This window comes from Bombina bombina, chromosome 5 (assembly GCF_027579735.1).
Source record: "Bombina bombina isolate aBomBom1 chromosome 5, aBomBom1.pri, whole genome shotgun sequence".
NCBI classification, from domain to species: Eukaryota; Metazoa; Chordata; class Amphibia; order Anura; family Bombinatoridae; genus Bombina; species Bombina bombina.
Window position 1 is genome coordinate 1,084,158,967 of NC_069503.1, and position 144,179 is coordinate 1,084,303,145.

General features: G+C 37.4%; 1 protein-coding gene across 1 annotated transcript; it reads right to left on the minus strand.

The window, feature by feature from the left end:
* Positions 1-19,897: 19,897 nt before the first annotated feature.
* On the minus strand, positions 19,898-95,096 carry TMEM71 (transmembrane protein 71). The gene is made up of 11 exons (XM_053715367.1): positions 94,823-95,096; positions 86,862-86,922; positions 58,361-58,427; positions 56,713-56,928; positions 55,236-55,372; positions 54,328-54,459; positions 48,004-48,165; positions 32,521-32,593; positions 31,557-31,618; positions 27,063-27,103; positions 19,898-19,981 (listed from the first exon to the last, which is right to left on the minus strand). Exons 2-11 carry the CDS (start codon positions 86,905-86,907, stop codon positions 19,973-19,975), a joined length of 945 nt encoding a protein of 314 aa, XP_053571342.1. The 5' UTR covers positions 86,908-86,922; positions 94,823-95,096; the 3' UTR covers positions 19,898-19,972.
* Positions 95,097-144,179: the final 49,083 nt, after the last annotated feature.

Below are 144,179 nucleotides of genomic sequence, written 5' to 3' on the forward strand. Positions count from 1 at the left end.
CGGATTCCCTGCTCATCTCGACTTACCCCTGAAGTTTGGACGCTTTGGGAGTGACACAGCTAGGAGGAGCGACCGCGTGAACAAATACAGGTAGAATATGTGATATGCATCTGTGCACTTAGTATTACCTTCTGAAGAAAAAAAAGTGCCTGTGAATAAAGACGCGTGTTTTCCCAGCTCCTCCTATGCTATGCCCTAACGCAATTATTTCACTCAGTGATACTTGGGGTTAAAGTCTGAAGTGACTGGTCTCACTACACCGGGGACTGTATAACTGCATTAACTTTGCATTAACGTTGCACCTGTTGGATTACAAATATCGGCAATTTTTAAAATGGACTGAATACCGTTTATTTTCCCTGGTGCGCCAGATAATTTTGGCCAGTACTCCATACTATCTTTTAGTGCGGGATCCCCTGTATGAATGTGATTGTGTGTTTTGTGCATGTATTTAATTAATAAATATTTATATCGTTTTGACATATAGGCTTTTGCGCATTTATTCAATTTTACAGTTGTGCTGGATTTACCTAGACTTTTGGGAATTTCTTATTGTGGAGTTCCCACTTCCTTTTCTCTGTTGTTACAAGTATACTGTAAATTGTTATTCCCTTATATGGATAGTAAAGTCCAAATTAAACTTTCATGATTCAGATAGGGCATGTCATTTTAAACAATTTTCTAATTTACTTTTATCATCAAATTTGTTCTCTTGTTATTCTTAGTTGAAAGCTAAACCTAGGTAGGCTCGTATGCTAATTTCTAAGCCATTGAAGGCCACCTCTCATCTGAATGCATTTGACAGTTTTTTCACAGCTAGATGGCGTTAGTTCATGTGTTTCATATAGATAACAGTGTGCTTACATCCGTGAAGTTATTTAAGAGTCAGCACTAATTGCCTGAAATGCAAGTCTGTCAAAAGATCTGAGAAAAGGAGGCAGTCAGCAGAAGCTTAGATACAAGGTAATTACAGAGGTTAAAAGTATATTTCGATAACTGTGTTGGTTATGCAAAACTGGGGAATGGTAAATAAAGGGATTATCTATCTTTTTAAACAACAACATTTATGGTGTTTACTATCCCTTTTAATGTATTTCCAATGACTTGTAATACAAGCTGCAGAGTATAGAATGTATGAGAAATTGCATTTCCAAGTTTATTTATCTTTATGAAATAGCTGGTTTTGTGCTTTGAAACCACAGCCTATTAGAATGGGTTGGGCTTGCAGGCAAAATTATATTTTATTATATTATCACTTTGTGTACACACACATATATGCTTCCTTATGTTATATCTGTTTGTAAACTAAAGCCTAATACTTAGAGAGAACAATGGGAAATTATCATTTTATTAGTTATCCAGGAGTGTAATCTCTTCTACTGACTGTGTTTACATTTCCTGTCAATAGCCTGGACTTAAAGGGATAGGAAAGTCAAAATTAAACTTGCATGATTCAGATAGAGCAGGTAATTTTAAGATAATTTTAAATTCACTTCTTAATTCAAATGTGCTTCGTTCTCTTAGTATCCCTTGTTAAAAAATGAATATGCACATATCAGACACTAGTGGGAGCTGCTGCTGATTGGTGCCTACACACATTTGTCACTTGTGATTGGCTAGATAGATATTTTCAGCTTCCTGTCAGTAGTGCAATGCTGTCCCTTCAGCAATGGATAACAAGAGAATTAAGAAAATTTGATAATAGAATTAAATTGGAAAGTTGTTTAAAATTGTATGTTCTACAGTTTCTGGAGGAGGAGCTCAGGTGCATGGTCACGTGAAGCACCTGGTCTGATTACCGTCCCTACAAGCCTGTTGGTGAGAATTCTGCGCCTAAAAACCCTTCAGACCCCGGGCGGCTTGTAAACCAAATATCACCGTTACTGGAACCTAATTAGTGCCTCACCAATGCACTAAGCGGCATAGGTCAGCAGCCGCAAGGACTTATATCGTATTTAACTTATCTTGGTAAAGAGTAAAGAAATATACAAGCACAACTACAAACTGTGCTGTAAAGAGAGAGAAGCAGGAGGACGAACTTGGTCTAACAAAACACCTCCTCTGCACTAAACCTTCCCAACCACTGGTCCATTACAAGCAAGGGGGTTTCACCTGCCCCGGGTGCACCACCACATTAGCTACACAAATTTGAGACAAAGCCTAATCGATATCTGCAGTCCCTCCTCGGACGGAGGCCCGTGTGCTTTAACCCCTACCAATTCATTGGAAAAAAAGTTTACCTGGCTGAGCTTGGGGTGGACTGTGGCTTTGACTGCCTCTGTGGTTCTCTGGTCCGGGAGTGGGGGACGCTCATTCGCTGGGCCTCTGCGGTGATCCCTGCTGATTGTCTTGTCCCGCGGCTCATCGAGCCTCCAGCGGCAGGTGAGAGGAACAGAGCATCATCGGGGCTGCTGATCCCCATTGGTCCAGGGATCCCCTCCCACCGGTGCTGCGTGAGGGGCCTGGATCACTCCGCCTGTTCGGCTGCGCGCTGAGAGTGGACTGCTACTCCGTACACGCTGGGGCTCTGTGGTTGAAGTCACGGCACTCTGCTGGATTTGCTTGTTTGTCCGCCACCCCCCTCCCACCGGTGCTGCGCGAGGGGGCTAGGCGCTTCAGAAAGACCCCACTTCTCAACTAGACACCCGGACAGCAGGTGGTAAAGTATAATACATTTATATGCCACAGCTTGAGTATTAGGCATTAACTGGGCCCCCTGCAAGAAACGGCTTCATATCTTAATCAACTGATTATAGACATTTCCATCTGAACTGTACCGGCCCTTACTTTCCCTACTCCCTTACCAAAAATGTCATCCTTGTCTTAAAAGTATGATCTATCTTTTTGGGGTAGAGGCATTGGAAGAAAATCGAGGAGTACAGTGTTAAGGGGCCAATTGACTGACAAATATCAGACTCTTTCAATCCATTGAAAATTGCCTAGAATATTTGTAGCTGGACACAATACAACTCAGCCCCTTTCTAAATTAGCAGTGTAAAATCTTGGTTAAACTGTTATGTATAACAAAAGGTGCTAGATTATTTTTATTTTTTTTTACAGGATTTTGTTATCACTGAGATACTGCACATGTTCCTATACTGAAAATTCGTCTGTCCCTTTTTAAAGACTGCTTTAAATAGGCAGATAATAAGTTACTAAAATTATACAAAGCAAACATAACTGGGCAAAGCTACTGAGTTAAATTAAGAAGGCTGTGAAGGGGAAGAAAGGGTAAGGTGAAGAAATTATACGGGTTATGTGCTAATCTGCACAATCCTGGAAAGGTTATCAGATTTTTCTCTCCCCTTGGCAAAATATAGCTATTGCCCCTCTTCTCCATAACTTTCTCCCTGTTTACATGCAGACTCTGGCTTATTCAGGCTATCATTTATTAAGAAGGTGGTAGTGATCAAATTTTAGAGGGGGAAGAAAGGTGAGAGGAGACAAATAAAGAGGTAAAATAGGGGGTAATTATTTGAAATTCTCTTTATTAATAATTTTGCAAGTATCAAGTTACCTTGAAGTAATTTAAATTGCTTCCCTTCCCCTGGATATACACTTGATTACATTTTCCTACATAGACATTTAACCTGTATAAATCATAGGCTTAAGTTGGCATAGATAAGATGGATACCAGCTGCTGTTAACTCTGATAGAAAAATAAGGGTTACAAAATTGCTACTTTTATATGCCTTGCAAAAGTTTGAGTCATATTCTGTTTTGATGCTGCAACATACTGTTTTTGTTTTTGTTTTTTTGTTGTTTTTTTTGGCTGTTTTTTAACTATAAGCTGACATAAGTAATATCATTTGTTAAAATAGTCTGTTTTTAAGCTATAATAACAATTAATAAAATAACTAGTATACATCTCTGATAGGTGAGAAATCCCTTTACATTAAAGGGGAAGAAAGGGGAACAGAAGGGGGAAGAGAGAAGGAAATTCCCCCTCTCCCAATACAGTGTAGCTTCTGCACAAACTTATATCTCAGTGGTTGGATTAAAGTAATACTAGTGTTGGCAGGAAGAATCAAACCAAATAGTTACTACACTGCCTAATTAAATGACAATTAATTGACTAGACTAAACCTCCCATTCCACATATAGACTATCTCGTTCTTGACAAGTATAAATACAACTTAAATACCTGCACTGACAAAAAGAACCTTTGTAAACACGTATTTTAGTGTTTATTTAAATAGCAACTAATTGCTAAGATTAAAACTCTGATATTTTACATTTTTTCCATAGTGTAAATAAGGAGTAAGGGGCCCTCCCTTTTTTTTTTCTTAATGTTCTCTAAATCAATGTCTATTGTGCCCTAACACACATATAGCTAACTTTTTTTTCTTGTGTTTTTTGTTTTTCATCTCACTCTCCTCACAACACCTCACTCGCACTCACATTATCACATACACCCCCCCCCCCCCCCCCCGAGGCACTGGATTTATTTTTCTCTTTTCTCCCCTCTCTTTTCACCCTCACTTCCCTTATTAACTACCCCGTAGTAGGCTTTACCGGGGTGTAATTTACTCACTGATAATTTCATACTTTTTTGTATTAATACCACTTCCTTTACACTTCATTGTAAGCGTTGAAAAAAAGAAAAAAAAAAGGAAAATGCCTTCCCTCACTTTCATTCACAAGACACTGTGCACATGGACAAATTTCTTTCTAATTACTCTAAAACACCCTCTCCGAACATGGCCGCTAGACAAAGGGATAGAAAGCTTAAGAACCCTCCAGAACCCACTGTTGAAATATCATCTCCCATACCTCATAATTTAGTCCCACAAGACCTTACTAATATACAGAATTTGGTCACCTGTATTTCAGACGCCCTAGCACCCAAGTTTGACACGCTCAGGACAGAAATAAAACAAGATATCTCTCTATTAACCCAAGAGGTAAGGCAATTCTCTAATAGATTGCAAGAAGTTGAGCAGAGGGTCTCTGACTTAGAGGATTTTACATCAGCACATAATACTAAACTTGAGAAAGTAAGCAGTAATTTTCAGAAAATATATGATAGGCTGGAGGACCTGGAAAATCGCTCAAGAAGAAACAACATCCGAATAATAGGTCTCCCAGAAGAGAAGCAATTTGAAAACCTAGGCTCCTTCATATCAGATACACTCACTAAGGCTTTAAAAATCCCCCCAACCTACCATACGATTGTTGTGGAGAGAGCACATAGATTAGGTACCCCCCGCTCAGATAACAAGAACAATAAACATCCCAGGCCTATTATAGCCAGACTACTCAACTACCAGGATAAGAATATGTTATTACAACATTTTCGTAAAAATCAACCAATCCTTATAGGAAATTCTAGGATCTTGATTTTTCAAGATTTCTCGGCTGATACAGCCTCTAAGAGAAGAGAACTTGCACCAATATGCACTAAATTCATACAAAATGGCTATCGGGCCACCTTAATTTACCCTTCCAAACTCAGAGTTATAGCACAGGACACAATACATCTATTTGAAGATACTCAAATGGCTGAGACATTTTTCAACACATTAAACTCAGACTCTCATTAATAGATGGAGGCTTCTTGCTACTCTTCTCTCTCTACTCTATGGCTTTGCTTTTTTCTCTCTCTTCTCCATCATTAAAAAAGTAAGAAGAAGGGTCCTACAATTGGGTTATCCCCTTGGGAAGGGGACAATGTGTTCATTGTATGTAAAAAATTGTCTGGTTTTTTTTTTTTTTTTTTTTTTTTTTTTTATTATGTTTTGTATCTTTTTTCTCTATCCCCCCTCTCCTCCATCTCCTCTGCCCATCTCCCCCTTATATAAACAAGGCAAAAGATAGATAAATTAAAAATAATATCATGGAATGTGGGGGGGATATCAACGCCTATTAAACGAAAGGCGATTCTTAACCATTTGTGTAGAGTACAAACAGACATTGGCTTTTTGCAAGAAACACACCTAAACTTAGAAGAATCTCTTAAATTAAAGAAGACATGGGTTAAAGAAGTATTCGTTGCTCCAAGTGTTGGGAAAAAAAGGGGTGTAGCTATATTAATTGGGAAAAGACCACAAACAGAGATTCTGCACTCTGAGACCGACTCTGGGGGGAGATTTGTACTGGTCAAGCTAAAAGTAGCACAGGTGATCTACACACTCTGCAATGTATATGGACCAAATACTATTGATCCAGAATTCTGGAATCTTATTCAATCTAAACTCTTGTTACTCAGCGAAGGTCATTTGATTCTAGGAGGAGATTTCAACATGGCGCCACAATGCCCGTTAGATAGACTTAGAAGAAATGTTAAACAGTTAAAACAGAAAAAAGATAATCTTGACTCTAAATTGATCAGTAAAATTAAGCAAAATCTAGCTTTGCGTGACATTTGGAGAATACAGAACCCTAGCACCCAGGACTACACCTGCCTCTCTAAAGTCCATAAAACCCTTTCCAGGATCGATCTATTCTTAATTGATGAGCATATATCTACAACACGAATAAAAACTGGTATAATGCCGATCTTTTTATCTGATCACGGGCCTATTTTTCTTGAGCTTCATCTAGATCATTCAAAACCCAAATTGTCTTGATTTTTTTTTCCCTTATTATTTAACCACAGATTTAAAATTTAAAAATTGGCTCCGGAATAAGTTCCTTGAATATGCTAATTTCAATAGTGACTATATACAGCGTCCGAATATATTTTGGGAAACTGCAAAAGCGGTGCTCAGAGGTGAAATTATCTCTTATATAGCTACTTTAACTAAGAAAATAAGAACAAGAGAAAGAGAAATGATTAATGCATTGATTAACTCTTATAACCGCTTTTTATTTGAAAAATATCCCCTAAATTGGGCAAAATATATTCGCGCTAAAAGCGCCAGAGATACCTTTATAATGACTCAGGAAACTCATAAAGACCTTAAATTCCAGGCCAAACTATACAGATTTGGTAATAAATCTGGAAAAATGTTGGCAAAACTGGTCAAAAATGAAGGAAAAAAACCTTCTATTGAAAAACTCCAACATAAAGGGAAACAAATTCTGAAGCCCAAAGAAATCTCTAGTTTATTTTTTAATTATTTTCAAGATTTATACACATGTAAAGGATATGACATAGAGAAAGCCTCTGACTTTTGGAGCAAAATCATACACCCAATAGCCTCGGCTGAAGAAATTATCAGTCTCAATTCTCCTATCACAAAGGAAGAGACGGAAAGAGTAATTCTTAAACTTGCCGCTAATAAAGCAGCAGGTCCGGACGGACTACCAAACAAATTTTACAAGATTTTGTCAACAGATATAGTACTTTACTTATGTAATCTATACAACAAGATTTATATTGATAACGAATCAGTTTCACCTTCTTTTTCATCATCATATATTACTTTGATCTTAAAACCAGGGAAAGATCCAACGCAAAAAGAGTCATATAGACCAATTGCGTTATTAAATTCAGATTATAAAATTCTATCTTCCATCTTAGCAAATAGATTACAGACCATTTTAATAAAAATAATACACATGGACCAAGCAGGATTCTTAAACAAACGTAACTCTGCGGCAAAGATTCGAGAGCTTCTTGTCACTTTAGATTATATTCAGAATTCATCCTCTCCAGCGGCGGGGGGGAGAGAGGGCCTCCCGGACTTGGCTGTTCTATCAATCGATGCAGAAAAAGCATTTGATTTGATAACCTTTAGCCATATAACAACTTCTTTAACAAAATTCGGGATCATTGGCAATTTTCTTAAATTTATAGAAAACCTACATAATCATTCTTTTACAAGTCTAATAATAAACGATATTATTTCTCTCCCGATTTCTATAGACCGAGGCACGCGCCAGGGCTGCCCTCTCTCTCCGCTTCTTTTTGACATAGCTATCGAGCCATTAGCAATTATGATAAGGGAATCACTTAATGGCATAAAAATCCGAAAGTGTGAGATGAAAGTTGGACTGTATGCTGATGATCTCTTGATCTATTTATCCAATTCTAAGTTAAATTTTCCAAAACTTATTCAAATAATTGACCACTTTGGTTCCTTCTCAGGCTATAAGGTGAACAAATCAAAATCCGAAATACTCTGGCTCAGGAAAAATAGTACCTCTATTTTAGATGTTCCTTTTAAGGTAGTCACAGACTCCTTCAAATATCTAGGAATTCATATACCAAGCAATATAGGGGACCTTTATAAAATTAACATATCTCCTATACTAACTTATATTAAGGAGAAACTTAAGTTATGGCAGGATTTACCGATATCAATATCAGGTCGAGTAGAACTATTCAAAATGACCCTCCTTCCAAGACTTTTGTACATTCTCCAAAATGTACCAGTAATTCTATTAGAAAAAGATGTCCGATTACTCAACACGGCGATTAGACAGTTTATATGGCAAAGGAAAAGACCCAAGATATCTCTTGCGAAACTTGTCACACCAAAGGAATATGGAGGCTTAGCATTACCAAATATTCTACAACCTTAGTTTTTTAGCTCGTATAGTAGCTGAATGGATTTTTACGAAAAACTATATCTTAAATAATGAGCTTGAACTAAACATATGCAAGCCATATCTCCCTGCAGCTATGATACACTCCTCACCTAAGGATCTTCCATTAGAGATTAAAGGTCTCAAAACTATACTGAATCCGATAAAGGCTTGGTGGAAACTATCTAAACATCTTTCATTAACCACCACTGTATCAAATTAGCTCCCCTTGATAGGGAATCCGCGATTTCAAGCAGGTATAGACTCAGAAGTATTTAACAGATGGCATAATAGCGGTCTCAATAGAGTGCATTACTTAATAGAAAAAGACAGAAAATGTGTTAGGACGTTTGCGGAATTAAAAGTAAAATTTAACCTTCGTAATAAAGATTTTTTTGCATACTTGCAAATAAGACATTTCATTATAGAACTAACTGGAGAGGCAGGATGGTGCTGGGAGCTGGGCAAATTGGAAAACTGGTTAACTCAACAAAATTGGACGTATGTCCAGTGCCCCATGTTACCAAATACTTGGGGCCAGAAAAGGTGCCCCTATTTTGGATAACATGGCAAGAGCATAGAATATTTTAATCTCTCAGAATAATATTGAGTCAAAAACCCTTCAATTATCAATTAATAAAGTAGCAAGAACTACGTTATCAGCCACCTGAAGGGAGGCGCATCTAAAGCTTCTTCATAGAGCATATTTCACCCCAGAGAAAGGTCTTAGAGTCCACAATCAAGAATTTAACAAATGCCCTAAATGCTCTTATCCTGCGGCAAATTTGACACATATGTTTTGGCATTGCCCAAAAATAAGAGACTTCTGGAAAAAATTAGAATATTGGCTTAAAACTATACTAAAGGTAGAAACACTGACTTTGTCATTATACCAAATCATATTATGTCTATCGACAGAAGGTAACTTTCAGACTAATGAAAAAATAATAAATCTTTCCATCTTAGCCTCCAGATATTTGATTTGCAAAAAATGGAAAATTAGAGCTTTGCCGACGATTTCTGAAGTCAGAAATTACTTAAAAAAGCAATGTGTACTGGAACAAAAAAACACTAATATTGATAAGGAAATAGATATAAGGATTTTTTTCAATAAATGGGCAATTTTCATAAAGACACTTCAGGAGACAGAAATAGATTATTTGATTTTCCCCTTTAAAAACTCTGAGATTGTTCTTTTAGGAATTTGGTAGATGGGGAGAGGGGAGGAGATTAAATGGTCCTCTCTTTTTTTTGTTTTTTTTTGTTTTTGTTTTGTGTGTCTTGTTTATTTTGTTTTGTTATATGGGTTGATGAGTTATAATTTGATTGTTCTTAGTTTTGGTTGAGATGTCTAAGGGATAAAAATTCAAAAATCCCCGGCAATATATATGTTATTTCTGATGTAATGGCATAACCTTGTGAGATATTGATAATATTAATATTTTACTTTTTTTCTCTCAATATTATTTGGTTTATTGTATGCCATGTTACTTTGTAAACATCGGGCCCTGTGTGGCGCAAGATGTGGATTTAAATTTTTCTTGTATATACTGCTGGTTGTAAATAAAAGTTATAAAAAAAAAATTGTATGTTCTATCTGAATCATAAAAGAAAATTTTGGGGTTTACTATTCCTTTAAGACCAGAAACTTACAGTATAGGTGGGGATAACACAGGCTAAATCACCTATTTCAAATGCCAAAATAAGGGTAAAGGAGCTAATTGTAAACAATTTAATACACTCCAGCAGGTATAATAGATCTTTAGGAACAAATTAAAGGGGAGATTTGTTTTGGTTAAACTGTCTCTTTTAAGAGGAGGAAAGATTAGAAACACAGTGGTGAATTTCCTCTCCTCAAAGCCTATTGGGAACAACACAGTTGTGATTAGTGGCAGCTACCAAAAGGTTTCCACATTACAGTTTATGTTATGATTAATGTTTTGTTTTTTCAAATATACTTTATTTGACACAATTTGCAAACATATAAACATGAAAGGTGAAGCATTCAATTAACTCAGGAGTATACACAAAACACATTTAGATATTTCAGAATGGTGAGCCCATTGTATGATGAAAGCAGGACTGAAAAATCCACATTCATTGTCACAACAAGAAATCAAGTACTAGAGGGGGTTTAAATGGCATCAATATTATCTCAGTCTGCAATTGTATAACAGCAGTCCAATAATGTAATGCTTGTTTCCTATTAGTAGGAAAAACATCATATCTGTATCAGAAAGGGATATTAAACAGTGCTCCTTTGTTAAAAAAAACAAATATGTTAAATCAAAGTAAACATAAAAGAAACAGATTGTGTAAAAAATCAGCAAACAACTTATTTGTTTTCTTGCAAAATGAGCACTTAGAAATTCTCAGAGTAGTCCCATTGGCAACTTAGGTTACATTCTGACTGATCTGAGCATGGGCAAATCCGACTCCCTGTTTCTCTAGTCTATTCACTTTATAGTAAACCAGCTTATGTTACTCTAGAAGTTTTATGACATCAGGCTACATAAACCTTCATGCAGAGGCCACAGCCTCCTTGTAGGGCTTTTGCAGGAAGTAATAGACACTGCACAAATGTAGTTTAAAAAATAAATAAACGGTAACATTCATTTAAACAGATGTATACTACATATTGCAATGATTTCTATTAAGTTTATGCCACTGTTTAGAACTAGACATCCACAAGTGCAGATAATAATGTATGAGTTTATAAATAATGCCACGTTGCATGTTATAAAGAAATAACAGACATGGCACAATGATGAAAACTAGGTCTGCACAAAATCAGACCCAAAAGTAGAATTTTGTAATAACAATATAAAAGTAAAAATTAAAGGGCCACCTTCTAACATTTATGTTGTTTTGCTATAGAATAACATATCAACAAAGTCTAAATGTTTTAAAACAAATTAACACCTGCAATTTTTTTTTTTTTAAAACTAACACAACCCACCACTTGCCATTTTTGAGTCTGCAGCTGTCAAAAGCTAGCCATGGTCAAAATGTTATACAGTGCATTGCTTTGCAGTTGTTATTTGTAAATCCAATAAGTTATATGTATCAGGGTTAACCTTAGTATGTCTGTGAGCTAAATTTAATAAAAATGAAGCACTATAAATAATGGAAATATATTAAAAAGTTGTTTTACTAAGCAAAACTAAACATTTTATATAAAAATGTTGTGTTTAGTTTGCCTTTAAAGGTATATGAAACTAAATTTGTTTTTTTCATGATTCAGATAGAGCATGCCATTTTAACCAAATTTCCGATTTACTCCTATTATCAATTTTTCTTCGTTTTCTTGGTATCTTTGTTTGAAAAAGCAGGAATGTAAGCTTAGGAGCAGGCCGGTTTTTGGTTCAGGACCTTGGGTAGTACTTGCTGATTGGTGGCTACCCAGGTGAAAAACAAAAAATTGTCTGGCTCCTAAGCTTACATTCCTGCTTTTCAAATAAAGATACCAAGAGAATGAAGAAAAATTATAATAGGCGTAAATTAGAAAGTTGCTTAAAATTGCATGCTCTATCTGAATCCTGAAAGAAAAATAAATGGGTTTCATATCCCTTTAAGTTGGTCTGTTTTAACATATCGAAACAGTAAACAATAAAAAACAAATATAGGAAAGACCTTACATTGTGAACACGTCCAGAAAAGCTGCTAGAGTATAATTTGTGCCTATAATTGTATAACATTACAAGGGCCAAAAAAAAGGTGCCAACGTCATTTCCGATTTAATTTAAAGAATTTGAAACCAATTTTGCAGTGTTTAAAAGTATATTTATTTAAATTTACAATAACAAGCCTCAAAAAATCATAAATTGTAACAATAGTCATGTGCAATGTATATATATATATTATTATTCTATACAATGAAAATAAAATTAAACATCTCCTTTCAATAAAAAACACAATTAGAATTGCTATTGATAAGATAAATTAGATCAAAAGAGAAACATATAGTACCAAACAAAACACATTTGCATAAATGCCTCATTATATTGCACATCTAAAAATCAGACATTTAAAGTTCTTTCATATTTCAAACAGAACATGCAATAAGACAAAACTAAAATTTACTTTTATTATGGTGTTTACTTAATTCAATTGGTATCATTTGTTGAAGTGCAAACCTAGGTATGCTTAAACCCCTAAACACAATTTTTTTATTTCATGATTCAGATAGAGTATGCCATTTTAAGCAACTTTCTAATTTTCTCCTATTATCAATGTTTCTTTGTTCTCCTGGTATCTTTATTTGGAGAGTGCTACCAGGTTCTTAATCAAAATGGACTGGTCCTAAGCTTACATTCATACTTTTCAAATAAAGATACCAAGAGAACGAAGAAAATGTGATAATAGGAGTAAATTAGAAAGTTGCTTATAATTGTATGCTTTATCTGAATCATTAAAGAAAACAAAAATTGGGTTTCATATCAATTTAAGGACCAAAGATTTTCCCACTTTCAGTGCTTAAAAAACACAAGCAATTTTGGCATTTTTGCTCACCTTAACAAAGACTTGTCATTTTTGACATGTGATCACTGTGACTGGCTGTCACAGTGATCACACGACAAAGAGACACTTTTTTGTGCATCACTAGACTGCCTCACTCCTAAGGCATCCGGTAATTGGCCACTGAGTCTGGTACCAGCATGCATTGCAGCATGCCACTATCTAGGCTCCATTGTAAGTATACAATCAGTGTGACAGGCACATTGTATACACAGTAACTGTCATTTTTGACAGCTACTGTGCTGCTGCAGGCCTCACACGCAGGCTTCCAGCAGCAGCATGAGATACACGCTGATCCCACTGGCAGGCATGTGATCACAGGGACACCCTGTCCCTGCTAGTGCTAGGCTGTGATGTCCTCCATCATTCTATTTCTGCAGAAGCAGTGCAGTTGCACCGTAAGGGCTGAGACAGGGCGCGTCGCTGGTCCTTAATGGGACATGAAACACAAATTTTTTCTTTCATGGTTCAGATAGAGCATGCAATTTTAAACAGTTTTTCAATTTACTTCTATTGTCAATTGTGCTTCATTCTCTTGATATCCTTTGTTGAAAAGCATATCTAATTAGGCTCAGTAGCTGCTGATTATTGGCTGCACATAGATTCCTCGTGTGATTGGCTCACACATATGCATTGATATTTCTTCAATAAAGGATATCTAAATAATGGAGCAAATTAAATATTAGAAGTAATTTGGAATATTGTTTAAATTGTATGCTCTATCTGAATCCTGAAAGAAAAAAAAATGGGTTTCATATCCCTTTAAGTTGGTCTGTTTTAACATATCGAAACAGTAAACAATAAAAAACAAATATAGGAAAGACCTTACATTGTGAACACGTCCAGAAAAGCTGCTAGAGTATAATTTGTGCCTATAATTGTATAACAGATTACAAGGGACAAAAAAAAAAGGTGCCAACGTCATTTGCGATTAAATTTAAAGAATTTGAAACCAATTTTGCAGTGTTTAAAAGTATATTTATTTAAATTTACAATAACAAGCCTCAAAAAATCATAAATTGTAACAATAGTCATGTGCAATGTATATATATATATATAATTATTCTATACAATGAAAATAAAATTAAACATCTCCTTTCAATAAAAAACACAATTAGAATTGCTATTGATAAGATAAATTAGATCAAAAGAGAAACATATAGTACCAAACAAAACACATTTGCATAAATGCCTCATTATATTGCACATCTAAAAATCAGACATTTAAAGTTCTTTCATATTTCAAACAGAACATGCAATAAGACAAAACTAAAATTTACTTTTATTATGGTGTTTACTTAATTCAATTGGTATCATTTGTTGAAGTGCAAACCTAGGTATGCTTAAACCCCTAAACACAAATTTTTTATTTCATGATTCAGATAGAGTATGCCATTTTAAGCAACTTTCTAATTTTCTCCTATTATCAATGTTTCTTTGTTCTCCTGGTATCTTTATTTGGAGAGTGCTACCAGGTTCTTAATCAAAATGGACTGGTCCTAAGCTTACATTCATACTTTTCAAATAAAGATACCAAGAGAACGAAGAAAATGTGATAATAGGAGTAAATTAGAAAGTTGCTTATAATTGTATGCTTTATCTGAATCATTAAAGAAAACAAAAATTGGGTTTCATATCAATTTAAGGACCAAAGATTTTCCCACTTTCAGTGCTTAAAAAACACAAGCAATTTTGGCATTTTTGCTCACCTTAACAAAGACTTGTCATTTTTGACATGTGATCACTGTGACTGGCTGTCACAGTGATCACACGACAAAGAGACACTTTTTTGTGCATCACTAGACTGCCTCACTCCTAAGGCATCCGGTAATTGGCCACTGAGTCTGGTACCAGCATGCATTGCAGCATGCCACTATCTAGGCTCCATTGTAAGTATACAATCAGTGTGACAGGCACATTGTATACACAGTAACTGTCATTTTTGACAGCTACTGTGCTGCTGCAGGCCTCACACGCAGGCTTCCAGCAGCAGCATGAGATACACGCTGATCCCACTGGCAGGCATGTGATCACAGGGACACCCTGTCCCTGCTAGTGCTAGGCTGTGATGTCCTCCATCATTCTATTTCTGCAGAAGCAGTGCAGTTGCACCGTAAGGGCTGAGACAGGGCGCGTCGCTGGTCCTTAATGGGACATGAAACACAAATTTTTTCTTTCATGGTTCAGATAGAGCATGCAATTTTAAACAGTTTTTCAATTTACTTCTATTGTCAATTGTGCTTCATTCTCTTGATATCCTTTGTTGAAAAGCATATCTAATTAGGCTCAGTAGCTGCTGATTATTGGCTGCACATAGATTCCTCGTGTGATTGGCTCACACATATGCATTGATATTTCTTCAATAAAGGATATCTAAATAATGGAGCAAATTAAATATTAGAAGTAATTTGGAATATTGTTTAAATTGTATGCTCTATCTGAATCCTGAAAGAAAAAAAAATGGGTTTCATATCCCTTTAAGTTGGTCTGTTTTAACATATCGAAACAGTAAACAATAAAAAACAAATATAGGAAAGACCTTACATTGTGAACACGTCCAGAAAAGATGCTAGAGTATAATTTGTGCCTATAATTGTATAACAGATTACAAGGGACAAAAAAAAAGGTGCCAACGTCATTTGCGATTAAATTTAAAGAATTTGAAACCAATTTTGCAGTGTTTAAAAGTATATTTATTTAAATTTACAATAACAAGCCTCAAAAAATCATAAATTGTAACAATAGTCATGTGCAATGTATATATATATATATAATTATTCTATACAATGAAAATAAAATTAAACATCTCCTTTCAATAAAAAACACAATTAGAATTGCTATTGATAAGATAAATTAGATCAAAAGAGAAACATATAGTACCAAACAAAACACATTTGCATAAATGCCTCATTATATTGCACATCTAAAAATCAGACATTTAAAGTTCTTTCATATTTCAAACAGAACATGCAATAAGACAAAACTAAAATTTACTTTTATTATGGTGTTTACTTAATTCAATTGGTATCATTTGTTGAAGTGCAAACCTAGGTATGCTTAAACCCCTAAACACAAATTTTTTATTTCATGATTCAGATAGAGTATGCCATTTTAAGCAACTTTCTAATTTTCTCCTATTATCAATGTTTCTTTGTTCTCCTGGTATCTTTATTTGGAGAGTGCTACCAGGTTCTTAATCAAAATGGACTGGTCCTAAGCTTACATTCATACTTTTCAAATAAAGATACCAAGAGAACGAAGAAAATGTGATAATAGGAGTAAATTAGAAAGTTGCTTACAATTGTATGCTCTATCTGAATCATTAAAGAAAACAAAAATTGGGTTTCATATCAATTTAAGGACCAAAGATTTTCCCACTTTCAGTGTTTAAAAAACACAAGCAATTTTGGCATTTTTGCTCACCTTAACAAAGACTTGTCATTTTTGACATGTGATCACTGTGACTGGCTGTCACAGTGATCACACGACAGAGACACTTTTTTGTGCATCACTAGACTGCCTCACTCCTAAGGCATCCGGTAATTGGCCACTGAGTCTGGTACCAGCATACATTGCAGCATGCCACTATCTAGGCTCCATTGTAAGTATACAATCAGTGTGACAGGCACATTGTATACACAGTAACTGTCATTTTTGACAGCTACTGTGCTGCTGCTGGCCTCACACGCAGGCTTCCAGCAGCAGCATGAGATACACGCTGATCCCACTGGCAGGCATGTGATCACAGGGACACCCTGTCCCTGCTAGTGCTAGGCTGTGATGTCCTCCATCATTCTATTTCTGCAGAAGCAGTGCAGTTGCACCGTAAGGGCTGAGACAGGGCGCGTCGCTGGTCCTTAATGGGACATGAAACACAAATTTTTTCTTTCATGGTTCAGATAGAGCATGCAATTTTAAACAGTTTTTCAATTTACTTCTATTGTCAATTGTGCTTCATTCTCTTGATATCCTTTGTTGAAAAGCATATCTAATTAGGCTCAGTAGCTGCTGATTATTGGCTGCACATAGATTCCTCGTGTGATTGGCTCACACATATGCATTGATATTTCTTCAATAAAGGATATCTAAATAATGGAGCAAATTAAATATTAGAAGTAATTTGGAATATTGTTTAAATTGTATGCTCTGTCTGGATCATGAAAGAAAAATGTTGGGTTTTATGTCCCTTTAAGGGCTAAATGACCAGAACCATAAGGGGTTAAGACCTTGCATGTGTCTTTAGCACTTATAATGGCTGTAAAAATGTATATATGTATAATGTATACACAGAATGTTGCAAATTCTGCTGCCATATGGTGCTGAAGTCACGTACGCGCTTTTATGTCTACCTAAGTATGCTCTTCAACAAAGGATACCAAAATGACAAAGCATGTTTGATTTAAAAATGATTCTTTTTTAAGTTGCATACTCTGTCTGAAGCATTAAAGTTTTATTCTGACTTTTTTGCCCTTTCAATTTTTCTGCAGTTTGACAGTAAAGAGAAGTCTTGCTTCTGTCTACTGTATACCCTGTATCGCCTTGCGGAATTATCCAGTACATTACAAATAAAGATAATAGTAATTACTCTAAAGCACATTTCAGTAGAGAGAAGAAGCAGACTATATGAGTACCCATTTGGGTATTTGTCAATAAAATACTTTTCTATACATTGTTAGATCCACGATAGGTTAAATTTGTTTTGCTACATTATTATTTATTATTTTATACAAAATAAAATGTATTTAGAACGTATTTTTAGGTGACCCTGCACCATACAAATTGTTAGACAAAAGCTTAGCGAAAAAATACCTTTATTCAGCCCACACTCTGACACTGAAAGAGCCATTTTAGAAATAAGAAATGAAATTCTTAAATACATTACAATTATACAAACTACAGCTAAGGAATCTTATAATTCATTCAGCACTATCTATACTCTTTTTATTTCTGCTATTCACTCTGACATATAGGGACAGCCCATTAGTGTGCACACACAGCACTTAGAACACTCATTATCCCTTTAGGAACCTAACATATCTGATAGATCACTGATTGATTGAATTAAGGCTAGCGTCTCACTGATGATGATATCACTTGATGCTGATATAGGCCTAGATTACAAGTGGACTACAAACATATTAACACTGCTTGAATGCAATCTACAGTGCTTCTATTTTTATAACTTTATAGTTATTCTTTATCACTTGAGCAATAGTTAAAGGGATGGGAAAGTCAGATTTAAACTTGTATGACTCAGATAGAGCATGTCATTTTAAGAAACTTTTAAATTCACTTCTATTTCGAAATGTGCTTTGTTCTCTTGGTATCCACTGTTGAAAAATAATATGCACATATCCTACACTAGTGGGAGCTAGCTGCTGATTGGTGCCTGCACACATTTGTCTCATGTGATTGGCTGACTCGATGTGTTCAGCTAACTGCCAGTAGTGCATTACTGCCTCTTCGGCAAAAGATAACAAGAGAATGAAGCAAATTTGATAATAGAAGTAAATTGGAAAGTTGTTGGAAATTGTATGCTCTATCCAAACCATGAAAGAAAATATTGGGGTTTCCTGTCCCTTTAAGGGCACACTAACACCATGGGTTCTCTAAAAGCGTCACATAATAGACTTCTATAGGGGAGCACAGTAAAATTCATATAGTTTGAGCTATAATCTGAGGGTGTACTAAAGAGATGGTGCACAAGTAGTGGAGTTATTCATGTATTTATTTGCTATACTTTTGGTTAAAAAGGGTTAACTAAATTTAACAATGTTATTTGGACTGCGCTCAAGCACAACACTTAACTCACCCCTTGTAATATGAGCGTTCCCTGCACTATCCATTATAGGGACATTGAATATGAGACACATTTTATAAGCGTTGCTAGAGGTTATTCCCGCCTTCCTCTAGTCATAGGTGCCGCGATGTTGAAATCTAGTTTTCACTACATTCCAGTGCTGACCTGTTTGCACATGTGCAGTAACTCTCCTTCAGATACCTGCAGTATAACCTAGGTTTCAAAATGTCAGCAGCCATGATTAGACTGAGGTCCATGAAATGTATTTAGTGTGCAGTGTATAGAGCGCCTTAAAAAGTTTCTGCCACTTTAAGATGCTTTGGTTAAAATATTTAACCATTCGCTTGTAGTAACAAATTTACATTATTATGCACATAAGATGATGCAACCTGCGCTGTTTATTGTGCTTCACTTGTAATCTAGCCCATAATTAGGGATGGGCGAATGTTTCACATTCGAAAAACAGCACGAATTTTAACACATTCGTTCGTTCAAATCGAATTTCGAATGTATACATAACATTCTAACATTCGATTTTCGAGTTTCAAATTTTATGATTACATTTGAAAATATTCTTTTCGAAAAATTCGAATTTAGATTTGTAATAGTATTTCTAATGCTTTCTTTAAATGTAATATTCGAATTATGCAATATTCTATATAGAAACATTCGAAATTATATATTTGTATCTATTATGTATCAGTTTAGTAGATTCCCTTCCTACCACATGAACTATTGAACTTCTGAATAGTATTTGTTAAATAGAATGTTAAATTCGAAATTTCGAATGTGGACATTCAATATAATTATAAACATTCTAATTCGAAAGTGACATTCGAAAACTGTAAATAGCATTTGATTCGTTCTTATCAACATTCGGATTTATAATTCGAATTTCGGTAATAACATTCGTTCTAACATTCGAAATTCGAAAATTTACACATTCGCCCATGCCTACCCATAATGTATAACAAAACTATGATTTGCACATGATATCAAAATACTCATTTGTAATAATTTCATTAAAAAAATATCTTACATAAAAGTAGCGAAATACAGAATTCAGAATTTTAAAAATATAACAGAGTAATGCTAATTTGAAACATGTTTGATGTTTTAGTATTATTTATTGACTAGTAAGAAATCCCAGCAGGAAGGAAGTGGTTCCGAATCTTGTCGTTTTCAGCTAATCTAAATTTGTAAACAAACAGAAAAGTAGTTACACATATGATGAAATCAAATAACTTCATAACATCACATTGTAATCATCCAGTTATATAATAGAAATTCAGCAACTATAAGATATTGATACAAAAATAAACTCAGCTGCTCTGATGATAAGAACAAAGTCACTTTGTCCACTTAATAATAAATGTTTTTTTTAAATTCTATTTGAATTACTAAAATTCACACAGGCTGACAAGACTTATTAAAGAAAACGGCTACTTGTATAATACAGCCCTAGTTGCTTTAAATGCAGAGTTATAGGTATATGGTATGAGTATTACAAATGTGTGCTCTATATTAAAGGTACATTAAAGTGAAAGTCAATCCTAGCGTTTGTGAAATGCTAGGATTGACCATTGAAACAAATAAAGGGGACCTTCATTCATGAAGTATAAAATACTTCATGCTAAAAGCTTCTTTATTTGTTTTGAATTTCCTGCACGCTATTTGCTAAGAGGGGGAAACGTCACCTCTCAAGCAAACAGCGTTCTGCCGTGGGCTGCATGAGGCACTCAGCGCAGCAACGCTTGAAACAGATAAAGCAGCTTTCAGCATAAAGTATTTTACACTTCATGAATAAAAGTCCCATCAATCCTAGCGTTTCACAAACGCTAATATTGACTTTCACTTTAAACACCTCTTTTCACGTGTAAAAATTGTGTTTTGTTCCACACTCCCTAGAGGGACGGGAAAACAAAATCTGTAACCTAGGTTTTCAAAATGCTGCAAACTGCATTAGCTAGTTATGTTATTTGCAGCATTTGCAGGTTACAGAATCTGTTTTCTTTTACAAGATATGACAAGTCCACAGATTTCATCCTTACTTATGGGATTACGCCTCCTGGTCAGCAGGAGGAGGCAAAGAGCACCACAGCAGAGCTGTATATATAGCTCCTCCCTTCCCTCCCACCCCAGTCATTCTCTTTGCCTGTGTTAGTGATAGGAAGAGGTAAAGTGAGGTGTTAGTTTAGATTCTTCATTCAAGAGGTTTTTTATTTTAAAATTGTGCCAGTGAGTACTATTTTTCTCAGGGAGAAATCGTCAGTCAATAACTTCCCGTGAGGAATGTAGACATTTTATTTTCTGCCCTGATGTTCATGATCTTAGCAAACATTATCTAAGATACTGCTGGTTCCCACAGATCGGTTGAAGGTAGTGTAAAGAACATCTTCAGTGTGTGGAACTGTGTCATGCTGCGCTCAGCATTAAGGTATGTTCAGTCATTTGCTTCTGGGGAAACTAGATACATCAGAACAGGCTGACATTATTCCCTGTACTGGGGAGGGGTAATCAGTATGCACAGTGTAAAATGAAATGGCGTACCTGGAATCCCCTTTCTTTTTATTGCCTATCAACTGTGTTTTTTGTGCAGTTCACTTATACTGAGTATTCTGTGTGTGGGCTGACGCTGGGAGATGCGGATTGTTCCCCAAGGGCTATCATTATCTGTAGTAACTTATAACTGGTCAGGGGTATGTGTGTTTTGGAGGGGCACATTGGCGTTTCTATTTATTTGCTTATGGAAAAAAATGACATGTTTTTCTTCCCATGCAGTGTTTCTGTTAGACTCAAGTTACGCCCACAATGGGCGGGGCCTGGTTTCGCACACTCAGCCGCACAGTACTCATCCGGATCATCGTTTGGCAAGCAGTTTCAGTGTTTGTCTGGGGGCAGGTAGGCGCCGCAGCAGAGCTGTGGTGAGGTGCAAATGTCTAGAGTTTTATTAAGCTTTGTGAATAGCAAACTGGACAAACGGAGCAGTATTGCTAAGTCCTGTATGGTACACCTTATTGTTGCAAAAATATAATTGCTGCAAGCAGAAAAAATATTGCATTTTATTTTTTAAAGACACAGTAGGCTTCTTTTATTTTAAATATTTTACTATAAGATTTAACCTTCTAGGTTAATTATATCAAGTAAAAAACGACTAATATTGCTATTGCTAGTCTGTTTAACATGGCTGAACTTCAGGAAAGTACCTGTTCTATGTGTTTAGCTACCAATGTGGAACCCCTATTACTTTTTGTCCCTCATGTACTGAAAGGGCTTTACAATGTAAAGAAAAAAAATTTCTTTAATGCAAGTATGTCTAAGGATGCTTCTCAGACTGATGAGAATCAGGGTATGTCGCAACTTTCTCCCCAAGTGTCACAACCTTTAACGCCCACCCAAGCGACGCCGTGTTCCTCAACCGCGTCCACTTCATTTACTCTGCAGGATATGGCTGCAGTTATGTCATCCACCCTTACAGAAGTCTTATCCAAGTTGCCAGTTTTACAAGGCAAACGCAGCAGGACAGAAGCCACTTTGGTTCCTGCGACTTCTGTTGCTTTGATGGCTATTTCCGATGTACCCTCCCAGGGATCTGAATTGGGGGGTAAAGAGACAGACTCGGACGTCATGTCCTTCAGATTTAAGCTTGAACATCTCCGCCTGTTACTTCAGGAGGTTTTAACGACTCTTGATGACTGTGACTCTATTGTGGTACCACCAGAGAAATTGTGTAAGATGGACAAATACTTAGAGGTTCCTTCTTACTCTGATGTTTTTCCGGTTCCTAAGAGAATTTCAGAAATTATTATGCGGGAATGGGAAAGACCGGGTATTCCGTTCTCACCTTCTCCTAATTTTAAGAAAATATATCCTATAGCTGACACTGTTCGGGATTCTTGGCAAACAGTCCCTAAGGTGGAGGGAGCTATATCTACCCTGGCTAAGCGTACAACTATTCCTATTGAGGACAGTTGTGCTTTCAAAGATCCTATGGATAAAAAGTTGGAGGGTCTTCTTAAAAAAGTTATTTATTCATCAGGGTTTTCTCTTACAACTGACGGCTTGTATTGTACCAGTTACAACTGCGGATCCCTTTTGGTTTGACGCCTTAGAAGAGTCTCTTAAGACTGAGACTCCTTTAGAGGAAATCTTAGATAGAATTAAGGCCCTTAAGCTGGCTAATTATTTTATTACGGATGCCGCCTTTCAGATCGCCAAGCTGGCAGCTAAGAATGCAGGATTTGCCATTTTAGCGCGTAGAGCGTTATGGTTAAAATCTTGGTCTGCTGATGTGTCCTCTAAATCAAAGCTTTTGGCTATTCCTTTCAAAGGAAATACCCTATTCGGGCCTGACTTGAAAGAAATAATTTCTGACATTACAGGAGGTAAGGGTCATCTCCTACCTCAGGATAAAGCATCTAAACAAAAAGTTAAACAGAATAGTTTCAAGGGAGTCCCCTCTTCTTTTTCCACTAAGCAGGAAGGGAATTTTGAACAAGCCAAGTTCATCTGGAGACCCAACCAGGCTTGGAACAAGGGTAAACAACCCAAGAAGCCCGCCGCTGCTCCCAAAACAGCATGATGGGATGGCCCCCGATCCGGGACCAGATCTAGTAGGGGGCAGGCTTACTCTCTTTGTCCAGGCTTGGATAAGAGACGTTCAAGACCCCTGGACACTGGAAATCATGTCCCAAGGGTATCAACTGGAATTCAAAAATTCTCTCCCAAGGGGGAGGTTTCTTCTTTCACGATTGTCTGTAGACCAGATAAAAAGAGAGGCGTTCTTACGTTGTGTAAAAGACCTCTCTACTATGGGAGTAATTCGTCCCGTTCCAATACAGGAACAGGGGCAGGGGTTTTACTCAAATCTTTTCGTGGTTCCCAAAAAAGAGGGAACGTTCGGACCCATTTTAGATCTCAAGAGTCTAAACAAGTTTCTCAGAGTCCCATCCTTCAAGATGGAGACTATTCGGACAATTCTTCCATTGATCCAGGAGGGTCAATATATGACTACCGTGGACTTAAAGGATGCATATCTTCATATTCCTATCCACAAAGATCATCACCAGTTCCTAAGGTTTGCCTTCCTGGACAAACATTTTCAGTTTGTGGCTCTTCCCTTCGGGTTGGCCACAGCACCCAGGATCTTCACGAAGGTTCTAGGGTCTCTACTGGCGGTTCTCAGACCGCGGGGCATTGCAGTGGCGCCTTATCTGGACGATATTCTGATCCAGGCGTCTTCTTATCAACTGACAAAGTCTCATACCAACATGGTTCTGTCCTTTCTAAGGACTCACGGGTGGAAGGTGAATCTAGAAAAGAGTTCACTAATTCCACAGACAAGGGTTCCTTTCTTGGGAACTCTAATAGATTCTATATCTATGAAAATTTTCTTGACGGATGTCAGAAAGTTAAAGATTCTGAATACATGCCGAGCCCTTCAGTCCAATCCTCGGCCATCAGTGGCTCAGTGTATGGAGGTAATTGGATTGATGGTGGCGGCAATGGACATCATTCCGTTTGCTTGTTTTCATCTCAGACCGCTACAACTGAGCACGCTCAGGCAGTGGAATGGAGATTATGCAAATTTGTCTCCTCAGATAGATCTGGATCAGGAGACAAGAGACTCTCTTCTTTGGTGATTGTCGCCGGATCATCTGTCTCAAGGGACGTGCTTCCGCAGACCCTCATGGGTGATAGTGACAACGGATGCCAGTCTACTAGGCTGGGGTGCAATCTGGAATTCCCTGAAGGCTCACGGGGTGTGGACTCGGTCGGAGTCTCTACTTCCAATCAATATTCTGGAATTGAGAGCAATATTCAATGCGCTTCAGGCTTGGCCTCAGTTAGCTTCGGCCAAATTCATCCGTCATTTTCAGTCGGACAACATCACAACTGCGGCTTACATCAGTAGGAGTTCCTTAGCGATGACAGAAGTATCCAAGATAATTCGGTGGGCGGAGGCTCACTCTTGTTATCTGTCAGCAATCTACATCCCAGGAGTGGACAACTGGGAAGCGGATTTTTTGAGCAGACAGACGTTTCATCCGGGGGAATTGGAACTCCATCCGGAGGTCTTTGCCACTCTGATTCTCAGATGGGGCAGACCGGAGCTGGATCTTATGGCATCTCGTCAGAATGCCAAGCTCCCGAGATACGGATCCAGGTCCAGGGATCCTCAAGCCGAACTGATAGATGCCTTGGCAGTGCCTTGGTCGTTCAACCCAGTCTTATGTGTTTCCACCGTTTGCTCTCCTTCCCCGGGTGATTGCTAGGATCAAACAGGAGAGGGCTTCAGTGATTCTAATCGCTCCTGCGTGGCCTCGCAGGACTTGGTATGCTGATCTGGTGGACATGTCCTCTCTGCCACCGTGGAAGCTTCCGTTGAGGCAGGACCTTCTCATTCAGAGACCCTTCCATCATCCGAATCTGGTTTCTCTGCAGCTGACTGCTTGGAGATTAAACGCTTGATTTTATCTAAGCAAGGGTTCTCTGATTCCGTCATTGATACCTTGATTCAGGCACGTAAGCCTGTTACCAGAAAGATTTACCATAAGATATAATATCTTTATTGGTGTGAATACAAGGGCTACTCATGGAGTAGGGTTAGGATTCCCAAGATTTTATCTTTTCTCCAAGAAGGATTGGAGAAAAGGTTGTCAGCAAGTTCCTTAAAGGGACAGATTTCTGCTTTGTCGATTTTACTACACAAGCATCTGGCAGATGTTCCAGACGTTCAATCTTTTAGTCAGGCTCTGACTAGAATCAAGCCTGTGTTTAGACCAATTGCTCCTCCTTGGAGCTTGAATTTAGTTCTTAATGTTCTTCAAGGGGTTCCATTTGAACCCATGCATTCCATAGATATTAAGTTGTTATCTTGGAAAGTTTTATTTTTGGTTGCTATTTCTTCTGCTCGCAGAGTTTCTGAGCTTTCAGCTTTACAATGTGATTCTCCTTATCTTATTTTGCATTCTGATAAGATGGTTTTACGTACCAAATCTGGTTTCCTTCCTAAGGTTGTTTCTAATAAGAATATTAATCAGGAAATAGTTGTTCCTTCCTTGTGTCCTAATCCTTCTTCTAAGATGGAGCATCTATTGCATAACTTGGACGAGGTCCGTGCTCTGAAGTTTTACTTGCAGGCGACTAAAGAATTTCATCAATCATCTTCCTTATTTGTTGTTTTTTCTGGAAAACGTAGGGGCCAAAAAGTTACGGCTACCTCTCTTTCTTTTTGCCTGAAGTGTATCATCCGTTTTGCATATGAGACTGCTGGACAGCAGCCTCCTGAAAGAATTACGGCTCATTCTACTAGGGCTGTGGCTTCCTCATGGGCTTTTAAAAAGGATGCTTCTGTTGAACAGATTTGCAAGGCTGCAACTTGGTCGTCTCTTCACACTTTTTCCAAATTTTACAAATTTGATACTTTTGCCTCGTCCGAGGCTGTTTTTGGGAGAAAATTTCTTCAAGCAGTGGTGCCTTCCATTTAGGTTCCTGTCTTGTCCCTACCTTTCATCCGTGTCCTATAGCTTTGGTATTGTATCCCATAAGTAAGGATGAAATCCGTGGACTCATCATATCTTGTAAAAGAAAAGGAAATTTATGCTTACCTGATAAATTTATTTCTTTTACGATATGACACGGCCCACCCTGTCATTTCTAAGACAGGTATTTACTTATTTTTTGTTAAACTTCAGTCACCTCTGCACCTTTGGCTTTTCCTTTCTCTTCCTAACTTCGGTCGAATGACTGGAGTGGGAGGGAAGGGAGGAGCTATATATACAGCTCTGCTGTGGTGCTCTTTGCCTCCTCCTGCTGACCAGGAGGCGTAATCCCATAAATAAGGATGAGATCCGTGGACTCGTCATATCATAAAAGAAATACATTTATCAGGTAAGCATAAATTTCCTCCTAGGGAACATGGGAGAAGCAGACTTTTTGCATAAACACAAGAGGTTTATAAGTACATAAAGAATAAACATATTCTAATACATTCAAACATTTTCTTATTGCAATGCTGTTTGCCTGTACCTAAGTGTGTTTAACTCCCACAAAAGACATAAGAACAATAAAATACGCATCTATAATGCATTTTTGGTCAGGAAATAATCGTGGAGGCAGAGCCATGTTCAGCTCAGGGTCAGAATCATATTAGTGATTCAGAGCTGGCACTAGAGTGAATATTGCCGATTTGGCTACAAGTTCTCAAAAACGTTTCCCAGCTCTGCTCTGGGATCAGTACACCAATATTTCCTTTTTACATATTCTGTACCTTGTTTTTAAAGTTTCTTCTCTTAGGTTGCAATCTTAGACCTATAGAAATAAAACAAGAGAGTCTGTGTCAGGATAGAAGAAATATTTCAGAGAATAAAATGTTTGCTCCAGTGATTTAAATGTTTAAATTGATTTTTACCTTAAAGGGATGTAAAACTCAAAAATGTTCTTTTGCGATTCAGAAAGAACATAATTACTTCTATTTTCAAATTTGCTTTGTTCCCATGATATTATTTGTTGAAGAGATACATAGGTCTGGAGCACTGATAGTGCTGCCATCTAGTGTTCTTGCAAATGAATAACATTCTTGCAAAACTGCTGCCATATAGTGCTCCGGCCACTTGCATCCCTGCTTTTTAACAAAATATACGAAGAGAATAAAGCAAATTTGAAAATAGAAGTAAATTAGAAAGTTGTTTAAAACGGCATGCTCTGACACATGAAAGAACATTTTTGGGTTTCATTTCCCTTTAATGTCTGGCATTAAAGGAACAGTAAAGTTAAGATTAAACTTTCATGATTTACATAGCGTGTGTGATTCAAGAAAATAAAAAACTTTCCAATTTACTTTTATTTTCAAATTTGCTTTGTTCTTTTGGTATCTGTTGTAGAAGAGTAAACCAAAAGAGGTTCTTAGGAGCTCAGGAGCGTGCACGTGTCTTAAGCATACTATGACAGCAGTGTTTGCAACACCGTACACCATAGCTACAAACATTATTGCAGACAATGCTGCTAGAATGCTGAAGACATGTGCACGCTCCTGAGCTCCTGCAAGTCTACCCTGGTTTATTCTCCAACAACAGATACCAAGACAATGAAGAAAATGTGAAAATAAAAGTAATTTGGAAAGTTTTTCTCTTCTAATTATTAGACTGGCAAAGTATGAATCATGAAAGTTTAATTTAGACTCTACTGTCCCTTCCCTTTAAGACCAGATGTTATGAAACTGTGCTTAGTAAACTTGTTTCAGCTCTTATTGCTTAAAGGAAGGAAGTTAAAAGCATCTTTTATTTTACTACTGTAATATTATTATTATTATTATTATTTTATTATTTTTATTATTATTATTTTATTATTTTATTATTTTATTATTTTTATTATTATTATTTTATTATTTGTATTATTTTTATTATTATTTTGCTTTGAACAACTCTATAATACATACACTATTAATGTTATCACCACAAATGTTCTTTTTTTTAATGTAAAAATGTTAAATTTGATACCACAACATTAATATTTAAGCTGGTAACAATGACAATACAGGTAGAAAGCCCTTTATTCAAACTGCTTGGGACCGGAAAAGGTTTGGATTTTAGAATATTTGCCTGTAAAATGAGACAGTTTGGAGAGGGAATGGGACCAAGTGTAAACAAAAATATCTAATGTCATTTAAAGTGACACTGAACCTAAATTTTTTCTTTCATAATTCAGATAGAGCATGAAATTTTAAGCAACTTTCTAATTTACTCCTATTTTTAAATTGTCTTGGTATCTTTATTTGAAATGCAAGAAGGTAAGTTTAGCTGCCGGCCCATTTTTGGTGAACAACCTGGGTTGTCCTTGCTGATTGGTGGATAAATTTATCCACCAATAAAAATGTGCTGTCCAAGGTCTGAACCAAAAAAAAAAAGCTTAGATGCCTTCTTTTTCAAATAAAGATAGCAAGAGAACGAAGAAAAAATGATAATAGGAGTAAATTAGAAAGTTGCTTAAAATGGCATGCTCTATCTGAATCACAAAAGAAAAAATTTGGGTTCAATGTCCCTTTAACCCCTTAATGACAACTGACGTACCAGGTACGTCCTGCAAAAACTAGCAGTTAGTGGCAATGGACGTACCTGGTACGTCAGTTGTTTAAGAGAGTGCTGGAAGCGATCGCAATTGCTTCCAGCAGCTCTCAGGGTATTGCAGTGATGCCTCGATATGGAGGCATCCTGCAATACCTTTTAACAAGCCTCCGATGCAGAGAGAGCCACTCTGTGGCCCTCTCTGCACCGGTATCAATGGTGCAGTGTTCCGGGGGGAAGGGAAGCAAAGAGGCGGCAGCGTGCGGGCGTGCGCGTGCACGTGGGGGCGCGCGTGTGCACGTGGGGGGCGCGCGTGTGCACGTGGGGCGCGTGCGCATATTAGCCACTGACACCAATGAAAAAAAAAAAAGTTCAAAACATAAAAAAAAAAAAATATATATATATAAAAGGATCTGGGGGGGGGGGTTGGGGGTATTGAGGGGGGGGCTGCTACACTACAGAAAAGTTTATAAATATTTTTGGGGGCAAAATTTATAAATATTTTTGGGGGCAAATTGGGTACTGGCAGACAGCTGCCAGTACCCAAGATGGCGGCAATTAAGTAGCAGGGAGGGTTATAGAGCTGTTTGGTGGGAGATCAGGGAGGTTGGGGGCTAAGGCAGGGCTCCATTACAGCAGAATACATTTTTTTAAAAAATAAAATAAAAAAAACTCCTTTTATTTAGTACTGGCAGACTTTCTGCCAGTACTTAAGATGGCGGGGACAATTGTGGGGTGGGGGAGGGAAGAGAGCTGTTTGGGAGGGATCAGGGGGTGGGATGTGTCAGGTGGGAGGCTGATCTCTACACTAAAGCTAAAATTAACCCTGCCAGCGCCCTACAAGCTACCTAATTAACTCCTTCACTGCTGGGCATAATGCACGTGTTGTGCGCAGCAGCATTTAGCGGCCTTCTAATTAACAAAAAGCAAAGCCAAAGCCATATATGTCTGCTATTTCTGAACAAAGGGGATCCCAGAGAAGCTTTTACAACCATTTGTGCCATAATTGCACAAACTGTTTGTAAATAATTTCAGTGAGAAACCTAAAATTGTGAAAAATTTAAAGGTTTTTTTTATTTGCTCGCATTTGGCGGTGAAATGGTGGCATGAAATATACCAAAATTGGCCTAGATCAATACTTGGAGTTGTCTACTACACTAAACTAAAGCTAAAATTAACCCTACAAGCTCCCTACATGCTCCCTAATTAACCCCTTCACTGCTGGGCATAAAACACGTGTGGTGCGCAGCGGCATTTAGCGGCCTTCTAATTACCAAAAAGCAACCCCAAAGCCATATAAGTCTGCTATTTCTGAACAAAGGCGATCCCAGAGAAGCATTTACAACCATTTGTGCCATAATTGCAGAAGCTGTTTGTAAATAATTTCAGTTGGAAACCTAAAGTTTGTGACAAAATGTGTGAAAAAGTGAACATTTTTTTTAATTTGATCGCATTTGGCGGTGAAACGGTGGCATGAAATATACCAAAATGGGCCTAGATCAATACTTTGGGATGTCTTCTAAAAAAAAATATATACATGTCAATGGATATTCAGGTATTCCTTACAGATATCAGTGTTCCAATGTAACTAGCGCTAATTTTGAAAAAAAAGTGGTTTGTGCTACTTGTATTTATGGCCCTATAACTTACAAAAAAAGCAAAGAACATGTAAACATTGGGTATTTCTAAACTCAGGACAAAATTTAGAAACTATTTAGCATGGGTGTTTTTTGGTGATTGTAGATGTGTAACAGATTTTGGGGGTCAAAGTTAGAAAAAGTTTGTTTTTTCCATTTTTACCTCATATTTTATAAAAAAATTTATAGTAAATTATAAGATATAATGAAAATAATGGTATATTTAGAAAGTCCATTTAATGGCGAGAAAAACGGTATATAATATGTGTGGGTACAGTAAATGAGTAAGAGGAAAATTACAGCTGAACACAAACACCACAGAAATGTAAAAATAGCCATTGTCATTAAGGGTAAGAACATTGAAAAATGGTCTGGTCATTAAGGGGTTAAGCAATATTTACGTCGTAATACAGGTCATACATATCAGCTAAAGGTAGTTTTATATCATTTAAAATACTTTTGTATACATAGTACCCTCAGAAAGATAATACAGTACTGTAATCAGAAGGAGAATATTGGTTGTTAGAAATAAATAAAGACTATTATTTGCATTTTAGAACACAAAAATCAAACCAAAGGCACAGGCAGAAAAAATTGTAACTTACGGGCAGGATAAAAAGTAATTTTTGATAATTAAAAAAAAAAAAAAAAATGTTAAAGAGTTTGGATTTCAGAATAAGTTTGGATTTTGGGATTTGTGCCTATATAATACTGAAAGCACTCTCCATGCCCTTTTCCCCAAGCCTAAAGAGTCTAATGTTCACTGGCTGAAAGAGATCATTTCCACAGAAAGCTGGGTTAATCAGCACAGGAACATCCCTTTAAAAATATTACCAAAACAAATTGTAATGCATTTTGAAACATTATTTTCCTGATGGAATAGAGATTATTTCTTGCATTTATTAAACATGAATCTAGATATTGGATGCACCTATTGATAACGAAAATGCGATATTTTACTGAATAAATAACAAGTTTAAGTGCAAGGGGCAACTGGGTAGGAACAAACAAAATAATAATTTCTGGTGTTGTAGTAAGTTGATTAAAAAAAAAGTTATTACTTACACAGTAAGGTGATCAACAAAACGTAAGTCACAAGAGTGAAAATCAGCTCACCCAGCCATAAACTGCAAAACATAAAACCATCATTTATGTATTTTCTATCACAAATAAAAAGCTTTTCTCCAGTGGGTGTGGTCACAGGTCACCTGATTATTATACTGTAACTCTAGGGAGGGACTAGTTAACATTTATATTCAATTGGTTATGGGAGTATCAGTTCATATTATAACAACTTCTTGGTACTTTACATCAAGCCCTTTTTTTAAGTGCAAAATTATCTGATGGTAAAACTGTGAAAATAGTGCAAAAATATATTATTGCTATAACATTTATGTAAATTTATATACAGAACAAATGTAATAATTGCTTTAAAAAAAAAAGCAAACCCTAGAACTGGCACTTTAATCATATTTTTATTTAGTCAATATTCTATTCACTGAACTTCCAATAGGTTTGTACTACAAATTAATTAGGTTAATACAAGGACTAGTATAAATGGATTTATTAATATTTAATAGAGTGAAATAAAACACTCCATTTAGAACCAATCAGGATTGTTTCTTCCAGGCAAGTTAAGTGGGTTGGGAGGCAGTTTAGTCATTAAAAAATAACAATTAACAAGGTGCTAATGTATTCAGAATGTTTTCACTTTCATTTGGCATGTTAATTTAATGCAAACTATAAATTAAAAAAAAAGTACATTTTTTTCTGTGACTATACAAAGGCATGGGAATAAGGTTCTACAAAAAAAGTATATTTTACAAATTACTATTATAGTGCCAATAGGTTTATTGATTTCTTCATACTGACTATTTTGGTCCCTAATATATAATATAACAAATCATGAACACTAAAATTTTATATGAATTGATTATATATATATATTAACGTATTCAGTAACTTAAACAGGACAGTATAATTATACATGAGGATATAACAGTAATGTATTAGATTACTTTCCAAATACCTTGCTAGAATAACAATTAAGCCCAGGAAGAGCAAGGTCACATGATGAACTCCTTTTTTCCGTTCACAAAATTCTGAAATAAAAAACAAAACAAATGTAAAGTTATTTTTATATTGTTTTCTTTAGGTTTTCATCTTTTAATGGGATATTAAACAGTATGTACAGGGTCGGCTCTAGGGGGGGGGGCATTGGGGGGCAATGCCCCCCCAAATGAAATGCTGTGCCCCCCAGGGCAAAAGAAGTGATTTAAAAATGTATTTATTTTTTGCAGCCACTGGAGCCTGGAGATCCGCCACTGGAGGGCCCAGCTAATCTCTTTACTCTCCTCTATTTACAACCAAATAACAAATAAAGTTGCATTTCCCTGCTGGTGCTCTCACAGTTAACCTAGGGCTTGCAATGTCCCTCCTCCTGCTAGCCCACTTACTACAGAGCTGAAGTGAGATGATGACATCATCAGACCTCTGCAGGAAGTGCTGGGAGAAGCTAACAGTCAGTGAGAGGGATGGCAGAAGTAATTTTGTGAAAACACAGCCGTATAACCAATGTGTGTGTGTGAGAGTAGTATCCCTTCCCTATTGTGCTTTATATCCTGGCAGCCACAGATAAAGAAGCAAATTGGGAATTCCTTGGTTTCCCCACTGAAGGTCACACAAAACAAGTGTGCATTGTGCCGGCTTTATCTGCAGTGATCAGTGTAAAATGTGTGTAAGATTATAGGTGCTCAAATACACACACTACAAATGTAGCTGTGGGACAATGAGTGAAATAGCATTATGTTTATTATTTACATGTTTCAAAACATCTCCTATTTGTCCCTAAGGTTGTTTAATTATATATATATATATATATATACACACACACATACATACATACACACAATACACACACTGTGTGTATATACATATATACTGTGTGTGTGTGTGTGTGTGTGTGTGTGTATATATATATATATATATATATATATATATGTGTGTGTGTGTATATGTGTGTGTGTATATGTATATATATATATATATATAATTTGTGTGTATATACATACTGTATATACTGTGTGTGTGCTGGTAAATATCATTAATAATATCTGTACAAGTAATGTACTGCTTGGCATTCAAACGTATTGTCACGTAAAAGCTTATTTGATCATTAGTAGGGTCATTGGTAGAGCTACACATGCAAACAGTGTCCACTGGCTGTGTCATATGTGGGAGACATTCCTGAGATATGACAAATGTAACCCCTTCACTGCCATACATCTGGTAAATGTAACTGCTGCGGCACTGCCAGACATCTTATAAATGTAACCCCTATACTCCTCGAGATATGACACATGTAACCGCTGCACTTCCAGAAATATAAACAAATCTAACTCCTGCACAGCCAGAGATCTGATAAATGTAACCCCTGGACTGCCACAGTAGGTCTGCTCTTATTTTGACTCTCATAAATGCTTTTTAAATGCGTGCCCCCTCGTGAAAAAAAATGCCCCCCCATTTCATTCGTTCTGGAGCCGACACTGAGTATGTAGTTTAGTAATATAAACTGTTTTTCTCTCTCTCTCATTATTTACATACCACTTGTGTAGTAATCACACAAATTGTTGTAACATTTTCTATCCCCTTTGTTCATAAATAGCAGACATGCACGGCTTTGCCATTGCTTTTTGGTAATTAGAAGGCCGCTAATTGCAGCTGCGCAATGAAAGTCCAAGCAATAAAGGGGATAATTAGATAGCTTGTAAGAGCTACAGTATTATGATGTAGGTATTACCCTCCCACCTGACACCTCCCACCTCCATACCTGATCCCTCCCAAACAGCTCTCACCCCCCCCACCTATGCATACTCCTTATCACCACCTTGGGCACTGGCAGACAATCTGCCAGTATGAAGCTTTAGGGCTTTTGTTTAAAAAAAAAAATGAATTTTTATTTTCTGCAGTGTAGGATCCCCCATTACCCTACCACCTCCCTGATCCCTTCCAAAGAGCTCTCTAACCCTTTCCCCTCCTAATGGTCTCTGCCAGCACACAGTTTATACCACCAACAGCACCATCACAAGTCGACAGCACACAAAGCTTACAGCAGGGACCGCAGCATGAAGGAGAAGGTTGTACATAGGTGCAATGTAAACAGGGTACCTAAGTCCATTAGGCTTAAGGGGTTAAACAACTAATATAATTGTAAAAAAATGCATCTTCATATTATTCTCAGGATAATCTTGGCTTCAAATACATAATTATGTCTAGTATAAATCAATGTTTAATATCTCTCCAGTGGCTAAAACAAATTAACATTTTCTACTAATACAGGGTTCGGTCACATTTTGTTGTGATATCCACTCCTGATAACTAGTTCTCAGTTAAGGACAATATCCAGATCACTGCTGAACAATATGAATGCCATTTGTATATAGGCATGATGGGTAATTGGACATGTTTACTCAAGGATTTTCCCTATTTCAAATTATTGATTTAAAAAGCACAATTTTCTGGTTTGGCAAAAGATGTGAAATTTAAAAGAACACTGCAGATTTCTATTAGATGGAATCTCATCTTCTAAGATGGGATTTTAACAGTTCTAACACTGTAAACTGTGAAACCACTTCAACTATGCCTTTGTGACCAGGATTTCAAAGGGAACCATGGTTTCATAAACAGACTTTCAAAAGGAACCATGACTTCATGACAAGGCTTCCAAAAAGAACTGTGATTTCATGGCCAAGCTTCCAAAAGGAACTGTGACTTCATGACCAGGCTTCCAAAAGGAACAGTGACTTCATGCCCAGGCTTCCAAAAGGAACTGTGACTTCATGACCAGGCTTCCAAAAGGAACTGTGACTTCATGCCCAGGCTTCCTAAAGGAACTGTGTCTTCATGACCAGGCTTTTAAATGGGATTGTGTCCTAGTGATGGTGATTACAAATGGAACCGTGTCTTTGTGACCAAGTTTTCAAAAGGAACTGTAACTTTATGGCCTGGCGTTCAAATGGGATTGTGCCTTTGTGACCTGGAATTTAATAACATAGCTGGAAAAACAGGAAACCACACTATAGTGAACGTGTTTGACTTTGCGGTCATGAAGGCACAATCCCGTTTTAAAGCCCAGTCGTGAAAGTGAGGTTCCTTTTGAAATCATAGTTAGAATGGCACAACCCTGTTTGATGCCCAGTTGTGAAGACTCCAGTACTGAAAGTAATAATCGCATCAATGCGCTATTGAATTAGAAACAAACATTTACATATAAAGATTGCTACACTCCATTTCTAGATGTTGAGGTTCTAATCTTACTTTTTCTGAAGATCTCCTTAGCTGTACAGGATATCACACACTTAGTAGATATACATATGGGAATTTACATATACATATGTAAATGTGTGCCCTGCCAACTGCAGACAGACTATACAATAGTGATGAATATAGCTTTAATGAATCAAGGCCATGTATTCAAATACACTTCTAAAATGTTGTCTGTGGCACATGTGCAGCATAATTAAATTATTCCAAATTGTCTTGGGATACTCGCAAATGTGTCAAAAAAGCCAGTTTGGGACTTTATCAAGTGTCTTTACGTGTCAAATTCAATAAGTGTAAAATGGTCTTAAAAACCTGTTGAAAAGTGTCAACAAATTGAATTGTGATTGCCGTGTAAATTTAGGTTCCATGTTAAAAATAAGGCATTTTTTGGCAAGCTAAAAGGAGGGAAATAGCCAAAAACTCAGTCACTCATCTGCGGCCCTAAAGCTGCTCCCCATTGGAAAGAGAGGATGAACAGATTTTAGTTAAAAGATTTCAAATGACCAAGAAGCTGGATATAGAACAAAACAAAATATATTTTTTTTAAATTCAAACAATTTATTTAAAAAAAAATAGTTTGCCTTTGTACATATCTAATATTAAAGGGACAGTCAAGTACAAAATAAACTTTCATAATTCAGATAGGGCATGTCATTTTAAACAACTTTCCAATTTACTTTTATCACTAATTTTTCTTTGTTCTCTTGGTATTCTTAGTTGAAATCTAAACCTAGGAGGTTTATATGCTAATTTCTTAGACCTGGAAGGCCGCCTCTAATTTGACAGTTTTTCACCACTAGAGGGCATTAGTTCATGTGTTTCATATAGATAACATTGAGCTCATCCCAGAGGTAAAATGTGTATTATTATAACTGTGTTGGTTATGCAAAACTGGGGAATGGGTTATTAAGGGATTATCTATCTTTTAAAACAACAAAAATTCTGGTGTTGACTGTCCCTTTAAATAGTTCAGGTTTGTTTACATGCCAAAGAACGACATATTGTGCATACCTCTAAGCCTAACAGTATGATATCATTTTTTATTTTTTATTAATTGTTTAGGAAGACATCCATCCAGAAGACGTACATATATACAACAAAATTAATTATATTTTTTAATGTTTAATTTCTGGTTTTTAATAAACACATTTTAAACTGACAAAACGTGAAATTTAGTATTAATTTATAAAAGCATAGGATAGTTTTATGGCCCTAAATATAATTAAATTCCGATTTAAGGAATTTAAATTTTATATGTAGGCTATTTTTAGACTGATTTATGTGAGGTTTACTGGCTTATATTAATGCAGTTTTATTTATATATTTTTTTGTAAAAACTATACATGTGCAAACATACCAGTTGTTTTTCTTATTTAATTATTTGAAAGAATTGTATGCTTTAACATTTTATTTAACATCTTAAAATGTGTAGCTCTTACAGGGGGTCTCACCAACAAGGCAGTAGGGCATGCAGAAATATATTGGTGGGATCCATGCTGTTAAAGCCCTGAAAGACCCTTGTAACAGGAGATGTACAAGTTCCGTCTGTCGTTAATGGGTTACTATCTGGACATGTTTGCATTATGAAATATCTGTTATATGTGATTAATATTGTTTTAATCTTAAATTGCTTCTGGATTGTAGAAAAAAAAAATAATTAGATGATCCACAAGTTGAATTGGAAAAAGTGTGCTGAACAGCAAAATGAAGTCTGTCTGTCCCCCCCTTAAAAAAACAACAAAAAAGAAAGAAAGAAATGTATATCATATTCACAGGATTTTCAGAGATAATAACAGAAGCAAAACATATGCAAACAATATATAATAATTGAATGTAAAAATATTGCATGTTATTTATTGATTGGCAAAGGTAATAGAGCTATGATTTTCTGTATTTTGCTTCCATATTAATGGACAAGTTTATAGCAGTATTGAATATAAGGATATTAAATATGAAAAAGGGAGATAGTACAGCAACCACAATTAGATTACTATAAATTATAGACAGGGATTTCAGCACATATTTTTTATTTTTAAATAGCTCAGAAAAAATTCAAAAGCTCCGCTAAAATAGCGGTACGTGTAATCTAAACTCATTCACCACATTCCCATATGTCACTCAGAGTCAATGTAAGTAAGTAAGTTGCCATTTAGTAAAAGAACACATGAATCGATGAGTCAGGAAGCGTGATTGGACAAATGCATAAGCACAGATTTAGCTATGCAGTTTTATTGTAGTTCACACAGAGCTAAAACAAAAAGCTAAACAGTGATTGGCTGTCTAAATTGACAACACCTCCACTAGTGGGTGGTTACGAATAAACGTAAAATCTGCCACCATAGTGATCATTGAGGATCTATGTCAAGGCAGCACATTTATTAAATTAGACGATCAAAAATTTGCACTTAAAAAACTTTATGAGATGTTAATTGTAATGCTTAAATCATGTGCACTTTACCTGAATTTGGCCAAATTGTGCAATAAACCTCCTCAAAATAATTCAAAAGAGAACAGTGTAGTCTGTAGGGGGCCAATGAAACAACACCAGTAACAGCGGGCACCACCAACTATATGAGAGGTATCAGGTGTCATGTTATAACGTATCAGGATCTATGTTTCTTAACCCCAGTGTATACAGACTAACTGTGAAAATAAACATTTAAGCAATGTGCAATGCTAATTTTTACAATAATTCCCAAGACAAGAAAAAGTTATGGGGATAGAACATAACAACTCCAGTATTCAGCGGGCACCACCAAAGATAAAGGTATCCGGTGTCATGAATAATTCCTTTTCTGGATCTATGTTAGGACTACCCCAAAACAAATCTTTTTTCGTCTTTCACAGTTGCATATACATTGGTGATAAAATAAAGAGCATTTAAGCTCATATACTTGATGCATAAAAATGCCAGGTAGAGATAGAGAGAATGTACACAAATAGTTGTTATAACGGTGTAAGTTGATCACCCTTTAAAGAGCTTAAATATGTCCCATAAGTAGGAGCCGTGTGTACAAATGGTGTATTGAGACACCCTCTGATATCCAAATAATAATGAGCTGAAAAGTCAGATGGTAAGCGCTCAGTTAGTTATACAACCGTGTGTTAGCTTCCTGTGAAAGGATTTCCAAATGGTTTCCGTGTGTGAATAAACTTCTATTCGGCAAACATGCTACATTTAGCACAGCATGGATGCCACAGCGATCTGTCCTTCATGCACGTCCATCTCCACTTCCTACGTCACTGCCGACGTACGTTTCACCCCCCACGTGACAGCCAGAGAGCACAGGGGTTTCCTCAGGGCAAAAGCGGATGCTGGTTCTCATTGCAGCCGCAATATATCCCTCCTTCGTTAAGCTCATAGGAGGATATAGGAAACAGTAGTAGCCAATAATAAGCCTTTACTGAGCCGCAGCCCACTTATATAAATGAAGGAGGATTCGGTGAATTTATATACAGTGAGATATATTTATATATTTAGTAAAGCAACTCTAAAGAACCTATAATAAGAAAAATATATATATATAAAGAAAGAAAATTAAAAATAATAGGTAAAAACCAATTTTCCACGATTCTTTAAAGGGATTGTTACAGTGTATACTATAATAAAACCTTTTTCGTCCATGTTTATAAATTCTATTACATCAGGACGAATGTTTTACAAGCATATTGTTAGTCCATTGATTCATGTGTTTCATAAAAATTCTACAGTGATTAATGAATTTATTTGTTTATTCTTAAAGGCATAGTAAAAGTGCTTTAAATTACACCCGCTATTTTTAGGAGCAGGTATGTTTAATAAGAAATGCACTTTTTTAAAGAATAGTAATTGTCAAATATTCTAAAGACAAAGTGGCAGATTGAAAAGAAACCCTAAATCGAATATACTGCATATTATATTTGTGAGAATTTTGAATTATATATTTAAGATCATTTCATTTAAGGAATGCAGCAAATTCAAATTTTTCATTTAGCCCTTTGGGCATTAGAGTCTGTAACTTGTACATCCATTCAGTTTCCCTTCTAAGTAGTATATTATCGATGTCTCCTCCTCTACCAAGAAGGGAACAATGTTCAATACCCGTTACTTTTAAGTCAAGGGGGTTGCATTTATGGTGTTTCATGAAGTGGAGAGCCACTCCACTTCTGATTTCACCATCTTCTGCTGCTTTGATATCGTCTCTGTGCTCAGAGACCCTATCTTTCAACATTCGCCTCGTTTTTCCCACATAGAAAATCGGGCAGCAACAGGAAAGTAAATAGATTACATTTTCTGTCTTGCAATTTATGAATTGCTTTATAGGGTAGATGGTGGAGTCAGTAGCAAATGTTTTGGTGCGCACAATGAATTTGCAGACCACACAATGTCCACATTTGAAACATCCTTTTATTTTTCTGTGTTCTTCTAGCCAGTCTTTCTCACTAGGACTTTTTACAAAGTGACTCCTGACTAGTTTATCCTTGAGATTTGGATCCCTCCTGGGTACCAGAGAGGGTTTCTCCCCAACTATTTTTCTAATCGTTTCATCAGCTCTAAGGAACTGCCATTTCTCATCCAAAATAGTGCGGATTTTTTCCCAGTGGCAATTAAATTGGGTAACAAAGCGTACTTTTGGCTCTTCGATTTTCTGATTTGAGTTATAGAGGAGTATATCTCTATCTGTTCTCCTAGCTCTATTTCGCACATATCTTAGATTTCGTTTAGAGTACCCTCTATTTTCAAATCTGTTGAACATTTCAACCGCATTTGCATCGAATTTGTTAAGGCTCGAACAGTTGCGCCTTAGGCGTAAAAACTGTCCCACAGGGATACCCCGTATTAGGGATTTTGGATGATGGCTAGATGCTTCTAAGATATTGTTAGTAGCAGTAGCCTTACGAAAAATTTCCGTGGCCAGATTTTCCCTTCTTTCCTAATTTTTACATCTAGGAAGGTGAGTTCACTAGTATCAAAATCGAAGGTTAAAAGGATGTTATAGTTATTTTTATTTAACACCTTTACAAAATCCTTCAGGGATTCTTCCGTCCCCCTCCAGAGGAGGAAGACGTCGTCCACATACCTTAACCAGATGAGAACATGTTCATCAATCCAGTTTTGTAATTCATTAAATACTGTTTGTTTGACTCAAATGAAATACCAGATGAAATGCCCATTTCTGACACCCAAGAAGGGCAACAGACAAGTACTACATGTACTATAGTCAAAATTGACTCCGGTCTGAAAAGAAAATCTGACTATATGCCCCCTTTAATGCTAGTCCCTGCCGTACATCTTTTTGTTAAAGAAGTAGAAAGGGAAATTGAAAAAATACCCTATTACGGCATAAGTAAAAACAATCTTAACTTTAATGAGAGGCGAGCCCTGTCAGACCTGATGAACAAATCAGGTATTGTTATAAAACAGGCCGATAAAGGGGGAAATCTGGTTAAAATGGAGGAGTCCCTCTATATGAAAGAGGTTAATAAACAACTGAAAAATAAGGAGCAATACCAATGTCTACCAAAAAATCCCTTAGATTCAATACAAGCCAACTTGCTACACCTACTAAACGATGCCAGAAAAAGTGGCATAATAAGTAAAAGTGAATGGGGATATCTGTATACGAAGTTTCCCAGAGTTCCAGTCTTCTATTGTATTCCCAAACTACACAAAAACTTACGAGAACCACCTGGGAGACCCATTATCTCAGGCATTGGGAGTATCACTGAGAACCTGGGAAACTGCGTTGATCAATTCCTTAAACCTTTTTTAATGACCCTTACCTCCTATGCTAAGGACACCAGTGACCTTCTCAGGAAACTGGACGGTTTAGAAGTAGAACAAGACACACTTCTGGTGTCTTTGGATGTGGAAGGTCTCTACTCCTCTATCCCACATGATGTGGGTTTGGGAGTGGCGAGTTTTTTCCTAGAAAGTAGGGGCCCAGCCTTCAAAAAACTGAATTTGTATTAACTCTTCTTGAGTTTGTGTTAAAAAATAACGTATTCACGTTTGACAAAAAATTCTATAGGCAAATTAGAGGCACAGCGATGGGGGCTACATGTGCCCCATCCTATGCTTGCCTCCATTTAGGCCTATGGGAAACACAAACAGTATTTAATGAATTACAAAACTGGATTGATGAACATGTTCTCATCTGGTTAAGGTATGTGGACGACGTCTTCCTCCTCTGGAGGGGGACGGAAGAATCCCTGAAGGATTTTGTAAAGGTGTTAAATAAAAATAACTATAACATCCTTTTAACCTTCGATTTTGATACTAGTGAACTCACCTTCCTAGATGTAAAAATTAGGAAAGAAGGGAAAAATCTGGCCACGGAAATTTTTCGTAAGGCTACTGCTACTAACAATATCTTAGAAGCATCTAGCCATCATCCAAAATCCCTAATACGGGGTATCCCTGTGGGACAGTTTTTACGCCTAAGGCGCAACTGTTCGAGCCTTAACAAATTCGATGCACATGCGGTTGAAATGTTCAACAGATTTGAAAATAGAGGGTACTCTAAACGAAATCTAATATATGCGTGAAATAGAGCTAGGAGAACAGATAGAGATATACTCCTCTATAACTCAAATCAGAAAATCGAAGAGCCAAAAGTGCGCTTTGTTACCCAATTTAATTGCCACTGGGAAAAGATCTGCACTATTTTGGATGAGAAATGGCAGTTCCTTAGAGCTGATGAAACGATTAGAAAAATAGTTGGGGAGAAACCCTCTCTGGTACCCAGGAGGGATCCAAATCTCAAGGATAAACTAGTCAGGAGTCACTTTGTAAAAAGTCCTAGTGAGAAAGACTGGCTAGAAGAACACAGAAAAATAAAAGGATGTTTCAAATGTGGACATTGTGTGGTCTGCAAATTCATTGTGCGCACCAAAACATTTGCTACTGACTCCACCATCTACCCTATAAAGCAATTCATAAATTGCAAGACAGAAAATGTAATCTATTTACTTTCCTGTTGCTGCCCGATTTTCTATGTGGGAAAAACGAGGCGAATGTTGAAAGATAGGGTCTCTGAGCACAGAGACGATATCAAAGCAGCAGAAGATGGTGAAATCAGAAGTGGAGTGGCTCTCCACTTCATGAAACACCATAAATGCAACCCCCTTGACTTAAAAGTAACGGGTATTGAACATTGTTCCCTTCTTGGTAGAGGAGGAGACATCGATAATATACTACTTAGAAGGGAAACTGAATGGATGTACAAGTTACAGACTCTAATGCCCAAAGGGCTAAATGAAAAATTTGAATTTGCTGCATTCCTTAAATGAAATGATCTTAAATATATAATTCAAAATTCTCACAAATATAATATGCAGTATATTCGATTTAGGGTTTCTTTTCAATCTGCCACTTTGTCTTTAGAATATTTGACAATTACTATTCTTTAAAAAAGTGCATTTCTTATTAAACATACCTGCTCCTAAAAATAGCGGGTGTAATTTAAAGCACTTTTACTATGCCTTTAAGAATAAACAAATAAATTCATTAATCACTGTAGAATTTTTATGAAACACATGAATCAATGGACTAACAATATGCTTGTAAAACATTCGTCCTGATGTAATAGAATTTATAAACATGGACGAAAAAGGTTTTATTATAGTATACACTGTAACAATCCCTTTAAAGAATCGTGGAAAATTGGTTTTTACCTATTATTTTTAATTTTCTTTCTTTATATATATATATTTTTCTTATTATAGGTTCTTTAGAGTTGCTTTACTAAATATATAAATATATCTCACTGTATATAAATTCACCGAATCCTCCTTCATTTATATAAGTGGGCTGCGGCTCAGTAAAGGCTTATTATTGGCTACTACTGTTTCCTATATCCTCCTATGAGCTTAAAGAAGGAGGGATATATTGCGGCTGCAATGAGAACCAGCATCCGCTTTTGCCCTGAGGAAACCCCTGTGCTCTCTGGCTGTCACGTGGGGGGTGAAACGTACGTCGGCAGTGACGTAGGAAGTGGAGATGGACGTGCATGAAGGACAGATCGCTGTGGCGTCCACGCTGTGCTAAATGTAGCATGTTTGCCGAATAGAAGTTTATTCACACACGGAAACCATTTGGAAATCCTTTCACAGGAAGCTAACACACGGTTGTATAACTAACTGAGCGCTTACCATCTGACTTTTCAGCTCATTATTATTTGGATATCAGAGGGTGTCTCAATACACCATTTGTACACACGGCTCCTACTTATGGGACATATTTAAGCTCTTTAAAGGGTGATCAACTTACACCGTTATAACAACTATTTGTGTACATTCTCTCTATCTCTACCTGGCATTTTTATGCATCAAGTATATGAGCTTAAATGCTCTTTATTTTATCACCAATGTATATGCAACTGTGAAAGACGAAAAAAGATTTGTTTTGGGGTAGTCCTAACATAGATCCAGAAAAGGAATTATTCATGACACCGGATACCTTTATCTTTGGTGGTGCCCGCTGAATACTGGAGTTGTTATGTTCTATCCCCATAACTTTTTCTTGTCTTGGGAATTATTGTAAAATTTAGCATTGCACATTGCTTAAATGTTTATTTTCACAGTTAGTCAGTATACACTGGGGTTAAGAAACATAGATCCTGATACGTTATAACATGACACCTGATACCTCTCATATAGTTGGTGGTGCCCGCTGTTACTGGTGTTGTTTCATTGGCCCCCTACAGACTACACTGTTCTCTTTTGAATTATTTTGAGGAGGTTTATTGCACAATTTGGCCAAATTCAGGTAAAGTGCACATGATTTAAGCATTACAATTAACATCTCATAAAGTTTTTTAAGTGCAAATTTTTGATCGTCTAATTTAATAAATGTGCTGCCTTGACATAGATCCTCAATGATCACTATGGTGGCAGATTTTACGTTTACTCGTAACCACCCACTAGTGGAGGTGTTGTCAATTTAGACAGCTTATCTCTGTTTAGCTTTTTGTTTTAGCTCTGTGTGAACTACAATAAAACTGCATAGCTTAATCTGTGCTTATGCATTTGTCCAATCACGCTTCCTGACTCATCGATTCATGTGTTCTTTTACTAAATGGCAACTTACTTACTTACATTGACTCTGAGTGACATATGGGAATGTGGTGAATGAGTTTAGATTACACGTACCGCTATTTTAGCGGAGCTTTTGAATTTTTTCTGAGCTATTTAAAAATAAAAAATATGTGCTGAAATCCCTGTCTATAATTTATAGTAATCTAATTGTGGTTGCTGTACTATCTCCCTTTTTCATATTTAATATCTAAATATTTTAAGGGTCTGCACATTTGTTATTTTTTCCTTCATATAAGGTTTTTGCTACACCTGGGCGTTGCCATATAGTCCAAGGTAAAGAATTAAATTTTTGGCTTTACTAGCCTCCCTTTCCCTACCTTACAATTGAATATAAGGAGGTGTAAGTTCCAAAAGCCTATGGCCTCTATTTATCAAGCCGTCAACTGCAAATACGCTGGAATTCCGCAGCGTAATTGTGGCGAGCCTGATTCCCCTTATTTATCAAAGCCTACAGACCGGCAAAAGTAGAATTTTGTGACGTAACATGCGATCCGCCGGTCTCAGTCCGACACAGATCGATGCTTACGTCACTACAGATGTTCCGAATGCAAAATCGGCACTATCTTACTACTTTTGCTAGTTATCAAATACCTACCAGGTACGCTCGGCACTATTCCGGCCCAGCGTACCTGGTTTTCAATCCGCTGCCCTGGAGGCGGGGGATGCCATAGGAATCAATGGGAGTCTGAAAGCAGCAAAGCTTATGTTCGCTGCTGCCCGATATCCCATTGATTCCTATGGGAGAATAAAAGTTATGTTTACACCTAACACCCTAACATAACCCCCGAGTCTAAACACCTATAATCTGCCACCCCCTACACCGCCGCCACCTACATTATACTTATTAACCCCTAATCTGCCATCCCCAACGTCGCCGCCACTATATTAAATTTATTAACCCCTAAACCTAAGTCTAACCCTAACACCCCTAACTTAAATCTAATTTCAATAAATCTAATGAAAATTCCTATCATTACCTAAATTATTCCTATTTAAAACTAAATACTTACCTATAAAATAAATCCTAAGCTAGCTACAATATAACTAATAATTACATTGTAGCTATCTTAGGGTTTATTTTTATTTTACAGGCAAGTTTGTATTTATTTTAACTAGGTAGAATAGTTACTAAATAGTTATTAACTATTTAATAACTACCTAGCTAAAATAAATACACAAGTACCTGTAAAATAAAATCTTGGATGACGTCATTTAAAGGAACCTTCATTCATCGGGTTGTCGTCGGCAGAAAAGGATGCTCTGCGTCGGATGTCTTGAAGATGGACCCGCTCAGCGCCGGATGGATGAAGATAGAAGATGCCGTCTGGATGAAGACTTCTGCCGTCTGGAGGACCACTTCTGCCCGGCTTGGATGAAGACCTCTGCCCGTCTGGAGGACCACTTCTGCCCGGCTTGGATGAAGACTTCTGCCCGTCTGGAGGACCACTTCGCCCAGCTTGGATGAAGACGTCTCCCGGTAAGTCGATCTTCAGGGGGTTAGTGTTAGGTTTTTTAAGGGTGTATTGGGTGGGTTTTATTTTTAGGTTAGGGCTTTAGGCTGCAAAAGAGCTAACTGCCCTTTTAAGGGCAATGCCCATCCAAATGCCCTTTTCAGGGCAATAGGGAGCTTAAGTTTTTTTAGTTAGTATTTTTTTGGGGGGGTTGGGTGTGTGGGTGGTGGGTTTTACTGTTGGGGGGTTGTTTGTATTTTTTTTACAGGTAAAAGAGCTGATTACTTTGGGGCAATGCCCCGCAAAAGGCCCTTTTAAGGGCTATTGGTAGTTTAGTTTAGGCTAGGGTTTTTTTTTATTTGGGGGGGGGCTTTTTTATTTTGATAGGGCTATTAGATTAGGTGTAATTAGTTTAAATGTCTTGTAATTTGTTTATTAGTTTCTGTAATTTAGTGTTTGTTTTTTTTTTTTTTGTACTTTTGATAATTGTATATCATTTAGTTAATTGTATTTAATTTATGTAATTTATTTAATTGTAGTGTAGTGTTAGGTGTTAGTGTAACTTAGGTTAGGTTTTATTTTACAGGTCAATATGTATTTATTTTAGCTAGGTAGTTATTAAATAGTTAATAACTATTTAATAACTATTCTACCTAGTTAAAATAAATACAAACTTGCCTCTAAAATAAAAATAAACCCTAAGATAGCTACAATGTAATTATTAGTTATATTGTAGCTATCTTAGGGTTTATTTTATAGGTAAGTATTTAGTTTTAAATAGGAATAATTTAGGTAATGATAGGAATTTTCTTTAGATTTAAGTTAGGGGTGTTAGGGTTAGACTTAGGTTTAGGGGTTAATAAATTTAATATGGTAGCGGAAACGTTGGGGACAGCAGATTAGGGGTTAATAAGTATAATGTAGGTGGCGGCGGTGTAGGGGGGCAGATTAGGGGTTAATAACATAATGTAGGTGGCAGCGGTGTAGGGGGGGCAGATTAGGGGTTAATAACATAATGTAGGTGGCGGCGGTGTAGGGGGGGCATATTAGGGGTTAATAACATAATGTAGGTGGCGGTGGGCTCCGGCAGTGGCAGGATAGGGGTTAATAAGTTTATTAGAGTGGCGTGGGCTCCGGGAGCGGCAGTTTAGGGTTTAATAACTTTATTTAGTTGCGGCGGGATCCGGGAGCAGTGGGATAGGGGTAAAACAGTATAGTATAGTGTGGGTGTTTAGTGACAGTATACCAATAAAGCTGGGAAAATGCCGAAGAGCAGCGAGATCGATGACTGTCAGTTAACAACAGTCCACTGCTCATCGCCCCGTACTTGGTGCGCGGCTTTTTAACAGCTTTTTTGTTAACTTTGGAGAGCGTATTCAGGTCCACGGCAGCGATGCTAGGCGATCTTAGGTGAGCGTATTGGTGCAGTCGAATGCAAGAAAGTTGACGGCTTGATAAGTAGGCCTCTTTATCTCCAGTACATAATTAAATACAAAAATAGTAATCAGAAAAGGTTTACTATTTGCGAAATAAGAATAATAAGTAAAATATATTATGATATGATAATAATGTATAGCAGAATGGAGAGAGGTGATTTTATAGAATCCTTCAAAAATAATTTCAGAAAATACAGAATTAAACAATAGCTTTAGATCACATACCTTTTTTCAAAGAGTCTTTATAGATATTTCTGACAGGTATGATGGAAGTTACTGATGAATCGTCACCTGGTTGTGAGTTGCTGTTGGTCTCGACATATATCCCGGTAACAGGTTGCATTGGTGATATACAGTTATTCACATCATAAGAATATGCATGTTCATCTGCACATTTAAATGATATTATATTATTTCAGGAGCAATTTATAGCTAAGTTACTTAAATTTATGTTAACATTACCGTTTTATAAACTAATAGTAGGTGACAACTTGTAATTCATCTGTAGTAACAATATCTGTAGTAACAATACTTATACTGTTACATATTTAATTTATGATGTTTCCAGCAGAAAACATTATTCCAGTATGATTATGGTTATATTATGATTACTGCAGTATATAATACTTTAATGAAAATGGCCATTCACTTATGAAAATGGATTGAATCCAGATCTTCACTTTGATAAAGGGGCCCAAATAAACATTTATAAATAAGAATGTTAAGTAGCCAATTATGTACGAATTAAAGGACCATTCTCAAAAATGTACTCTCATCCATTTAAATGAACAGGATTTAAATGAGTTGATTTTGTTTTACACAATAATCTGTGATGCAGGGCCACTCTTAGCATTTACAAGGCCCTGTGCAAGAAAAAACTGTGGGGCCACTTAGCCCAGCATTCTTATTCCCCTCCCCCTGTATTCCCCTCTATGGAGCCTATCTATCAAGCTTCGTACGGAGCTTGAGGGCCCGTGTTTCTTGCGATAAAGACCGCTGCTCCATAACCCTGTCCGCCTGCTCTGATTGACACCCCCCTGCTGGCGGCTGATTGGCCGTGAGTCTGCAGGGGGCGGTGTTGCACCAGCAGCATGCAATGCTGAATACGGAGAGCGTATTGCTCTCCGCATTCAGCGATGTCTGTCGGCCTCCACGTCTGCTCCTTGGCAATTGGCATATCCGGAGTTAAATTTGGAACCTACAGTCTCTGGAGGTTTGCTTATACCTTGAGCCACTAGAGGGCCCTGACTATGTGAGTGAATTACTAAATCCTACTGCCTGCACTGGCTTACTCTCTAGCGCCACCTGTCTGCCAGCTGAAGGCAGTTACCTTATCAACAGCCTATAAAAGGCTGCTTCCTGTCCTTGCCGTGTATGGTCCTCTGTATCCTAGGCACGCTACTTCTGATATTCTGCTATTTGCTGCTGACCTCTACCTGGATATTTGACTACTCTCTGCTTGCTGCCTGCCCTGACCCCTTGGACCATCCAGGCTACTCTTCGTTTTGGTACTTTTGCTGAATATCCGGTATTCTGATCATTGGCCTGTCTCTGGCTCTACTTCTGCCTGAAGAGTCTGCCTCATTCAGTGCCCTCCTGTTGCCGACTCAGACTGCTGACAACTCCTCTGTGTTTGTGCCCCCTCTGCCTACTTGTTACAGGTTTTCTTGGGAACCTTCATGCCTCTGGGTCCTTTACTTGCTACCTCTGGCTGCCGGACTTTCTACCTCTCACTTCACCTGGTGCTGGGATAAGAAGACTACTGGCCAGGCAACTGAAGTGGCAGGTGAATTTCCGTGCAGGCCTGATAGAATACCACTACATATTATACCTCCTGATACCATAAACACATCTTCATTAGTTAACTACAGTATTTGAATTGCACCTTCTCATACCCTCATCCCTGACAGTGATGCCCCCACAAGCGTGGGTCGCAGGGTGGTGCCCCTCTCGCCATGCCCAAAGGGTCGGCCTGCAGTGATGTAAAAGCATTTTAAATGTAAAGTAGAACAAATAAAGTTGTATACTTTTTAATTATAGGTACTTTCTAAACATAGGTTGTACACTGTTTGTACTAACACAAAGCCGGTATCTATATCATCAGAGGGCTGAACTAAATGAACCCCCCTATAGATGTGATAGTAATAGTTGCAAAGTCTGTGATTACTTACTCACAGGTAAGTAATTTCTTTCCACTGTGACCCAAGTCTTTCAGATTAACTTCTGTATGGCTTTATTTTTTTATTTTTTTTTTCAGCTTCAATATTTTGGACTGACTACTAAGGGGGTTTGTTCCTGTATTACTGAACACTTCTCTAACATCAAGAGATTCTTCATTCTCTATGGCCTGACATTGAATTAAAGTGCATGGGAAAATATACAGATTTTTAGATGGACTGCTATACAAGAAATCAATGTAACATAAAGAGGAGGTGTATAGAACAATTAGAGAAACGATAGGTTTTGTTTAGATGCTATATTCCATGCGTTTTTAACCCTGAATACAATGTGATATTTTTTTTGGAATACTAGTTCATTTACATATTTAAAATAATTTCATTGACCATAAAGTTTATATTAACTTCCATATTTTCTTTTAATCCTGGCTTCTTCAACAAATACAAAGCTTATTACGTTCAAGTGATGTTGTTATCTTTTTATTTCATGAACATGCAGGTGTCCTGACTCCAAGATGTATTTAGCTTCTGTATACACCTAATGGGTTTATTTTCTCACTCTCTATTTTATCCATTCAGGGGGATGATTACAATCTTTCCATTTTTTTTCCATAATGGAAAAAACGTGAATGGATTTTTTTTGTTATTAACAAAAAGATTACAATCTTTCAGAGTAGAAAACAGGCCAGCTGGGTAAATGGAGCCAGATGTGATTTCCATTTTACCACAATAACTCGTAAACTACAGTTAATGGATACAAACACTGAAACCAATACTCAGCTCAAATGTAAAATGGTGGAATTGCGCTTTTTACTTAAAGGGATATGAAACCCAAAGTTTCTCTATCATGATTCAGTTAGAGAATGTGATTTTAAGTAACTTTCTAATTTACTCCTATTATCAATTTTTCTTCGTTCTCTTGGTATCTTTATTTGAAAAGGGCAGGAATGTAAGCTTAGGAGACGGCCAATTTTTGGTTCAGCACCTGGGTAGCGCTTGCTGTTTGGTGCCTAAATGTACAGTGGAAAAGTACACCCTACTTGCTCGCTAGCCCGAACGCATATTCTTAAGTGCCCTAACCCGACACAAAAATATGAATATTTAAAATTCCAATGTTCTTCACATAGAAGAATATATTCTATTTATTCAAAAATACATATACATATATATATATATATATATATATATATATATATAATGGTATTTTGGTACTATATATATTTATACCTATACCTATACCTATACCTATATATATATATATATATATATATATATATATATACAATATATATATACTGTATATATATATATATATATATATATATATATATATATACACGTTGATTGGAGTAGCCGTGTTAGTCCAGAGATTTAGATATCAAAATAACAAGAGTATTGCATTGAGCAATGATACTTTTTTATTGGACTAACTATACATTTATAAGATGACAAGCTTTCGGAAGAGTTCCTTCCTTTATCAAGTCTGAAGCAATGTCTGTATTGCTTCAGACTTGATAAAGGAAGGAACTCTTCCCAAAGCTTGTCATCTTATAAATGTATAGTTAGTCCAATAAAAAAGTATCATTGCTCAATGCAATACTCTTGTTATTTTGATATATATATATATAGAGAGAGAGAGAGAGAGAGAGAGAGAGAGAGAGAGAGAGAGAGAGATAATTATATATAGGTATAGATATGTACAGATATATAGGAATATCTCTGTTGTTATATACATGTTGTGCTATGTGCAAAACATTGGAATGCCGAAATTTTTAAAATAAATACACAATATAACACTGTATTAAAAAATAATATTGCAGAAGTATGGTTTTTCCTGTTTTCATCTTCTTAATTTCAAAGAGCTCCTACGCACTTATATATATACAGTATATGTGTGTGTGTGTACATATGTATATATGTGTTTATATGTGTATATATGTGTATATATGTCTGTAAATACATATACAATCATATAAATACATAAATTCACCCAATAATAAAAACACATTATTAACTAATTATTTGATGTTTTACTTTGTGAATTTAATGTATTATAAAAATACACACTCATTTAAAATCTGATGACTGCAACACACTCCAAAAAAGTTGGGACAGGGGCAATTTAGGAATAATAGCGATGTGACAAGTTAAAATAAGAAGGTGATGTGAAACAGGCGAGGCAATTGTGTAATCATAGTATATAAGGAGCCTCTAAAAAAGGCCTAATGCTTCAAAAGCAAGGATGGGTCGAGGCTCACCAATCTGCCAACAGATGCGTCATTTTATAATCCAACACTTTGAGAACAACATTCCCCAAAGACAAATCTGTAGGCTTTTGGGCATTTCACCTTCTACAGTGCACAATATAATGAAAAGATTCAAGGAATCCGCTCAAATCTCGGTGCATAAAAGGCAAGGACGAAAACCCCTTCTGAATGCAAATGATCTCCAATTCCTCAGACATCACTGACTCAAAAACCGTCATGAGTCTGAAGTGGATATCCTGACATGGGCTCAGAAATATTTTGGGAAAACCTTTGTCAGTCAACACCATTCGCCGCTGCATCCACAGATGCAAGTTAATGTTTTACTATGTAAATACATCAACACTGTCCAGAAGCACCGCTAACTTCTCTAGGCTCGGTCTCATCTGAGATGGATAGTAGCACAGTGGAATCATGTTTTGTGGTCCGACGAGTCAACATTTCAAATAGTTTTTGGAAAAACCGGCCATCATGTTCTCCAAGCCTAAGATTAAAAGGACCATTTAAGCTGTTATCAGCATCTGGTCCAAAAACAAGTGTCTGTCATGGTATGGGGGGTGTCAGTGCCCATAGCATGGGTAACTTGCACATCTGTGAGGGCACCATTAATACAGAAAAATATGTATACATTTTGGAGCAACAGATGCTGCCATCCAGATGTTGTCTTTTCCAGGGATGTCCGAGCATTTTCCAGAAGGACAACGCCACACCACATTCTGCAAGGATTACAAGCACATACTTGTGTAAGCAGAGATTGCGGGTGCTAGCATGGCCTGCCGGATCTCCTGACCAATTACCGATTGAGAATGTGTTGCGCATTATGAAGCACAAAATAAGGCAATGAAGGCCCCGTGCAGCTAAAGACATGCATAATGGATTAATGGGGGGAAATTATGCTTGCTAAACTTAACCAACTGGTGTCTTCAGTGCCCAAACGATAAATAAGTGTTATTAAAAGAAAAGATGAAGTCACACAGTGGTAAACAGTCGACTGTCCCAACTTTTTTAAAGTGTTTTGCAGTCATCAGATTTGAACTGAGGGTATATTTTCAAAAATACATTAAAATACATTAAATTCACAAAGTAAAACATCAAATAATGTGTTAATAATGTGCTTTCAATAAAGTGAATTTAATTTTGAAATGACTCTTTTTGTTTGTTTTTTTGCATTTTCAATACTGTCCGAACTTTTTTAGAATTGGGGTTTTGTATATATATATATATATTTGCATATTTACATGCATTTACATTTTACATGTATTTATGTATATGTATGTATCTCTAAAAGCCCTTTGCCTGCCTTTATTTTCTTATACCTGAGATCTCATATCTTTGAACCTTTACAACTTTTTTGTGTATTTTTTTAAGCAATTTTTATTAGATGTTGTTATTATGAGTGTAACTGTACTTTTCCGTGTACTTTTGATGTTGTGCTAACCCGCAGCGTGTTAGCTTCAGTTGCCCTCAAGCGATTGCGTTTACTTTCAACTTATAATATGTGCGCTACTTCAGACCCGCGTAGACAGGCGCAATAAGCCCGATATCACTTTTACGCAACTGTTGGGCGCTTCTCATAATCCGGCCCCAAGTCTTTACTGCTAAGTTTGTCTGTCCATGGTTTTAAATATTTTCTAATAAACATTAGTGCAGTGAATTTCCTTCAATGATAATGACTTCTAATTGATATTAAATATTAGTTGGAAGGAATTGCCTGTAAGCCAGTGAATGTTAGCAGGAAGTGATACTGTAATATTTTGCCAGGCTTGTTTGTTGTTTTACCCTTTTTTATGGACTTCTAATAAATTGTATTTTTATTCCTCCGCTCTTTAAACATTTGTCATTGAAAGGAATATGAAAGTCAAAATTACACTTTCATGATTCAGATAGAGCGTGCAATTTTTTTTAAAAAAGAATCCAATTAACTTTCATTATCAAATCAACTTTGTTTTTCTGGTATCCTTTGTTAAAGAGCATATTTAGATATGTCCAGGATCATGTTTCAACAACATATAACATTGCAAACTGCCAGATTAACTAGATATTAATTTGCAGCATAGAGATTATTAGAAAAAAATGTTAAATATTAGGAAGATTTCTCAATCACCTACCGTTCGTCCCGCACAGAAATCCTCCTGAGTCAAAAACCACAGGTGAAACATAAGATTCATCAGCAAAGTCTATTCTATCTGTTTGAGGAACCCTTCCAGGTTGACAGGGGCTCGGATCTCCATTGTCATTCTCTAAATTTAAAAGGAAAAAGTATGAATTAAAAGGATATGAAACCCAAACATTTTCTTTTGTGATTTCGACCAATCATACAATTTTAAAACAATTTCCAATTTATTTCTATTATCAAATTTGCTTCGTTCCTATGGTATTCTTTTTTGAAGAGATACCTTGGTAGGAGTCTGGAGAATTACATGGCATGCCATCTACAGCTCTTGCAAATGGAAAATTCAGCATAATGCGAATCATGTCCGCCCAGGGTTTGATAAATCTGCCCCTTAGTCTGAACTTCAAATGAGTAGTAGATTTTGTTTTTAGAAATATTAAAGTTATTTCCACCTCTCCTGTATCATGTGACAGCCTTCAGCCAATCACAATGCACATACGTATATTCTGTGAATCTTGCACATGCTCAGTAGGAGCTGTTGACTCAAATATTATAAATATAAAAAGAAGTAAATTGGACAGTTGTTTAAAATGGAATGCTCTATCTGAATCATGACAGTTTAATTTTGACTTGAGTGTCCCTTTAAACTTCCCTGTAAAATGTTTACTCATAAATAGTAACAAAAACAACAACTTCATAATGTACTTTTATTATTATTTATTTTGCCTGCTTTTCCTGTAATTTAAATTTGAAAATTAAGAAGCTGGATCTACTTTTATCATTCTACATATTTATGCTCGATCAGTGCAGGAGCTCATGCAATTCTAACATAATTATGTTTACGTAACATGTTTATTTAGATCAAAAGTTCAAATTACTATGTACATTACAAAAGTTACTTACCAGAGCTCAGATGGTAACTAAGTTTAAATGTTCCTGTGTCTTCCTCCCATACACCATCTTCAGCAGATGACGTGACCTCATTGTTCCATGCCTCCAGAAGTGAACGCCTCACATGCTTACGCCTTCTCCTAAAAATTCTTTAGAGAATATTTAGGGGTCATTTTTTTTATATACACATAGCAAAGTATTAATAATGAAAAGGACATGAAACCCACATTTTTCAAGATTCAAACAGAGTGTACAATATAAAAAATAATTCCAATTAACTTCTATTATCAAATTTACTTTGCTCTCTTGATATCCTTTGTTAAAAGGTAGACTCAGGAGCATGTGTCTGGTGCACTATAAGACAGCAGTTTAGCAAGAATGCTTTTTACAATCTTATATATTGCTAAAATACTTGCGCCATCATGTGCTCAAAAAGCATTCTTGCAACATTTCTGCCATTAGGTCCCCAGAGTATGCAGGCTACCTACCTATCTATTCCCTTCAAGAAAGAAAACCAAGAGAACCAAGAAGGAAATTGTAAACTTTTAAAAAATTGTATGCGCTATGTCGTGCATCATGAAAAAGTGCATTTCAGTTTTCAGTAAAAGCATTTTTGAAATATACCGTACTGACAAAAATATTTATGTTCAAAACTGAATTGCACATTTAATTTTTGACCATGATGTTCCATTAAATTAGAGATTTTATTGAACGAAATTCAATTTACATGTTTTAACTACTTGACTGCAAAGGGCTCCAATGCACTTATATATATGTCTATATTTTATCATATGTATTTATGTGTTTATATGTTATATAAATATACATAGTTAGACATTTGCATGTCCTAGGACTGGCATCCTGATTGGCTGGTTAACCCCATAACGACCAGAGACGTACCCTGTACGTTGCTGGTCTTCTAATTTGGCTTGTGTTTATGATAGTGCAGCAAGACCACACTATAATAGGAGGCGTGCAGAAGGAAGGGAGGTCGCCGCTAGTGGTGAGACTCACACTGTATCAGGCCAAAAACCCTTAAGGACCAGCTATGTACATGGTACATTGTGGTCGTTAAGGGGTTAAAGTCAATTTACAATAGGATGTGACTTTTTTTACATAGAGATATGCAGGTGATATTTTCTAGTCATCCTTTTAAATCTATTCTGTATAACTTTCAAGTGCTTCAACTTTTGGGTATCATATCCTTTTAATGCAGTTTTATATCTCTCCAATATTCATTCTTTACAAAACATACAATTTACTATTTTTCTAAGGTTATGCAGGATACAAAATTGTTATGGTAATCTTATTAGTTTCAATTTTTGTTGAGTTGAGACATGAAAAATGACCTGTTCTATATTTTCTATATTTGCAAAAAATAAGAAGTTTATTTGATTTTTTTGGTTATATATAAAATTATATTTCTTCATTAATTATATTTTGCTCCCTAGGAATATTTTAATGTGTTGCATAATGAATATCATCTTACCTTGCTATCTTCTCTTTGTAGGACACAATGGCTTTTAAAGGACTTAGAGATATATCCCCATCGCTTTCTTCGTCACATAAATAACTGCTCTCATCTAAAATGTAATAACCATTGGAAAGTAACCGAGGGCTGTGTCTACAAGAAATAATGATTCCACTTTGAGGGGTTGAGAAGGGGGTCTCAGGGGATTCCATGTTCATATACTGGAACGAGCCACTGGAAATTAAGGAGAGAATTATTTTTAGCCAATGCAACAAAACTAAGAGCATTGGGTTCTACAGCTATACATGAATATATAGCCATGTCTAGTTTAATTAAGAGGTAGCCTTGAAAAGCTTTCATTTTATTAGTAACAAGTACATTTGCAAGACGTTCTTGTCTCAAAAAACCAAAAGATTAGCTGAACAAGAGATTTTAAACTCAGTTTATAGGGCAACAGGTTCAAGGTGATTTTGCTGAAGCTCTACTTTACAGAAATGGTTAATTTAATAAGCTTCTATTAGAGGTGTTAGAGACAAATACTCTGAAAGGGAATTCAGAAATGCCTGTGAGTCATCTTCGGTTATTCTAAGAATTAAATAAGCTCATACTTCAGAAGGAAATGCAGGCCAATTCAATGGGCATTCTGCTTCTTATCAGCCATTAAAATATACGTTTTAGGCTACATTTTAAGAACAAATAAATGCTATTAAAGCAAAAGCAATCTATTAACTCTCTGCCATATGCGTGTAGACCACACCATTTTACAGCACCAAAGAGAAACATGTAGGGCTCCATTTATTAAGCAATGGTGGCTGCTTTCGAACCCTTGCAGTGCAGGCAGCCTGGTTATCACGTTAAGAAGCAATGATGGTACGACCACTGCTTGTTAACCTCTGCGCTACCTCTGAGGTTAATCACCACAGACTTATCACTCACATAACCACAGAATCTTCACTCACAGTGATTGACAGACTCTGCTCCCACTTGGTTGGTCACACAAGAGCAGGGGACAGCAGAAAAGCTGGATGGACAGGTTCCCTAGTGGGAAATGTTGTTCACCCATCAGTTGATAAATGGAGCCTTATACTCTTAAAGTCTGTCACATTATTAGCCTCATAAGTTTGGCAATATTTGATAATATATTCTCATTTCTTTATTTCATGCAAACTTAACAACAAATATTCCTGGTCTCTATATCATAAATTACAAATACCCCAAACACAACGACATATAAATTAAAAGGACAGAGAATATCAGATGGGCTTTGTGATTTCTTATTTATACTTGGCAAAAAGAGGAGAAATAACTCAGGAAGGATACAAGAGTAGCCTAATGAACTGCCCATTCAGAAGAACAGATGGGAGGTATGCACTGTGTAAATGCCATAAGTAAGAATGAGATCTGGGTCTTCAAAAAAATGTGTAATAAAACAAGTCTAAAGTTTTTTAATTACAGACTATACGACGTGGTGTTCTCTAACTCTTATATGCATTGGCTTTTTTTAATCTTTGTAACAAGTTCTTGAAGATTTATTACTGCTTTGTGCACATGGGTCATCTCTCAATATTTTGTTTCCCATAATCCCTTGCAGGGTGAAACAGTTGTCTTGGAGTAGATCTGTTAGCTTATACACTTCTGGACTGTATTATGCTACATAAAAATTTACCTTGTATTAAAAAAATCAAAGAACTCTGATGGTAGATCCGTAGACTTGTTTGTTAAATACGCTGAATCTATTGGAGAAATCACAAGCATAGAAGAAAATTAGTTACAAACAATAAAAATGGACTATTAAGAGCAATTAGTCTAACAAACATTTCAAGTTGTCCTATTATATTGTACCAATTCAGGTGAAAAACCATAAATTTTAAATAACGTGCACATCTTCTCTTCAACTGTATTTCATTTTTTTATTCATAATCTTATAGATTAAAAGGACATTAAACACCTTTAGAAATTAATAAAAATTGTTTAAAGGGACAGTCTAGTCAAAAATAAACTTCCATGATTCAGATAGGACATGAAATTTAAACAATTTACTTTTATCATCAATTTTGCTTTGTTCTCTTGGTATTCTTAGTTGAAAGCTAAACATAGGTAGGTCATATGCCAATTTCTTAGCCCATGAATGCCGCCTCTTATCTAAAGGCATTTTGACAGTTTTTCCCAATTAGAGGGCGTTAGTTCATTTGTGTCATATAGATAACATTGAGCTCACGCACATGGAGTTCCCTAGGATTCAGTACTGATTGGCTAACATGCAAGCCTGTCAAAAGAACTAAAGTAAGGGTCATTCTGCAGAGGCTTAGATACAATCTAATCACAGAGGTAAAAACATATTAATATAACCATGTTGGTTATGCAAAACTGGGGAATGGGTAATAAAGGGATTATCTATATTTTTAAACAATACAAATTCTGGTGTAGACTGTTACTTTAATTACATGTAGTAAAACAACATTGCATAAAACTTATACATTATTTATTTTGTTTTCCTTTCCTGTAATTTAATTCTGAATATTGTTGACTTTCCAATACATGTTAAACATGAAAGTGCAGACAAAGCTTTATTCCACACAGTCATTGGCTGCACACTTTAGTAAGCCATTTATAACCATTCCTAATTGGCCTCAGCAGAAAAGGCAACCTAGGTTACAATATGGCGGAGCCCACTGCTTATGGACATTAACTTTACACATATTAACACATAAATAACATAATTTATGTAAGAACTTACCTGATAAATTTATTTCTTTCATATTAGCAAGAGTCCATGAGCTAGTGACGTATGGGATATACATTCCTACCAGGAGGGGCAAAGTTTCCCAAACCTCAAAATGCCTACAAATACACCCCTCACCACACCCACAATTCAGTTTAACGAATAGCCAAGAAGTGGGGTGATAAGAAAGGAGCGAAAGCATAAAAAATAAGGAATTGGAATAATTGTGCTTTATATAAAAAAATCATAACCACCACAAAAAGGGTGGGTCTCATGGACTCTTGCTAATATGAAAGAAATGAATTTATCAGGTAAGTTCTTACATAAATTATGTTTTCTTTCATGTAATTAGCAAGAGTCCATAAACTAGTGACGTATGGGATAGCAAATACCCAAGATGTGGAACTTCCACGCAAGAGTCACTAGAGAGGGAGGGATAAAATAAAGACAGCCAATTCCGCTGAAAAAATAATCCACAACCCAAATCAAAAGTTTTAATCTAAATGAAAAAAACTGAAATCATAAGCAGAAGAATCAAACTGAAACAGCTGCCTGAAGTACTTTTCTACCAAAAACTGCTTCAGAAGAAGAGAAAACATCAAAATGGTAGAATTTAGTAAAAGTATGCAAAGAAGACCAAGTTGCTGCTTTTCAAATCTGACCAACAGAAGCTTCATTCCTAAAAGCCCAGGAAGTAGAAACTGACCTAGTAGAATGAGCCGTAATCCTTTGAGGCGGGGACTTACCCGACTCCACATAAGCATGATGAATCAAAGACTTTAACCAAGACGCCAAAGAAATGGCAGAAGCTTTCTGACCTTTCCTGGAACCAGAAAAGATAACAAATAGACTAGAAGTCTTTCTAAAATCTTTAGTAGCTTCAACATAATATTTCAAAGCTCTTACTACATCCAAAGAATGTAAAGATCTCTCCTTTGAATTCTTAGGATCAGGGCACAATGAAGGGACAACAATTTCTCTACTAATGTTGTTAGAATTCACAACCTTAGGTAAAAATTGAAATGAAGTCCGCAACACCGCCTTATCCTGATGAAAAATCAGAAAAGGAGATTCACAAGAAAGAGCAGATAACTCAGAAACTCTTCTAGCAGAAGAGATGGCCAAAAGGAACAAAACTTTCCAAGAAAGTAATTTAATATCCAGAGAATGCATAGGTTCAAACGGAGGAGCCTGTAAAGCCCTCAGAACCAAATTAAGACTCCAAGGAGGAGAGATTGACTTAATGATAGGCTTGATACGAACCAAAGCCTGTACAAAACAATGAATATCAGGAAGATTAGCAATCTTTCTGTGAAAAAGAACAGAAAGAGCAGAGATTTGTCCTTTCAAAGAACTTGCAGATAAACCTTTATTCAAACCATCCTGAAGTAACTGTAAAATTCTAGGAATTCTAAAAGAATGCCAGAAGAACTTATGAGAAGAACACCAAGAAATGTAAGTCTTCCAGACTCGATAATAAATCTTCCTAGACACAGATTTACGAGCCTGTAACATAGTATTAATTACTCAGTCAGAGAAACCTCTATGACTAAGAATCAAGCGTTCAATTTCCATACCTTCAAATTTAATGATTTGAGATCCTGATGGAAAAATGGGCCTTGAGATAGAAGGTCTGGTCTTAACGGAAGTGTCCAAGGTTGGCAACTGGCCATCCGAATGAGATCCGCATACCAAAACCTGTGAGGCCATGCTGGAGCCACCAGAAGTACAAACGAACGTTCCATTAGAATTTTGGAAATCACTCTTGGAAGAAGAACTAGAGGTGGAAAGACATAGGCAGGATGATAATTCCAAGGAAGCGACAACGCGTCCACTGCTTCCGCCTGAGGATCCCTGGATCTGGACAGATACCTGGGAAGCTTCTTGTTTAGATGAGAGGCCATCAGATCTATTTCTGGAAATCCCCAGATTTGAACAATCTGAAGAAATACCTCTGGGTGAAGAGACCATTCACCCGGATGTAACGTCTGGCGACTGAGATAATCCGCTTCCCAATTGTCTACACCTGGGATGTGAACCGCAGAAATTAGACAGGAGCTGGATTCCGCCCATACAAGTATCCGAGATACTTCTTTTATGGCTTGAGGACTGTGAGTCCCACCTTGATGATTGACATACGCCACGGTTGTGACATTGTCCGTCTGAAAACAAATAAACAATTCTCTCTTCAGAAGAGGCCAGAACTGGAGAGCTCTGAAAATCGCACGGAGTTCCAAAATGTTGATTGGTAATCTCGCCTCCTGAGATTCCCAAACCCCTTGCGCTGTCAGAGATCCCCATACAGCTCCCCAACCTGAAAGACTCGCATCTGTTGAGATCACAGTCCAGGTTGGATGAACAAAAGAGGCCCCTTGAATTAAACGATGGTGATCCAACCACCAAGTCAGAGAAGATCGAACATTGGGATTTAAGGATATTATTCGTGATATCCTTGTATAATCCCTGCACCACTGGTTCAGCATTCAAAGCTGAAGAGGTCTCATCTGAAAACGAGCAAAGGGGATCGCGTCCGATGCAGCAGTCATGAGACCTAGAATTTCCATGCAAAAAGCTACCAAAGGGAATGACTGAGACTGAAGGTTTCGACAAGCTGAAACCAACTTCAGACGTCTCTTTTCTGTTAGAGACAAAGTCATGGACACTGAATCTATTTGAAAGCCCAAAAAGGTTACCTTTGTCTGAGGAATCAAAGAACTCTTTGGTAAATTGATCCTCCAACCATGTTTTCATGTTTTTGAAGAAACAACACAAGTTGATTCGTATGAGATTCTGCAGAATGTAAAGACTGAGCAAGTACCAAGATATCGTCCAAATAAGGAAATACCGCAATACCCTGTTCTCTGAATACAGAGAGAAGGGCACCGAGAACCTTTGAAAAGATCCTTGGAGCTGTTGCGAGGCCAAACGGAAGGGCAACAAATTGGTAATGCTTGTCTAGAAAAGAGAATCTCAGAAACTGATAGTGATCTGGATGAATTGGAATATGAAGATATGCATCCTGTAAATCTATTGTGGACATATAATGCCCTTGCTGAACAAAAGGCAGAATAGTCCTTATAGTCACCATTTTGAATGTTGGTATTCTCACATAACGATTCAATATTTTTAGATCCAGAACTGGTCTGAAGGAATTCTCCTTCTTTGGTACAATGAATAGATTTGAGTAAAACCCCATACCCCGTTCCAGAACTGGAACTGGCACAATTACCCCAGCCAACTCTAGATCTGAAACACATTTCAGAAATGCCTGAGCTTTTACTGGGTTTACTGGAATGCGAGAGAGAAAAAATCTTCTCACAGGAGGTCTTATCTTGAAACCTATTCTGTATCCTTGAGAAACAATGTTCTGAATCCAAGGACTGTGAATCGAATTGATCCAAATATCTTTGAAAAATCGTAACCTTCCCCCTACCAGCTGTGCTGGAATGAGGGCCGCACCTTCATGCGGATTTGGGAGCTGGTTTTGACTTTCTAAAAGGCTTGGATTTATTCCAGACTGGAGAAGGTTTCCAAACAGAAACCGTTCCTTTAGGGGAAGGGTCAGGCTTCTGTTCTTTATTCTGACGAAAGGAACGAAACCGATTAGCAGCCCTGTATTTACCTTTAGATTTTTTTGTCCTGCGGCAAAAAGGTTCCTTTCCCCCCAGTAACAGTTGAAATAATAGAATCCAACTGTGAACCAAATAATTTATTACCTTGGAAAGAAAGAGAAAGCAAAGTTGACTTAGAAGTCATATATGCATTCCAAGATTTAAGCCATAAACTCTTCTAGCTAAAATAGCTAAAGACATATACCTGACATCAATTCTAATGATATAAAAAATGGCATCACAAATAAAGTTATTAGCATGTTGAAGAAGTTTAACAATGCTATAAACATTATGATCTGACACTTGTTGCCCTAAGCCTCCAACCAGAAAGTTGAAGCTGCAGCAACATCAGCCAAAGAAATAGCAGGTCTAAGAAGATTACCTGAACATAAATAAGCTCTCCTTAGAAAGGATTAAAAAATTCTAATCTATCAGATGGCACAGAGTACAATTTCTTAAACCTTTGAGAAGGAGTAAATGAAGTACCCAGACTATTCCATTCCCTAGAAATTACTTCTGAAATAGCATCAGGAACTGGAAAAACTTCAGGAATAACTACATGAGGTCTGAAAACTGAATTTAAACGCTTAGTAGATCTAGTATCAAGAGGACTAGACTCCTCCATATCTAATGCAATTAACACTTCTTTAAGTAAAGAACGAATAAACTCCATCTTAAATAAATATGAAGATTTATCAGTGTCAATATCTGAAGCAGAATCTTCTGAACCAGAAAGATCCTTATCAGAAATAGATAAGTCAGAGTGATGGCGGTCATTTAAAAATTCATCTGAAATATGAGAAGTTTTAAAAGACCTTTTACGCTTACTGGAAGGAGGAATAACAGACAGAGCCTTCCTAATAGATTTAGAAACAAATTCTTTTACATTAACAGGGACATCCTGAACATTAGATGTTGAAGGAACAACAACAGGTAATGGATTATTACTAATGGAAACACAATCTGCATTAGAAAGTTTATCATGACAGTTATCACAAACAACAGCCGGAGGAACAGTTACCAAAAGTTTACAACAGATGCACTTAACTTTGGTAGAACCAGCATCAGGCAGCGTCTTTCCAGAAGTAGATTCTGATCCAGGGTCATGTTGAGACATCTTGCAATATGTAATAGAAAAAACAACATATAAAGCAAAATGATCAAATTCCTTAAATGACAGTTTCAGGAATGGGAAAAAATGCCAAATGAACAAGCCTCTAGAAACCAAAAGCAATGAAAAATGAGACTGAAATAATGTGAAAAAAAGGTGGAGACAAGAATGACGCTCACATTTTTTTGGTGCCAAAAATTGACGCCCACATTATTGGCGCCAAGTACAATGCCTATATTTTTTGGCGCCAAGTATGACGCCACATCCTGTGACGCTGAAAAAAACAAACCCACAATTTTGGCGCAAAAAAAACGTATGTACGTCAAAAAATGACGCAACCATGCACAAACTTCTGGCGTAATTAGAGCACCGGAAACGACTAATTTTTTTGCGCCAAAAAAGTCAGCGCCAAGAATGACGTAATAAAATGAAGCATTTTCAGCCCCCGCAAGCCTAACAGCCCACAGGGAAAAAAGAGTCAATTGAAAAAAATTCTTTTAAGGTAAGAAAAAAATATTCCATATGCATTATCCCAAATAATGAAACTGACTGTCTGAAAATAAGGAATACTGATCATCCTGAATCATGGCAAATATAAGTTTAAACACATATATTTAGAACTTTACATATAAAGTGCCCAACCATAGCTTAGAGTGTCATAATAAAATAAGACTTACTTACCCTAAGACACTCATCTACATATAGTAGACAGCCAAACCAGTACTGAAACGAGAATCAGTAGAGGTAATGGCATATAAGAGTATATCGTCAATCTGAAAAGGGAGGTAAGAGATGAATCTCTACGACCGATAACAGAGAACCTATGAAATAGATCCCGTAGAAGAAGACCATTGAATTCAAATAGGCAATACTCTCTTCACATCCCTCTGACATTCACTGCACTCTGAGAGGAAAACCGGGCTCCAGCCTGCTGCGAAGCGCATATCAACGTAGAATCTAGCACAAACTTACTTCACCACCTCCATGGGAGGCAAAGTTTGTAAAACTGAATTGTGGGTGTGGTGAGGGGTGTATTTGTAGGCATTTTGAGGTTTGGGAAACTTTGCCCCTCCTGGTAGGAATGTATATCCCATACGTCACTAGCTCATGGACTCTTGCTAATTACATGAAAGAAATGTATATAGTCATATACATATATATTTACTAGGAACACACAGTTCCCATAGACTGCAATGTAAAGGCACTTTTCAGTGACTTTTTTTTTCTAACACCCCACACCCGCAAACTTTTGCCCCCCAATACTGCCTGGTGCAGTTATTTTACTAAAAAATAAAAATGCTTCAATTTTTATTTTTTAATAAAATACACACCACTGTCAGGCTCGCCGGAAACAGCAGTTATGAAGAAGCGGTCTAAAGACTGCTGCTCCATAACTTGTCCGCTGCCTCTGAGGCTGCGGTCTTCAATCTGCCCGATCCTATACGATCGGGCTGATTGACACCCCCTGCTAGCGGCCGATTGGCCGTGAATCTGCAGGGGGCGGCATTGCACAAGCAGTTCACAAGTACAAGTACAAGTGCAATGATAAATGCCGACAGCATATGCTGTCGGCATTTATCGATGTGCGCCGGACATGATACACTACATCGTATCATGTCCGCTCGCACTTTAATAAATCGACCCCTTAGAGTTTGAACGGTTATAAAGTATATTAATATAACAATATTGGTTGTGCATAGTTGGGGAATGGGTAGTAAAGGCGTTATCTATCTTTTTAAATAATAATACAATTGGAGTAGATTGTCCCTTTAAATAAAGAAGAAAGCTGCAGGAGGGACAGTGGGGCAAAGCTCCCAAAGTGTGACAATCCTAAAATGTGTGGGACTCCTGGGAGATCTGTTCTCCTGACTATGGTTGCCATTTTTTGTCATTTCCTGGACACTTCTTATGAGGGCATGGTGTGGGGCTGGATATTACTGAAATACTTTTATACAACAAGACCTTATATGCTTCTGATTCTCCTGCCTCAATCCCAACAGGCCTCTCCAGGGCCTTACCTCCCCTGGCTTCATCATAATATCTGCCACCCGTTTGCCTCGAACTGTAGTCATATATACATATATATATGTGTGTATGTGTGGTTTCTGGTTATACCAATGTCGTCCACAGCAACAGGGATGAGAACTGCAGTCATTGGAACACGCAGAGGAAATGATAGAGTTGGTGGGTGGGAGTCAAGGACATTGGGAGAAAGACACAAGACATACCTCCTGATATTGAGGCTGCACTGGTCAACCCTGGACAGGTGGCGGATGTATTATTGAGTGTATCAGGAGAGAGAGACAGTGTTTATTCTCTCCTTTAAGGCAACTGGCTCCATTTAACAACAGGTGGGCGGACAAAGTTCTCTGTCATGAACCTCGTCTGCTCAGCCTCACGGCGAGCTTGCGACCCACATTTAACTTTGCACAAGCCGCTGAAAATGTTTCAACATAACCAACAACTTTTAAGATGCAGTGAACAAGTCTAAGCTCTACATATTCATTTAGGTATTAAATTATTGAAGTTGCGCAGAATTGATAACATGTGGTGCATTATTTTGAGCTCTACTCCTTGCAAATAATAATGCTTAATTGCGTATTAAAAGTTGTTGGTAATAACCATTTTTAGTGCACCCAATACTGTCAATGGTAAGACATAGTGGTCCTCTCGTTGCACTTATATTACAAATTGACAGTGAAAGGACCTTTAAATACAGTAGAACTGCATAATCAACAAATATATAATAAAAAAGACAATGCAATGCAATGATTGATCTATATCTCTATGGCATGTAGAGAAATCATGCAAAATCTTCAAAAAAATTTTTTGTTAGCAATAAAATGCAATGTATGTGTCTCCAGAACTCTGGAAAGCTGGATAATCAAATGATTTAGAAAAAGAAGGGGAAAGCAGTAAGATAATCCGCATAAGAGACCTCTTAATAAATTAATTTGTATTATATAATTTATGTATATTTTTTGTGAGAGTAAAAGGAACCCAATTATCAAGTAATTGTAGGAAAGCATACAACTAAAAAAAGATTGCTCTTCTCTGTGTAATAGGTATTATAATACTGCTTTAACAAAGTGTCAGCAAGGATAATATGTTATAGCTATATAATTACATTCATACTTAGGGGCCGAATTATGCTTCAGAAGTTCTAAAGATCGCTGCTCCATAACTTGTCCGGCTGCTCTGAGACGGCGGACAGAAATCAAACTGATCAAATACGATTGGGTTGATTGACATTTGCTGCTAATGCCCGATAGGCCGCAAATCTGCAGGGGGCGGTATTGTATTGGTTAAATAAAGACATTAATTCATACAAACACCATCGGCTAAGATTAAAAACACTTAAACCAGAACGATTAGCCAATATGCGATAATATTAAGTGAGTAAATAGAATGACTATTGCAGCAGACAGAATAAGAAAAAATGATCTACTAAACCCCTTCAATCCGGGGGGGGCTATTTTAATATTACACTCGTAATCTGAACTGCTGTTAGTCAAATAATACTGATATAGGATATAAGTTAAATCATACCAGTAAGCTAATTAAAAGTAGGAGAGACAGAGCTTCTCCTGGTGACCCCTGATGCGCGTTTCACAGGAACGCTTTCTCAGAGGGGGTGCGGGCCCGCTGCTGTGTCAAAATATTTACACGCATACAAAACCCTCCCCCAATTTTCGATTGGTACTCTGCTGAAGACTCCTGCATTTAGATTGGTGACAGATTCCTGTCATTCTCATGTTACTGACCAAACATATTGCTGTGTTGTGTTACAGGACGATGCCAAAAAAGTCATAATTTGTGAGCCTATCCTGGCTCAGTGACGTATGTCAGTCTCAAACGACTGTGCGATCAATATTTACATGTTGAATACGGGTTGATACAATTTTCGATGCTAGATGATATTATTAAAGCCATTCATAGATGGATCCATTGTTGCAAGTACTGCATTTATTATGCGGCTATGTTTATCACCATTATGTAAGTTATCTGAGTGAAATGGTACCGTGTCCAATGTTTACATGTCAAATGCGAGTGGATACAATGTTCAGAGGCTAGATGGTATTATTAAATCCACACATAAATAGATACATTACTGTGAATATTGCATTTGCTATGCGGCTATGTTTATGATCATTATGCAAGTTATTTGAATTGAATAGTACCATATCATCATTGGTATAGAGACAAGTTTTTTCACAATACAAAAAATTTAGATTTAGAAAAATCATTGACCATATCGATAGTTGTGTATGTGATCTGTAGGCAGCTTAGGACAATAAGTTGCTGTTACCACAGCAGTCACCTATTCATATAGGGGGTTCTATCAGAGCTGACGGGGCTCTATTTTAGATAGAATAACAGTACATTTATCTCTCTACCAATAATTATTAATCGAAGCGGTCAAACTAACTTTAAACTTAGACACTTCCAACAACCCTCAGTAGCACAATCACTCCCATGGGAGAAAGTTTACTATCTAATTCATGTCACCCGGTTTTGGGATACCTGCATTGGTCTTTATAATTTGCCAACAGAGAGTCTGATTTACTTCAGAGTTATCATAGCGGTATGCCTATATTAGTCTTATGGAGTTTATATATACGTAATTTCACATTGTAGCAATAGTGAATGTATGCATTGCTACTTATTACGTTTACACCACTTCTATAAATTTCACAAGTGTTTAAGCTATACTACATCAATAGCGGACATATGTAATACCATTCACTAGTTGAATATAACCACACCTATGGATACCTTATAACTAATGTGGATATATCTAATTCTGTCACATAGGAGATATTTAACATAAGAATAACGATCAAAATCACAACGTATATTATAACTAATACGTTTAGTGTCTCAGAAACACAAAGCAATAGAGAATGTAAGCATTGCTAAATCCAGCTACTATTATTACAACTTTAGTGTAGATAACAGTGCATTATAGATACATATGTATCATGAAATTGATCGTTAAAAGTGTAATAATTTCCTCATATTGAAGCATCGCTTTAAGCTATTAACCTATTGAGTTAATGACTCTTTAGAATAAGACACATGCCGTATCAAACTGACTATAAGCACTATTCATGGTCTTTAAAGCACAATCATACCAATCAAATAACAAAATTTATTCCAGCCTTTAAGTTGATAGAAAAAGCCTTTATTCTTTCATATAGGGTCCAGAGAGAAACATACAACATTTCAGGCCTGCCTTAGGCCCTTATATAAATTATATCCACCAGCCCATACCGTGTTATACTTAAGAGTAATAGTGGATATTGCATTACTCAGTGAATTTGCACTCTATACAAGGAACCTTAATTATTATAAGTAGATTATAGCAATAGCGGATGTTTGCATTGCTACTATAAACCCTACCTAATTAAACCAGCTGAACCCTGTACTGATAGAATTTTTTTTAATTCTGTTTTTTTATTGAGGATCTTTAGAGAATATAACAAAGACAACAAATGGTTACAAGTCACAAATTGTAAAACAACCTCGTACAGGTAAAAAACTATATAAAGACAATAATTCACTTTTGCAATGACACATCTTAAGACAGATAGAGAATCCTTTCTTAAGATACAGCACAGATTGGTTGTTTGAAATTCTCATTTTATATTAATTACACAATTATAAACAGCTTAATGTATAGACAAACAATCTTGTCTTAAATTCAAAGATACAGTAGTCCTTTAGCATAGATTCTGTAGCGTAAACTCTATATCTATACAGTGAACTTATATAACACAAATTAGAATAATTGTACAGCTTCTATACAATGAATTCCAAAGAAGCATTATGTTAGCATGTGTCTATATGCTAAAAGAAAATACTCCAGACCGCTAAAGAGAAGAGAATAGAAGCAGAAGGGAAGAAGAAAGGGGGAAGAGAAAGAGGAAAAAAAAGGGGGGGGGAGGGGGGATAGGATATTTCTAAAAGGGGGCGGGAACGTAAAGATGGCCAGACCCCAACACAGTGGTACGGAGGTCCACAATTTCAGGCCTCTAGGGTATGGTAATCTCATTCCATTTACTCCATATTTCATAATATAGTTCAAGTTTGTTTATATGTCGAAAAGCAAATTCCTCCATATTTTTTATGTGTTCGATGATATTTATTACTTTTTTAGGAGATGGAGAAGAGGGCTGCTTCCAGTCCCTGGCAATAGCCAGCTTAGTGGCCATGAGTACATATGAGGTCAGATTCCTCTCCGCCTCAGACATTTCTGGGAAGCCATGATGCAGGAGACCCACAGAAGGGGAAAATCGTAATGCAATGTTGAGATCATGAAGAATCCCAAAAACAAATCTCCAGATGTCTTTAACTGAGGGACAGTCCCACCATATATGGATTTGTGTACCCAAATTCCCACATTGTCTCCAACACATGGGAGAGGTTGTCTGGTAGAATTTGTGGAGCGCAACCGGAACAAAATGCCAGCAAGTTGTTATTTTATAGTAAAGCTCCCATAGAGTCGCGCTATGTAGAATTTTTTTAGCTCTTACCAGCTCACCTAGCCAAATTGATGTCTCACAGCTAGTTTTAAGCTCTCTCTCCCAAGCTTTATATTGACTATGTTTGGTCGGAAGCGGGGGTGAGATTGTTAAACTGTAATGAAATGAGAGGGAGCCTTTGATTGGCTTACCTAATTTCCATCTTTGTTCCCATCTGGTGGGAGACCATGTAGGTTGACCCGAAAGCCCCCAGGCCTTGAGAATACTAGCTAATCTTAGAAGCCAAGTGAGGATGGCAGAGAGAATTTAGTTTTCACCTCTTCAAACGGCAGGAGAGACTCATTATTATATAGGGATGCTATAGCCTCATTAGCAGCAGTTGACCAAGTCCCTACATGTGTCTCACACATTGAGACCAGAATATTACGAATTTTATACAGAGGAGACGGATGGGGGGCAATAGACTCCATGTGCTTTTTGGAGTCCCAATGTTTCAATGTATCCATAAGGAGCGGGTGATCAATTTTCAAGGACCTCCAGAGATGTCCAGGTTTCCAGGGAAGGTCAGAAAGCAGAATACCATTGGGGAGAAACGATTGCTCGACCTCTTGCCACCTTGAGCTAGAGTCCTTGATACTCCAACCAAGCATGTGAGCCAGTCTGGCAGCATCATGATAGGTTAAGATACTAGGATATGCCAGTCCTCCTCAATTAATTGGTTGTTGGATCACTGCCGTGGCAATTCTGGGCCTTCTACCTTTTCAGATATATTTTGAAAGAATGCTTTGGTAGTTATTGAGAATTGGTCTTGGGACTGATAGAGTTATGCATCTAAAAAGGTACGTAAGCTTAGGCAGCAGTGTCATCTTCACAGCAGCTATTCTGCCAGTCCACGAGAATTCTCTGAACTCCCAGCTCTCCAATAATTTTCTAAATTCAGCGAAGCGTTCAACATAGTTTTTAACTATCATTATATCAGAATCTGGACTTAGATAGATGCCTAAATGTTTAATGATTGAGGGAGACCAATGAAAGTCATATTTACTTTGTAAATATTTCAAATCATGATCCGAAATATTCAGATACAAAACTTCTGTTTTTGAGTAGTTCAATTTATAAAAACTGCACTTTGCGAATAATTAAAATTTTTTGAAGACCACTGGCATAGAAATAGAAGGCGATGTAAGCAGGATCGCCACATCGTCAGCGAATAAGGCAATCTTGTGGATCGAACCGCCGAAGTTAACGCCTAAAATATTGGGATCACGCCAAATTAGTTGGGCCAAGGGCTCTATAGGCATTGCAAAGAGAAGTGGGGACATAGGGCACCCTTGCCTGGTGCCATTAAGAATGTCAAAGGATGCTGAGTTAAAACCTTTTCCACTAACCCTCGCTGATAGGGCTGAATACAGAGCCCTGGTAGCTCTAATGAATTGGAGGGGGATGCCAAATACCTCCAAGACACTCCAAAGATAGTCCCACCTGACCCTGTCAAACGCCTTCTCAGCGTCCAAAGACAGGGCCAGGAGGGGAATCCTTTTCCTCTTAGCCTCAAATAGGATAGAAAAGAGCCTGCGTGTATTATCAGGACCCTCTCTACCTGGAATAAATCCAACTTGATCGGGATGGATGATGTTCTTTAAGACTGGGGCTAGTCGCTGTACTGATAGAATTTACTTCCTATCATATTACACATGAACTATTTGTTAGAAGATATAGCCATAATCATTAGACCATACTTAGTGTCTGTTGTATTTATTGCCATCTAGTATCATCAATAGCAGATATAAGCATTGCTAGTATACTCCTCTTAATTACAATCCATAGAATAGCTACAATAATAACCACACACCCGCTGTTTATGTAAGCATACCTTGTCACTTTACCACACTCAATTTTGACTTGTGACTAGTACTATACTGTAACGAATAGCTACCCCTAAATGTTGACTATCGTGGATGCCATGTATTCATTTTTATTGCTTATTGTCTGTACAGAAAAATATTACATCCCAGCAGCACAAGGGATACTGAAACTCATTGGTCCATTTTCCCCTCTGCATGGATTTTGTGTTGTCTAACACTGAGCAATAGTCACTATACAAAGCAATTACGTTCACGTTGACATAATTGGAAGTGTCACTATACCTAGAATAATTCTCCCTGAATTAATATTTAATCTCTGGATAACTATTTAATAGATACTGATCCAAAGGCTCACACCTTATAATTTGATTTCTGGAGTCAGCACTATATGTACTGTCTATTCCTAGTTTTTATTGGTGTTTACCCATTTTTTAATTATTTGTCTTAATAAAAGTTATATTTTATTTATTTTTCTTCTCTCACCTACCCTGCCTTCTTAGTCAGAGCACAAAGTGCTTTTGTGCATCCTATTAGTGGATATCTCCTCCTTTAGAATTTATCCTCTATTTATCAGTTTCACTTTATGCTTAGCACCAATCTCAGATATTAAGGTTTATTAACATTGAATACACCTCACGCATACTAATAATGATATACCTGTGAGATTGCCCATTTGTAGTGCCATTGTCTACCCTAGTGTTGTATACCTATTCATATATAGAGGCCGAATTATCAAGCCGTCAACTATGCTGCATTCGACGGCACCAATACGCTCGCCTAACATCGCGGCCGCAGACCTGAATACTCTCTCCTTATTTATTAAAAAAGCTGTCAAAAAGCTGCGCACCAAGTACGGGGTGATGAGCAGCGGACTGTTGGTAACTAACAGTCATCGATCTTGCTGCTATTCGGCTTTTTCCCAACTTTATTTATACCCTGTCACTAAACACTGCCACTATACTAAAATGTTTAACCCCTATCCCGCCACTCCCGGACCCCGCCGCAACTTTAATAAAGTTATTAACCTCTATACCGCCACTCCCGGACCCCACCGCAACTAAATAAAAGTATTAACCCCCATCCTGCTGCTGCCGGAGCCCACCATAACTCTAATAAAGTTAATAACCCCTATCCCTCCGCTCCTGGAGCCCATCGCAACTCTAATAACATTTTTAACCCCTATCCCCCCGCTCCCGGAGCTCACCGCAACTCTAATAAATGTATTAACCCCTATCCCTCCGCTCCCGGAGCCCACCACAACTCTAATAAAGTTATTAACCCCTATCCCCCCGCTCCCGGACTCCTCCACAACTAAATAAATGTATTTACCCCTAAACCCCTGGCCTCCCACATCACTACCACTTACTAAACCTATTAACCCCTAAACAGCTAGCCCCCCACATCGCCATAAACTAAATTAAGCTAATAACCCCTAAACCTAACAACCTCATCCCTATCTTATAATAAATTTAAACTTACCTTTAGAATTAAAATAAACTATATTAAACTACTAATTAACCTACCCTAACTATTATACTAAAATTAAATTAAACAATTAAATTAACTATATTACATATTTAAAAACCTAACTCTACTCAAGTTATTTAAATCTACAATAAAGTATTACTAAGTTACAAAAAAATAACAACTAAGTTACACAAAATAAAAAACACTAAGTTACACAAAATAAAAAATAAATTATCAAATATTTAAACTAATTACACCTAATCTAATAGCCAAATCAAAATAAAAAAGCCTCCCCAAAATAAAAAAAAACCCTAGCCTACAATAAACTACCAATGGCCCTTAAAAGGGCCTTTTGCTGGGTATTGCCCCAAAGAAATCAGCTCTTTAACCTGTAAAACCCACCACCCACACAACCAAACCCCCCAAATAAAAACCTATCTAAAAAACCTAAGCTCCCCATTGCCCTGAAAAGGGCATTTGTATGGGCATTGCCCTTAAAAGGGCATTTAGCTCTTTTTCAGCCCAAAGTCCCTAACCTAAAATTAAAACCCAAACCCACCCAATAAACCCTTAAAAAAAACTAACACTAACCCCCAAAGAAACACTTATAGTTTTCGAAGACCGGACATCCATCCTCATCCAAGTGGCAGAAGTCCTCAGCAAAGCCGGCAGAAGTCTTCATCCAAGCGGGCCGAAGTCTTCCTCCAAGCGGGCAGAAGCAGGGGGTGTAAATCAGTCTGATTGTATAGGATCGGGCGGATTGCTGTACGCAGCCTCAGAGGTGGCGTATGAGTTAAGGAGCAGCGGTCTATAACTCTATTTTTTGTTTGTTCTCTTGCTATCTTTGTGGGGGCGTGTCCAAGCTAAGATGGCACTCAGTCGCATTTTTAGAAGCTCCGGCTTATATTACCCAAACTAACCTTTATCTACTAGAGATTGAACTTCAATCATTGAAATTATGCTTCCAGGACTCCTAATATAGATGATAGACCAGTTGATTATATTGCCTCTTAAGTCTATTCAAGATTTTTGAACTCTCAACCGGTTGAGGCCTATTCCGGAGTACTATTGAGGAGCAGCGACTTTCTCTACTAATAACCGAGGGGCTACAGTCTCTCCGGGGCGGCTATATTCACACACTCTGCATCCATACAGGCGCTTCAAGTAATCCTAAGGTCCCATCTTGCGGCCTTTGAGCTCCAAATGGACCGACAATTTGATGACCTAAAGGGCCTATGTAGGTCTTTACGCAAGCCGTTTGACCCAATACTCACCATCGACACGAACGAGCAGGATGAGACAAGTTCTGACCGATCAATCCAGCTTGTGGAGCTGAGCGCTGAAATGCTGCTGCCTAACGCACAAGATAACCCTTACAAAATACTGAAGTGAGTCGACTGGCAACATGGGACGGCCTGCTTTAAACTTACCGGAGGCGTGTGAGATGATGTTCTCTTCAGCTTCTTTGAAGGGGGATGCAGCCGTCTTACTTAGAGATACCGGAGACCCCTTTACTGTCCGGGAAGACGAAGTAACAGCTCACTTGCGGCTTGTTAAAAGTCATGGATCTACAGGCAACCTGGGAGTTCTGACTCGCAACACAGGACAGCACTACACTAAAGTGGGGTGGCCATACCTGCTAGCTGATCATCGACGTCCCATTAACATGACATTAAGATCTTCTTTACTTCTTCCCCTCTCAATGGAGGTAGAGGTCTGGAAACGGCATCAGCAGCAAAGAATGCATGATAGATCCAGAAGTTACAAGCTCAATGCTTCCTGGGGGTTCAGGAAGATTGGAGTGGGCTAAATGTATTTGTACTGTTGGACTGATACTCCGGTATGATAGCCTGCCTTGTTGATGGGATCATCGTGACTATATGCCCATCCCAGCCCTGATATTAATTCCATTCTAGTTTGGGACCTTTTATTTAGTTTGTTTTTTATTTTATAACTTGTTTGAATTGCATGCCTTTAGATACTACCTTCCCTCTTTTTTTGTAAGCGATTCCCTCTCTTATTACCTTTCACTGAACTAAGTCATAACCCTAGTTTATTGCTCAAGAAGTCAGGGAACACTAAGTACCCTTCACTTGCTCTATATAATTTCACAATGTGTACTAGAGACCCTAAACAGTTAAACTTGTTCACTTTTACATAAGATATCACTAAGTGAAGGGCTTGCTGCTTTCCAAACTGAAAACAACGAGGTAGAAAACTATTTCCAGCATAATTACTCTAGACAGACTTCTTTGATGTTATACGCTATTTCATGTATGCTGGTGTTGGCTACCTTTATGCTTCTCTACCATGGGATTATTTTTGAGGTAATGTTTCCAATTAGGTGCTCACAGTTTACCACCATTAAGATAGCCCCAAGTAACCCCTGTTTAATGTGTATACAATGGACAAATATGGGGGGCTAGTTTTCATTACATCACACAACGTATACCCATGAGACACTTAGATTATTATCATTGTATTCCCAAGTTATTACTAACTCATATTATATGGCATCTAGAGAACCAATTATACCCATGAAACTAGTGGTGTCTATTCCTATATCACAAGTAGCGTCTGGGTGGTTTCACTGTTTGTTTGTTTTTTTTATGAGGTAGGGGATTCTGACACCTATGTCTCTGTTTCTTTTTCCCTTATTTTATAAGTGTAACAGTCTTCATGGCTCTATAATATTGTCTCTCCTAATATTTTTCTCTAACTATCAGAAGCTCACGCTAATACCAGACTCATGTATGATAAGGATTAATAGCAGCTCTCATCTATGTAACAGTTTTTTATATATAGTTACATATCTAGCAGGTATTCGGTAATACCCTTTTATTTTTTATGGTGTGAGGGGACGTTTATATCGCATATATCTTAGCATCTTAGGTTCTAATGAGCAAATCAGAGGGGCAGAGTCTATAGCATATCTCTTTGCATAGCTTCTCCCATATGTTACAATGCAATGTGGGGTGGCATTTCCATTCCTCCAATTACACCTATTACTATATTTCATGTAGCACATGGACATGAGCTAATTATATTATTACCGCTTTAAACACAAACACGCTTGATTTCATGGGCATCTTTTACTTTGTTTACGCAAGTAGTAGTTTCTAGGTTCCTATATGTCTAGACTTGATTCTTTTACAGGGGTTGTGATATCCTCTGAGCTTCTCCCTATACACATAGCATTGATCCTGCACCAGTGAACCTATACACTCTATAACATATTTATTAAGTATAGATACTGCCTTCATCATACATATATGGTGATAGACTGTCGCTTGTTAATAACAACTGTTTATGGTAGCCGGAAATGTTGCCATTTTGATTGTTTTGCAATCCAGGGACATACTTCTTGAAATTAGTTAGTTTTATCATATCTCCTTTGTTGTGGCCAATTAGAGATAGATATAAAAGAGCTCATCCACTGAACAAACAATCACTATGTAGCATGTTGCAGGATCATTGTTAAGAATAGAGTAGGATCCAATCTTTAGGGGTATTGGAAAAGTGCAAAATATATTACAAAAGTACATTTATGGGTAATTGATTTGAGTTTAATTTCCCATTATTTAATTAATCAATTAATTAATTAGCTGTAGATATATAACAAAAAACAAAAAAGGAATAACATCATTCTCTATCTAGTATACTCATTATCTTTACAGTTTTTTTTATTATTATTTGAAAAGATAATTATCACATGTGGTATCATCCCTTCCCCTCAGTTACCATACCATCCCTGCACCCAAGTCTGAGTATACCTAGTAACAAATTAAACAGATTTAGGTACCTTTACATTAGGTCCTTTAAGAGTGCCTGGGAGGAGATTGTAAGAGATCAGGTGACACAAGGAACTGTGCTGCAGGGAATGACTAGAGCAGATTAATATGTTAGAATGCCAGATGGCTGTGACATCACAAAGTGGTTTATATTGTTTGTCTATGTAGCAGGCTACAGTGAATAAATAAGACAAATAAAACATGCAGACTTTTCTATTTTTTATTTTAGGTTATTTTTTAATATTAAATCAAAGGGTACAAACTTATTTGCTGCTCATTATAGAAATAAAACTTTGTGGCAAATAAAAAGTACTTAAAGGAACAGTCAAGTCCAAAAATAAATCTTTCAGGATTCAAATAGGACAAGTAATTTTAAACAACTTTCCAGTTTACTTTTATCATGAATTTTGCTTTGTTCTTTTGGTATTTTTAGTTGAAAGCTTAACCTAGGAGGTTCATATGCTAATTTCTTAGACCTTGAAGGCCGCCTCTGCATTTGACAGTTTTTCACCACTAGAGGGCGTTAGTTCATGTGTTTCATATAGATAACATTGAGCTCATGCACGTGAATTTACAGAGGAGTGAGCACTGATTGGCTAAAATGCAAGTCTGTCAAAAGAACTGAAATAAGGGGGCCGTCTGCAGAGGCTTAGATACAAGGTAATCACGGAGGTAAAACATGGATTATAATAACTGTGTTGGTTATGCAAAATTGTGAATGGGTAATTAAGGGATTATCTATCTTTTAAAACAACAAAAATGATGGTATTAACTGTCCCTTTAATGTATCTATCTATCTATCTATCTATCTATCTCTTTTTTTATAATTTTAATAAACTTTATTGATCATTTTCAACAAATAACAGTACAATTTTGCAGTTAAAGGGACATTAAACACTAAATACATGCTAGATAGAATGATGCATTCAAAGAAAAGATTAGTCCATGACTAACATGTAGATGTATTTTTTTAAAGTTTCATTAGTTGTTTAAAAAGTGACAAAATAAGTGTAAAGTTTTAGTGCCTATAAAACACTGGGAGCTGCCATGTTGTAACTTGTGTTACCTTCTCTGCTGTGGCCATAGGGTCAGTTATAAATAGGTCACTAGAGTGTGCAGCCAATGGCTGTGTAGAATATAACAATGTTCTGCACTTCCATTTCTAACAGGAACTGAAAAGCTCACAATTTCAGAATGGAATCATAGGCAAAGAGGACAAAATAAATAATGAAAGTATATTGCAGAGTTGTTTTATATATACAATTTATCATTTTATATTACCATCTCAAAGTGTTTAATGTCCCTTTAACTTACAAAAATACATCAACTTTCACAGATAAATCATAGAGTGGTGTTACATTTCCTGCTCAAGAAGCCCTTCCCATTTCAATATAATACACATCTGAATAACTGAATCAGTCAATACGGAAATCTTTTCCATAATTTCATTATTAAAGGAATATGAAACCAAAAAATGTTATTTCATTAATCAGAGCATGTGATTTTAAACAACTTTTAAATTTACTTCTATTATCAATTTTTATTTGTTCTCTTGGTAACTTTTGTTGAAAAGCAGGGACTTATGTTTAGGAACCTGCCCATTTCTGGAGCACCATGTGGCAGCAGTTTTGCAAGAATAATTAAAAAGAGAGAAGCGCTCAACCTGGGAATGAACAATAGCATAATAGCTTGTTCTATGGCTAGTTACCACCCAAGAAGCAGCCTCTTTTTGCTCAACATGTGTCTTTCACAGAAAATAACTTTCCTGTAGCATATCAGTCTGATCCTGACTTCACAGCACAGTCCAGCCCCGAAATACCAGGCAATCCCTCTCTGAACAAGAGAAATGGCAAAACCCCAGACGTACGTTTCGGCCTATTGTGGGCCTCGTCAGTTAGGTGCAGCAGTATCCCTCTAGACACACTGAGCAGGGATAGGCAAGGTGTCTGTACACGGACACTGGTGTCCGTGAGTAGCCCTTACAGTGTCCGCCACAACCTTAGTACTGTATATCTTTTCTTTCTGATTAAATAATAGGAATAAAAAAAAATATGTAGTGTGAATAAAGTTAGTGACTTGTCAAGAGACTGCTAGCGATATTGGGTGATAAGTTATGGAATAAATAAAGCCTGAGTGAAATACTGGACGTGTATCTGCATCTGTATAATAACACCCAGCACTATATAGTGACACAGTAGTGACACTGGCACATGCGTATCGTCAGACAAGGGCTGATTATTGGGTCAGTGGTATCTGCATCAGTATAATAACACCCAGCGCTATATAATGACACAGTAGTGACACTGGCACATGGGTATAGCCAGAGGAGGGCTGGTTATAAAATCAGTGGTATCTGCATCAGTATAATAACACCCAGCACTATATAATGACACAGTAGTGACACTGGCACATGGGTATAGCCAGAGGAGGGCTGGTTATAAAATCAGTGGTATCTGCATCAGTATAATAACACCCAGCGCTATATAATGACACAGTAGTGACACTGGCACATGGGTATAGCCAGAGGAGGGCTGGTTATAAAATCAGTGGTATCTGCATCAGTATAATAACACCCAGCGCTATATAATGACACAGTAGTGACACTGGCACATGGGTATAGCCAGAGGAGGGCTGGTTATAAAATCAGTGGTATCTGCATCAGTATAATAACACCCAGCGCTATATAATGAAACAGTAGTGACACTGGCACATGGGTATAGCCAGAGGAGGGCTGGTTATAAAATCAGTGGTATCTGCATCCGTATAATAACACCCAGCACTATATTATGATACAGTAGTGACACTGGCACATGGGTATAGCCAGACAAGGGCTGGTAATAGGGTCAGTGGTATCTGCATCTGTATAATAACACCCAGCTCTATATAAAGGCACAGTAGTGACACTGGCACATGGGTATAGCCAAACAAGGGCTGGTTATAGGGTCAGTGGTATCTGCATCTGTATAATAACACCCAGCACTATATAAAGACACAGTAGTGACACTGGCACATGTGTATAGCCAAACAAGGGCTGGTTATAGGGTCAGTGGTATCTGCATCAGTATAATAACACCCAGCACTATATAATGACACAGTAGTGACACTGGCACATGAATATAGCCAGAGGAGGTCTGGTTATAGGGTCAGTGGTATCTGCATCAGTATAATAACTGTACACCCAGCACTATATAATGACACAGTAGTGACACTGGCACATGTGTATAGCCAAAGAAGGGCTGGTTATAGAATCAGTGGCATCTGCATCAGTATAATAACACCCAGCACTATATAATGACACAGTAGTGACACTGGCACATGGGTACAGCCAGAGGAGGGCTGGTTATAGAATCAGTGGTATCTGCATCAGTATAATAACACCCAGCACTATATAATGACACAGTAGTGACACTGGCACATGGGTATAGCCAGAGGAGGGCTGGTTATAGGATCAGTGGTATCTGCATCAGTATAATAACACCCAGCACTATATAATGACACAGTAGTGACACTGACTCATTTGTATAGCCAGAGGAGAGCTGGTTATAGGGTCAGTGGTATCTGCATCAGTATAATAACACCCAGCACTATATTATGACACAGTATTGACACTGGCACATGGGTATAGCCAGAGGAGGGCTGGTTATATGATCAGTGGTATCTGCATCTGTATAATAACACCTAGCACTATATATTGACACAGTAGTAACACTGGCACATGGGTATAGCCAGAGGAGGGCTGGTTATATGATCAGTGGTATCTGCATCTGTATAATAACACCTAGCACTATATATTGACACAGTAGTAACACTGGCTCATGGGTATTACCAGAGGAGGGCCGGTTATAGGATCAGTGGTATCTGCATCAGTATAATAACACCCAGCACTATATCATGACACAGTAGTGACACTGACTCATTTGTATAGCCAGAGGAGAGCTGGTTATAGGGTCAGTGGTATCTGCATCAGTATAATAACACCCAGCACTATATTATGACACAGTATTGACACTGGCACATGGGTATAGCCAGAGGAGGGCTGGTTATATGATCAGTGGTATCTGCATCTGTATAATAACACCTAGCACTATATATTGACACAGTAGTAACACTGGCACATGGGTATAGCCAGAGGAGGGCTGGTTATTGGATCAGTGGTATCTGCATCAGTATAATAACACCCAGCACTATATAATAACACAGTAGTGACACTGGCTCATGGGTATAGCCAGAGGAGGGCTGGTTATAGGATCAGTGGTATCTGCATCAGTATAATAACACCAAGCACTATACAAAGACACAGTAGTAACACTGGCACATGGGTATAGCCAGAGGAGGGCTGGTTATAGGATTAGTGGTATCTGCATCAGTATAATAACACCAAGCCTTTAAAATAATGTTTGTAATTTCAAATGTACCTTGGTGTCCTTCACTAAGGTCTGTACTTTGGAAAATGTCCGCCACACCCTTTGTCTGTGCCTATCCCTGACACTGAGGAACGGGTCCATGTCTGGATTCCCGCATCACACTTAGGGAGACTTCCCTAAGAGTCATAATTTGCATATATAAAAAGAGAGACGCGCTCAACCTGGGAAGGAACAATAGCATAATAGCTTGTTCTATGGCTAGTTACCACCCTAGAAGCAGCCTCTTTTTGCTCAATGTGTGCCTTTCACAGAGAAGAATTTTCCTGTAGCATATCAGTCTGATCCTGACTTAACAGTGAGGTCCAGCCCCGAAATACCAGGCAATCCCTCTCTGAACGAGAGAAACAGCAAAACCCAGACGTACGTTTCGGCCTAGGGTGGGCCTCGTCAGTGAGGTGCAGCCATATCCCTCTAGGCACACTGAGCAACAGGTCATCGTCTGGATTCCTGCATCACACTTAGGAAGACTTCCCTAAGAGTCATAATTTGCAAGAATATTATCCATTTGCAAGAGCACTAGAAGGCAGCATTATTTCCTGCCATGCAGTGCTGTAGATGTCTACCTAGGTATCTCTTCAACACAGAATATCATGGGAACAAAGCAAATTTGATAACAGAAGTAAATTGAAATGTATTTTTATTTTTTAAATGGTACGCTCTGTCTGGATTACAAACAAAATATTTTGGTTTTCATATCCCTTTAATTGTTTTGCGCAATTTATCCTAATGGTCAGAAGTCTAAGCGTAGATGAATACTTTAATTTAACCAGCTTATTTAGTAAAAAAAAGTCAATGGGTCTGCTTGCAAGCAGGTGGAAATAGAGTTATATATTTCTTTAAGATCAGCCAATCTAAAATTCTCAAAATTACAAGTCATGTTGAGAAATACAAAGTCAGTTTCAAGATTTCAGTTTTTTTAAACCTGTCATACAACAAATTAAGGGTATTTTTTATGAGAATCTAATCAGTGCAATTCTCTTGGGGCCAAAAATGAATCCACACACCTACTGTATGTAACTCTTTAATTAAAGCTACACAATTGTCAATGTTCCTGAAAAGCAGCAGGAGGTCTGTTTATCAGCCAATGTGCAATCAGCCCATAAGGCCCAAATACACTTGCTTATAACTTTAGAATCGGAATAAACAGGTTTATTTTTATTATTGTTTTTCAAGAAAAATTATTTCCCTCTAGGTGATTCAATTCTTATAACAGGGGACATTGGTGAGACCTACTCAGATCAGATTTTATATAACCAACTGGCATACTACCACCTACACTTTATGGCTATTTTATTAGGTACAACTATCCAGTACCAGGTAGACTCCAATTTGTTGCATTGAAAACATTCTGAATTCTTCATAGAATATATTCAGCAAGGTTCTGGAATTATTTAAATTGATCCATGCTGGCTTCATAGCATAGAATAGATTCTGTAACCCACCCCCACCCCCACACACACACAGACATATTTATGATGCAAACCTAATCCTCTTGATTCTATGGATGCTTTATTGTACTGTACAGGTCACTGGAATAAAGGGTCACCTTGAGAGAATGCATGTTTAGTGGCATTGAGCATTGTCCTGCTGGGTACATATATGGTCAGCAGCAATGCTTAAGTAAACTGTGGCTCTCAAACGGTTTCCAGGTGGTATTAAGAGGCCTAATGAGTATTGAGAAAACATTTCCTACACCCGTGCACCATCTCCATCCTGTAGCGTTGACATCAGGACTGACTTGTCTTTTAGAAGAACCTAGGGCTAATCCAGCAATCAATAAAACAGTTCAGTATTTCAGCAAGCTGTCAAGTAAAATCTATACAAAAATACTGAACTCTAGGGGGGGATAGACGAATGTGTTTATATTTTAGTTTGAATGTTAGAATGAATGTTATTGTAGAAATTTGATTTACATAATCGAATGTTGATAAGAACGAATATTTTCTTAAAAATTCTATAATCGAATTCTATAAAGTTTAAATAGAATGGAGGTAGGGGGGAGAATGAGTGAGAACAACCCTTTCTTTTTTTTTTTTCTTTTTTTTTCCTTATGGGGTGGAATGGGGAGATAACTTAAAATAGTCCAGTATCCTGTGGACTTATGACAGAACTAGAGGGAAAGAAAAAGAGAAAGAAAAAGTTATGTAGAGCTATACATAATTATTGGAGAATGTTGAGTTTTGTTTTATTTTGTATAACTTTTTGATTTCTTGTTTTCCCGAATTTTGGCTGTACCTGGATATGTTAAATAAAAATTAAAAATTTTTTTTTTTTAAAAATTGAATGTTATTTACAGTTTTCGAATGTCACTTTTGATTTGTACGTAATAAATAAAATATACATATTTGAAAATTGAATGTGTTTATTTGATTTATTATGAGCATTCAAAATCAAATATTGCATTAATAAAACACAGTTGTAGACTAGAAATACTATTTAGAATTGAAATTACATTTATAAGACACAGTTGGAGACTAGAAATATAATTGTAGATTGAAAAAACAATTTAGAAAACAAAATCGAATATTAAAAATTCTATTCAGTTAAAACAAATGAAATGTGACATAAAATACATAGTTAAACATTCTTTGAACAAATATTTGAACAAATATTTTCGAATGTTATTGAAAATTCGAAACCAAAAATTCGAAAAATAGAATGTTAGAATCTTATATAAACATTCAAAATTCAATTAAAATGAAAGAATGTATAGAAATTAGTTTTAAATTTTTATTTATTTTAAAACATTCGCCCATCCCTACTGAACCTTACTGAACTCTTATATATCCAGATGTTTCTAAAGTCGCCTGAGTGGAAATTACATTTTAAAGGCATCACATACCTCTATATATAACAAATATGGCCCAAAAAAAGGAACAGTGTGTCTGTACTGCCCCTTGTGTCACTGGCTGTCAATTAGGGTTAAAAATAAAGTTGCTGGCTTATGTGTTACTGAAAGTTATAGGAGGTGTTACAACACTGCTGTGTGTGCTACTGACCATCAAGTGGGTTAAATCCCAACTGTGTATGTGTTATTAGCATCAGGGGGTATACAATCCCCTCCTCACCTTTGCCCCTGGCCGACATAAGGCAGGGCTGATACAATAAGTCTGATGCTTTTTCTTTCAGGTTATCCTGCTACTCTCAACTACCTGTGTAGGCTGGGTGTGTGAATGGCTATTATTGCGCAATTGATGGTTCTGCATATAGGTAGAAGATCTATGTTGGGCATTCTAATCACGTTATTTTCAGATCAATCGGACAAATAAAAGTGCTTTTCTTTAGAAGGTGGATCCAAATATAGGTCAATTAACCCCTTTGTACAGGCAACACTTGCTGTAAAAATTAAATCACGAGATTGTCGATGTGATACATGATTCCAAGGCCGGGATCAGATCATGGGGGACTGCCTACACTGCTAGTCTGATTCTTGATTGTATCAAAGTGGGGGAGGGCAGCAGGACTATCTATGGCGTCCTAACACCGTTAAAGCCCAGCACTGTTAGGACAGCATGGAACGTCCTGACTGTGTGAAGGGGTTAATGTTATAACCTCATACCATCCTCTTGTTTGACATCATGTTTAGAGGTAATGTGCCTCAGTTATGCCGTATAGAGGGATAAATGCTGATATGGTAATCCTCTTTTGAGTGGGGTTATTTTAGGTATTAGAGAATTGGTAGGTTTGATATGATAGTAACACAAGACAAGCACAAAAGAAACAATGTGCAGAAAAAGGTTTGCTGCACCTTTACTGCTGTATAAGAAAGTGCATAAAATACGAAAAAATTGTGTCAAAATTGTTTCATATATACATCATTCAAGCAAATACTCTATTGAGATATTGTAACAAACAGACACACCACATATATGCTAAGTTAAAAATACTTAAACTCCTAGATGGAGCATATCAGGGTAACCTGAGGTTATTATGCCAAGGTTTTCATTTAAATATGTTGACCGCTATAGGGAGTCTGTATTAGCCAAAATATTTCAGGTTCCTCATGGACACAACACGCATGCTGTGATTCTATTGGCTTATCCAAACACAGCAGCGCTTTTGAAGATAAAAACAACCTTTATTACCAATACAACTGGTATACAACATGTATAAGGTGAAGTTTCGGGCACCTGGCCCTTAATCATGCATGAGTAAGGGCCAGGTGCCAAAATGTCGCCTTATACACGACCCAGTTGTATTGGTAATAAAGGTTGTTTTTATCTTCAAAAGTGCTGTTGTGTGACTGTGGATATGTAAATGAAGGCTGGACAGCATCCTTGTATCAGCATGCACTGCACAGGAGGTGCTATGCTTATTGGTGATTGATTCTATTGGCTGCTACTCACATACTGTGTTCCTGCTGGCCATTATTTTTATACTATATTACTGCTGACCAGCACACACATACTGTGTTCCTGTTGGTTAATACTTGCATACTGTGTTCCTGCTGTCCAGTATCCACAAATAGTGTTCCTACTTGCTACTACCAACATACCATGTTCTTATTGGTCAATACAAACATACTATGTTCCTGCTGACCATTACCAACATACTGTGTTGATGATTGTGTTTGAGCAGTTTTTTTTTTATTACTGTTATATTATACATATATTTCACATTGCATAAAAACACATTTTAATGAAATTTTGATAATGAAATATAATAAACATTTGACATACAAAAATACATACGTTTTGCTGATACAGGCGTCGACATCAGAGGATGCATTCCCTCCATTTTGGAAGCCTTATACTGTGTAGATAATAGATAGATATTGATATTGAGTTGTATACTGGAATATAATACATTTAGAAATTATACACAAAAATTGGTTTACATATTATAAACTTTTAATTTGTATTTTAGCAAGATTCCTGCCAGTGTACCACTTACAAACTGTAGCCAAATGGTTTATATATAAAAAGACACATATCTTTCATGCACTGAATAAAGTGATTTTATTAATGTGTTTAAAGGGACCTTCAAGTCAAATTGAAATTGTTATGGTTCATTTAGAGCGTGCTATTTTAAAAGACTTTAATCTACTAAATCTTTTGTTAAATATACTATCTTCTGTTCTATCCTTTGTTGAAAAGCATATCTAGGTAGGCTACTTGGAACTAGCTGCTGATTGATGGATGCACCTATTTTCCTCTTGTCATTGGCTCACCAGAAGTGTTAAGCTAGTTCCCACTAGTACATTGCTGCCCCTATGCTCAGGGACTAAACACAGTTATGTGCAATCAGCAGTGCAACAATAAAAACAATAAATAATGAACAAATAATGTATTAGAACTTTTTCTTTTTGAACTTTTATGTCCTTTAAAAAAAAAAATGCTATCATCCGTATGAAAGTGCAGCAATAAAAGCTGTTTAAATTAAAACTAATACAGCTGTATGTAGGGTTGCTGCCTCTGCCATGTTTTCCTGAACACCTATTAGTTACACATGTTGCAGGGTGTGCAGAAGGCAACATGCATTGTGCACCTCCCTGCACACCCTGAAGCATGTGTAACTCATAAGTGACCGAGGTGGCAACCCTAGCTGTATGCCAATAAGCCAATAAGCAATAAACATTAGGAAGAAATTCACAAATAATATTGCACTATTAGTTTCATTTAAAACTTCACACTTTTCAGGTAGAAAAAAGCTATTCAAACTATAAATATTGTTCTTTTACATGGGCTGTAGAACATTTTTGAGTGCCAAATTCTTTTAAGGTATGTAAATACATATTATGATTATGTTAGGCTTCTAAGCACAGCCACCAAAATGAATCCTTAATTAGAATGAAAATCTGGTCTGTGCATCTAATGAGATGTTGCACTGATCAAGTTTCGAAACTTGGAGATAAACTGAACTGCTCTTTGTGAGAGTACTTGTGTGTCTGCTCAGTTTAGTACTTTTAATACATATATTCAAAATTTTCCTGGATTGTATTGTATGTTGACTATGGGAGACAAAACGTTAGAACTGCAATAACCTGGCTATGAAGCCATTGTAAGGGTGTTGCTGGGCAGGTCATGGAGAGAGTGTTCATGGAGAGAGTGTTCATGGAGAGGGTGTTCATGGAGAGGGTGTTCATGGAGAGGGTGTTCATGGAGAGAGTGTTCATGGAGAGGGTGTTCATGGAGAGAGTGTTCATGGAGAGGGTGTTCATGGAGAGGGTGTTCATGGAGAGGGTGTTCATGGAGAGGGTGTTCATGGAGAGAGTGTTCATGGTGAGGGTGTTCATGGAGAGGGTGTTCATGGAGAGGGTGTTCATGGAGAGGGTGTTCATGGAGAGAGTGTTCATGGAGAGAGTGTTCATGGAGAGGGTGTTCATGGAGAGGGTGTTCATGGAGAGAGTGTTCATGGAGAGAGTGTTCATGGAGAGGGTGTTCATGAAAAGGGGAGGGAAGGGCAGGGAATTTCAGGAGATATGGACAGGCAATTCCCAGTTTCAACCAGGATATTTAAAGGGAAAGAAGAGTGACAGGAGGTTGAACAGAATAAAGCCCTGAATCAGGCTTCTCCTGCCAAACGCATGATGGTTGGGAGCACTGTTTTATATTGGGGCCTATTTATCAAGCTCCGTATGGAGGTTGATGCCCCGTGTTTCCGGCGAGCCTTCAGGCTCACGGAAACAGAAGTTATGAAGCAGTGGTCTAAAGACCGCTGCTCCATAACCTGTTCGCCTGCTCTCAGGCGGCGGGCAGAAATCAACCCGATCAAATACAATCGGGTTGATTAACACCCCCTGCTAGCGGCCAAAATCCGAATCTGCAGGGGGCGGTATTGCACCAGCAGTTCACAAGAACTGCTGGTGCAATGATAAATGTCGAGAGTGTATGCTGTCGGCATTTATCGATGTGCAGCAGACATGATCCGCTACATTGTATAGTGTCCGCTCGCAACATAATAAATAGGACCGTCTTAAGTGTATCTACACAGATTTATAGCGGCATGAAAGTGTGAAATATTAATATCATATAGAACAGTACAAAAGTGACATTTCACTTTCTTTGGGACACCTATAAGTGAAAAATATCCTCTATTCTATAAATAGTAATAATCTTAGAAGATACCCAAACACTAAAAATGTATTTTGGTGGTCGGTGAGCAGCCTTTAAAGCTGCAAATGTAACTTTCTCTGCTCCCCCAAAATGCAGCAATTTACAATAGTTAAAAATCCAAAATATTAGTATTACATTCTCTATCCAATTTCATGTTATTAATTCCATATGCCTTTAATATTCGCTATAAAGATGGATTATTTAACTCATGTTTGCAGATTTAGCAGATTATGTCATTCTATGAGGTTAAAAGTATATTTTGTAACACAAATTTAAAATCTGCATAAATACTCAATAAAAGAGGAAACATTTTGTTTTATTTTTCATGTCCTGTAAATATAGGTCTCTGGGTTTTTTTTTTTATATTGTTCTTTCCAAAGCACTTAAGTAGCATGTTGGATAACAGCAGTGGCACTTAAGATAACTGTGCATGTCTGAAATTCCTAAATTATTAAGTTGTGTTATTTGCTGAAGAAGAAACACATAGCTACATAAGGTAGAAAATCTAACTGTCAAACTAGCAGAAAGAAAAGGGTATTAATGCAGTTGCAGTTATCATGGAACAAGATGTATTATTCTAAGTTCAGAGCTTGATATAAGAGACAGTAAAGTCAAAATTAAACTTAAAGGTACAGTCTAGTCAAAATTAAACTTTCATGACTCAGATAGGGCATGCAATTTTAAGCAACTTTCCAATTTACTTTTATCATCAAATTTGCTTTGTTTTCTTAGTATTCTTTGTTGAAAGCTAAACATAGGTAGGCTCATATGCTTATTTCTAAGCCCTTAAACGCAGCCTCTAATCTTGGCCTCCATTACATATGCAGCGTCACCCGCAAAAGCCGGCAACGCCAGATTTTACGCAATTTTGGTATTACATATACGGCGTAGCATACAAGTTACGCGCGTATATTTCACCCTTCGGACGTATTTTTTTTTACCATAGACTAACATAGAACAGACGCGCAATTTGGTATCCAATGTACAGCGTAAGGACTTACGCGCGCAGAATTCAGAAAATCTACTCCATTCTCATCTCGCCACAAATTGCAGGCGCAGCAACCCTTGCACTGACTAAAAAAGCAATGTAACTCCCTGGAAGCCTTAACAAACACATACATTTAAGCAGCATCTCAAGGTTAAAGGGACAGTATACTATGATATTGGTTTTTAAGGTTTATTTGTGTATTTGAAATAGTTTGAAGCCACAACATAATCAAATGGATTGAGCTTGTAGGTACATTATCATTATTTACTTTAAATTTGTTCTCAAAACAATCAACAATACTTGGAGGCGAGAACAATGGGAAATCATAATTGTATTACCTTCATCTCTTTATATATGGGTTTATATATGAATTTTGAATAGCGTAATTACGTGTCGCATTTTTATATGAAATCGCGGTTCATTTTTACGAGTGTTAGCCTAATTTGCATAAAACTACTCTTTATTGACACTTTCCGTGGATAAAATACTGGCGTAAGTTACTTGCGACGACTAAAATGTGTATTTGCGCACATTTCAGAAGATCGCCAGTTTGTCCTACTTACGCCAGTTTAGCATCTAACGGCGCAGTATATGTAATACCCCGATGTGCAAGGTGAAATTACAGGCGGCGTGGGTTCCCACGCTTGCGCCAAATCCTGCGCCGTATATGTGATTGCGCCCCTTATGTTAACAGTTTTTTACAGCTAGACAGCGCTAGTTAATGTATGCTATTTAAATAACATTATGCTTACTCCTGTGGATTTATTAATGAGTCAGCACTGATTGGCTAAAATGCAAGTCTGTCAAAAGAACTGAAATAAGGGGCAGTCTGCAGAAGCTTAAATACAAGGTAATCACAGAGGTAAAAAGTGTATTTCTATAACTGTGTTGGTTATGCAAAACTGGGGAATGAGTAATAAAGGGATTATCTATCTTTTTAAACAATACAAATTCTGGAATAGACAGTCCCTTTAAATGGATTGGCTAAAGCGTTACATTTTAAACAACTTTTCAAATTATTTCTTTTATCAGTTTTGCTTAGTTCTCTTGGCATCCCTTGTAAGTAATTGTAGGTGAGCTCAGGAGCAAGCATATGTCTTAAGCTATCTGGCGCCAGTGTTTGCAACAATGTTTACAGCAATGTTATAAATAATTGCAAACACTGATACCATAGACTGCTAAAGATATGTACACGCTCACAAGCTCCAATCAGCCTACCTAGATTTACTCTTCAACAAAGGATACCAAGAGAACAAAGCTTATTTGATAATAAAAGAAAATTGGATAGTTAGTTGAATGCTCTGTCTGAATAATGACTGTTTAATTTAGACCTTATAATCACCATAACTGAAAGTGATATTCTAGCATAAAAGTAAAATAGTCCCCTAAAATCAACTTGTCCTCTTTTACTGTTTTTAACTTCTACAAATGGATTAAGATTAAGAACAATGTCCTATTTGCACTCCTGGAAACACTATTTCTGTTCCAGGTGATTAGAGCATACTTATATATGCCTCCTCATTTGGAGAGACACAGGAGCACAACTTTGACTATGTATTTAAAGGGACAGTCTAGATGAAAATTTTTATTGTTTAAAAAGATAGATATTCCCCTTATTACCCATTCCTCAGGAACCCTTTGCAGGTGTTATGACTTAATTAGCTGATTAGAGTGGGACACTTTGAGCCTAGAATATTGCACCTTTTCACAATATTCTAATTTTCTGAGATTGTGGATTTGGGGTTTTCATGAGCTGTAAGCCATTATCATCACAATTATGACAAATCACGGCTTGAACTATCTTGCTTTGCATGTAATGAGTCTATCTCATATATTAGTTTCACCTTTTAAGTTGCATTAGTGAAATAAATGAACTTTTGCATGATATTCAAATTTTTCGAGTTTCACCTGTATTTATATTAAATACTGTATTCACTTATATAAATTATGTCATGTACCTTTAAATTTCTCTAAGTAGAATTAATTTGCATCTTTTAAAGTCTGAATATCTCCCCACTCTGTTAAAATATGTTTATGAAATACAATGAACAAATGTCAATTTAAGAGGTTCAAGATTTGTTATGTATTAAGACTTTAATATTTGTTGTATCACATAATTAAATAACAAAAGAGGCAAAACTGAACATTCATTTTACTGGACATGCAGTCAAATAACTGGACTGTCAGGTTCTATACTGCACAACTGGAAAAAAGAGCAATGAGTTAGCTAGACATGTGAGTTTTTGTATATGAGTCAGTGGGTCCTACGCTGTAGTGTATCATGTCCGACAGACATCACTGAATGCCGACAGCATACGCCAATTGTCCGCTAGCAGGGGGTGTCAATCAGCCAGATTGTATAGGATCGGGCCAATTGCAGACCGCAGCCTCAGAGGCAGCGGATCAGTTATGAAGCAGGGGTTTTTAGACCGCTGCTTCATAACTGCTGTTTCCGGTGAGCCTAAAGGCTCGCGCAGGAACAGGGGATAATTCGTTCCCAATATGTGATAGGCAACAGGTTGCAATGATATATATTTCTAGTGTAAAGATCCTTAAAGGGACAGTCTACGCCAGAATTGTTATTGTTTTAAAAGATAGATAATCCCTTGTTTACCCATTCCCTAGTTTTGCATAACCAACACAGTTATATTTATATATTTTTTACCTCTGTGCTTATCTTGTATCTAAGCCTCTGCAGACTGCCCCTTTATTTGTTCTTTTGACAGACTTGCAGTTTAGCCAATCAGTGATGGCTCCCAGGTAACTTCACGTGCACGAGCACAGTGTTATCTATATGAAAAACATGAACTAACACCCTCTAGTGGTGAAAAACCTTTTAAAATGCATTCTTAAGAGGCGGCCTTCAAGGTCTAAGAAATTAGCATATGAACCTCCTAAATTAAGCTTTCAACTAAGAATACCAAGAGAACAAAGAAAAATTGGTGATAAAAGTAAATTGGAAAATTGTTTAAAATTACATGCCCTATCTGAAGCATGAACGTATTTTTTTGGACTAGACTGTCCCTTTAATTAGATTAATGTTTTTTCATATACAGGTATATCAGTACAAAGTTACAGCCCAATAAGCAATATTGCTACTAAAGGGAAGGAAGAAAAAATAAAAGAGGCCAGCTATGGAAGGACCAAACTTGTGGCCCCTGGCCTTATGACGATACAAGGCTGCTGCAAATGTTATTCTGTGTATTACAGGTTGCTAATTGTTTTTGTGCTATGACACAACATTAGCAACGGATGTAGATCTTATGCAGTCTTCATCCTGTTTCAGGGCCACGTATAAACTCATCTATGATCAAATACACAATATCTGCTCTGTGCAATAATTACAATCCAGTTAATCTCTTGCAAAATAAATATAGAAACAATTTCTAAGACCATAGATTTAAAACAATACATATTGTAATGAAGCTTAAGTTTTGTATTTTTTTTATTTTCTTCATATGACAATCTTTTCTGTTATACTTGATAAAAATATTTTAGTTGTTGTTTCACCCCTCCCCAATGCAGTAGTGGGATTAGTCCTTATCAGCCAATGAGATTAGTGGGTTCTGCACACATGATACTGCTGTATTAGTTTTAATTTATATTAAAAAATAAATTGTTACAATTTGTTTCAAGAAAAAAAACATTTCCAATGTGTTTAAACCTGCTCATTTATAGAATTTTTAAAAGGTCTTTTAAATAGGGTGACCATATTGTCGCTTTAAAAAGGGACCATATGAAAAATACATATGTCAGGGTTCTTATACAAAACATTTCTTTAAACAGCCCTGAAAACAGCCCTGACATATGTATTTTTCATAAGTGTCCCCTTTTAAAGCAGCAATATGGTCACCCTACCTTTAAAGCATTACTTTTGTAAAATGGGGCTAAAGCAAAGTGTTGTGCTTCTACTTTGCTAAGAATATATTCCACTAAGTGATGATGCATCATTATTCACTGCATCCACCTCAGTATTGTGATGGACTAATGTGGACAATTTATGAAAGATACAATTGGAATTTAATATTACAGTTAAAGGGATAATCAGTTTTGAATATAACATTTTTTTGCAATATACATGTACTGTATTAGCAAAATATTTTGTAATACAATCTATAGCTGTTTCAAAAGCATATTTAAGTATGCACCATGCACCAGTATTTTAAACACAGCACTTGCTCAGAGAGCCTAAGTAATGGTAATGACTGTTAATTACTGACATGATACAAGCCCCACTGAGCAGCTGCAGTATTTAAAATGTGGGTGCACTGAGAATATCTAGCTGTGCTTAACATGCACATGCAGAGAGATAATGTTAATACTAAAACAGTAATAATGTTTACTAAAAGCATTTTTGCCAATACAGGTATATTGCAAATACGTTTCTATTCAAAGATGTAATTCATTTATGTGCATTTCAATTTTGACCAGAATGTCCCTTTAATATTAAAATCAAATCTATTTTTCCAATACTTAAAAATTACATTTAATTTCTATATCATAACAGGGGGATACTATTTAGCTTTACATTTTAAAACTATGTCATAAAAGATGCACAATATTTTAGAACTTTGCATGATAAAAGGTACTAGTTAGAATAATAACTTACCAAAATTTTTGACTAAAAAAAAGAGAGAGAATTCCTTTTATATTAACCCTTTGATTGCTAGAGATGTCAGGAACCTGTCAGCTCTCTTCATAAATGTGCAAACTGTTAGTTACCACTCTTAGAAAAAGTTTGCAAGAAATGTCACTTCTTCCTATGTGTTCCTTGCTGTGACGGCATTCATGGTTTAATTGCAGAGCTGCTAGGGTCTATCTCCGCTTCTGTGCCTCTTGTATATAGTTACTGGCTGTCTGAGTTCCCAGGGAGCCTCTGAAATCTTGGGAGAGGCATCTCGCTTTTCAGCCCTCTTGTTTCCTTTCAAAATAGTCTGAGCAGTTAGAGGCTGACAGCAGAATGAGGTCACATTTCCTGTTACAGTATCTGAGACTCGGTAAAGGCAGTGCAGATCTCCCCTCAGTCTGCATATAGCTGCACTCCATATAGTAATATCAAATCGGTATAATCTGCATATAGCTACACTCTACATAGTAATATCAAATCTGTATAATCTGCATATAGCTGCACTTTATATAGTAATATCAAATCGGTATAATCTGCATATAGCTGCACTCTATATAGTAATATCAAATCGGTATAATCTGCATATAGCTGCACTCTATATAGTAATATCAAATCTGTATAATCTGCATATAGCTACACTCCATATAGTAATATCAAATCGGTATAATCTGCATATAGCTACACTCCATATAGTAATATCAAATCGGTATAATCTGCATATAGCTACACTCCATATAGTAATATCAAATCGGTATAATCTGCATATAGCTACACTCCATATAGTAATATCAAATCGGTATAATCTGCATATAGCTACACTCCATATAGTAATATCAAATCTGTATAATCTGCATATAGCTACACTCTATATAATAATATCAAATCTGTATAATCTGCATATAGCTACACTCCATATAGTAATATCAAATCTGTATAATCTGCATATAGCTACACTCCATATAGTAATATCAAATCTGTATAATCTGCATATAGCTACACTCCATATAGTAATATCAAATCTGTATAATCTGCATATAGCTACACTCCATATAGTAATATCAAATCTGTATAATCTGCATATAGCTGCACTCCATACAGTAATATCAAATCTGTATAATCTGCATATAGCTGCACTCCATACAGTAATATCAAATCTGTATAATCTGCATATAGCTACACTCCATATAGTAATATCAAATCTGTATAATCTGCATATAGCTACACTCCATATAGTAATATCAAATCTGTATAATCTGCATATAGCTGCACTCCATACAGTAATATCAAATCTGTATAATCTGCATATAGCTACACTCCATATAGTAATATCAAATCTGTATAATCTGCATATAGCTACACTCCATATAGTAATATAAAATCTGTATAATCTGCATATAGCTACACTCTACATAGTAATATCAAATCTGTATAATCTGCATATAGCTACACTCTATATAGTAATATCAAATCTGTATAATCTGCATATAGCTACACTCTATATAGTAATATCAAATCTGTATAATCTGCATATAGCTGCACTCCATATAGTAATATCAAATCTGTATAATCTGCATATAGCTGCACTCCATATAGTAATATCAAATCTGTATAATCTGCATATAGCTGCACTCCATATAGTAATATCAAATCTGTATAATCTGCATATAGCTACACTCTATATAGTAATATCAAATCGGTATAATCTGCATATAGCTACACTCCATATAGTAATATCAAATCGGTATAATCTGCATATAGCTACACTCCATATAGTAATATCAAATCGGTATAATCTGCATATAGCTACACTCCATATAGTAATATCAAATCGGTATAATCTGCATATAGCTACACTCCATATAGTAATATCAAATCTGTATAATCTGCATATAGCTACACTCTATATAATAATATCAAATCTGTATAATCTGCATATAGCTACACTCCATATAGTAATATCAAATCTGTATAATCTGCATATAGCTACACTCCATATAGTAATATCAAATCTGTATAATCTGCATATAGCTACACTCCATATAGTAATATCAAATCTGTATAATCTGCATATAGCTACACTCCATATAGTAATATCAAATCTGTATAATCTGCATATAGCTGCACTCCATACAGTAATATCAAATCTGTATAATCTGCATATAGCTGCACTCCATACAGTAATATCAAATCTGTATAATCTGCATATAGCTACACTCCATATAGTAATATCAAATCTGTATAATCTGCATATAGCTACACTCCATATAGTAATATCAAATCTGTATAAACTGCATATAGCTGCACTCCATACAGTAATATCAAATCTGTATAATCTGCATATAGCTACACTCCATATAGTAATATCAAATCTGTATAATCTGCATATAGCTACACTCCATATAGTAATATAAAATCTGTATAATCTGCATATAGCTACACTCTACATAGTAATATCAAATCTGTATAATCTGCATATAGCTACACTCTATATAGTAATATCAAATCTGTATAATCTGCATATAGCTACACTCTATATAGTAATATCAAATCTGTATAATCTGCATATAGCTGCACTCCATATAGTAATATCAAATCTGTATAATCTGCATATAGCTGCACTCCATATAGTAATATCAAATCTGTATAATCTGCATATAGCTGCACTCCATATAGTAATATCAAATCTGTATAATCTGCATATAGCTACACTCTATATAGTAATATCAAATCGGTATAATCTGCATATAGCTACTCTCCATATAGTAATATCAAATCTGCTTCATCTGCATATAGCTACACTCCATATAGTAATATCAAATCTGTATAATCTGCATATAGCTGCACTCCATATAGTAATATCAAATCTGCTTCATCTGCATATAGCTGCACTCCATATAGTAATATCAAATCTGCTTCATCTGCATATAGCTACACTCCATATAGTAATATCAAATCGGTATAATCTGCATATAGCTACACTCCATATAGTAATATAAAATCTGTATAATCTGCATATAGCTACACTCCATATAGTAATATCAAATCTGTATAATCTGCATATAGCTACACTCCATATAGTAATATCAAATCTGTATAATCTGCATATAGCTGCACTCCATACAGTAATATCAAATCTGTATAATCTGCATATAGCTACACTCCATATAGTAATATCAAATCTGTATAATCTGCATATAGCTACACTCCATATAGTAATATCAAATCTGTATAATCTGCATATAGCTACACTCCATATAGTAATATCAAATCTGTATAATCTGCATATAGCTACACTCTATATAGTAATATCAAATCTGTATAATCTGCATATAGCTGCACTCCATATAGTAATATCAAATCTGTATAATCTGCATATAGCTACACTCTATATAGTAATATCAAATCGGTATAATCTGCATATAGCTACTCTCCATATAGTAATATCAAATCTGCTTCATCTGCATATAGCTACACTCCATATAGTAATATCAAATCTGTATAATCTGCATATAGCTGCACTCCATATAGTAATATCAAATCTGCTTCATCTGCATATAGCTGCACTCCATATAGTAATATCAAATCTGCTTCATCTGCATATAGCTACACTCCATATAGTAATATCAAATCGGTATAATCTGCATATAGCTACACTCCATATAGTAATATCAAATCGGTATAATCTGCATATAGCTACTCTCCATATAGTAATATCAAATCTGCTTCATCTGCATATAGCTACACTCCATATAGTAATATCAAATCTGTATAATCTGCATATAGCTGCACTCCATATAGTAATATCAAATCGGTATAATCTGCATATAGCTGCACTCCATATAGTAATATCAAATCTGTATAATCTGCATATAGCTGCACTCCATATAGTAATATCAAATCGGTATAATCTGCATATAGCTACTCTCCATATAGTAATATCAAATCTGCTTCATCTGCATATAGCTACACTCCATATAGTAATATCAAATCTACTTCATCTGCATATAGCTACACTCCATATAGTAATATCAAATCTGCTTCATCTGCATATAGCTACACTCCATATAGTAAAATCAAATCTGTATAATCTGCATATAGCTACTCTCCATATAGTAATATCAAATCTACTTCATCTGCATATAGCTGCACTCCATATAGTAATATCAAATCTGTATAATCTGCATATAGCTACACTCCATATAGTAATATCAAATCTGTATAATCTGCATATAGCTACACTCCATATAGTAATACCAAATCTGCTTCATCTGCATATAGCTACACTCCATATAGTAATATCAAATCTGTATAATCTGCATATAGCTACACTCCATATAGTAATACCAAATCTGCTTCATCTGCATATAGCTACCCTTTATATAGTAATATCAAATCTGTATAATCTGCATATAGTTACTCTCCATATAGTAATATCAAATCTGTATAATCTGCATATAGCTGCACTCCATATAGTAATATCAAATCTGTATAATCTGCATATAGCTGCACTCCATATAGTAATATCAAATCGGTATAATCTGCATATAGCTACTCTCCATATAGTAATATCAAATCTGCTTCATCTGCATATAGCTACACTCCATATAGTAATATCAAATCTACTTCATCTGCATATAGCTACACTCCATATAGTAATATCAAATCGGTATAATCTGCATATAGCTACACTCCATATAGTAATATAAAATCTGTATAATCTGCATATAGCTACACTCTATATAGTAATATCAAATCTGCTTCATCTGCATATAGCTGCACTCCATATAGTAATATCAAATCTGTATAATCTGCATATAGCTGCATTCCATATAGTAATATCAAATCTGTATAATCTGCATATAGCTACACTCTATATAGTAATATCAAATCTGCTTCATCTGCATATAGCTGCACTCCATATAGTAATATAAAATCTGTATAATCTGCATATAGCTGCACTCCATATAGTAATATCAAATCTGTATAATCTGCATATAGCTACACTCTATATAGTAATATCAAATCTGCTTCATCTGCATATAGCTGCACTCCATATAGTAATATCAAATCTGTATAATCTGCATATAGCTACACTCCATATAGTAATATCAAATCTGTATAATCTGCATATAGCTACACTCCATATAGTAATATCAAATCTGCTTCATCAGCATATAGCTGCACTCCATATAGTAATATCAAATCTACTTCATCTGCATATAGCTGCACTCCATATAGTAATATCAAATCTGTATAATCTGCATATAGCTACTCTCCATATAGTAATATCAAATCTACTTCATCTGCATATAGCTGCACTCCATATAGTAATATCAAATCTGTATAATCTGCATATAGCTACACTCCATATAGTAATATCAAATCTGCTTCATCTGCATATAGCTACACTCCATATAGTAATATTAAATCTGTATAATCTGCATATAGCTGCACTCCATATAGTAATATCAAATCTGTATAATCTGCATATAGCTACACTCCATATAGTAATATACAATCTGCTTCATCTGCATATAGCTACACTCCATATAGTAATATCAAATCTGTATAATCTGCATATAGCTACACTCCATATAGTAATATCAAATCTGTATAATCTGCATATAGCTACTCTCCATATAGTAATATCAAATCTGTATAATCTGCATATAGTTACTCTCCATATAGTAATATCAAATCTGCTTCATCTGCATATAGCTACACTCCATATAGTAATATCAAATCTGTATAATCTGCATATAGCTACACTCCATATAGTAATATCAAATCTGTATAATCTGCATATAGCTACACTCCATATAGTAATATAAAATCTGCTTCATCTGCATATAGCTACACTCCATATAGTAATATCAAATCGGTATAATCTGCATATAGCTAATATCAAATCTGTATAATCTGCATATAGCTACACTCTATATAGTAATATCAAATCTGTATAATCTGCATATAGCTACTCTCCATATAGTAATATCAAATCTGTATAATCTGCATATAGCTACACTCCATATAGTATCTGCTTCATTTGTTTTATGCAACATTGATTACAGGGACATAAAAGTGCAAAAATAAAATACCCAAATGATTTTTTTTATTTGTATGCATTTACTTTTAATATCAGACTTTTATTATTGATTATTCTATCTTCAATCTTGCAGATAACTTTATCTTTGAAGATCGGATGATATTATCAGTGTTTTTATGCAGTAACCTAATCACAAAGGGCCAGATTATGAGTTGAGCACAAAATATCGCTTACGCTTGTAATCTAGCCCAAATTGTTTCGGCAGTTAAAGCGACGGTGAAGTCAAAATGAAACTTTCATGATTTATATAGAGCATGTGATTTTAAACAACTTTCATTTTACTTCTATTATTTTACTTGATTGTTTTCTTGGTATCCTTTGTTGAAAAGCATATCTAGGTAGACCCAGGAACAGCAATGCTCTACTGTCAGCTATCTGCTGATTGGTTGTTGCAGATACATGCCTCTTGTTAATGGTTTACCTGATGTTTTCAACTACCACAAAGGATACCAAAAGAATGAAGCAAATTTTATAATAGAAGAAAATTGGAAAGTTGTTTAAAACTAGGGCTAGATTACAAGTGGCGAGCTAAATTTATCAGGCGAGCGTTATAGCAATGTTGCGGGCTTATTAATTTGAGCACATATTACAAGTTGAAAGTGCAATTTAATTTAACGTGCATTGGGTTAGCGCAACTTATGACCACGCGTAGAAGGTTAGGGATAAAATAAAAGTTGCACCAAACACAACATTAATACATTAAAATAAACTCATATGAACACTATCTGACAAAAAATATTCATATAAATGGTAATAAAAAATATTTATAAGGGTTCAAAGGTAAATGGTATATGGCCATGTATTTAACTGCAGAGCTATAATATAAATATGGGCGTCAAAATAATAATATTTAATAATGTGTTTTACTGTGTATTTACTGCAAATATTTCACATTACCATGTCCTTTATATAGGGGAAAATGTTCTTTGTATTTTTACATTGATATTCCTGTATATATCTGCATATACCTTTACCTGTATATTTATTCATACAGATATATAGGTATAGTTATATATTTTACTTCAACAATATCAAATATATATAGAAACATATTTAAAAATAAAAATTCCCATGTGAAGAGCATTGAAATGTAAAATATGCGTAACGTGCTTTAGGTCTAATGCAGTGTCAGGTTACCGTACATTAAGAATTAGTTAACTTAAGATGCATTATGTAAATATTGAATATATAATATTGAAAAACTTATAATTATTATAGATACTGTAAAATATACAGTACATATATATTCTATGTATTTTTTAGCATATTTTAGTACATACATTTATATATATATTGCACACATAAACCCGACAGGAGTCACTAATTCTTCATGTATGCTAACACATTATATTAAGGTGCGTTGTGTATTTATTAAATATAACATATTAAAAAATAATAATAATTATTGTAAAGAATTATTATAGATGCACTAAAATATTCTACAAAAATCCATAGAATATATATGTATATTTTACAGTAATAAGTCTATAATTATTAATAATTATTATTATTTTTTCAACATTTTATATTTAATATTTACATAACAAGCTTTAAGATAACTAATTCTCCATGTGCGCTAACCCGACACAGCGTTAGACTTAAAGCATGAAGACATTACCCAAATTTTAAATTCCATTGTTCTTCACATAGAATTTTTATATATATATATATATATATATATATATATATATATATATATATATATATATATCAACAAGTAGGGACTGCACTCACTGGATTCAGTTCAAATAATACCTTATTTATTCAATGGTGACGTTTCGGGGTACGCAAACCCCTTCCTCAGACCAAACACAGGTGTTTGGTCTGAGGAAGGGGTTTGCGTACCCAGAAACGTCACCATTGAATAAATAAGGTATTATTTGAACTGAATCCAGTGAGTGCAGTCCCTACTTGTTGATACTTATTGAAATTTTGACTGAGCACCCTGGTTGCTGACTATCTTTGAATTGTGAGTGCAGATACACAGTGGAAATATATATATATATATATATATATATATATATATATAAAAATATATATATATAAGGTATATATATGATAATGTAAAATATATATCTATATCTATACCTATATATCTATATGAATATATATACAGGTGTATATATATATATATATATATATATATATATATATATATATATATATATATAAAATAAAAATATAATTTTCCTGTATGTGAAGAACATTGGAATGTGAGTTATTAATAACTCCTGTCAGGTTAGTGCGCGAGCGATAAGGTTTTTTTCTTCTGCGCTCTCCTTAGAGTCTATGGAGAGAAGTTAGCGCGTTTGTGATATCCGAGGTCCTAAATTTATCATGCATCAGGTTTCGCTTGTGAGCAAAAGTCTCAACTTGCAATATGTGCGCTTACCCACACTTGCACAATCTTTACTTCTGACAGTTATCGCGAAAGTGCTAAATAGCGTACCACTTGTGATCTGGCCCTATATGTTCTATCTCCAGCATTCATTTTTTGGGGGGGTTTTGAGAGTACAAAAGCACAAAATAATAATCAAAAATAATGCAATCAAAAACAATGCAAAAACATTATTTGCCTTGTTAATCCTGTGATATCTTAATTATAATCTAAAACTGACATAGTTAAAAACAAACAAAATGGTGATATTGTGGCTTTATCTTTTACACGTGTGCTGCTAAATTATCTTTTTTGCTCACAAACTAACTGCGCTCAAAGTAAAAATGTATCACAGCTGCATTAGAGCTGGTATTACAAGATGAAAGTAAAAAGTTAACGCACAAGCGAAAAAACGAGGAGTTGTAACTTCAAGACTTTGGATGCTGCAACCGTGTTAACGTTTACACATAGGGGCCGATTTACTAAGCAGCGTATGCTGCTCATTCCGCGCGAGCCTTCCGTCTCACCAGAATCAGGAGTTAAGAAACAACAGTGTTAAGGCCGCTGTTCCTTAACCCGTTGGCCACCTCTGAGGTGGCAGACTGCAATCATCCCGATCAGATACGATTAGGATGATTGACATCCTCTGCTAGCGGCGAATCATGTCCGCCCGCCATATAATAAATCGGTCCGTAGACTTCTATTGGGCGTGCTGTAAAAATATGTTAACAGTTATCGCTCGTGTGCAAATCCGACACTGTGTTAGACCAACTGTGCTAAACCCAAAGTGAGTTAGTCATATGTTCTTCATATAGAAAATGTTCTTTTTATTTTTAAATACATTTAAATTTCTATATATCTGATTATTATTTTGTAATATATATATCTATATATCTACAGTATATCAGGGCTCAAAATTTTCACTAGCCCACTAGCCATTGGCAAGTGAAAATGTAACAGTGGCTAGTGAAATTTATTGAGTGAATGTCTATAAATATTATCTAAAGGAATATTATAAATCCATTAAAGGGCAAGGATATGTTATCCCTCTAGGGCTATAGGGACCCCGTTAGTGCTTAGACTGTTACTTCTGAGAGGGTAAATAGGGGCAGAGAGAGATTGGAGAGGAAAAGTGAAAGTGCAGAAAAAGAAAGCATTAAGAAAGAGTGAAGAAAAAAAAAGAGTGAAGAGATTTGAGAGAGAAGATAGAGTGTAAGGAGAAGATATGGCCTGAGAGAGAAGGGAGGGGGTAAAAAGAGTTTGAAAATAGAAGGGAGTGGAGAAAGATAGATGAGAGATGATAATTATAAAACAATGTACAGGTCTGCTATGACCTCACATTAATTTCAGCACTCTCTGCTTTCTCTCAGTTCAACAACTTCCTTTTTCTGTCCAGCTGTTGTCTTCTCTAGAACTCTAGGTAATGTTGCTAACTGCTATGCACTTATTTTTATTCATTTAGTACCGTATGTAGCATTATTTAATTTATGGTATAAAACAAAAACAATATTAAAAAATGACTGCGCAATAAAGGGTTTCACATTGGCTAAACTTACGCAAAGAATGGGTTGGGTTAGTGGGTGTGGTGTGGGTAGGATCACAAGTGGTGAGTAACATTTTGTGCTGGCTATTAGCTTAGGGCTCCACATTTTGAGCCCTGTCTATATGAATATATACAGGTATATAGATATGCTATTTAAAACACAGCAGGCATGCACGTCCTGGAAATTTTTCAAATGTGCTATATGTTGCACGCATATCAAACAGCAAAGTGACGTTTTGGGGATCTCACCTCAACAAAGTCTGATGAAGGGGTGAGATCCCCAAGACGTCTTTGTTTGATATTTGATATGCGTGCAAAATAAAGCACATTTTAAAATTTTACAGAGAGTGAACTCCTGCTGTGGCCTTGATACATCATTTGGCTGGACTTGAAGAGGAGAATTATAGGTGCAGTTTGTTTGGTTATTTTGCTACTTTTTAGCAGATTTTTAAGAATAAAATTGCTTGTTATTTTTTTTAAATTAAAGGGACAGTAAAGTAAGAATTTATGATCTAGACAAATCATATCATTTTAATAAACTTTTCATTTTTCTTCTGTTATCAAATTTGCTTTGTACGCTTGTTATCCTTTGTTGAAGAGTATACTAGGTAGGCTTCAGGAGCAGCAATGCACTACTGGGAACTAGAAAGAAGAAAATGCTGTTGCTCTGAATTAAAAAAAAATTGTGTTTATTTAGTCATCTTAAAAAAAATGATGCATAACTTTGTGTAAGGCTCTGGTCTTAAGCATTTTGGCTAGTATGCCGTAATGCAAATATCTATATGTTCCAGCACTCTAGAATTCAAATGTATACCTTATGCAAGTCACCCCTGGGTCACTGTCCAAGACCCAAAGTAACAGAGTTCAAAAACAAAGTTGAGGTGACAGCAATTCAATATTTATTGTTCAAAGGAGAATCAGCACAGGGACGTTTCGGGATCCTATCCCTTATTCATGCTATCATGAAGTATGCCGTAATCACAGACCTAGGGAACAGCTGGGCCAAACACCCTTAAAAATACAGTGCTACCTTCTCATTGGTATCACTCACACTCTAATCTAACTCTGCATAAAACCAACTGCGCTAAACCTAAAGGTGTTTGAAATACTTTACATTCCTATGTTCTTCCCATAGAAGAAAATGTTCTTTTTACTTTTAAATATATATATATATACTTTAATTTTTTTGTAAAATATATATATATATACCTATATATCTATATGAATATATACAGAGATATATATATATATATATATATATATATATATAAATATATATATATATATATATATATATAGTATATACAGATATAGAAATACAAATATAGAAAAAAATTCTATGTGAAGAACCTTGGAATGTAAAGTATTGATAGCAGCTAGTGGAGAAAAAAATGAAAATATTTAATTATTTTTTTATTGGAATAGGATTATTGGTTTCTTTCTGAGCCATGTGTGCTAATTTTGTACGCATCCTTTCACATAATAATAATAATAATACAGTATAATTGGGCGCACAAATTTGGGAGCAATTTATTAATTACAATGTGTATGAATATGATTCATCAGGTATATTTCCTCCTACTAGAAAAAGGACATAAACAACATTCTCTTTCCATAGAATTAAATTGCATCATGGGTAAAAATATGTAGCATATATAGATATACAAAAAATCAATTAGAGGTAGGGAAATTTTACATTTTTTGGAAATTTAGATATACAATTTAATAAACATAATGAATTATGGCTTTAATAAAGCTGGTGTGATGTTATCATAATGTATACAGGTATACCCCACTCATACAGCGGGTTAGGGACCGGAGCCCCGCTGTAAAGTGAAAACCGCCTTAAAGTGAAACAACATGGTTTGATCTTTCTTTTCACTTACCAGTGTTTAAAAACTTGAAAACATGTTTGAACTAACATATATTAGAGGTGCAATAATGCTACGTTTAGTTTAACACTCACACAGCACAGTATTCAATTAGTATTCAATAAATACTGTACCTGTAATATAGTGTCAATTACTGTAGTAAAATTTGCCAGACTATAACACTGAGGCACAGATTGCACTGTAATGATGTGAAGAGAGTGAACTAAGCATAACAAAATGGTGCCAGTCACTTTTCTCGCAATCTCACGATGATTACAAAGCGCTGTATTAGCGAAGCACTGTAAAGTGAGGTATACCTGTAATTGTTGCACATTGTATTTCAGAATGTATATTTTATTGTGTTGTTTTAAATTCCATTTGTAAATCAATATTTTTTGCATTGAAATATTTAAATACATAATAGTATGAGGTGGTTTATAAACCATAAAATAAATGTAGTACAACATTATAATTCTTTTTAATGTTAAATATAATTTCTAGTAAATGTTTGATATATAACACTAAAATAAATTGCTTAGCAATAAAAACATTGAAATGTAGATGATTTTAACAGCAGATAGAAATTATAGACCCAACAAGTCTGTCCACATTTACTATAAAGCATAAGCTGAATTAGTCCATAGGATAGCCTTGTGCTAATCACATGCATACTTGCAAGATATTTTTAATATGTTATTTAGGATCAATAATATTTGTATTATGTTATTTTATAAGACTATTAATATCTATATTCAATGCATTGAATTGATAATATATTAATTTATGATACAATTGATGTAGTAATAAGATAAGGTGCATTAAACAATTGCATATAGTACCTGGAGCTCAGATAATACTGGGGCAATACCCAGTACAGCATTGAATCATTTAAAAGGTTTATAGTAAATGCTACTTAAAGGGACAGTCTACTTGAAAATTTTTATTGTTTAAAAAGATATATAATCCCTTTATTACCTATTACCCAGTTTTGCAGAACAAACACTGTTATATTAATACTTTTTTACCACTGTGATAACCTTGTATCTAAACCTCTGCAGACTGCCCGCTTATCTCAGTTCTTTTGACAGACATGCATTTTAGCCAATCAGTGTTCCATGAGAGTAAGTACAATGTTATCTATATGGAACACATTAACTAGTACTGTCTAGCTGTGAAAAACTGCCAAAATACACTGAGATAAGAGGTGGTCTTTAGGGGCTTAGAGATTAGCATATAAGCCTACCTAGGTTTAGCATTCAACAAAGAATACCAAGAGAACAAATCAAATTTGATTATTAAAGTAAATTGGAAAGTTGTTTACAATTGCATGTCCTATCTGAATCATGAAAGTTAAATTTTTGACTAGACTGTCCCATTAAAGGACCAGTAAACACAGTAGATTTGCATAATCAACAAATGCAAGATAACAAGACAATACAATAGCATTTACTCTGAATTTCATATGAGTGGTAGATTTTTTTCTAACACATTTCAAAGTTATGTCTATTTCCACTCCCCCTTTACCATGTGATAGCAATCAGCCAATCACAAATGCATATACGTATAGTCTGTGAATTCTTGCACATGCTCAGTAGGAGCTGGTGACTCAAAAAGTGTAAATATAAAAGACTGTGCACATTTTTTTTAATGGAAGTAAATTGGAAAGTTGTTTAAAATTACATGCTGTATCTGAGTCATGAAAATGTAATTTAACCTGAGTGTCCCTTTAATATCAAATGTCACTCTTTGTGGCAATAAAATGCATTTAAAAGAGAAAAAAAAGTCAAAATGATTTGTTTATCATTCAGATAACTTTATTCAAATTAGCTTATTTCTTTTGGAATCCTTTGTTGAAGCATATATCTAGGTAAGCAATACAGTAGACATGTGCAGCCGCGAAAAAATCGTTTCGGTTCGGAACGATTCGGACCAATTAAAATTTTGGTTTGGATCGATTCGAATTCAGAAGAAATCGAATGAATTAGTTTCGGATTTATTCGGATTCTTTCGGATTCGTGGGAAATTCGGTTCGGTTCGATTCGGTTCGATTCGGTTCAAATCGATTCGGAATTTCGGAATTTCGGTCAGTGTTAAGTTGGATGTGCTGTGTATTACACTAGTATACTGTACAATACTAGTGTAATACACGGCAATCCGAATCCATCCGAATCTACTGAATAAATTCGAATCGATTCGGATTTATTCAGTAGATTCGGCACTACCGCAATTCGGAATTCGAATCGATCCGAATCTCCGAATTCGACAAAATTCGTCTGAATTTCGATTCGGACCGAACCGAATCGCACATGTCTACAATACAGTAATATGAGCTAGCTGGTTATTGGTGGATGCACCCATTTGCCTCTTGTAATTGGCTCACTATATGTGTTCAGCTAGCTCCCAGTAGTGCATTGCAACTCCAGAACACACCTAGTTATACTCTTCAACAAAGGATACCAAGAGAAAGAAGCTAATTTGATAATTAACTTTATTTTGTATTTAGGCTTCAAACAGCGTAGCTTCTTTGTGGGAATAGAAACGGGAGTTACTTTAACTCTCTTTTTCTGTAAAAACCTTTGATTAAAAAGAAAACTATTGGCTACAGGGATATTAAACACATTTGATTAATTTACGCATCAGAAATTATTCACTTTATTACAAGAGATCTGAATACAAAATACGTTAAATAATTTAAAAAAACGGCCATTTTGTAAGAAAATTTGCCTTATTTAATAGCCACTTGAGTGCTTTTTATCTTACTTCCTTTGCAGTGACCAGCTAGGGGCAGCTCCACTTACCATCCAAACATCAGAAAAAGCAGGAACAATTAATGATGAAAGTGTTGTTTATACATAATTAAGCATTTTGGGCTAGATTATGAGTGGAGCTCTTTTTATCCCTCCCAGTTGTGCGCTAACTCTGCTAGAAGTAAGCTTTTTGCGCGCAGCGGGTAACGCACCTACTGCAAGTTGAAAGTACATTTTTTAACTTGCGCTAACCTGAGTTGCGCAAAAAGCTGAAATTAGAATATCGTGTCTGCGTCAACGTATTCCCCCATAGAAGTCAAAGGAACATGAAAAGTGGGGGAAAAAACTAACACCCTTACTTGCACGCAATCATCTCCTTCTCTCTCTTTTTTATCTCCTAGCTCTATCATTTCGTCCTCTCTTTTTCTGCCCCTTTCCTTTTTTCTCCTTTTCTCTCTCCCCCTCACTTCTCACTTTATTCACTATCTCTCTGTCTCTCTTTATTCTCTTCTTCCGTGCCCTCCATCCTCCTCTTCAATCTCTCTTTTCATGCTCTCTCTTATCTCTCTCTCTGCCCATCTTTATTCTACTGTATAAACATTATCTCCCCTCTTTTTTCTGTTTTTCTCCACTCTTTCTCTCACCTTCCCTCTTTTTAATCTCTGTTTAGCGGCAGGAAATGCGTTGGATGTTAGCTCTGGTGTGAGGAGTGGTGTGCACCTTTAGTCTTTCACTTAAAATAAAACAATTTGGAACGATTTACCCAGTTCTTCTATAGACTGTTTATTTCCTCATTGGTGGAGTGCTTGTCGTAGTTACGGCGTTGGAGAAAGCCGTGGAGGTCTTTACGGTCACGGTTCCTGAGCTGAATCTACACTGTCCGGTTAGGAGGAGTTTGCAAAGATTATCCACCATCCTGCGGAGTGAGGCCCGTCAACAGTGAGAAACCTGCAGTTGTTTTCACAGCACACTAAGTCTCTTGTTGCTCGACACCTTATTCCTGCTGTCTGAGGTGTGTGATAGCATGGGATATCGACCAATGATTTATAAGCGTTACATTGTGTGTATGTGAACACTCCAGCCGAACACATATACTTTAAACACTGCATGTTACTATTGCTATTTTGATACATTGGTGTTAACAGCTGGGGAACTTCGTTTTTGATTTTGCTTCCTGTGTCAATACCCACCAAACAGTCTGATTATTACGGTAGAGATACCTATATAAATTATATTAATAAGTAACAGTTTGTTACGAAACCAGTCAGTGATATATTGGCGTATGTGAAGGGTAATATCACTTGAGTCCTTACTTCACAGGTCGCTAAAGTGTGAATATAAATGTATATATATATATATATATATATATATATATATATATATATATATATATATGTAATACTGTATACATATGTTTTAATGTGTTTATATGGGTATATATGTGTATATATGTTTGTAAATACATATATACACAGATAAATATATTTCTACACAAACACACACACATTTATATATATATATATATATATATATATATATATATATATATATACCTACATATACATATTTAGACATGTATATGTATGTATCTCTATGTTAAAGCCCTTTGCCTGCCTTTTATTTTTATAACACCTGAGCCCTTATAATTTTTTTATGCAATTGTTTTTTAAATAATTTTTATTAGATGGTGTTATTATGAATGTAACTGTTCTTTTTAATGTATTTTTGATGTGTTTTGTACAACTTTTTATTCGAGTGTAGCAGTTAACCAGAGCTCTAAAGTGAGGCTAACCCGACACGCATTAAATTCAATTGCACTCAAACAAAAAGTTTACCTTCTACTTGTAATACATGTACAAACACCTGCGTTAAACCCCTTATCGATCTGCGCAACTGTTAGTGTGCAACTCCTAATCTAGCCCTATATAAGGAATTATATAAGGAATTCCATTTTAAATTGACTGTACCTTTAAGACATAGGGCTCGAATATCTGATGGTCTCTGGGCTAGTGAGATTCTGTAAGAAATCTTGCTAGTTCTATGAAGCCACTTCTGCAATTATCCTGTCCAGTTGATCATCCTATCTAACAGACACTCATGGGAATACTGCTGTATACATCTGGGTGTTATTTTGTGTTACTTTGCCCTTATCCACTATGAGGTAATATGTTTATTTATATAAACCAGACTGCTCTGTGACAGAGCAAAGCTTCCTCATACCGGCTAGATAAAGGATTATGCTTCAGGCTGATTGAATCCCCTCACATAACTAAGAGTTAGGTAACTAAAACAACGTTTCATGGTTACTAAAGCAAAAAAATGAACTGATTGACATAATACATTTTTTTTTTCTTATGACATCAGCCATTTACTCATATGTATTCAAGGCTCTCTTTTGTGGGAATGAAGGGTTTGGCAGGCTAATTCTGCTAGATTTTGCAGTCTGGTTTAATTTAACCCCTTGGCTGATAGAGAGGACTGCAATACAAAGTTCTTTGGGTTTCATGGGGATAGGTGGCAGGGAAATGTGGGGGTTAATTAGTAAGATTTTAATAATAAAACAAAATACCATCCCTACAATCCTAATATATATATATATACTAATATATATATATATATATATATATATATATATATAAATATATATATATATATATACATATATATATATATATACAGTATATATATATATATATATTTATATTTATATACAGTGTATATATATATTTATATTTATCTGTCTATCTTTCATCTAATCTATCCATCTATCCATCAGTCTAATCAATCTATCGATATATATATATATATATATATATATATATATATATATATGTGTGTGGTTATGTATGTGTATGTATATGTATATATATATTTATACACACACACATATATATGTATATATATATATATATATATGTATATATAGTATATATTCATTTTACTGCAGCAGACTCTGACTTAAAGGTTCATGAACCCCCACAAAATGATGATATAGGTGGTTTATCGATTACATCATTATTTAAAGTGCCTGAATGTCGATTGATCCCTTTTTATAGTGTGTATTGATGCTAATACATGACATTTGTACAATTAGCCTGATATGCTCCGAAACCATAGAGACATTTGTGGCCTTTTTAAGGGATTTGAGGAGGGCAATTATGGGTACAGTGTTCAGTTGTGTTTGTTGGGTTATTTTGCTAAGTATTAGCGTAAAAGTGCTTATTATGAGATGTTTTTAAATTTTAAAGGGACAGTAAAGTTAAAATCAAACTTATATGGTTTAGATGCATACAATTTTAAACAACTCCCAATTAACTTATTTTATCAAATTTATTTCAGTCTTTCTTTGCTAAAGGAGCAGCATGCACTAATGGGAGCTAGCTGAACACACAGGGTGAGTCAATGACAAGAGGCACATATGTACAGCCACCAGCTAGCTCCCAGTAGTGTATTTCTGCTCTTTCAACAAAGAATACCAAGAGACTGAAGTAAATTTGATAATAGAAGTAAATTGGAAAGTTGTTTAAAATTAAATGAAAGATTGTGTATACAACGTATATATGTTTGTCTTTTTATTTCAAAATTGTAAATAAAAAAAATTACAAAAAATGTGGTAATGGCATTGCAAAATTACTTTCCATTTATATATTTGAGAAATTAACACAGGACACATGCCTAAATATGCTGCATTATACTACATAATCAATATAAAACAGTAAAGCTATATATTGTTTAAAAGAAAACTTCCTAATGTCTGCTAGTATCAAACCAGAAATATGCCCTCAATAATATCTTCTGAAAACTGTTTTATACACTGACAAATATTCTAGCAAGACATTTTCACACAAAATCATAGGATAAACACATATTATCCATATACAATTTTTGCTAAATTAGTACAAACCAAATGTTCATATATAAATAGACTAGTCCTAATGCCCGTTTACAAGGGCCATTTTTTGCAGTACAGCGGTCCCACCCCTTGCTCTCTCTCTCTCTCCCCCTCTCTCACCCCCTCTCTTTTGTGCTCTCTCTCCCCTCTCTTTTGCGCAAAAGAAAGAGCGCAAAAGAGCGCAAAAGTGAGGGGGAGAGAGAGCGTGCAAAAGAGAGGGGAGAGAGAGAGTGTAAAAGAGAGAATGCAAAAGAGAGGGGGGAGAGAACTCAAAAGAGAGGGTGAGAGAGAGCAAAAGATAGGGGGATAGAGAGCAAAAGAGGGGGGAGAGAAGGCAAACTCAAAGCTGCTATCCTCCTCCTGGTCCAGCATCTTCAGCCACGTCAACCACTGCTGTCCTCCTTGCCCCCTCTCAACCATCCGCCACTCCGTCTCTCTTCCATAGCAGTTCCTGCTCATCTGCCCAAAGCAGGTGTCTGTCAAGGACATGTTTGAGAGTAAGAAGCCAATGTCCCAAAGTCACCCCCTTGCCCGGCGTCTGACAGCTGGCTTGTCTGAACTCTTAGCCCGCCAGCTTTTAGCATACAAGCTGGTGGAGTCTGAGGCGTTCAAAAAATTTGTAGCTATTGGGACACCGCAGTGGAAGGTACCCGGCCGAAATTTCTTTGCACAAAAGGCAATCCCCAACTTGTACTCGATTGTGCGAAAGGAAGTAATGGCATGTCTGGCACACAGTGTTGGGGCAAGGGTCCATCTGACCACTGATAGTTGGTCTGCAAAGCATGGTCAGGGCAGGTATATCACCTACACTGCGCATTGGGTAAACCTGCTGACGGCTGCCAAGCATGGAATGCGTGGCTCTGCAGAGGAGTTGATGACACCGCCACGACTTGCAGGCAGGCCTGCTGCTACCTCCTCTACTCCTCCTACTCCATCCTCTTCCATAACCTCTTCCTCGGCTGAGTCCTCTTCTGCTGCTGCGTCTTGCTCCACATCAACGGCACTCCCCCAGCTCCGCAGGTACTATTCCACATCCCGGATACGGCAGTGTCACGCCGTCTTGGGGTTGACTTGCCTGAAAGCAGAGAGTCACACCGGAACAGCACTCCTGTCCGCCCTGAACGCACAGGTGGATCAGTGGCTGACTCCGCACCAACTGGAGATCGGCAAAGTGATTTCTGACAAAATTTGTTGGCGGCATTGAAATTGGGCAAGTTGACACATGTGCTGTGCATGGCACATGTGTGTAATCTGATCGTACAACGCTTTGTGCATAAGTACCCAGGCTTACAGGACGTCCTGAAGCAGGCCAGGAAGGTGTGTGGCCATTTCAGGCGTTCCTACACGGCCATGGCGATTTTTGCAGATATCCAGTGGCAAGGACAGGACGCTTAACAGACGTGTTGTTGATGGAGGACATGCAGAGCTTTTTAACTCCTATGCATCGCCACAGCCCTTTGGGGTCCACCCTCAGAGAACGACTCAACCGACAGGTAGCAGACTATCTCGCCTTAACTGCAGATCTCGACACTCTGAGGAGCGATGAACCCCTTGACTACTGGGTGTGCAGGCTTGACCTGTGGCCTGAGCTATTCCAATTTGCAATAGAACTTCTGGCCTTCCCCACTTCAAGTGTCCTGTCAGAAAGGACCTTCAGTGCTGCAGGAGGTATTGTCACTGAGAAGAGAAGTCGGCTAGGTCAAAAAAGTCTAGATTACCTCACCTTTATTAAGATGAATGAGGGATGGATCCCGAAGGGACTGACATTGGGCGATACATTCGAGTAAAAAAGGCCTAATGAGATGATCTGCCTTGGGCTATAAATGGTCCACAAGCTGCTGTATGTTATCTTCGAATGCCGGATGACTTGCGTGACTTATCCGCCACCAACTAGTGTTCAAGCCGCACTTTCTGCCAGGGAAACAAACATCAATTTTTCTGGCCGCTGCTACAGCAGCGGCTGCAACAATACCTAATTTTTCAGTCATGTGTACATGCCAAATTTTTCTGGCCTCTGGTGCTGCACTGTGGCTTCAAAAAACAAAACAAAAAAAGGCACGTAACAGGGATTAAAGTGATAGGAATAGTACTACTTAACACACCACTCATATCTGGTGGCACAGTAGATTGCACGCGCAGTGCCCCAAATTTGAAGTAGGAGGACCGACCAAGCATCTTTTTCCATCTCCCGGTTCCTAAAATCCATGCCATATACACGTCCGCTGATAGGGGACACCACAGGGATTAAACTGATAGGAATAGTACTACTTAACACACCTTATAATAACGCAGAGAGAGGCAATGCAGAGAGAGGAGTCTGAAGAAGAGGAGTCAGAGGAGGAAGGTGGCTTTGAGGAGGTGGAAGACCAAACACTGCAGGCGTCCCAGGGGGCTTGTTGTCACCTTTCGGGGACCCTTGGTGTTGTACGTGGCTGGATGGAGGAAGAGACCTTCAATGACATCAGTGAGGTCAAGGAACGGGACATGGCTAGCTTGGTATCCAACCTTGTGCAAATGGGGAGTTTGCCGTTGTGCAAATGGACTGTTTGCGGTTGTTTGCGGTGCGTTAAAGGGACAGTCTAGGCCAAAATAAACTTTCAGGATTCAGATAGAGCATGTAATTTTAAACAATTTTCCAATTTACTTTTATCACCAATTTTGCTTTGTTCTCTTGGTATTCTTAGTTAAAAGCTTAACCTAGGAGGTTCATATGCTAATTTCTTAGACCTTGAAGCCATCTCTTTCAGATTGCATTTTAACAGTTTTTCACCACTAGAGGGTGTTAGTTCACATATTTCATATAGATAACACTGTGCTCGTGCACGAGAAGTTATCGGGGAGCAGGCACTGATTGGCTAGACTGCAAGTCTGTCGAAAGAACTGAAAAAAGGGGCAGTTTGCAGAGGCTTAGATACAAGATAATCACAGAGGTTAAAAGTATATTATTATAAATGTGTTAGTTATGCAAAACTGGGAAATGGGTAATAAAGGGATTATCTATCTTTTAAAGCAATAAAAATTCTGGTGTAGACTGTACCTTTAAACGGGGAGTTTGGTCTGTCACTGTGAAGCGGGCGTAACCCTTACACTACATGATCGATACAACATCATACCTGATGTTTTAAAGCACGTTATTCCAAACTATTTAGGAATGTTAGGTGATTTATGCCCTTTATGGCTTAAAACCAGACTCTGCATCAACTATGTAATTTTCCATGGGAGTTTTGCCATGGATCCCCCTCCGGCATGCCACAATCCAGGTGTTAGTCCCCTTGAAACAACTTTTCCATCACTATTGTGGCCAGAAAGAGTCCTTGTTGGTTTTAAAGTTCGCCTGCCTATTGAAGTCAATGGCGGTTCGCCCGGTTCGCGACATCACTACTTGTAAACGCCTCCTCCGTGTATGATGTGTAAATCTGCTTCTACTGTTTCAACGTATCCCAATAAAATTTGATATTATGATATATGTCTAGTCTGTTTGTTTTGTAATAGGAGTATTCTTCTAGGTCTAATAGCTCCTGTGTTCTTTGAACCCATTCTAAATGTGTAGGTATTACATCTGATTTCCACAATCTAGCCAATAGTGATTTAGCTCCATTTAAACAGAACTGAAGTAGCTGTGCACGAAATTTGCAGGAGCGTTTGGGTCTATCATTAAATAAGACATAACTGGGGGTTAGTTTAAATAATGGGTCAAATAGCGGGCTCATAGTTTTTTCTATCGAAGGTCCAAAAGGGTAGCAACCTCGGACAGGACCACCACACATGAGTCATAGTTCCCGTTTCCCCACAACCCCTCCAGCAAAGGGGGGTAGCACTATGAAACAATAATGTTATCCTGGCTGGGGTCAAATACCACCTTGTTAATATCTTGTAATTCATCTCGAGGATCTGTGCTGATGAGGAGGATTTATGAGTGAATTCAAAATATCTAGCCCACTCTGTCTGAGGAATATCCATCCTAAGTTCCCTTTGCCAACTACGGGTAAAGGTGGGGATGTGTCTGTATATACGTTCGTCCAGGATTTTTCGAGATGTAGCTAGTGTGCCTCTCGAAGTATTAGAATTTCTGCAGATTTCCTCAAACTTAGTAAGAGGTCTTAGGAGGGAAAGCTTATGAGGTGAATGAGTGATAAAGTGATGTAGTTGAGAGTACTTTAACCATTGGGCATAAACCCCCCTAAAATGTCTGTTAATTCCTGACGTGGTCGTAATGTACCCTTATGAAGGAAATCAGCAATTGGGGTCGAATAACCTAAATCATTGTATTGTGTGTTCCCTGATGTCCCTAAAATACTTATCAAGAGTTCCAAGTTTTGGAATATTGGGGTCATGGGGGAATAAGTGGAAGAGATTCCCGGAGTTTGTGTAATAATGTTATCCCAAGTCGAGAAAATGTGTTTATACAATGTAGAGGATTTAGTTAATGCCGGTCTGTAAATAGCGGGCATCCAACACAAAGGACCTATTTGCGGGGTTTTGAGAATCTGGGAGTCCACAGACACCTAAGCCTTGTCCTGGTGTTTCGTGTGCCAGCCGTTTTGCTTCTTAGTAGGTTAAATAACAACATAAACCATATGATACTGTCTCTCGTGTGAAAGAAAATATGTTAGTTTTCCAGTGAAGTGTGTCATAAGCCTGTTTGTGAAGGGAGACAGAGTTAAAGGGACAGTCAACTCAAAAATGTTTATTGTTTAAAAGATAGATAATCCCTTTATTACCCATTCCTCAGTTTTGCATAACCAACATGGTTATATTAATATACGTTTTACCTCTGTGATTACCTTGTATCTAAGCCTTTTCTGAGCCCCCTGATCACATGAGTTTTTATTTATCTATTGACTTGCATTTAAGCCAATTAGTGCAGTGTCTGCCACAAACCACGGGCCTGAGTATAATGTTATCTATATGGCTCACATGAACTAGCACTCCCCCATTATGAAAAGCTAATAAAAAAAGCATGTGATTAGAGGCTGTCTGTAGTGGCTTAGAAACAGGCAGAAATTTAGAGGTTTGAATGTTATAAAGTATATTAATATAACAATGTTGGTTGTGCAAAGCTGTGGGATGGGTAGTAAAGGCATTATCTATCTTTTTAAAAATCAACAATTTTGGTGTTGACTGTCCCGATGCGTGCAAAAAAGCAGAAGGTAGAATATCGCAACCACATTAACGTATTCCCCATAGATGTCATTGCAGGAAAAGTGGGGGAAAAACCCTACTCGTGTGCAAACCCGATTGCAAATATGAATATTTCACATTCCAAAGATCGTCACATAGCCCAATATGTTCAATTTACTAAAAAAAACTATTTATACATATATCTGATGGTATTTTGGTAAAAAAAAAATGATTATATATAGGTATACAAATATACAGATATATATATTTATATATTAAAAATATGTCTGTAAATACATATATACACATATAAATACATAAATACATATATACACATATAAATACATATATACACATATAAATACATAAATACATATATACACATATAAATACATATATACACATATAAATACATAAATACATATATACACATATAAATACATATATACACATATAAATACATAAATACATATATACACATAGAAATACATATATACACATAGAAATACATAAATACATATATACACATAGAAATACATATATACACATATAAATACATAAATACATATATACACATAGAAATACATATATACACATATAAATACATAAATACATATATACACATAGAAATACATATATACACATAGAAATACATAAATACATATATACACATAGAAATACATATATACACATAGAAATACATAAATACATATATACACATAGAAATACATATATACACATAGAAATACATATATACACATAGAAATACATAAATACATATATACACATAGAAATACATATATACACATATAAATACATATATACACATATAAATACATAAATACATACATACACATATAAATACATATGTACACACATATATAGACATATATCTATAAATGCATCTTTACACATGTATATGTATGGATCTCTATGTTAAAACCATTTTCAGTCCTTTTTATTTCTAACACCTGAGGCCATATATCTTTAAGCCCTCATAATTGTTTTGTGCAATAATTTTTCTTGGAACCATTTTTATTAGATAGTTTTATAATCAGAGTAACTGTACTTTGAAATGTATTTTTGATGTGTTTTGTGACACTTTTTGTTTTGCAAAGCAGTTAACCAAAACTTTGAGGTTGTGCTATCCCGACTCATGTTAAATTCAGTTGCGCTCAAGCAATTGCATTTACTTTAAACTTGTAATACACGGGCTACATCAGAAGCACGCTAACAGCCGCAAAATCCAGATATAGTTTGTACTTAACTTTTAGCGCACCACTCAGAATCTGGCCCAATATAATATAGATTCCCTAACATTGAATCTTTCCCAATACGTGGATAATTTTGTACAATGCTATGTACAGTTAATACCTGTCAGGGTTTCACCCTGCTTTTGTTTGTTATTTGCTGCTTGGCTGCGATTTTTACTCACCTGTGTCTCTTCTCGCCTGCTGCAGAGCGTGTAATGCTGTTTACTAGTTGCAGCCCCAGAATTATGATGTCATTACTTACTATTTAAAGTGCCTCAGTTCAGTCTGCCTTTGCCCTTGCGTTGTTTCAGGCTTCTTTGTGATTTCCTGTTTCTGTGCATAACCTGGCTTGTTTGGCGTCCCTTCTGGTTCCCGATTCCTGGCTTGTTCCTGACTCTGCTAATCTTTGTGTTCCTGACCACGACTCGTCTGACTACTCGCTTTGGCTCCTGACCCGGCTCATCTGACTACCAGCTCTGGCTTTGAATCCTGGCTTGTCATTTGGCTTTTGGACTCTTTATTACTTTTTGTTGTTATTTAATAAAGGTGTGATTATTTTATCATTTCACGTCTGATTCCTGGTACCCTGACATTACCCTCATATTTCAGAGATTCAACACATTTTTTCAATTAGCTTGAAAAAATTACTTGGAAAGAAGATTTGATACTTGTAACGTGATGTAAATTCGTTATATACTAACATTATTCATTAATTAGGAAAGGAAGCAGTTCAATTTTATTAGCACAATAACATAAATGTCCCCACAACTCAAGCAGATTTTATATTAAAGGGTGTAGAATTCATTTTTTTTTTTTTTTTTTTTTCCAAAAGTTTTTTATTGAGGATTAAACATTACAGCAGATGTCACAACGCAGGTGACCAATCGGTGAACATATACATAAACATTATGCCGTTGGTATGACACAGCAAGTGTAGCAATTAATGACATTACTGCGTATATAGGTCAAGTGTGTCTAGAATGAAATAGAATATCTGTCATATAAACCTCATTTTCGATTAATGTGAACTCAGAAATAAATCCATTATGAAAACATCATTTACAAACAGAATGAACAAACTTAGGTTATAAGGACCGGGTAGTACCTCAGTCCTACACAGTAACTCGTGAAGTCAGCTTAGAAGTGCCTCTCCGTGTACTACAACTGGGAATTATAGTGCGCATTTCCAGGCGGGGGAGTCCAGATGGAGCATGAGGGAGGAGGGAAAAGGAGGGGGGGGGGAGAGGGAGGGGTAAGGGTATGGTGGTGGGGGTGACTAGGACCTTGGGTCCACACAGTCATTTATCTTTGAGTTCCCTGGTGGTTAAACCAGGGCTCCCAAATCTGCCAGTAAAGCTCTTCCTTGTCCATATGGGAGTAGAAGCTTTGTTCCATTGTGGCGTACACCTGCATTACAGATGTGACAGCCGTTATGTCTGGGGGTTGGGTTTGTTTCCAGGCTCTTGCTATCGCCAGTTTCGTGGCCGCTAGGACAAAGATGACCAATTTAGAGACATGGGTTGGGACGCTCCTCGGGAAAATGTGTAAAAGAGTGATTGCAGGAGTTAGTGGGATAGATAGCCCCAGGTTAGCACAGAGGGTTTCTACCTGAGTCCAGAGAGGTGCCAGCTTTGGGCAATCCCACCAAGTATGCATGTCTGAGCCCCTTTGCATGCATTCCCTCCAACATAGAGGAGGCGCTGTGGGGAACATCTGTGACAGCCTTGTGGGAGTATAGTACCATTTTAGGAATAATTTCATGTAAGCCTCTAGTGTATTTGCACAGTGTACTGTCTTTTTAGTCAACGTCATGGCTATGGATAGATCTTTATCTGAAATTGGTCTGGATAAATCACCCTCCCAGGCCCTTATCTGCCATGGTCTGTCTTTGTTAGTGGACGACTGTAGAAGATCGTAGTGAAACGATATGAGCCTAGGGGTCTTAATAGGGAGTTGCCATAGCTTTTCCCAATTAGTCAGGGGTCTGTTTAGGGTTTTGGGGAATCCCCAAGATGTCATAAAGGCGTAGAGCCTCGAATATTCAAAGGAGGCCCACGGGGGGGGGGCTCTGGGATTATGGTACTGATATTATGAGGTGAGATTAAGGTGTCCGAGGGGTACACACAGGAGACCACTTTGAGGTTTAAGTCCCTCCACTGCTGTATGTGTGTATCAGGAAGAGCCGCCAGTAAGGCCGGTATAGATTGAATGGGAGATGGGTGTGGGGCGATGTCGCGGAGGTTTCTGAGGCTATACCAGACTTTCAGATTGTCTCTGATAATGATATTTTGTATTCCTAAGCTGTCAACACAATGCTTAGGGATCCAGGGTAAGTCTGCCAATCTTAGGCCTAGGGGAAGGTTCGAAGTTTCTATGTTTTTCCAGCCCTGCTGTTCCCCCTTATCCGCCCATGCCGTGATATGAGAGAGCCTGGCTGCCTCGTAATATCCACGTACGTTAGGCATTGCAACTCCTCCATATTCATATCTCTTTTGGAGAATCTTTGCCGCTATCCGGGGCCTGGACTTATTCCAGATATAGTGTTGCCCAAGAGATTGGAGCTTGTCTATAAAAGCAGTGGGTACATTAAGAGGGATACAGCGGAAATAGTACAGAATTTTTGGTAAGATCGTCATTTTGAAGGATGCAATGCGGCCCAGCCACGAAATTTCTTTAAGGCTCCACGAAGATGTGAGCTCAGTGACCTCTTTAATGAGGGTTGTGTAGTTAATAGAGATAACCAATTTCGGGTCCGGACCTAGCTGTACCCCTAAGTGCCGAATGGAGGTTCGTGACCATTGGAAGGAGTACAGTGTTTGTAAAATTTCCAATTCAAACGCTGGCATGCTTACCGGTAACGCTAACTTTGTAGTAGCTGTGGGCTCCGAACTCAGAGATAATATCAAAGAGTACTGGCAGGGAGCCTATTGGGTTTGTTAAGAAGAGCGTGACATCGTCCGCGTATAGTGCGATCTTCGCAGTAGTGCCTCCAAGCTGGACCCCTCTTACTGCAGGTGATTGTCAAATAGCCTGAGCTAAAGGTTCAATGGCCATGGAAAAAATTAGAGGAGACAGGGGGCATCCTTGTCTGGTGCCGTTGGTGATATATATTTCCGGGGAGGCAAACCCCATACCTTTAACTACTGCTGAGGGACAAGAATACAGGGCTCGAATTGCTTTAATCACGATCTCTGGCATGCCAAATTGAGCAAGCGTATGCCATAGGTATTCCCATCTGACCCTGTCAAACGCTTTTTCTGCGTCTAGCGACAGGGCCAGCATGGGTGTCCTCAGTCGGGAGGCTTCTGTGAGTATGTTCAGCGTTTTCCGAGAATTGTCTGGGCCTTCTCTGCCGAACGTGAAACCAACTTGGTCTGTATGAATCACCTTTGGGAGCAGGCTATTGAGGCGGTTAGCCCATAGCTTTGCATATAGCTTTACATCACCATTAATCAAGGATATTGGTCTGTAGCTCGTACATTGTGAGGGGTCTTTATTTGGTTTCGATATGGGCAAAATTACTGCTTGCAGGAATTCTTTATGGAATGAGCCTGCCTCTCGGGCCTCCGAAAAGACCTTGAGGAGGATCCCCTGGAGTTCCGGTTTAAACAGTTTATAGAAGGCTGTTGGGTACCCATCAGGACCTGGAGCCTTGTTATTTTGGGAGTGTTTAATGGCTAAACTAAGCTCATTTAGGGAAAATGGGGCTTTAAGTGCCTCTCCATCCTCATCTGCGAGGGATGGTAGGCCCAGCTTCCGTAAGAAATGTACCATTTCACACGAGGAGGACTCTTTAGCAGTCATCGAGGGCTTGAGGTGATACAGGTTAGAGTAATATTCCGCAAACGTCTCCCCAATGTCCTTAGGTGAGTAGACCGAGCTGTCACCTCTCTGGAGTGATAAGATCCTACCCGCCGCTGTCCTGCATCTTAATTTATGAGCAAGGAGGGTTGAGGCCTTATTACCTTGGCAATACATCAGCTTCTTGAATCTAGCATAAGATTCTTTAACTCTTTGCAAGTCTCTATCTGCCAATTGCGTTCGCAATTCCTTAATTTTATCAGCGAGGTTTGTAGCTGGGGAGTTTTTATTCTCCTGCTCTACAGCGCGAAGTTCAGCCATGAGGAGGCCGACAGGCAGACCTGCTTGACGTCGTAGCATCGCCTGCCGTCGAATGCAGATCCCTCTGATGTAAGCTTTCAGAGCAGCCCAAATAGTTTGGGAGGACATATCCGGGGTTTCATTTATTCTTAGAAACTCAACAATAGAGGCTTGGAGGGACATTCTAAACGTTTTATCTTGAAGCATTTGTTTTGGGAGTTTCCAGCTAGGTCTAGTCACTGTGGCTAAGTCAGTAGAGAGCGTAAATGACAAAATATCATGATCTGACCATGAGCAGACCTTAATGTGTGACGTTAGGACTCTATTAAGCGTCCATGAGTCAGTAAAGAAATGGTCAAGCCTCGAGTACGAATTATGTGGTCTAGAAAAGTATGTGTAGTCTCTATCATTGTGGTGTAGTGCCCTCCAAATATCATATAGATTATGTTGGATAATGTGTCGTCGAAATTTGTTAGCAGTAGTCACAGAGTACGTGTCTATTGTTTTCCCGCTTTGAACTTTCTTATCTAGTAGGGGGTCCCATATCATATTAAAGTCCCCCCCTAGTATAATAGTCCCAGCTTTGTGTTTCTCAATTTTAGACAAGGCATCTTTCAGGAACTTAGTTTGCATTTGATTCGGGGCGTAGATGTTGACCAGAGTGAACAGTACACCGTTCAATTTACAATTGAGCAGTAGAAATCGTCCCTGGCTATCTCTCTCTGCGTGAATGTGGTCAAAATGTATAGATTTGTGTATAGCTATCGCAACTCCTCTAGATTTCTCAGTGTGAGAAGCTAGAACCACCACAGGATACTCTGGGGTCCTGTATGGAGTCTGGTTTGACTTTATCCAGTGCGTCTCTTGTAAAAACATGACTTGTACTTTCAGAGATTTCATGGTGTTGGTAAGCATGCTTCTCTTATCTTGTGAGTTTAATCCTTTGGCATTTAATGTTGCAAAAGATATATGATTAGGGGTTGACGCCATCTTGAACTTGGGGGAGGGAGTGGTAGGTAGGGAGAGGGAGGGTAGAGGGGAGGGTTTTGATGATAGACTTACCCCGCCTGGACCTGCGCACCTGATTGTGGCCCTTGCCGGGCTCAAAACTGGTTTATCGTTTCCTTTATCACGAGGATTATTTCCCCTAGGGAGCTTAGTTTCACCTAGTGAGTGATAAAAAAAAAGAGATATAACGAACAATGGACAACGAGGGGCACCCAGTTAATTCAATTAATATAGTAAGTGTCCAGGGCTTTGGATCAGTCAAATCTAAATTGGTAGTATGAGGTTTTAACAATATTATTCAATATGGTGAACCGCTGGATCACCAAAAGGAGAAGTGTGGCTGAATACCAAACTGACTTCTCCAGTCCCCGTATAAGGGGATAACACAAATAAAATTTGCGTATATGGGGGGGGGGTAGTACAAGTATTAAACTTGTATGTAGAGATTGACTGTCATTGGGGGATTGTGAATATAAGGAATACACCAAAGGTTGTTCATTAAACTAAATAAAAACATCACAGCACTGCAAGCATAGTAGCACGTTAAACTAGTGATACCAATAACATTGTAAATACTATAATATCGTCATATAACTTAGGTCCGAAGCTTATAGGTGTCTGAGAGTGAGTAAATAACCTGTGGAACTGAAAACAAACTACATGGGGAGAGCTCATGAGTCCCAGCATGACCAAATGGTCAAGAAATGAGTAACGCAGGAACTGCTGGGTAAGCACCCGTTCGCTTATGGGAAGTCACAGGTCTCCCCATGTTTTTTGCACATTAGGCAGCTGATACCCGGAAATTACATTTAGAAATATTTACATATATGCCCATGATGGGCCAGAACTATTCAGTTATCCTTTGATGATACATATACCAGTATCTACCTTTTAGAATATAACTAACGCATAGAATAACCTATCATTATGTATATGCGTACTGGCTGCAGATCAGCAGGAATACCACCATGTAGAGTTAGTAACGTAAAACCTGTTGTAGACACCATTAACTAACCATATAGTCTCGATCAATAACATTTAGGTGTCTGAGAGAGATTAAGTCACCTGTGGTGCTGGAGAGAGAGGAGATGGGGAGACCCCCGAAGCCCCGCCGGAGCAAATAGGGTAAGATAGTAGAGCAGGTGTTGTTGGACAAGCGTCCTTTATCCTGCGGGAGGTCACGGGTCCCCACATGTCCCTCAAGTGTTAGGCAACCTATACCTGGGAGCAACATTGAACAATATATACATAGTTACCAGCTGAAGGTCAGGGCTAGTTATTTACCATTCAGTGAGCTATGTAACAATCCTTTTTCCTTCAAGTTATTCCTATCTAACGATAAATATAGCTAACAACATATTCATGTGCACTAGCCCAACACTAGAGCTCTTTATTGTATCACTTGGTGGGCTTTTGTAACCTAGGGGTGAAGTCTGGGGCACCTGCCCGGATGTCAGTGACATTAGGAGTGTCCTTTGCAGTAGATCTTAATGAAGGTTGGACCATGTCCATAATAGCTGACCTATCTTTAGGAGGCAGAGATCCAATGTCCTTTCGGGGTTTGGTGGATGCTAAGCCCCAGTCTTGGAGCAGGTCAAAGCCTTCTTTAGGGGTGAAAATTGTGTGTGTCTCACCATCTTTACTAACTATAAGCCTTGTCGGGTATCCCCATCTGTATCTAATATTCTCTGTTCTCAGAATTTGGGTGATGGTCCTAAAGGACCTTCTCTTTTGTAAAGTATAGCTGGAAATGTCCGGGAACACAGCTATTTGTTGGAACTTCTCAGGGAGTTGCGGTTTATTGGCCAGTTCTCTCATTATCTTCTCCTTGTGGGTAAAAAAATGGATCCTAGCTAGAACATCTCTAGGTTTTTCTTGAGAGACAGTTCTAGGTCGTGCTACTCTGTGGACTCTGTCCAGTAGGAGGTCAGGCTTCTCTGGAGTGGTGAAGAAGATATTACAAAACTCCAAAACATATGACTCCAGTTCTTGGGGGCCAACCTCTTCAGGGATTCCGTGGAATCTCAGATTATTCCGGCGGGAGCGGTCTTCCATATCAGCTAGTTTCAATTCTAGGTCCGATATTTGAATTGCAAGATTTTGGGAATAGGCTTGTAAGTGAGCATGGTCCACAGCAAGATCTTCTTGTTTACGCTCCAGAGTTTCGGTACGTTCTCCTAAAGCTCCAATCTCTCTTCGGAGCTCAGCTGTGGATCCCTTAATTTCCTTTGTCAGTGTCTCTTGAAGGAGATTCATTCGTCTGGTTAGGACATCTACAATGTTTGCAGATAAAGTATCTGACATAGGAGGTTGAGAGTCTATACTGCCTTCAGATTCACTGCCTTCCAAAGCGGGAGTGGAGTCTCTGTACATTTGAGTTTTCCCAGCGTGATGGTTTTTAAAGTGATCTGCGACAGTTTTTCCAGAGGTGTGAGACGGTTTAGTTTTCCTTTTGGAGTTTTGGGACATGGTTTCAGGATTGTGTCTTCTGCCAAAGCCAGTTCTTAAGACACTAGGTCTGCAGGATATGATATATTTAAGTAAAACAATGGTGAATAGGGTGAAGCTTAATTCCCCTGACGTCAATCTTGGTTTAGGTAGCCATAGCTAACAGTGCTCTGCTAGCCATAGTAAGGTTCTGCTGGATAATCCACGGTACATTCAGAACAAAGTCAGCCCTTTTCAAAGGTGGGTGGAGTGAAGAGCTCTGTAGACACTTCTTCCAGGGAGATTGCCCTCACTTGGCCAGGACGGGAAAAGGAATTGAGGGTATGACCTGCTGTCCCTTAGTACAGCAGGAAATGGATGGAGAGAGTGTCAGAGAGTATCTAGGGAATTGGGCTCTATGCTATAGTATCTGCTGAATAGCTGCTTATCCAGGGGATTTCACCTTTATGATACTTTAGTGATACTAAAATGCTTTAAGCTGGATCTAGTGCACCAGTCCTGAGCGGTGTGGCTTTTTGTAGTATCTGCTGGATGGCAGCTTATCTAGGAGTGTGTGCCTTAATGAAATCTCTAGAAAAATGGGTAGTGTAGTTGTGCTTGTAGTTTAAGCATATATAGACCCTTACTAACTGCAAAAATCATTGTTATAAAAAGACAACCTGCAGACAAAATAAGTGGTTAGACAGGCACAATAATGATATAACACTGAAATCTTAGTCTGATAGACCAAGAGCTAATACATTAGCAGCAGACCTGTAAGGAAGAAAGATTGTTAAACAAGCAAAATTGGTACACAACACTCCACTTTGAGTTAGGGCTCAAAGGCACATAAGCTGACGCAGCAGCACTGGAATCACAATACAGTGAGGCCCACTGACAGAGTATAGCCAGAATAGTCAGCACAAGGTTTTGGGCTGATGTAGCTGTTTGGTAGCAAAAGTTAGTAGCAGGCCAAGGTGTCAATATGACCTGCAGAGGTTGCTGAGCTCCTCGAGACCCAGAGTGTGACAATGTATGGGGCCTGGGAGACACCAGGATCTCCAAGTATGTGGGGCAAGTTATGGTGTTAGGGCTTTCTGCTTGCAACTAGCCTCTTGTTGCAAACAGTCTCCAGAGGGAAACTGCAGGTTAAGCAAAAGCACTGCACTTTGTATTATGCAGTGATTACAATGACACCTGGATTGGCGCAGCAGCCTTTAATATTGAAATGTATGAGTTTCCTTCACCCTATGCCCCAGGGACAGCCTCAAAGGGCACCTGATCTGCTCAAGAACGTAATGCAGTTCAAATATAGCTTGATGGGTTAGCAAAAATGTAGTGCTGATGTTTTTCTCTTTTTGCTTTATTTGCTTGTTTGCTTCTTCATAGAAGGAGAAACCTCTCTTGTCCCCAACTCAGGGCTAGGGGAGTTGCAAAGTATTTATTAGTGTAAGAAACTTGGTGATTTTTCAAGTCCAGTTAACCTCTTTCATAAGGTGTGCAGAGCAAGCTAGATTAATATACTGCAGCCAAAAAAAGGGTTAAGTATAGAGTCCCCAAAATATATATTCCGGTATAATAAGGAGGTATTTGATTGAACTGAGCTGTTCATAAAGGCTTGGGTTAACTTGCAGACAATGACTTTAAATAGCGTGTGTTTTTCTGACAGCAGTTCCCACAATATAGTATCCGGATTTCAAATCATATGCAGTTTAATTGATAAGGTTAGATTCTTACCCTGTTTGATGGCTTAAAGTTGTAGGGCAGCTGTAGTTCACCTCGCTTAGGATTACGAGATCTCACAAGAAGCCAGGCCGCAAGATGGCGAGTTCGCGCCAAAAGGAACCAGCACTGAACTCCGTCAAAGGCCCACTAGTGTTCCGTCCGGAATCCAACTAGCAGCTTAGGTACAATGCCTCAGTGAAGTGGAGACCGGATCCAAGGGGTGATTATATTTTGAGGTTCTGGGTCAGCTCTGTTTCTGCCGTATCCTCCTTACAGTCCTGTTAGCGGTAGTAGCCTGCTGCTCCGGAGCGGAGCCCCGACCCCCCGGGCAGCAGTGATATTAAGCCAAGAGGGCAGTTGGTGATCTGATCGGAGTCCAACCGCTGGTGACCGGTATCTAGTCAGGGCCAGTACAGGGTGTTGTATGGTATTTCTCACCGGTCCGGTTGGTGTCTGTTAAGAGCGCCCGTAACTCACAAAGTTCACTTTGTAGGTATGTGGAAGTCACACAAAAACTCCCTGCATGTGTTCCAAAAGTATTGGCTATGAAAAATGCCACTAAATAATTAGTAGAAACTGTTTATTTATATCAAGTATATAAAAATAAGAGAGAGCTCTTTTCAAGCACGTCTCTTCAGCTTGACGGTTAGCTCCGCCCCCGTGTAGAATTCATTTTATCTAACAATTATTTTAATTTTAATGGTGAATTATTTCTTGAAATTCAAGGAACTGCAATGGGCACAAGGTTTGCACCCAGTGATGCCAATTTGTTTATGAGTTTATTTGAAAAACAACATATAATGAAAACATCATGGTGCGCAAACCTAGTGCTTTTTAAAAAGTTAATTGGTTATATTTTTATTGTCTGGAGGGGAGGCCAAGAACTTCTAAGTTTATTCATTGCGCAACCAAAAAGGGGCGCACTCTTCAGACAATAAGGGCACCAAACCAGAAAATGTGAATATGAACACACATACAATCAAAAATTAAAACACATTTGTGAAATAATAATGGTAAAAAACATAAAAATGAATTTAAATGGGATAAAAGTAAGAAATCACTTTAAATCAATCCCACTCAAGGACAAATAGTACTGAGCTTAGTGCATCTACGTGTGTAATCCCAATAAAAGATGTGCAGCTGATCTCCTCCTCGCAGATCACTCCAGATAGTGTTTCTAAAATGGAAACAAAACAGAGGGGCGCCTCATGTGTAGATCCAAAATGTAAAACAACATCATATCAACATTTCCCAAATGGGTACTCACATTTAGATGGAGCACACCTATGTGCTGGTAGTAACACACTGATTCCTTGGGGTGTATCAGCTCACCCTAATTCCAGCAGATGACTGGAACACTGGATCCCCTGTGTACTCTGCCTCAGGGTGCAATATCAAGTATAGTAAAGTGCTAACACTTGGCTTTAGTTAAAAATGGGTTTATTAATACTCATATTAAAAACATAGAGCATCAAGTGTAAAGGGGCATAGACATATAGCCCCCCCAATGCAACACGTTTCTCGGCTTCACAATCGCCTTTTCATCAGGCATATAAAGCACCATATACTATCCTGAACTTTTATATACAAACTAACCAATCAATGCATCAAATTGGGCACTCACCTCTCAGGGGCGTGATTACACATGTGTTGTAAATGAATCCTTCATTATACTTAGTACATCATTACATGTCACAGTTGATTACGGAAAACATTAATTGACGCCTTTGATAGGTTCATTACAATCCCATGTGACTTCGATCTGCCAATAAGAAAAAAACTACTATACTTGTCACTAGTTGCTAGCTAGATGACCACTCTATAACTCACCAATAAGATAATACCTGTTGTACTCATCACTAGCTGCTAAGTGAATATCTCATTCTAATATATCCTATTGCTCTCTTAGCTGTCTTAGTAAAAACCAACATAAATAAAAATGATTAAATATATATGTGCATATAGGTGGATGCATTATTTATTTAAATAAATGTAATACTAATAATAAAATATTACTTTAGTGATCAACAATAAATTCATTGATAATAATAATAATAATAAGAAGAAGAAGAACATTATCTGAAAGCGTGAGATTATTATAAAAAATAATAAATTCAATAACATTTCTTATTGGAAGAACGAAGTCACACGAGATTGTAATGAACCTATCATAGGCGTCAATGACGTCATTAATGTTCTGTAGTAAACAGAATCTCGGAAATAGCCGCAATATAGAATTGGTCAAAAGAACAATAAGGTATTTTAAATAGAATAACAAACCCTTTATTATTCACATATAAATGGTAAACTTAGAGAAGATTTTGAATTGTATGAAATCGGTGTGCTGTTACTGAAACCTTAATGTCATTGGGTTAGCTATGGTTTAGAAATTGAATGGATTTAATGTGTTTTGTGCACTGAATATAACAACCACTTTAGTATTGTTATGTGTAATCAACTGTGACATGGAATGATGTACTAAGCACAATGAAGGATTCATTTACAACACATGTGTAATCACTACCCTGAGAGGGGAGTGCCCAATTTGATGTATTGATTGGTTAGTTTATATTTAAAAGTTCAGGATAGTATATAGTGCTTTATATGCCTGACGAAACAGCAATTGTGAAGCCGAGAAACGCGTTGCATTGGGGGCTATATGTCTATGCCCCTTTACACTTGATGCTCTATGTTTTTAATTTGAGTTTTAATAAACCCCTTTTTTAACTAAAACCAAGTGTTAGCACTTTACTATCCTTGATACTTGTCAGGGTGCCAGGAATCAGACTGAGACGAGAAGTGCAAAAATAATCACACCTTTATTAATAACAAAAAAATAATAAAAAGTCCACAAGTCAAATAAAAAGCCAGGAGTCAAAACCAGAGCTGGTAGTCAGACGAGCCGAGTCAGGAGCCAAAGCGAATAGTCAGACGAGCCGGAATCAGGAACAAGGAAAACAGCAGAGTCAGGAACAAGCCAGGGATCAGGAACCAGGAAGGACATCAGACAGCCAGGTAATACACAGGAACTCTCACAAACAGGTCTGAGACAATGCAAAGGCAAAGCATACTGAACAGAGGCCCTTTAAATAATAAGTGATGACATCACAATTCTGAGACTGCATACTGTCTCACACAGATGATGCACACCAGTCTGGCCATAAAAGGAAGTGCAGGAAATGAGCAGCATCCCCCACAATGCACCTAAGTCAGCAAGAGAGGTGAGTAAAATGGCTGCCAGCAGCACATGGCAAACAAAATAGGGAAAAAACCCTGACAGTACCCTCCCCTCAACGACCCCTCCCCGGCGGGAGGACAAAAGGCTTATTGTGGAAACGGGCATGGAAGGCATGGAGGAGGGTGGGAGCATGAACATCAGAGGAGGGAACCCAAGAACGCTCCTCCGGACTCTAGCCCCTCCAGTGAACCAAATACTGTACACAGCCCCTGGACATACGAGAGTCAATAATGCTGCTGACCTCATACTCATCATGGATGTCAACAAAGATAGTACGGGGACGAGGCAACACAGTGGTAAAATGATTACAAACCAATGGTTTCAAGAGGGAGACATGAAAAACATTAAAGATGCGCATTGCAGGAGGAAGGTCAAGAGCGTAGGCCACAGGATTGACCCGTCGCAGTATTCGAAAAGGACCAACATAATGGGGAGCCAGTTTATTGGAAGGCACACAAAGGTTCAAGTTGCGGGAGGACAGCCAAACTCTCTCACCAACCTGGTAGGAAGGCGCGGGCAGATGCCTACGATCAGCCTGGAACTTTTGGCGTTGCATGGAACGATGAAGGCAATCCTGAATCTGCACCCACGGGGAACGGAGTTGCCGGACATGCTCCTACAAAGCCGGAATTCCCTGAGACATGAATGAATCGGGCAACAAGGATGGTTGAAACCCATAATTCACCATGAACGGGGATAACTTGGAGGAAGCATTAATAGCACTATTACGAGCAAACTCTGCCCAAGGTGACAGTTCAGACCAATTATTGTGGTGATCTGAGACATAGCAACGGGGGAACTGTTCCAGAGCTTGATTAGACCGTTCCACAGCCCCATTGGATTGAGGGTGATATGCCGAGGAGAAGGAAAGCTGGATCCCCATTTGAGCACAAAAGGAACGCCAAAATCTGGAGACAAACTGGCTACCCCAGTCCGACACTATCTCCTTGGGTAACCCATGTAAACGGAAGACCTCCCGGGCAAAAATTGAAGCAAGCTCCTGAGCGGTAGGCATCTTCATCAAGGGAATGCAATGTGACATTTTAGAAAAACGGTCAACCACCATAAGGATAACAGTATTGCCATTGGAAACAGGGAGTTCGACAATGAAGTCCATGGAAACATGTGTCCAAGGACGCTCACCATTAGCAATAGGTTGAAGAAGACCCACAGGAAGACGTCAAGGAGTCTTATTCTGTGCACAAACTGAGCAGGAGGCAACATACGCAGCAACATCAGAATGAAGACCTGGCCACCAGAATTGTTGAGTGACAGACCAAATCATTTGGTTCTTGCCTGGGTGACCTGCGGCTTTAGGATAGTGGTAAGTGTGCAAAAGTTTAGTTCGAAGATTCTGAGGAACAAAACACTTACCACTAGGTTTCTCAGGAGGTGCATTGGTTTGTGCAGCCAGGATCTCCTCCGCCAAGGGAGAAGTCAAATTAGTACGTATGGTAGCTAAAATATGGTCAGGAGGTATAACAGGAGTAGGTACAGACTCCTCCTTGGACAGAGGCGAAAATTGTCGAGAGAGGGCATCAGCCCTAACATTCTTACTACCAGGCAGATAGGAGACCACATAATTAAACCGAGACAAAAATAGCGCCCATCTGGCCTGTCGGGGCGACAAACGTTTTGCTTCAGATAGATAAGTTAAATTCTTGTGGTCAGTAAGAATGAGCACTGGCACGCTAGTACCCTCGAGTAGATGCCTCCATTCCTTGAGTGCCAAAATTATGGCCAGTAATTCCCTGTCGCCAATTTCATAATAGCACTCCGCTCGAGACAATTTCTTAGAGAAGAAACCACACGGATGCAAGGAACCGTCAGGCGTAGGACGTTGAGACAAGAGGGCACCTACTCAAGTCTCAGACGCATCGACCTCAAGAACGAAAGGCAGGACAGGGTTAGGATGAGCCAGAACTGGAGCGACAGCAAAGGCAGTCTTAAGACTATCAAAGGCCTTAATTGCAGTAGGTGACCAATGGAGTGGATCATTCTCTTTACGGGTCATGTCTGTGATAGGTTTGACCAAGGAAGAAATGTTTTTAATAAACTTTCTATATTAATTGGCAAACCCCAAAAAATGTTGATTAGACCGAAGACCAACTGGGCGAGGCCACTGCAGAACTGCAAATAACTTGTCAGGATCCATCGAGAACCCTGCAACGGAGATTACATAACCTAGGAAGGTTACTTGAGTTTGATAGAACTCACATTTCTCGAGTTTCAAAACAGGCCGTTCTCACGTAGTCTCTAAAGAACACGTGTAACATCAGAACGATGAGCCTCAAGTGTGGGTGAGTGTATGAGGATGACGTCTAAGTACACCACAACACACTGTTGCAACATATCTCGTAGGATATCATTAATAAATTCCTCCAGCAGGAGCATTACATAGGCCAAAGGGCATTACAAGATACTCATAATGCCCGCTCCTGGTGTTAAACGCTGTTTTCCATTCGTGGCCCTCCTTGATCCTAATGAGATTGTACGCTCCTCTCTAATCAAGTTTAGTAAAGACCGTAGCTCCCTTGAGGCGGTCAAAGAGTTCCGTAATGAGCGGCATAGGGTAAGCATTCTTAATGGTAAGATGATTAAGACCCCTATAATCGATGCATGGTCTTAACGCGCCACCCTTTTTCTTCACAAAGAAGATGCCAGCCCCTGCAGGAGAGCAGGATTTGCAGATGATCCCCTGCGACAGAGCATCGGCAACATACTCCTCCATAGCACAATTCTTTGCAACAGACAGAGGGTAAACCCGGCCCCGAGGAGGAATGGCTCCGGGTTGTAGGTCTATGGCACAATCGTGAGACCAGTAAGGAGGCAACGTACCAGCACGCACCTTGTCAAAAATGTCTAGGAACTCTCGGTACTCCTCTGGCAATTGAGTTATCCAAGAAGTGCACAAGACTTTAACTGGTTTCCGAAGACAAGTGGAAATACATTGCGGGGACAACAACAAAATTTTGGACCTGCGCCAGTCAAGACTGAGATTGTGCTTTTGGAGCCAGGGATAACCCAGAACAACCAGAAAATGCGGAGAGTTTATCACCTGGAACTGGAGGGTTTCAAAATGGAGAGCCCCAACAGCCATGGACAACGGAGCAGTTTCGTGAGTAACGAGTGCGGGCTGAAGGGGCCTGCCATCAATGGCCTCAATAGCAAGTGAAACGGACCAAGGCAAAACAGGAATGGAGTGCTTTGATACAAAAGCACTGTCAATGAAATAGCCCGCAGCACCGGAGTCAACAAGAGCCTGGGTGACTATGGAGGAGTCCACCCAGGAAAGGACAACTGTGACCAAAGGTTTCTCCTTAAGTGGTTCCGGGGACGAGGATAAACCACCCAAGGTCTGCCCCCGACAGGACCTTAGGTGTGAGCATTTCCCGGCTGTGTAGGACAAGACTTCAAAAGGTGGCCCTGTAACCCACAATAGAGGCAGAGCTCCTCCCTGCTCCTAAAGTCCCTCTCCGCCATGGAGAGATGCGTGAATCCCAACTGTATCGGCTCAGCAGTACCTGGTGACTCGGGACCAGGAGGCATGGGAAGAGAGGGAGGCATGGGTGGGAACGAACACGTAGGAGACAATGGAACAGGAGGCTTCTGCAAGCGCTCCTTGAAAGAGGGCCTCTCTCTAAGTCTGATGTCAATTAGGATCAAAAAAGACACCAATGCCTTGAGATCCTCTGGTAAATCTCTGGCAGCAACTTCGTCTTTAATCACATCAGAGAGCCCATGAAAGAAGGCGGCAACAAGGGTTTCATTGTTCCAACCAACCTCTGCGGCAAGCGTACGGAACTCAATAGCACACTGAGCAACAGATCTTGTACCTTGCTGAATGGACATGAGTCGTTTAGCAGCAGAGGAGGAGTGAGCCGGAACATCAAATACCCTTCGAAAGGAGGCCACAAATTCAGGGTAATTTGAAGTCACAGGTTTATTAGTCTCCCACAAGGGATTAGCCCAGGCAAGAGCTGTGTCAGAGAGTAACGAGATGAGAAATCCCACCTTAGCTCTGTCAGAGGGAAACGCCTGAGGTAACATCTCAAAGTAAATGACCACCTGATTTAAAAACCCTCTGCACTGAATAGGATCGCCTCCATATCGCTGAGGTAGAGGTGCAGAACCGGACATGCTCCTGGTAGGACTAGGTGCAGCAGCGGAAACAGGAGCAGCCATAACTTGTGGGACACTTTGGTCCAAATGTGCAGTGCGATTCAGCAGGGTTTGCAGGGCTAGTGCAAATTGATCCACGTGGTGATCCTGTTAAAGGTGTGATTATTTTTGCACTTCTCGTCTCAGTCTGATTCCTGGCATCCTGACATTGCGCAAAGGCCATGAATCCTGATGGTGCTAATAATCCACCTTTACCTGCCATCATTTCCAGGATGGATGAACAGGAATCAGACTGAGACGAGAAGTGCAAAAATAATCACACCTTTATTAATAACAAAAAAAATAATAAAAAGTCCACAAGTCAAATAACAAGCCAGGAGTCAAAACCAGAGCTGGTAGTCAGACAAGCTGAGTCAGGAGCCAAAGCGAATAGTCAGACGAGCCGGAATCAGGAACAAGGAAAAAAGCAGAGTCAGGAACAAGCCAGGGATCAGGAACCAGGAAGGACGTCAGACAGCCAGGTAATACACAGGAACTCTCACAAACAGGTCTGAGACAATGCAAAGGCAAAGCATACTGAACAGAGGCCCTTTAAATAATAAGTGATGACATCACAATTCTGAGACTGCATCCTGTCTCACACAGATGATGCACACCAGTCTGGCCATAAAAGGAAGTGCAGGAAATGAGCAGCATCCCCCACAATGCACCATAGTCAGCAAGAGAGGTGAGTAAAATGGCTGCCAGCAGCACATGGCAAACAAAACAGGGAAAAAATGCTGACAATACTGCACCCTGAGACGGAGTACAAAGGGGATCCAATTCTAGTGTTCCAGTCATCTGTTGGGATTAGGGTGAGCTGATACACCCCAAGGTATCAGCGTGTTACTACCAGCACATAGGTGTGCTCCATCTAAATGTGAGTACCCATTTTGGAAATGTTAATATGATGTTGGATTACATTTTGGATCTACACATGAGGTACCCCTCTGTTTTGTATAATTTAAGTTTATTCATGGATGATTTAAATAAGAACGATTGGGATTTGTCCTTTAATTACGAATATAGCTCCTGTAAAATCAATTTTCTAGATATTCTAGTCGAATTGATTGAGAAGATTGTTACCAAAACTTATTTTTAAAAAGTGGATGCAAACATCTAGGTACGTTAGGTATAAGAGGAGGAAATATAGAGCGATTATTATTACAAATGGAATGCAGATGGATTCATCCCTTGAATTGGGTTAAACCATATGGAATGAATGACAATAATCAAGTACCTATATATCTTTTAAAAAAAGATTGTTTAATTGTTATATAATAATACTTTAAAAATATTTTTGTTCAGCAGGGGTTGTTTCATGATATGAAATCCATACAGTAAAATGGAAGAAATAAGTGTCAATAGTTTATAAAGTATTTACAAATTCGTTTTGCACAATTCAAAGACATTTGTTTATTAATCTATTTTTTTACATAACACGGAAAACACATATCTACCTTCTAAGTAAATGACAGATTTCTCTTACACTATCACTTCACTTTCATGTTATATTGACTGAACTATCTAAAGCACTTTTAATTTAATTCAGTAATGATTTTAGGTCATATAGTTTATTTATTTTTTTACCCACTACAAGACACATTATAATATGGTACACACAACATCCCAAACATTATGCACTGATAGTAATATTTTACTAACATTAGTTAATGTCTCATTATTTCCCCCAAACAATATAATGTGAAATTATAAAATCAATAAAGGAACAAACAAAATATGGGCTCATTTGCAAAATAATCTTTACTGTAATTTTGAAAAACTGGACCTTCCTTATATTTTCTAGATCATTAAGTCAAAATGAAACACATAGGGGCCGATTTATTAAACTGCAAATGGACATGATACAATGTATCGAATCATGTTCGTTGCACATCGATAAATGCCAACAGCATACGCTGTTGGCATTTATCATTGCACAAGCAGTTCTTGTGAACTGCTTGTGCAATGCTGCCCCCTGCAGATTCGCTGCCAATTGGCCGCTAGCAGGGGGTGTCAATCAGCCCGATCATATAGGATCGGGCGGATTGATGTCCGCAGCCTCAGAGCAGGCGGACAAGTTATGGGGCAGCAGTCAATTACAGTAAATTCAGATTTTACTGTAATTGGAATAAATAAAGTATTCCATTGTTAGTAGACTGATTTTTACTAAAATACATTAAATAGGAAAACGTAAAGTCCACAATATTCTTTAATTCACAAGTAGCACACTTATAATATCACTGTTAGTTAACAAAGGTTAATTTATCTCGGCCTAATAACACTACCTAGTAGAATCTAAAACTACTCTAATAAACTAAAAAGTATTGCATTTAGACTGGACGCCCTCAGATGGTGCGATCTGGCGAGAAGTTGAGGACCGGCACAGCGGAGTGAGCATGGCATATTTTCCAATAAAAGCAGACTTTCAGTAAGGGAGCATTTTTAGTGTTATGTGTTGTGATCTGAATGGCATCAGATAATCTTATGAATAAAAGAATATAGTAAGATGTGATTGGAGTAGTCAAAATAATGTTTCACTTTCCGGTCAAGTGATCCAATGTCAATCAATTAGTAGTTATAGCCAGACATCATAGTAATGGGCGTGTTATTATTGTATATTTACGATCACGTGGGGTGCAGGTGGGCAGAACTTTGAGATCTCCGGACCAATGGATTTACGTTCTCCATAGCAAACAAAAGAATGTATAGGCATCTGTTTGAAGGTGAAATACAGATGATCGTATGTTACATTGTTTAAACACGCTTAAGATCCTTATGGTGTCGCAGACGCACCCAATGGAGTACTTGACTTCCAGATTCCGTGCTGCATCTGATCACGTAGATGGTCTTGTCAGCTGACACACAGCTGATTGTGCCTCAGATGAGCTTGATACATACAGTGTATGCATAAAACTTCTGCCAATGTGGATAATATCCCACAGTAGGTAACAAGGATGTTATAAGATCACAGTCAGGCCTTTACCTTTAAAATAAAATCTAACCCAAGTTACACTAACACCTAACTGTACACTACAATTAAATAACTTACCTAAATTAAAAACAATTAAATAAATTAAATACAATTAGCTAAATTACAAACCCCCCCCACTAAATTACAGAAAATAAAAAACAAATTACAAGATATTTAAACTAATTAATCCTAATCTAATACCCCTATCAAAATAAAAAAGCCCCCCCAAAATAAAAAAAAACTCTAGCCTAAACTAAACTATCAATAGCCCTTAAAAGGGCCTTTTGCGGGGCATTGCCCCTAAGAAATCAGCTCTTTTACCTGTTAAAAAAAATACAAAACAAAAACACCCCCAACAGTAAAACCCACCATCCACCCAGCCAACCGCCAAAATAAAAAGCCTATCTAAAAAAACCTAAGCTCCCCATTGCCCTGAAAAGGGCATCTGTATGGGCATTGCCCTTAAAAGGGCATTTAGCTCTTTTACCTGCCCAGACCCTACTCTAAAAACAAAACCCACCCAAAAAAACGTTAAATAAACCTAACACTAACCCCCAACGATCCACCTTACAGTTTTTGAAGTTCCGCTTGAAGGATCCATCCAGTCGGCAAGAAGTCTTCATCCAGGCGGCAAGAAGTCTTCATCCGGGTGGCCTCTTCTATCTTCATCCATCAAGCGAAGTCTTCATCCATGTGACCTCTTCTATCTTCATCCATCCGACGCTGAGCGGGTCCATCCTGCAGACATCCAGCGCGGAGCTACTCTTCAATACGGTCACCGCCGTAAACTGGAACTTGAATGCAAGTGACGTCATCCAAGATGGAGTCCCTTGCATTCCTATTGGCTAAAAGGTTCCAATCAGCCAATAGGATTAGAGCTGCTAAAATCCTATTGGCTGTTCCAATCAGCCAATAGGATTTGAGCAGCTCTCATCCTATTGGCTGTTAACTTAACTATTTTATATCTTTTAAAAAGTGTCAAATAGTGCCGAATGTGTGTTCGGAACATCTGTAATGACGTAAGCATCGATCTGTGTCGGATTGAGACCGGTGGATCTTATGTTACGCCACAGATTTAAAATTTTGCCAGTCTGTAGGCTTTGATAACTAGGTCGAATCAAGCTCGCCACAATTACGCTGCAGAATTCCAGCGTATTTGTGGTTGAAAGCTTGATAAATATCCCCCTTAATCTCCAGCAACGTAAATGTTTTTTCACTCTAAAAGCAATCAAATTGTGGAACTAATTACCTAAGGAGGTAGTAAATGCCAATACCTTAGATAGATTTAAAAATTGTTTAGATACATTTCTGGCTAGAAACAGAATTTAGGGATATGAATTATTGTGTTAAATGTGTCCCCTTTTTAATGGGGTTTTATTTTTTTTTAATTTTAAAATAGTCTTTTATTTAGGTATTGAAAAAGATACAATGAGGCCCATTTATCAAGCTCTGTATGGGGCTGGTGGGCCCGTGTTTCTGGCGAGTCTTCAGAATCGCCAGAAACAGCAGTTATGAAGCAGCGGTCTAAAGACCGCTGCTTCATAACCCTGTCCACCTGCTCTGAGCAGGTGGACAGGAATCGCCACAATTTAACCCGATCGAGTACGATCGGGTTGATTGACCCCTTCCTGCTGGTGGCCCATTGGCCGCGAGTCTGCAGGTGGCGGCATTGCACCAGCAGCTCTTGTGAGCTGCTGGTGCAATGCTGAATACGGAGAGCGTATTGCTGTCCGCATTCAGCGAGGTCTTGCGGACATGATCCGCACTGTCGGATCAGGTCCGTAAGACCGTTGTTAAATAGGCCTCAATGAGTGTCAGGTTTCATGAATTACATTCTTAAACAACATACTCGATTAGATATTATGAAACCTCATTTTTATAATAGTGATAGAAATTATCCCTGAGAAAATGAACAAGTGCCCATTATAGTAAAGGCATACCTGAAATGAAGATAGTGGTCACTTTTGGACCACACAAAATCAAAACATGAAATACAGAGGTATTAGTAGGAGTAAAAGCCATAATAGAAAAAATCAAACAATAAAATAGAGAGGGACACTCTTGGACCCTTAGGGGCATATTTATCAAGCTCCGTACGGATGCCCCGTGTTTCCGGTGAGCCTTCAGAAGTTATGAAGCAGCGGTCTAAAGACTGCTGCTTCATAACCTGTCCACCTGCTCTGAGGTGGTGGACAGAAATCGACAGAAATCAACCCAATCGAATACGATCGGGTTGATTGACACCTCCTGCTAGCGGCTGATTGGCCCCGAATCTGTAGGGGGCGGTATTGCATCAGCAGTTCACAAGAACTGCTGGTGCAATGATAAATGCAGAGAGCGTATGCTGTCAGCATTTATCGATGTGCGGCAGACATGATCCGCTATATCGGATCATGTTTGCTTGCACAATCATAAATATGCCCCTATGTATGATATGAACAACAGATGTAACTAGGATATTGAGACTTGGTGCAAAGTGTATAATTGGGTATGGAGACCATAATGAACTTCTAATCTAAGTGCTGACTGGGAGCTCTATTGTAATGCTCTTAACAATATGTTAGTGAATCACAACTGCAGAATTTTAGGATTAGTGATATCCCTTTCAATTTGTGTTAGTATTACTCCCAGCAACGTTTACTACTATGAGTAAGTAGCCAAGTTATTGTGGTAGTGAATTTTGCTTCAAGGTTTAACTGAGGAATTCCTAACCAAATAATGGTGAAAGGAACACAAGAATTAAGTTACTTCAGGATATTTAAAGTTCTATTTTTCTAGCGCCTTGAGACCCTCACGGGTGATTAGTTTGCGCTCTATAAGTACCCAATAGATAGATAGATAGATAGATAGATAGATAGATAGATAGATATTTTAGAATGGTAACAAGAAGTCAGACTGGATACTAATGTATCAAATCCTCAGGTAGCTGAGAGCAATTCACTATGTAACTGGGAGGAAGTCCTTGAGTGAGTGAGTCACTTGATGGCGGAATCACAGTACGTGAAGAAATCTTATATTATAATAAGATGTAAGGATTTACCTTTGGGTGATATGCGTTTTCGGCTGGAAGATTTAGTTTATCAGAGGCTTCAAAGTTTCCTCTACATGCAAAGAGAAAAGTATACGAGTCCTTAGGAGCGGAGTTTTTGACTCCTCTCCTAGGCAACACTGCTGCCGGTTAAAGTAAAAAGTTTCCCCTTTGTTTTCAGAGCAGATTCTGCTAATTGCTGTGTGTATGAGACATCAGAAGGGGTTAAGGTAGCATGCATCCAAGAATGAGTACATTTCCTGGGAACTCCGGAAGAGTCTTTACGGTGTTACCTTGTTGTAGAGTTAGCGCTGTGAAATTATGGTCTTTTCAGCAAGCAGATAGTTTTTTAAATTAGTAGATCCGACGTAGAGGTTTCCCGTAGGCTAGAGCTCAGATTTCTGTGGCTAGTGAGCTAGGCAACTTTCCAAAATACTAAGCACCTAGGAAAAGGTGCTTCACGGATTTAAAGGCAAAGTGGGAGGGCCTTAGGAAAGGAAGAGCAGATGCTGACAATATCCTGACATCTATATAACTTAAGAAAATTCTCGTAATACATATATTCGGAAAAAATAAGTAGATAGATAGGTATAGGGGTTCACCTTCCCAATCAAATGTATAAGAGGCCAACGTTAGTTAAAATGTAATATAAGGAAAAGTGAGAGCTATAGTAACTCCTGCTATGAGGAAATTATACTCAGAAGGTACACAAAATTAATTATTGTGAGAACTATGCAGGATATCATGTCTCAGCAGATCAGCATTTATAAGTATAATGTAATCCTGTCATTTAAGCATGGGCCCTATGCTGTACAACAGGGGACTGGATGTCATGGTCCAACATGCGCCTATATGAAAATATATTATCTCACCAGAATTGGACATTAGAGCTCTCTATCTGGTCTTGGAAAGAAAAAACAGAAAACAAAACAGAGCTTACAAATTAAAATAAAGACTGAAATAGTCATAATAAACTCTTATCTGAAATCCATGTAGTAATGGCTAATATCCTGACTCTCAGCAAGCTCTGTGTCAAACGGTCTGTTGGAGTGGCGCTGGAGCTAAGCCATTAATAAACAACAAAATTAAAACTATATATATATTTTTTTAGCATGTAATAAGTATATGTATCCACCAAACTGGAGAAGAAGAAAAAATCAACATCTTGAAGGTAGAGGAACTGTTAGTATACTTATACCTTACGCCTAGGGATCAAGCTAGACTAAAGATGGGGAAAACAGGGGCTCATGTATTTATTATAGTTTTTTTTATCAGAGTTGTACAGGAGACAACTCTGATACCATCAGAGATTAATAAAGGATTATCAGCCCTGGATATCAGTTTACACTAGAGGGTCCATTTATCATTGTGCAATACAGCCCCCTGCAGATTCTCGGCCAATTGGCAGCTAACAGGGGGTGTCAATCAACTCTATGGTATTCGATCAGGTTGATTTCTGTCCGCCACCTCAGAGCAGGTGGACATGTTATGGAGCAGCGGTCTTTAGACCGCTGCTTCATAACTTGTATTTCTGGCGAGCCTGAAGGCTCGTAGGAAACACGGGGATTCAAGCTCCGTTCAGAGCTTGATAAATAGACCCCTATATGGCGCTATCTGTCAGAAACAGACTCAGCAGACTAGCTAACTGACAGTACTATAGGCAAGTTAGGCAGGGATGATACGTTATACAGTAATACAGAAAGGAAATTAGAAACACAATTATCTCAAATAAATTATTGCCTCATGTTAGCCTCAGTCTGAGCTATG

Excerpts from the sequence above, each read along its gene's own strand:
- TMEM71 (XM_053715367.1), bottom strand. The coding sequence starts at position 86,907 with ATGGAGGGAATGCATCCTCTGATGTCGACGCCTGTATCAGCAAAAC. Across the intron at positions 56,929-58,360 it reads TTTGATTTTTTTAATACAAG|TGGCTCGTTCCAGTATATGA; the intron begins GTAAATTTTTAT and ends CTTAATTTCCAG. Across the intron at positions 55,373-56,712 it reads TACAAAGAGAAGATAGCAAG|AATTTTTAGGAGAAGGCGTA; the intron begins GTAAGATGATAT and ends TATTCTCTAAAG.